The 144179-nt window shown below is 36.3% G+C and overlaps 6 protein-coding genes across 11 annotated transcripts; 1 reads left to right on the forward strand and 5 right to left on the reverse strand.

The window, feature by feature from the left end:
* Positions 1-11477: 11477 nt before the first annotated feature.
* Positions 11478-12179, reverse strand: LOC115631851. The gene is made up of 2 exons (XM_030528695.1): positions 12157-12179; positions 11478-12095 (listed from the first exon to the last, which is right to left on the reverse strand). The coding sequence occupies exon 2, from the start codon at positions 12074-12076 to the stop codon at positions 11759-11761; it is 318 nt and encodes a 105-aa protein (XP_030384555.1). The 5' UTR covers positions 12077-12095; positions 12157-12179; the 3' UTR covers positions 11478-11758.
* Positions 12180-12791: 612 nt separating this feature from the next.
* On the forward strand, positions 12792-13417 carry LOC115631748 (protein UXT homolog). Its single transcript, XM_030528584.1, has one exon. It carries the CDS (start codon positions 12838-12840, stop codon positions 13297-13299), a length of 462 nt encoding a protein of 153 aa, XP_030384444.1. The 5' UTR covers positions 12792-12837; the 3' UTR covers positions 13300-13417.
* A 1093-nt stretch (positions 13418-14510) lies between these two features.
* On the reverse strand, positions 14511-29577 carry LOC115631011 (thyroid receptor-interacting protein 11). Of its 3 annotated transcripts, none has more exons than XM_030527617.1 (14): positions 29340-29577; positions 26918-27488; positions 26528-26863; positions 25971-26129; positions 25378-25518; positions 25149-25319; positions 24861-25086; positions 24713-24801; positions 23457-23594; positions 17905-18061; positions 15845-16050; positions 15513-15781; positions 15070-15373; positions 14511-15017 (listed from the first exon to the last, which is right to left on the reverse strand). In XM_030527617.1, the coding sequence occupies exons 2-14, from the start codon at positions 27353-27355 to the stop codon at positions 14820-14822; spliced, it is 2832 nt and encodes a 943-aa protein (XP_030383477.1). In that variant the 5' UTR covers positions 27356-27488; positions 29340-29577; the 3' UTR covers positions 14511-14819. The 3 variants fall into 3 exon arrangements, with proteins under 3 accessions (XP_030383477.1, XP_030383476.1, XP_030383478.1); XM_030527616.1 differs by having other exon boundaries at positions 26918-27666; positions 29340-29439; XM_030527618.1 differs by lacking the exons at positions 14511-15017; positions 15070-15373; positions 15513-15781; positions 15845-16050; positions 17905-18061 and adding an exon at positions 22986-23385 and having other exon boundaries at positions 26918-27666; positions 29340-29446.
* A 3317-nt stretch (positions 29578-32894) lies between these two features.
* Positions 32895-64418, reverse strand: LOC115631292 (cullin-3). 4 transcript variants are annotated; one of them, XM_030528009.1, is made up of 11 exons: positions 64317-64418; positions 40733-41076; positions 37936-38319; positions 36606-37367; positions 36373-36543; positions 36128-36298; positions 35941-36055; positions 35731-35873; positions 34874-35097; positions 34668-34806; positions 34263-34415 (listed from the first exon to the last, which is right to left on the reverse strand). In XM_030528009.1, the coding sequence occupies exons 2-11, from the start codon at positions 40790-40792 to the stop codon at positions 34263-34265; spliced, it is 2322 nt and encodes a 773-aa protein (XP_030383869.1). In that variant the 5' UTR covers positions 40793-41076; positions 64317-64418. The 4 variants fall into 4 exon arrangements, with proteins under 4 accessions (XP_030383866.1, XP_030383869.1, XP_030383867.1 ...); XM_030528007.1 differs by lacking the exon at positions 64317-64418 and adding an exon at positions 41797-41902; XM_030528008.1 differs by lacking the exon at positions 64317-64418 and adding an exon at positions 41421-41535.
* A 9146-nt stretch (positions 64419-73564) lies between these two features.
* On the reverse strand, positions 73565-75349 carry LOC115631781 (ciliogenesis-associated TTC17-interacting protein-like). The gene is made up of 3 exons (XM_030528615.1): positions 75243-75349; positions 75070-75171; positions 73565-75006 (listed from the first exon to the last, which is right to left on the reverse strand). Exons 2-3 carry the CDS (start codon positions 75071-75073, stop codon positions 73790-73792), a joined length of 1221 nt encoding a protein of 406 aa, XP_030384475.1. The 5' UTR covers positions 75074-75171; positions 75243-75349; the 3' UTR covers positions 73565-73789.
* A 1324-nt stretch (positions 75350-76673) lies between these two features.
* LOC115631269 lies at positions 76674-77000 on the reverse strand. The gene has a single exon (XM_030527981.1). The coding sequence runs from the start codon at positions 76998-77000 to the stop codon at positions 76674-76676; it is 327 nt and encodes a 108-aa protein (XP_030383841.1).
* Between the last annotated feature and the right edge of the window lie 67179 nt (positions 77001-144179).

Here is a 144179-nt window from a genome sequence, read left to right on the forward strand (position 1 = left end):
TAGTAATTATACCCTATACCCAAAGGGTACAAGGGTATATTAGTTTTGTGCGAGTGCACATGGAACACACAGAAGGAGGCTTGGTAGACCCCACAAAGTATATATATTCTTGATCAGCATGACAAGCCGAGTCGATATAGCCATGTCCGTCTGTCTGTCCGTCTGTCCGTCTGTCTGTCTGTCTGTATGAACGCAAGGATCTCCGAAAGTATAAGAGCTAGAATAACCAAACTTGGTATACAGATTCTCCTGAGAGATCTCTGATCCGCCTCCCCACTCCCCCCCTATTACTGATTTTCTATAACTCCCGTAATTCTTGGAATTTTTAGCTAAAATTTGGTAGTCACATTAGGTTAGTAATTATATATCCGTATACCAAGTTTCATTATGATAAAATGATCGGAAAGAAAGTTATAGCCATATAACCAGGTCCAATGCACACATACATACATATGTACAAGTACACAAATACGCATAAGGCACGATTCTGATGTAAATGTAAATGTATGTATGCATGCATGGAATATTTTATATTTAATTAGTTAATATTTAGTTAATTAATTAAATTAATTTAGTTAATTAATTTAATTTAATTAATTAATTAATTAAATTACTTTTTTGTGGGGTGGTACAGGGTATTTAAGAGTTGAGCCTGCTCGACTTTAGCATTCTTTTCTTGTTTTTCTATAATTTTTCTAAAACTTTAAATGACAGTTTAAATTCAGTTTATTAATATTTAAGAAACTATAAGAAACTTTTTTAATTAAATCAACATTTTTTCGAACGAAATAACCTGATCTGATCAAATTCAAAAAACTATATTTCTATTTTAATAAACATCTGTTTCTACTTACCTTACTCGTGAGCTCAGTTTCGCTGATCTGATTTGAATAATTAAAAAAAAAATCTATAAAAATGTGTCATTTCTCGAATAAATTATAAATTTTTAAATTTATTAAATAATTTTTATATTCTAACATCTTCTAACATCTAACATATGCTAACATCTTCCAGAAGGCTATCTTTTGTAACTGGGCGATAGTCTAATTTCCAAGTTTTAGATATGTTTTTAGAAAAAGAAAAAAATTTTAAATAAGATTCCTTTTTGTTGCCTTCGTCTCTTGAGAACTGCATAGTAGTGTGTTGTTGAGATAAATTAAATACAGGACTCCCATATTAATGTAATTTTATCTTGATGATGTTAGATTGCGTTGTGTTTTTTTTAATTAAAAAATTTTTTTTTTTCATTTTCAGGTTGGAGCACGAAATGTACAATTCAGAGATAGACAAGTTATCAGTGTCTCCAATTAGCATAGAAGAAAATGTTGATAGCTTGGCTAAATCGATTGCTTACCTATTTATATTTTTAAAGAATTAACATTGGAAAAAACGCAGTAGTTAGTATTCAATAGAAGAAAATCCCACAACCTTAAACGTTACAAGTAAGGCTATTCATATTTCCAATTAAAACCAAGTCTTAGGCTAAGAAAATGGCCTCAACATAAGTCTAGCATCATCTTAAGGCTTCAAATAGTTGGCAAGCTGAGCCCACAATAAAGTCATTAAGTTAAATCTCTTGTACTATATACCCGCCAATCAAGTCATTAAGTATTTGGCTTATTTTTGTATAACTTCTGAAATTGCAGCTTAACTTTCGCTGCCGAAAATTGCTTTAGAATTATAAACAAACAGTCGCATAATGAAGTGTAATTCAAACGCGTTATGAATTCTGTCTGAATATGTTTCCGAGACTCACCTAAATTACAACTACTAGCTCACAAACTACTGTATGTAGCCAGTTAACTACCATTTTTTGCGCCACATGTGGCACAGAGAACCCTAAGAGAGCAGCACCCACCACTCGAGCGATAGACACCGGCTTGTGCCAAATACCAAGGCAGCTGACCCAGAAAGCGAAATAGAAAACGAAGTAATCTCCCAAAAAATGTCATACAGCATTACAAAAAAAAAAAAGAAGAAGAAGAGAAAAATTGCTACAAACAACATTTTCTATTTTCATTACGGAGTGGCATCATTTTGATTCGAAGCCCTTACAATACACACATTATTCACGCCTTGTCGCCGCTTCTCTGGCTTTGGTAACATTTTTGAACCGCTTATGCTTTTTTTTTTCTTTGGGCGCTGAATGGTTCAATAGTTTCCATATATGATGAGCAGCGTGAACACACCGATGTAAATAGCCGCGATCAGGAGGACCATCAGATAAAACCCTAGGCACATTTTAAAAAAATTATATATAGGTATGTGAATGTATTTGTAGTAGAATTTTCGAATTTCGGATTGAGCTCGGAACTGGCCTGCTGCGATCCAATTTGTGTGCGCGTAATTATTTCGGGCAGCGAGCATTTAGCCTGAACTCATTTCATAGGGCAAAGGCAAAGGCAGTGGCAGCTCTCGATCTGAGTCAAGCATATTAAAGCTAAGTGGTACTTAGGCAACCGAAACTTTGAGAACTTGCGCAAAAGAGTGGCTGCTAAGCAGACACATTGCCAGATAGCAGATAGTTAGTTACTTGTAGTTGGTCGGCCACATTTGGCTTAGTGGTATGCACTCGAAGCTGATATTACGAGTAGTTCGTAGTATTCGCCGTCTCGCTGGCCGTCTGTCCGATGGTCTCAGCAATGCAATTTCTAAAACGTGATTCGTGCAGAGACAAAATGCCAACGCCAGTGGAGCAAAACAAAAGGCCATTAATATAATTTGTGTCTATGCTGCCGCTGCTGATGTAGATGCCGCTCTCCAAATTGCGGCAGAGCTCGTCCTAAACGATTATGAGCGCAAGCTGAGGCAACTTCAGGGCGCTCCATTGATGTTGAGAAAATATGCCAGCAAAAGTCTCAGTCTAAGTATTGCCATACCCTCTAACTGAAGGGCGAACGGGCCACTTGAAATAGTGTAGGGGTATGGGACAAAACTTTATTGAAACAAGTCACTTATTTGTTTGAGCGTCTGTTCCTCTATAGTTTGGCTATCATAATAGCTAAGCCCACAAAACTTAATATATAGGCACTTCTATACCTTCTGCTCATCTAGTACTTTCAATATCTCTGCTTACTTTTTTCATATTACAATTATTTCCACACCTCATGATTTTTAAGAAATTCAAATAAAATAAAACGTATTTTTGATTGGTTTTTCAGATTACTTGTATTAGCTATACTAAATATTAAAATTAGATTAGCTAGAAACTTTCGAAATTAAATTAAATTTATTATACTTTTTGCTAATAACTTATCGTTTAGCTAATATATCTTTCAAAGTGTAGGCCTTATCTGAAGTTCGCAATTTCTTACGTTTTGTGGAACGACAACTAAGTTTTTTTTTATCACATTTTCCTTTCAAGCTACATTCACTTAATTAATTGAATTACAAATATTTATTGTTTGGGCAAGAAAATCATGCTAATTTTAAAACTCCTTATAGTTTCGATGTAAGTCAAACAAATTAAATATGCAGATACTATTTATCAGTAAGCTCGTCGAAAATAACTTTTAATTTTGTTTCATTAAAGAATTTCGCATGTGTTCTTGAATTTTTGAATTCAGTTTATACCGCAAGTTTAAAAACTTTTGACTTTTTATTACAATCTTTTAATTTAAACTCTGAAATGCAATCAAACTACTTATCAAGTATTTCCTTGAGTATAGAGTACTTAATTGTCGGTACGCTGAACTGTAAGTTTTGCAAGATCTTTGTGTTGTTGTTTTTATTGTTGTTACTATAAGTTTGGTCATTGCTTTGGGTCACAGGCATAGATCAATTGAAGCCGCGCGCCCAACTTGCTGTTGACGCGATCGTGTCGTCGCCATCGCAATCGTCGCCACCAACGTACGGTGGGACGTAATTGCAACGCACTGGATAAAATTGTCAATTATATTATTCGTCGTCATTTATTTGATAAAAGAGTTAGAAATAAGTATTTAGAGCTGTTTGCGTATGAGGAATGGAGAAATAATATTTCAGAAATGCTCTTAATGACAAAAACAGTTGAGTTAATCATTCCTGAAAGTTTTTCACTGAATTTAGTGTTTTCCCAAAATTCCACCAGCCACATTTTAAGCCGAAAATGCAATCCTGGACAAAATATTAGTGTTTTATATCAGTGTAGTGTGTGGAATACGTTTATTAAAAATCGTAAAAAAGCGATATGAAGCTTTTGATTTGAAATCAAACTTAACAGAAATGCAAATCACCAGACAAGCAAATTATTTTCGCAAAACTCTATCAAATGTTAAATATTTGTCATTTAAATTTTTACATTTTTAAATTAAAACTAAAAGCAATTCTATTACCAAGTTTATTTTCTGCAACAAGAAAGTAATTTGCGATTTACTTTTCAAAGCCTAATTGTAAAATACATAACTTCAAAAAAGATATTTTTAAATACAAAAAAAAAAACATTTTCATTTTCTACAAACAAGATTTCAAAGTCTAATCTTTCTCTTAAGCTGAATTGTTAAATTTTGCAACATTGCTTAGCAATGAAACCAAAGACGAGCTTTTGTATGAAAATTTTTATAGGATTAATTTTTACTTTTTTCCAGCTAATTAACGATTTTGAGCCACTGTGCCTCTAACAAATGGCCAGTGTTTTGGGCCATAATCGTGGGTGTCTGTTTGGATCTATTTGTTTGTTTTTGAGTGAGTTAAGTGTGTGTGTGTGTGGGCCTTTTGACTTTATTTATTTACAGAATTGTCTTCAATTTTTTGATTGCGTTGTCGATGTTCGTTGCGTTTAAATTTTATTGCTGACCAACAACTGAAATGGGTTTAATGTGATCGAATCGGTAGCCCTTGGGGTGCGCGTGTTGATGGTAAATTAATAGACGGCCCTCTTGCGGAAGTTGTTGATGTGTGTGTGTGTGTGTGTGTGTGTGTGTGTGTGTGTGTGTGTGGAAATGACGCGACCGGCGGGGGCAATGATGTATGTACGGCTTATAAAGTAGCGACTTGTAATAAAGGTGAAAAGGTAAAAAGTAGGAGCGCCCATAAGAGGTGCAGCATGTAATACTTACTAGGAAGAGTGGCAGGGCAATAAATCGACTTTATGAAATGAGTGGAGAACACATGTTATATAACAAAGGGAAAACGTACACTTGAAACATTATAATATTAAGGGTTCTTTAATTTGATATTTCATCGAAGGCGATACTGTCTTCTAAACTCTCGAACAGAACAAACATGTATGAAACATTGAAGCTGTAAATTGTTTAAGATATATAGGAGCTGAAGCTGGCTCCTATCTGGCTACTATAGTACATATACTTGTACATATGCATCAGAGTATTATATTTGATTTAAGAATTTTAATTTGTCATTCCAAAAAATTATCGGTTGGTTTTTAATTCAACATCTGATCAAATCAAATCAATCATACGAGATTGAAATTTTGAAATTTTGGTAATCGAAATCTTCTATACGCCTGGGACGTGTATTTCCATTGCAATATCGATAAAGGGTATAATAAACTGGCCCTAAGGTCCTTGACGTAAGCAGAGATTGGTGAGAGTCTCTCTTATTCTTTATCCAGAATCTATGTTCGTTTATTTATCTACTTATCTAGCGTTCGGGATTTCTTCCAGTTGAACGGAAATCAACCATAATTTATTCCTTACAATTACACTGCAAGTGTCTACTTTAAGATAATGCTTGGAAAATACGAATACTATTCATATGTCCTAAAAACAAAAAATGGGGCTTTAAAAAGATAATTTAAATTAATTAATAATTAATTTAAAAGCTAATTAAACTTATCATTTTGTCATAAAAACAAAGCTTGAGTCTTTAAAAATATAAACTGTTACACTTCTATTTGTATTATGCACAAAAGATTACTCTTTCTTTCTTTCTTTCTAGAAATAACTTTAATTCTTAGCTAGACAGGAGATTTTCATGGATAACACCACTGATTAGTAAAAGAAAATGATGATTTCATATTAATTTATTACACATTTAAAAAACGCATTTAATATCAATTATATATTATATTGCTTATATCTTTTATTTTAAAATTTTAATTAGTTTTAAAAGCAACAAAAGCCTATCATTTTTGAAGTAAAAGAAACTATCATTTTTTTGAAGAAAGCTTTTAAACATTTAACCCTTTGTATGACTTTTTTTCTGATTTCAATGCGGGTTTTTCCATTAGATAGAAAAGGCAAAATAATAATATACATGTTTTTTGGTTTTTTGAAATTTTTTGACTTTGTATATTTAAAAAAAAACGATGTGTTTTATTTTTACATTAAAGTTGTTTCTGGGGTCAAAAATGTCTGTAAATGAAAAAAAAAAAATTATTTATTTTATTAAAGCTTAATTTATCGCATTTTTTAGTTGTACTTGTACTTTATATATTTAAAAAAATTTTAATTAATTTGCTTGCCTCCCACGAGTCACAAAATATGCGCCAAAAGTGATCATAATTTCAATTCACTAGTTTATTTCAGTGTAACCAAATCAAATACACTTAAAATACAATGTGTAGAACTACATCAAAAAGAGACATTTTTTAAGTCAAAGAAACGATAATTTTTTTGAAGAAAGCCTTTAAACATTTAAAGGTAAACTGCCATTCTATTGACGGCCGTTAAAATATATTGATTTGAAAATCTAATTGCAAATAACATAAAATTCTTTGCTTTTAATCTTACCAGGTTTATTTGACATATTTAAAGAAAAGAGCAGGCATTTGCCTCGTTTACTGGCGTTTAGGATTCTTACACTTTATAAAAATCAGCAAGCAATCAATAATGTGGACATTGTTACAATAAAGCCAACATTATGGCCCATTCCTGCCCGCAAGGAAATGTCTTGCTTATGGCCAGGAACAGCTTTTGTCTAGCTCTTTGGTGCAATGAAATGGTTTTTCATTTACATCTAAAAAGGTGGACCATTCAGTCGTTCAGTTTAGTGAGGGGGGGAAAAGGAAGAAAAAAGTAGGAGCCAACCAAAGACAACATTTCATATCAAAGTGGCTGCACAGTCGTCGTCAACAATGTCTGAGGCGGCTTCTTTCAAGGCTTCTACAAACGCAGCACGGCTGAGCAGCCCAGCGGCGCACAAGAAGAAGAAGAACAACAACAACAAGTTGATGACATTTTTTGTTGTTTTTTAAGCCAAGACAAGACAAGCCGGGCCGGGCCCGGCCCAGCCAGGCGGCTGCTGCTGCGCGTAGAACATTTTAAGAGCGAATAGCCAACAAATCAGCGCGACGCAAAACGTTGCGGTTACAAGCAATTCAAGCCATAAACTATGCAGTGCCGAGTGACCACCACAGTGGCATCAATAGCCACAGCAACAACCACAGGCACCACCATCATCCTCATAATCTACAGCATTGTCGGCAATTCGCTTGAAAAGGCGGCAAGAGCATAAAGCAAAGTTTTTATGAGACGCCTGCGAGTGGAAATGTTCGTCCAAGGCGGGGGGTAATGGCGACGGCAACGCGTTTTTGATGATAATGAAGACTTTGCGACAATGTTCTCACTTTTAAGCCAAATGGCTGCCGCACGGATAACATGGCTACCATGGCAAGTCAATTAGGCGTCGTGGTCTAATGAGCCCCGAGAGCGCACAGAGCTTCTTTGAGCTTCTAATTATGGGGAAGAGGGCGGCAAGTTGGAAAGTGTTTTTGGCATAAAATGCGAAATATTGGCAGACAGTAAACGCCCACTTTCATTTTCAGGCAGGCATTATTAATTGCGTCCGAAAGTGGACAACAATTTTGCGACAACTGTCGCAGAAAGTAAAATGCGGCAAAGGAACAACGAACGAACCAACCAACCTGTCGTTGTCAATAAACCGGATCAATGGAGCAACTTTCTTCACTTCTGACACACTAAACTGACGCAACGTGTGCAACAAGTGCTGCACTCAGATCGCCCACGAGCCACAGACCCCAGACCCCCAGATCCCCAGACCGGCAGACCCCAGACTCTAGACTCCAGATCAGGCTCAGATCATGCTTCCTGTAGCGACAGCGTCGAGAGGCAAACCAAGTCAAGTTGCTTTTTGTGGGCATAAATGAAAATTAAGCTTATTTATTGCACATGCGAAAGGTGCAACACTGTTCACCTTGTTTACACTGTGCTACAAAGGTTCTGGTACCACAACAGCAGGTCCACAAGGACACATGTGCAGCTTCTTTAGAAACTATAACTTGAACATTTTAAAATGAATCTGCATCTGATGATGTTAGTCTGATAACGGACATATTTTTTTTTAAATCTTTTTTCTATATTTAAGATCTGTCCTAAGCAGGACAATTTTTAAATTATATGATAACGAACATATAAGTTAATTATTTGTAAATGATATTCGAATTTGGGGATGCAACTAAAGAAACTATTATCTGGAAACAAAGGCTATGCTACAAAATACTAATATTATTTAGAAAGTGCTAATATGAGTAATTTAAATAATAACCGTATTATTTGGAGCAGTTGGCCAAAAACTGAAATTCAATATTATTATTTTGAGCGACCAAATTAATGAAGTTTTTGAAAAAAAATTATTTCAATTGTCATATGACCAGAATTTGTTATTATTTCTTTATGATTATTTGTATATAGTATAGTATATATACTTAAAATTAAAAATTTTTTTAAGTTCATTAAAACATCATTTCATACATTTTTTTTATCGAACTATATTTTGGAAATAGTTTTACAATTATTTTGAACACAGCTGTAAGTAACTTATTTGCAAATGATTTTTGAATTTGGGGATGTAAGTAAAGAAACAATTATCTGGAAACAAATAAATTACATCTAACTGAGATTTTATTATAATTAATATTTAATCAGATTCATTGATGCGAACTACAAGAATATAACAAAATTAAAACAGATTACTTTTACTTTACTTGAAATTAAAGAATCAATATTAATGATTACAATTGTGATAAATAAATGTTAATCTTTTGATTTTAAATATTATCTATGAGTCACCATCGATAATTACGTTACATTATAATGGAAATAAACAAATTTAAAATCTATCTTTTGACTCATTTTAAATGCTTATATCGAACCATTTAGTTGTAATAATGATTTGTGTATGAATCTTTTGGTTGCAAATTAAAGTAATTATTATTTATGCCGACTCCATTTTAAAAGCTTAGTTAAGTTGTAATGTAATAAAAAGTTGTCTATGATTCTTTATTTGATAAATGTTTTCATTTCATTTCGTAATGTTTATTTCATAAATTAAAAAAAATGTTTGAATAACGAACTTTTTATACAAAAAGATGATAATAACTGAAAATGGAATCATTTTAAATATTTCATTTTAATAATTTCATTTTACAAAATTAAGATAATAATTGAAAATGGAATCATTTTAAATTTTCATTTTAATAATTTCATTTCGTAATGTTTATTTCATAAATTTAAAAAAAATGTTTTAAGAGTGAACTTTTTATACAAAAAGATGATAATAATTGAAAATGGAATCATGTAAAATATTTCATTTCATAATGTTTATTTCATAAATTTAAAAAAAGTGTTTTAAGAATGAACTTTTTATACAAAAAGATGATAATTGAAAATGGAATAATTTTAAATAGTCAGTGATTAAAACTCCATCAGGAAAACTATTGAAGCTTTTGTAATTAAATAATACAATAGTAGAAGTATATTCATATTTATTTTTATTTATTTATTAAATATTCCTATGCGATGTGATAATCGACATATGAACACTAAGAACAAGCTATAGCTCCGTGGCCTTAAGCTAATATTCATATTTTTAAAGGGAATCATTTTCAATAATGATTATGATTATAAATATTACGGAATTTCAAATATGAAAGGATGTTCGAAATATAGTTGTTCTCCATTTTCTGTATCATTCCATTGATTTGCTGATCAGTGCCTTGGGTGGCAGACTCCTGCTCTTTCAGCTGGGAAACGATTTATGGTCAGCTTGTCTCATTCACACGCCGCACCGCGCAGCGCCGCGCCGCGCCGGGGCTGCGGTTTGTGGACTTTCAAGGAGTGCTGCGGCAGTCTGGGTGCCTGAAACCAGAACCAGTTTAATGGCACATGAAATTTCACCGAAAAACGAAGAAAAAAGAGCATAAACTGCGAATGAGTCTAACTAACTAGCGACGGGCTTGCCACAGCGTGGCAAGTTGATTTGCTTAAAAGAAATTCACTTTCCTTCGGCTGTTGGTTGGCTGGCTGCTTGGTTGGTTGGTTGGTTGGTTGGTTGGTTCGGCGCAGTTTTTACTTTTTCAGATGTTTTTCCTTCTTTCTTTTTTGTTTGCTGGTCGCAAAGGCAAAGAAGGTCACGTTGTAGATCATGAGGATTCGACAAGACAAGACAGCGCGTGGCCTTTTTGCGTTTTTTGTTGGCTTATTCGGTTTTTCCTTTTCTTGTGGTCTGGTCAAAATCGCCCGCTAACAGCAAACACAATTGAATGCAAGAAAAATACTTTTAATGAAAGTTGGCACTTCTTTTTGTACAGTTTTATTTTGAACAGTTTGTTTTTGCCAGGCTTTAAAGTTTGATTTGTGGCAGGCGACATGGAAAATGACAAGGAAAATGCCTGGCTGGCAATGCGAGAGAGATGGCTAAAGGAGTTGGCGGAGTTGCAGCCACCAACTACATAAATAGTGGTTGTGTGGTTGTTGTTGTTGTTGTTATTGTTGCTGATGTGGCAAAAATTAATTGGATAGATGATAGCCTGCAACTGAAAAGCTTCAATTGGGCAGGTAATCAATGCTCAGAGTGAGAGTGAAAAGAGGATGAAATCGGCCATCCATGATAACATATCTAATAGATGAAGGCCCTTAACTATTCCGACCTGTGCGTAACTCGCCTTTTTGCAGAAACTCCTTTTAACCTTCTTAGTCTAAAGAGCTTTATTAAATATGATCGAGTTTTTTTTAGAAAAAACTAGCACTCTATGCGGTGGCTGGCCAACCAAGCAAAAAAAGTTCTAAATATCTACGAACATAAACCAGTAATTAAAGGAAAAAATGTTATACTGCTTACATTTAATGATCGACCTCTCGCCACTCCTTCTAAGATGACTCTTTCAAGTTATAAGGCTAGAAGACTACTTAAAGAGTCTGCAGGTTCATTATCATTTATGCTGACTTATTTAAAAGATTTCCTATAAAGATAACTATAACTTTTAACACACATTTTCATCTAAGTAAATTGTATTTCTTTTTCTAAAAAGTAAACTAAACCTTGGTCCACACAATTATATCTCTCGCTTCTACAACTTCATAAATCTTCACTAGGCTTCGTTTTGCTTCTATTGCATTCCTTTAAAATATTTCGACTGTGCTTATTGTGGATTTTGTTTGTATATCTAGTTTTTCGACAATTCTTCATAGCTATGTTGGTGCGGTCGTAATGTCAGAGATCTTATCCATTAACATATTCATCGTCTTCAATCCCAATCAAAAGGGAAGGGGCCAGCATTCTTCAAGCTAAACAACGTATGATTTCCATAAAATAATTTATTGAACAAAAGACTGGCGCACGCTGTTGCTGAAAGTACGTTATAAATTGTTGTTCATGTGGAGTCTTACATATGATTTGTGTAATTACTAGTGTTAATTATGTGTGTGATTCGTACTCTGGACACCAGTAAAATATCTTAAATATTAGGAGTTACCGTTAAAAAGTGTAAAGCGTGTAGATGTGTAATTCGTGTAGACATGACAAGATATTTATGTGAATTATACATAAACTCTTGCCAAGCTTTAACGTATTATATGGTCTATTTTTCCTTGTTGTCAACCTCCTCTTCGTTATCTTTTTCTTCCTCGCCGTACGGTAAGTTATTATGTAGGGCCGACCAACGTGGCACCTGGAAGAGGGCCCAGAACGGTATTATCATCATGATGATCAGAGATCCCCAGCCCATAATAAAACGCTGACCCGTAGACATGGGCCAACGTGGTGGACCAGCTATGGGCCAATGATGGCGCACTTGAATCTTCAACGGACCACCCCCAACATTTTGGCGGTTTTCCGCGCCGACGCATACCCGCTTTATGGGCAACAGCAGCAATTTTCGCATCAATGCAAAACTCATCTTGAAAAACTAGAAAACGCTGGAAAAAATCATCTTTGTTACTAAATCAGGCGAGAGAAAAAAATTAATAAAATACTTACTGGAGGAGCTCTTAACAGCAGTGTAGATGAAAAAAGAATGATATTTTCACAATATCGACAGACTCACTTTGTAAAAGAGAAGGCAACGCCTACTGGGAAGGTATTTCAATTGGCATTGTCAGCAGGAAATAATTACAAAGTTCAAATATACAATAAACAGAGGTTAAAACAACACTAAAACGGCAAATGAAATTGTTTCAACTTGTCTGTAGCTTTCTTTATTTTCAAATTCATTTTGCAAAAACGGAGATAAAAAACGATGAGAAATTTGTATTTGGCATTGCGTGTGTTAACAATTGACTTCAATGGATGCTGCGAAAGAGTTTCCAACAGACGACACGAACACATTGCGTCACAACATTAGTTGCGGTTTTGATTTTGATTTTGATTGTGCAATTGCGCTTAATGAGCTCCAAAGGAGGATAGTACACGCAGCATTTATAATAATAATTTGCATTATATGCAAAAAAAAAACGAAATAAATTTATTCAAATTCAAAACGAAAAAATTCATACTGACTTTTAATTTAGCGCACAAAAATATGCTACACAACTGACAGCAACGATATTTTACAGCACTGGTAGCGCGACGTATCGATAGTAGCAGCGCATCATCGATAAGCAGACAGCTGTCATCAGAACAGACACAACAGCCGGTCTCGCAAGCAACCGCAAATACAAAATGCAGGCGCAACAATTAGACGCGAATCAGGCGCGCATTCAACAGCTGGAGGAGTTCATAAACGAGGTGCTGAAGGAGGAACTGAAACAGCTCGAGCAATGCCTCAACAAGTACAATGAGGAAATCATGGAGTACGTGCAGCTGAAGAACACACTTCAGGCACTCGGCGACCACTTTCCGGATGGCTACAAGACGCAAGTGAATATTGGCAGCAACATCTTCATGGAGGCACACGTCTCCGAAGCGGACAAGGTATTGGTAAATATAGGCAGTAATATATTTCTGGAAATGAGTGCAGTGGAGGCAGAGAAACTCTGTGATATGCGCATCAAAGTCCTGACCAAGCAAGCAGATGTGCTGCGAGAGGAGAGCGTTAAAAAGCGCGCCCAAGTCAAAATGGCATTGATTGCCATCAGCGAACGCCAAAATCTAGTGCAAGCCGCCGATCAGGAAACTAAGTAGATGTACTATGCTCTACCTTAAATTATTGTTAATTTGTTAAATGAAAGAAATGTACCTACTGTTTTATATAGATATGCTAGATATATTTAAACATAAGTATTTTTACACCGGCAATGAATTCTTATTGGCTTTTTTTTTAAGACAATGAATTATGTACACACGACTAAGTCTTGCACATTGGCCGCCTGGAGAGTATCTCCGAGTGCCCGCGTCAAATGTGAAAAAGTACATGTACGTATTGGAACATTTTGTTAAAATTGTGTCTAAATTTATTTCACATATAGTTGAAATATTTTCATCGCAATGAACTCTTTTAATTGTGACAAGAGTTAGAATTTATGATCAATTCTCTTAGGTGCTATGCTTAATAATCCCATCGCCCCCTGAAATTAGGTGCTTAAGCATTTCCAAGCATTCGATCGAATGTTATAGCTTTTTAAAAGTATATAAGTATGATATCGCATATTTCAACGGTTAACTTCGATTTAAAATTAAACACTGGGTTAGCTGTTATCGAATAGTTTTTGTTTTTTAATGAAGAGTCTATTCAAATTATTGGCATTACATTTGTTATGTTTATATTGCGAATAAATGATGACAGTTGCTTTAAAATCAGATGCCAAACAAACTTAACCGCCACAGAGCAATAGGTATTAAAGCGGTTGACTTTTTTTTAGCATTTCGGTGGACAACAATTTTTGAAAATGATTAAAAACGTAGAATGCAAAATCTGCCTTTTAAGCAGTCTCAATTCTTCACTTCGTTTTATTCTTAAAATAAAACAATCTTTTTTATATTGTCTCAACCGAATTTCATTATAAAAAAAAAAAAAACTTTTCAGTTATCTTCAAGAGAGTCTCCGACGAGCCATGAATTAGCTTGTAGCCTAATTTGTCGAGCTGGATAATAAATCTTTTCTTACCGGGTCAGAGATGTGTTTTTTAAATTTATTGTATATTTTCATATTTACGTTTTACAACTGCCCTCTTATTAATTTATTTTACTTGATTTAATTTATCATTTTTCAATAAAATTGTAAGTTATGATTTAAGTATTTTTAATCTTCATTTACCTGTGATTCGCAGCATAGCGAATAATATTCTTTCAATTAACGACCATTCTACTCAGCTTCTGAAGAACTATCTACAGGCATAGTTCTGCTTGTGGATTTTCTTTAAGAACTGAAGTTTTTCAAATAATAAGCTCTTAAGTACAAGCACATACATAAATTTTATTTCTTTACTATAATTTACAAATGTAATTTACATTATCTTCATTTAGTATTTTGACCGAACAAATGGATGTGTGTAAAAGTGTTTTGTGTGACTGAAACTGTGATCTGAAAACCAAATTTATAGTGTGAAAGAGACGCGTTAGAATACGATGAACGGATGCGGAATAACAAAGATGACGTTTGTTGATACGAATTTTCGATTGGAACACATTTTTTGTAAATCCTTGTCTTTGACAACGTTGTGGTTGTTGCGAGCATATACGTTGTATATTGGTCGAGCAGTTGTCTATCGCTGCTGATCTGTTTCGACGGACTGGTTGACTCCCGATTGAGGGGCCTGAGAAGTCGTGGCGCGTCTTGCTGCCATTTTAGACTGCTGTTGTAGCTGCTCGGGTATGTACTCGAAGAAGGTGCTGCTTAGAGATCTGCAATGTTCGGATAGCCGCTGCGAGGTGGTATAGAGATGTTGCAAGCGTTTGGCCATCTGCAGAGAATGGATTAGAGTTTGAAGAACTGTTGGTGTTGATCAGACTCACCTCATCAGTTACGTTGAGAGTGGCGGTTTTTTCGGCTCCCCCAGAGAGTCCCGGGGTCGGCGCCATTCGACTATTCACACAATCTCTCACCCGATCCATCTCGACCTCGAGCACGCAATAGTCCTGATGCATGCGACGATATTCCTCACACAAACGCTGGTTGTCCTCCAGCAGGATGCAAATGTGTTCCTCGGCGCGTTTCACGCACTGGCGCATCGCCTCATCGGAACGAACCTGTGCGTCCTTCCATTTCCGGAAGGATTCGATAATCTGCTGCTGCTGGTTCGTCACTTCTGTCTGCTGCCTGTTCAAGTTCAAGTTCGAAACTGTGTTAGGAGACGCACACACACACATGATGATGTTTGTTTTTGTTGTTCTAGTTCTTGTCCGAGTCGGACAATTGTGCATAGGTTATTACGGCTCAACAGCCTGGCCATACGTACTTCAACTTCAACTGCATCTGCTTGCAATCGAGCACCAGATCGTGCAATTGCTGCCTGATCGCTTCATTGGCGTGGTTCAGATCGCACACAGTCTGGCGATGCTGCATTGACTGATGGTGCAGCTGGCACTGCATATCTCGCACCAGTTTCCTGGACTTGTCCAGCTCCAGTCTCTCGTGCTTCAGCTGATCACACAAGGCGCGCTCTTGTCCCATCATCCCCGCCTCCTTGCTCTTCAGCGCAACGACCTCCTCACGCAACAGATTGCGCTGGAAAATGCAATGTTTGGATGGGAACATGAGATAATATTCATGCATAGCTTCATAACCAACCTCGGCGACGAGCTCCTCCTGCATTTTCTCCACCTGCCCCAGACGCTCCTGTAATGCCTGCGCACATCGATTGGCACTCTTCAACTCACGGCATTGATCCTCGAAACTTTTCGATAGCTTCTCATACTTGTTGTTCAGCTCTAGGCGTTGGTCCTCCTGGTTCTTGAGCAGTGCGGCCACCTCACGCAGTTTGTGCGATTGATTACCTATGGGAAAAAGGGGGAAACACCATTTTTAAGCATCATCAATCATTAATTTGGTATGGATATATGGGGCGTGCAAAACTTCCCCAAAGGTTACCCAAATATTAGTCACAGTTGCTGGCTTTACAACTCGAGAGGGACATGCTGGGAAATACGAGTGTACTCTATCTTTAAGATTTCGTGTTGGAAATGTTTATTTAATGTAAAAAGACCTAGAAGACTCAATGTATAAGTTTATTTCCTAAATATATACAAGTAGTTTCAATGCTGGTTCTCTCATCCTTAATTGCTTTTTATTCTATTCATTGCTTATAATCTCCAAAATTCGAAAATGTCAATAGAAATATTTGAGATGATGGCAGAAAACAATTCTATTTTCATAAAACATATTTTCTTTTTAAAATTTCAACACAATATTATCGGGGATAAGCGACTATAGCTGCCATAAAATCGAACTATCAAGACAACAAGCAAACTCTTAAGGTTTGTAAAATTAATGGAAGGTCTTAAATAAATCGTAGACAGGGTTATGATGTGCCTATTAGTCATATTTACATTTTGTTTAAGACTAAGTAATATGGCAACTAGGATAGAGGATATAAAAGATTAAAGCATGCCAGACTTTAACTTCCTTTTCACAATATCTTATGTTCTCTCTTTTTGGTTTTGATTAAAAATAAAAAAAAATAATCATATTTTTTGTAAGAGCGAAACAAACTTAATGTTTGTTTAATATACAATATATATGTATTATTGTAGGAACGGTTCTTTTGGAATAAACTAATTTGGACAGCTCTTTGGCGTCATTACATATAAAAATCGCGGAGACAAGTTCTTTCTAATAAATAAAGAAAACTTCTTTTTAAATGTAAGCCATTATTTAATTTCGCTCCAATTTTGGGATGAATTTTAAATCGGTTATATCATACGTAAGTATGGTAAAAATTAATTAGAAGGAACCACCAATGGCTCAGAAAGAATTGATCGCAAAGATGGTAAAAAAAAGGCTAAATTTTATAACATTGTGTTAAGAAGAAAAGAATTGTAGAAACAATTTCACAAAACACTATCGACGCAGTCTTAAGTAATACTATTTTTTTAACCGAGCTTAAAAATTTGCATTCTTTCATTTTTTTTTTTTAATTTAAAATTAAAATATTCGCGTTGACCAGTTTTGCTAATAAATAAAGAAAATACTCTTTTAAATGTAAGTCATTATTTAATTTGGCTCTATGTTTGGAATGCATTTTAAATTGGTTATATCAAACGTAATTATGGTAAAAATGTATCATAGGGACCACCAATGGCTCAAAAAAAATTGATCGCATAGATGGTAAAAAAAAGCAAAATTTTATAGCATTGATTGGTGATATTTGATTATCGTTTGTTGATTTGCCTCTGCCGACCGCTTGTGATGACTGTTTTAATAAAATATTCTTCAAAAAATTCTTACTATAAATTGTGAAAATCGAAAAATCTAAATCAAGTAATCATAATATTTTTCCGATTTTTGTTTTGTGATTTCGATTGATATTTTTACTTATTTGAATCACAGCGGTATGCAAGTGAAGTCAGTAATGATCGATCACAAATCGCTAAGACCTGCTGAACGCGCCCATTGTGTTAATCTAAGAACTGCAGAAACAATGTCAAAAAACATCTTCGGTGCGTTCTGTAGGAATATTATTTTTTGACAGCATTTCAATATTTGCGCTCTTTCCACTATTTTTAATTTGAAATTAGAATTTCGAAGTTACGTCACTAACTGAACCATCTCACACCTAAATACTTGTATAAAATCGCCATTTTTTTGTGGCTAGCACTAAAAAGTGTTCTTCTTCAAATGGTTTAACTTACAGTTTGCTTTCTTTAGCACGTATATCTCCTCATTCAAGCGCTTGTTCTCGCAGAAATCGGAATAGCCGTTAATCAGGGAATGTAATTTTGTGATTTGCTTATCACGATCGTCCAAGGCGCTCTTCATGCTCTCCACTTGGCACACCAGACGTTCGTTCTGCAAACAGAAGAGAAAAATAAAGAATGAGGAAACTTCGTTAGAAGCAATCACAAATAATGTGTGTTTTTTTGGCCAACTTGTAGCTTCAGTTCGTTGACTGGACTCGCATCCAGGTGGCGTGTGAGAACAATGACTGCCTCGGCATGCGCATGCGTCTGCTCGCAGGACTCTCGTTCTGGGCGTGTGTCTGCGGGGGTTGTGGGTGAGGAGGGGGGCTGGCATAGGTGCTGTTGCTCCACCTGCACCGTTAGCTCGTCCAAGTCCTGCTTGAACTCGTGTATAATGCTCAGGTAATTGTCGCGCGTTGTCTTCAGCAGCTCCGACTGATCCTGGCAGTGTCGAAGCGTGAGCTCCAACTGCTGGCGATGCGGACAATCCACGTTGTCATCGGGCTGCGATAATACCAGACGAATGTTTATACAAATGCTTTATAGTATGACTTCGATTTCGACTGCTTTTCATGCTTGCTTACCATGGTAATTGTTGGCAATAATGTCGTTGATATTTGCGCCTAGAAGGCGGCTAAATAATTTTTATTTTGTTTATAACACGCACTCTGTTGTGACTCGAGACGCATTTACATAGCTATTGGTAGACTATATCGCATATATTCGTAGTATGTACAATAACGGCATATAGCCATCGCATAGCTGTGTTTTGATTCCTCGACTTTCATTTCGATTGGCTTTAAATTGTTTTCGGTGTCAAATTATTTCGGCTTTCGTGCCAGCACACACATTTATAACTACATCGTATTCGCCTTCATTACCATTTCATTTAATTCCATTTTAATAAATTCGCTATTAAAACTTTGTCACGAAAATAAAATAAGAAGTAGACAGTAAGGAGGCAGGAGGCAGTTCGATTGTATGTAGGTGGTTTGCCAAAGTTTTCGGATTCAAAGTTTCTGCCACTTGCACCCACACAGACGAGTCAAATTATAATGCCAATGCCTCCCCGCAAAAGTCGTGTCAAACAATTGTGATTTCTCTAGTATATACATACAAGTATATATACAAGTACTATATGCTGCCAGTGGTTGGGTGCTTGACACGATTTGAAAATAAAGTTGCAGCGGTTCAGGTTGTGGGGGTGGCACAATATATATATATAGATATATACATTTGTTTGTATCTATAGCATTTGATTGAGCGTGGCTGCGCGCACTTAAAACAATTTTAAAGATATATTCGACAAATCAAAACTTTTGTGAAGCATTATGGTATTAAGTCTTTTACTTTGCTTTTATAAATTTGAACAGGAACTATTTCCTTTCTAGCAAGGCGAGTGATTCTTTTTGAATTTATAATGCGGATTAACTGTTGAAGAATTTATTCATATTTGTTTATAAATGTTGCTTAGAAATTTGAAAGGGAATTATTCCTATATACTAGCATGGCGATTGATTCTGTTTAAATTCATATTTTGCAGTAACTGTTGAAGAGTTTATTTATATTTGTTTATAAACACAAACTCGAATGAATGAAGAAAGTCCATCTGTATGTATAAAAGTATAAAAACGGAATATCTTGTCTGGGTAAGTCAATTGTTCTAACCACTATGTTTATGTTCTTCCGATTGATATTTTATTTTTGTTCATTCTAGCGATTTAAATTCTCAAACTTATCGTATTTTTTCTGTGCTAATTTTAATTTTTTTTATCTTTTAATTTTTTTAAAATTCGGAAATAAATTAAATTACCCTTTAACTTAATCGATAGTTTTGAGCATCTTTTGTCAATAATTATTAACTTAAATAACTGTAAATAATGTCTATTAAATAACGACACTAAATACTTTCGAAAATAGTCTCTAATAACTTAAGAAGCTTTCTTTTGCAACATATTCTCGTAGTATAAGACAATTCTTGGTAAAGCAATTAATCGATAGCATCCACACTCCTTCCTTCAAACTTTAAAATTCGGAAATAAATTATATTATCCTTTATCTTAATCGATAGTTTTAATTATTTTTTTGACAATACTTATTAATTTAAATAACTTTAAATAATACTCTAAAAAACTGCGTCACTAAATACTTTAGAATCACTTAAGATGTCAAATATTTCCTGAATTGTGAACAAATATTTATAATACTTTTTAATATAAATCACTGAAATCTATTATTTATCTTCATTAGTAGCTCTTAATTGATATCAAAATAAAAAGCCACGCACCCCTTTTTTGCACATTTTAAAACAATTTTTAGCCCTAAATCTAACTAGTCTATCGAACTTCTTTTTTACAATAAATATAGTAAATATGGAGCTCTACTTTCCTCTTGGCCTTCGCAATAATTGGCTAGAAAGCATATACCTGAAGAACTTGCAGAATTATTTATATTGTTTCATTACTTTGTATTGTGACCTTTTGGTCTTTTCGATGATGTCCTTAAATGTTTACATCCTATTAAAAGTATCTGCAGGCAGAGACCTCATTACGTGCTTCCACTCCATATATCAGAGCATTTATAATAGTTCTTTAAGCCGAAACTTTTGCCATGGAATTTGATGTTTTCATTCAGCACTTGACATCACTTCCAAGTAGTTGTTGGGTTCGCTCTGCACTCGGAAACTTTTCAATGCATTAATTTGCAGTTCATTTTCAGTTTCATTCTGGCCGCGTTTTCTTTTCCGCAGAACCCAAGCAATTTTCACTTGAGACACAACTTTTCAGTTCTTCCAGCAACAAACTTTTTGTTAATTGCTGTTACAGTTGTTGTTGTTGTTGTTGTTGTTATTGTTGGCTTACTTATCCAAAGCCTTGCTATCTGAAACTGAACACTTCACACGTCCATGGGCAATGGAATACTCTTGGAGCTGCCAATTGCTCGTCTGCCTGCCAGCCTGTCTGTCTGTCTGACTGACTGACTGGCTCGAAGGGCTTTCGGTTGTTGTTGTTATTTGTTTTTGTGCTCGTTGCCAGCAGCTTAGAAATGTGGAGTAATGTAGTCGTCGTCCTTGCTGGCGTTGGTGTGCAACTAATTAAGGCTCGTAAATTGACTGTTTTATGTGTTTATTTTGTGGAGCATCGACACCAAAAGCCGCCTACGACATCAACAGCAACACCAACACCAACACAACACACACTAATAAAAAACACCCTTTCCGATTATTACATTCACTGATTTCACATACTGTTTGTTGTCTTTCTCGCTATATACACAGAAATATCCTGATGTCGAGGAGCGTCGACTCCGCGCCTCGATTTGTTTCACGCGAATAAACAACGTTGCAAGCTCTCTGTTTGCTTGCGTTTGATTTTGTGCGCCAAAAGCCCACAGTCCTATGCCTACACTAAGACTCAGACCCGGACCCGGACCCGGCCCGAACCTAGACCCGGGTCTATCTCATCGATATGCATATCACTACTCGTTGTTCGCGTGTCGATTGTGGGTAAATAAAATATATAACACGAAGCCAGTCCGCGAAATGTGCGATGGTGAGGAGCCAATGGGGGACCAAAGTTCACTACCAGCCCGGCAATTGCAGTTGAACTCAGCGAACAAATTTACTTGGCCGACTTGGATATATGGAAAAGGAATAAGACCCCAACTACAATTGTTAGCTATTTGTATTTGTCGAGACTTTTTTATTTTCACTTTACACACAAAATATGTGCGCAAATAAATCAGCGATTCATTCGAACAGCAAACTATTGTTGTAAATTGGTTAAATACAGCCCACAGCTATAGCTACTCACAACTCCATATGGAGTACACACAAGTAGCATTATCTACAATATATATTTACCGTCATCTACATAGGTAGACGAGCCACATTTTACATGCAACTCTAATGGGTTTGGGGTCGAGATGCATTCGCATAGACAAGCATTGTAAAGCAAACTACACTTGCTCACAAAAGTATTTAACAGTTGAGACTGTAAAATAGGCAAGAACAGTACCCATTCTTCAGATGACTATTTACAAAAAAGAGGCATAGTTAGACTCTAAATTTCCAAGAATTAGTTTTAGGGGAAAAAACAATAAATACATATTTTTTTAGCTGAGGAGTGCATACTCGTTGCCAATATTTGATAAATACAATGGTTATATTATATTTGTATATTGACTATGTTGGAACCCGAATATTGCAAAACTCTACAGAACAATAGATCTACTCCTTTTCCCCAGCCCTTGCCAATTCTTCATAAACCAATGCTGTTAACTAAAAATTCACACTCCCTACTCCTGGAACAGAGCCCAACTCTTTAAAAATAAAAGCTTTTGTTATACTTATCTCAACATTAGTTGCTCTGAATTTTGGAATTTATGAGTAATTCTTAGTTACAATAACGAAAAAAAATTAACCACAAAAAAAATTACAGACGAATTGATAAGCTTCTCCCTTTTTGAAGTCGGTTAAAAAGGGGACAAAATAGGAAATAATTAATACTTTTACTGCCTAAAATAAAGCGGGGGCTATGTATCTGAAACACTTTTCTAAAATCCGACTCAACGTCCAGCTTCTATCTGGAATCGTTTATTGGTAGCTCCGTTTTCACTAAATTTTAAAATTTAATTCAGTATTTCAAGTTCGTTGCCATTTAAAGACAAAAATTTATAAAAATTCATAAATTCTAAATGCTCTAAACAGGGCTTTAAAAAGTGACTTACTTTTATCATAAAACTATAATTTAGGTGATGATTTTTAAGTCTTACTTTTATCATAAAACTATAATTTATAGATGATTCTTATATAAGTTTTTATTGAAATAACATTATATTCAAGAGACGGTTTTGGAATTGAAAGCAAATATTCGCCTGTCTGATCTTTTTTCGAATAAAAACATAATTATTTCTTTATTTTACTACTTTATGTATTTTTAATTTGAACACTATTATTTTTGAGTTTTAGAGCATATACTACTACTATATGTTCTTATTTAAAATATAAAACTAGGCATGTATATTCATTAAAATGTATTTTTAATTTTAATTCAAATTTGCAAACATTTCGCATGACTTTGCCCGTTAAGTGAAGCCACAATTACTTCCCAATTAAGTTTGTCCGCATACTTAGGTCGACTAGTGTACATATTCTAGTTTGTTATGCCAAGAAGCACCAAAAAAGTTTTCACATTTGGCGGGAAAATCTTTTGTGCTGGCGATATCTCAAAAACTTACGACGAAAAGTTAAAACTAAATACATATCTGTACTTAGAACTAAGCTGCGCGAAGTTGGTCAACAAGTTGTCGCTCTGCCTATAGTTTAGTCGTTGTATTTGTTGTTGTATTTAGTGTATTGTGCACATTTGTAGCTGTTTTTGTTGTTGTTGTTGTTGTTGTGTGGAGGCCCTCCCGACCGTTGCTCGTGTTGAACTGAACAGAATATATTAGTTTTGTTTTGAATTTAAAGAACATTTTGTTTATACTTTATGGGCTTTACTTACGCATGCTCTCAGATCGTCATGTTCGCTCTTATTTGTTTGCACTTCACACCTCTCGTATATCTGCATTATAGCACTGCAGAATGGATTCTCCATAGATGACTCAGTATAGATGTGATCATAGGAAAAGTCCGTAGAACGCTGTAGGAACAGTAAGTGAAGAAATATATTGACTTTTCATGGGTTATATAGAAGAAACGCCTGCTCTAATAAGCCTCCATATTGTGTGTAAATGGAAAAGTAGGTAAATTTTTTAATGGTTTTGGTAACAGTTGTATCAAGAAATGAAAACTATTTAATATAATACACTTTATGCTTAGCTGTAATTACTAATTCTATTTGTTTAGCTTGCTGTTCCGATTCGGAATTACTTTTGCTTTGTCTGTATAAACATTTCGGACAGCTCGTACTTTCCTTATCAGCGTACTTTCCTTACTTTTTAATGCTTAGGTACTTGTATAGTTTCCTTTCATAATAAAGTGTTTTTGACATCAATGGAGCAAACACTTGATGACACTAAAAATGTTAATGAATTCGATGTCTGTAATATAATTATTGGAGCTATTAGTCGAAAACAAAGACTTATGGTTTTATGCTGATGGAGATAGACATCCCTTTTACATTCCTAGTGATCACAATTTTTGTTAACATTTTTATGAAATTACAAAAAATGATGGAAATAAAGACTTAAAATTATGCTGATGGAGATAGACATCCCTTTTTGTTAACATTTTTATGAAATTACAAAAAATGATGGAAATAAAGACTTAAAATTATGCTGATGGAGATAGACATCCATTTTACATTCATAGTGATCAACATTTTTGTTAACATTTCTAAGAAGTTACAAAAAATGATATTACTTCTTTGTTATTTGTTAATATTTAATATTTTTTAATGCAGAACTTAAGATTCATCTTCCTTTAATAATGTCTACAATGTCTAAGAAATAGGCTCCTAGAAGATACCCTTTATTTACAATAGCTGTAAGAAATTTTTAGTTATTCCCAAAAACATAATGGACAGTTGTTCCATAACCAAAATAACTAAAAGAATTAGCTTTGTTTAATAATTATATACGAGTATGTCCGCTGCGCCTTTATGAAATCAATCAATGTATCTAGTTCAAAAAAAGCTAAAATAATCAGAACACTTAGTTCAGGAAATATTTTGAGAGAACAGATTTTTCCGACAATGCTGACATTATTCCCGATACGGGGATCGCAAAAATGTTAAAAAAAATGTTATAATAAACTCACCAGCTTGCATATGAGATCCGCAATATCCTTCAAAACAGCGCAATTTTTTTCATTCAAGCTACATTCCGATTCATATTTGGTTTGTAGCACTGCAATTGAAATTTTAATGTATTTTAAAATATTTTTAAATTCACAAATGTCTACACACCATTATGCTGGCTCTCCAGACGCAGACACTTCTGTTGCAACTCTTTGTTGCAACAATTCAAGAGCTCAAGGCGCTTGCGCACCACCTCGACCTCAACTAGTTGCGCACCCTCAGAAGTTTTAGAAGAACTTGTCGCCGGTTCCGTTTGAACGATATTGCATTCCAGATCCTTCAGCTGACAGCGAATGGCCTCCAGTTTGCGCAGAGTGTCGTTCCGTTCTGTGCTCTGTCAAGTCAGAAGGGGGAAAATGGGATGAGAGCATTTATATCATTATGGTTAGCACTTACGAGTTGTGTGAAGATAAGCCCCAAGCGCTTTTTATAACATTCCACAGCCTCCGACTTGCATTGATTGTGCAACTCAAAGACATCGTCGAGTTCTTTGCTGAGTATGCGTTGCATACGGACTTCCTGTTGCTCCTGACTCTCCAGGTTCTCGAATATGCGATTGGAGATTTTCTATCGATTTGAGTTTTATTTGGGAAAAGCATTTTAGATAATTGGTTCGGCAGCTTACGTCATTATCGGCTTCCGAGTCAAAATTCTCGGCATTATCGGAACAGGTTTCAGGGTGGCAGGGTTCGGATGTTAAGCTATTTATAGTCTCCTTAGTGGTATGATTAGCCATATTGGTCATACAATCGTGCATTTCCAGCAGCTGATTATAGGTGGAAAACATGGGTTAGACAAAATTTAATGTTCACCTTAGATTTAATGAAACAGAGAGAGAGAGAAATCTAGATTCTTTGCTTAAGCGAATTTGAATTTGCGGTTTAAAAGCATAAAGCTATATGTTCGTAAATTAAAAATTGAAATGCTTGGCCAACTTGGTTAAAACTTGAATACAAGTTCGGAATCCGTTAATACATTTGCAGTACTGTTCTTATCTAAACATGTGCTGAGCATTAACATCTTTCAAAATATTTACTTAAGGTGGGTTTGTTGATTGATTCCACTTTTCAAAGCTACCAACAATTTGTTTAAAAAAAAAAATACAGTTTTGGAACAACTGAAGTAATGCCCATCTCATTTCTTATGCAATAGGTACTCTTTTAAAATATTTACTCAAGGTAGGTTTGTTCATTGATTCCACTTTTCAGAGCCACTAACCTGTTGATTCAGCTGTGCAATGCACTGATCTTTGAGAATGAGCTTTTGTCGGGCCGTCTGCACCACCTCCTCCAGATTACTCATTTGGGTCTGTAGATGGCAGACCTCATCGTGCTTGGCAGCCACTTCTGTGGCCAGAGATTTCATGCACTTGGCGATCTAAGAAATAATTTCAATATACAAGTAATAATACCATCAAGTCGAAATAGTGCGAGCATGCGGAAGAACATCGTTTCACAATGTAGAAAAACGATTTATTTTAGAAAAAAGACCTTTGGTTTATTTTTCTATTTCAAAATATAACAACACAATACTTGTAGTGGTTTATAAAAAATAAATAAAGAATCATTTAACAGAAAACCAACAAAAGCAATGATGGGTTTTGGAACGATTTTGATTTCAGAATCGAAATCTTCTGCTAGTTTTTAAAGTGCGCCCTATTCTTATTAGGCCCTTTGCACCTGCAGTCTCCGCATGCTCTACCGTTCTATAAGGAAACAGTGTTGAGTAACTAGCACAGAAGAATGAGGCCAGACACCACCACTTGCATCACTTACCCGCTCGCTCTCGCTCTCTGGTCTAGACTGATCGCGCGAGATGCCCAACAGCTGGTTGACAGTTAGGGTTTCCAAATACATATCGTCGGTGTTCCAAACATTTTTGTGATAGGCACCCTGTACGAGCTTTATAATTGCGCAGATATCTTTGCGCAACTTGCGATTCTCCTCCAATGCCTGCTGCTGCTCGCCACGCACGGACTGAAAACAGGCCACGATCTTGCTATGGGCGTCCTTCTCCAGAGCCGACATATTCCCAAAGATAATGTTATTCACCAGCAGCAGTAGATCCACCCATTCTTGAAATGTAACCAGACGCAGCTGTGTTGCGACATTCTGGGAATGGGGACTAGGAATATCTTGCATTTGATGGGATCGTTTGGTACTCACCCCTCCATCACCACCGCTGTTGCTGTCGAGGCAATCGATCTCGTCCAGGCGCTTGAGAAAAATGCTATTCAGTTCGTAGTTCATGAGAGCCTCATCCCCGCTGCTCCCAGCCGACTCCTTCAATCGCTGTAAGCGACCCCGATAGTATTCCGTGGACATTGTCTCCGTGGAGGCATTGCACTGGGCATGTGGTCTGATAATGTTGTTTTCGCTGGTCCCCCCACCACCTCCTCGCCCGCTGGCCAACTGGTGGAGCTGCAGTTCGCTGTGGGGTGTGAAAAGTGTCGAGGTGCTGGGCTTATCGCCACTGTTTGAGCCCACGGAGCCCAATGTCGGCCTATTATTGGTCTGGTGCTCCTCATCATGGTGTTGGCCATTCGCGGTGGTTAGACCCATGCTGGTGGCATCCAAAACGAAACCGGTGCGTCTTTGACTCATCACGCTTGCGTTCCCAAATGGTTCCAAAACTTTTTCCAACCGTTTCTCTTTCCGTATCGTATTATATGGAGAATTTTTTCAGTACAAATTCTAATTCTAATGTGTGTATGAGTTTTTACCAAGCTTTATATTTCTAATTTGAGCATCAAAAAGTGAATGTGTGTTAATTTCAAGGCATAGTTGATGCCAAGTTCGAGTTAGAACACCGATTCAAATGCACTTCAAATAGTTGTTGTTGTTATTGTTGTTGTTCACTTTAGTAACTCATTTCGCGCAAGGTCACTAACTTCACACGCACGGGGCGGCCAAAGCTTTAAAGCCGCCCATGTGCCGGAGCGTTAAAAAACAAAAGCAACACAAAGTTAATACGATATGTCTGCCCGCTTGTATTTTCATACACTTGCAAAAGGTATTATAATTCCTAGGGTGGTGTTTGCAACAGATTGAATAAAGAAGAAGCACTATTAGTTTCTTCTTTCAACTGCCAAGGAATCAATATTTTCGGGGAAAAGACATAATTCTTAGGGTCAATAAAGAAGATTAGTTTGACTCGTCTATTAGTTATTTCTTCAACTGCCAAGGAATCAATATTTTCGAAGAAAAGGTATTATAATTCTTAGGGTGAATAAAGAAAAAGCACCTTGGATAGGACACTCTGTAATTAGTTCGACCCGTCTATAGGTTTTTTCTTTCAACTGCCAAGGAATCAATATTTTCGATAAAAAGGTATTATAATTCTTAGGGTGCTGTTTGCAACAGATTGAATAAAGAAGAACCACGTTGGATAGGAAGAATTGTAATTAGTTCGAGCCGTCTTTTAGTTTCTTCTTTCAACTGCCAAGGAATCAATATTTTTGAGGAATAGATATTATAATTCTTAGGGGAAATAAAGAAGAAGCACATTGGGTAGGAAGAATTGTAATATCAATATTTTCGGGGAAAAAGTATTATAATTCTTAGGGTGGTGTTTGTAACAGATTGAATAAAGAAGAAGCACTATTAGTGTTTTTTTTCAGCGGCCAAGGAATCAATATTTTCGAGGAAAATGCTAGATTCAGATCTTTTCTTCAGTTAGGCTTTATTTATTGTAAATGTGTGGTCTTTCCAGCACGATCTCTTTATTTGATTTCCAAAGATTTGATTCCCAAACCTTTCAATTTGTATTGACTCTAAAGATGTCGCACTAGAATAAATCGACCTTATTCCACTAGCTTCTAAGTATTCAATGGAGTATTCGTTTAGTCTTTTGAAAATAGAAGACTGTTCTACTTTTGAATAAATGCTCTTAAAATTTTCAATACTACTCAGGAAGTGGGTGGATAAGTTCGACTGTTTACGCAAATAGTAGTGCAGATTTCGCCCCTAAAGAAAATAAGCTCCACAAACACTAATCTGCTGGAATTTGCATCCTTGGTGAATGATACTTCTTTAATAAAGATGGAAACTTATGACTATATATATATATGACTTCACTAAGGCATCTGTAAGTCTATTACTATTTCGCTTTAAGCTCAATAGAAACTCTGTCAGCTCTAATGGATTTAATTTCCTCAAATTATATTTTAAAATATATAAAATATATATAATATATATATAAATATATCTATATTTCTGCAACTAATTGAACGACTGATTGATTGATTGATTAAGGATAGGCTGACTGATTGGTAGATCTATGTAGTACACTGTTTTATGAATTTAATTTAATAGTTTATTTTTTTGGCAGAATGTAGACTAGTCTCGAGCCTAGTGCTCAGACTGTTATCAAAAGGCTTTAATTAATTTTATTTCGGATTCAATTCACAATTAAAGCAAAACAATTTTGGCATTAGATTCTCCCAAAATATTTTGCAAGGGTATAAAATTATCGGCGCGCCCAATATAGCATTATTTTCTTGTTTTTGTTTCCAAACATATGCACATACTTATATGTATGTGTGTGTGTGTGTATGTTTGTAAATACTACTCGCTGTTTAATGCGAACCTTGCGACGGAGACGGAGACGGTGACGGCGACGTTGACGACTGCGTCGCCTTAGCGTTCATATCTTTTGTTTGTAGTCTTCTGACGTATTTAGTTTTGTTTATTTATATTTTTGCCGTTTTTTTTGCCTTCTTTTTTGTTGTTGCTGGTGCTTTTTTTTAATATATGTATGTATATAAACGGTTCGTTTCGTCGGTTTCGGTTCAGTTGAGTTTTTCCAGCATTTTTTGTTGTTGTTGCTGTTGTTATTGTTGTTGCTGGTGTTGCTGCTCGAATTGCGCGACCGACGACGACTGCGTGCTGCCCGTTACGCTCGAAGACGGCAACTGGCGGACTAAGCTCGCACGGAATATGGAATGAACGAGTATGGCTGCAGTGCTCGGCTCTTGGCTTTTTTTTTTTTGGTTTTTTTTTTTTTTTTTTTGGCTGATGCTCCATTTGAGCGGCTCTCGTTTCGAGCGGGTCGATCGGGTCTCTCCCGTTTTGGCGCCCTCTTGGTACCGAGCAGCCTTATCAGTGCCTTAGATCGTGTCGTTTGCTCGCTTGTTCGCGCTCCATATTTGTCCAAGCCATTAAAATTGTTCTTTGCCCGGGGGAATTGCATTGGCAACTCATACTATTTGTTTGCCTAACGTGTTTATGGCTGTTGTTGGCTCTGTTGCCCATTTAATTGATAAATAATTTGGTCTTTGTTAGTTCTTGGCCAGATAACACCATTTTTTATATGTAAATATTGGCGTATCGGCGCAGTAATGCTATCATACAAATATTTGCCATTGATGTGATATCAGCGATATTTTAAATACATACATTTTCCTTTGAATGATCCCAGCTTACCCATCAGATTATTATTTATCTACAGACTAAAATTACGGTCACACGCGCCAATTTTTTGCACTCAACTTTTGTTGTTGTTCTTCAAGGCAGCAAAGTATTTTTTGCAAAAATAAAATGTTTGTAATAGCTAAGAGTTCCTATTGCGTTAAAGTAACATCACTTGGCAAACTTTTAAAATTGGACAAATCTATATATCGGACAATGCCCGTACCCTCTGATAAGTAAACTCCATATAAAAAGTACTTTTTTTGTATATAATTATTATTGCTTGCGATAGCTGGAGCCTTAAGTTTACGATTTCAACGATTTCTAGTTCAACAAACTTGCCCTACAAATATGAACCTGACTTTCACAGCTATTGAAGACCTACTTGTATTCCCCATATTTGTGTAGACTTAGAGATCCTATATTCACTCCATGATACAACTTTTTAGACTACCCTAACTTTCCAATCTTTAAAATCAGAATACAAATTTAAAACCAAAATGTTGATAACCCAGCTTTCACAAAAATACTTTCCCTTGTAGACGCTTTTCATTGTAAACCCATTGAATGAAAATTGAGCAAATCAAATGGTTTTTGTAATATTTGCATAAATTATATACTAAATAGCAAAGCTACCAATTAAGCAAGGTCTTAATCGAAAGCTCTAGAACAAGTTTAAAATTTCGCACCTAGTACCTTGCAATCTCTTAATTTCTCACAAAACTTTGTTCGCGTGTCTATTTATTTGTTAAGTTTACGATTTCAACGATTTCTAGTTCAACAAACTTGCCCTACAAATATGAACCTTACTTTCACAGCTATTGAAGACCTATTCCCCATATTTGTGTAGACTGTAGAGATTATATTCCTATATTCACTCCATGATACAACTTTTTAGACTACCCTAACTTTCCAATCTTTAAAATCAGAATACAAATTTAAAACCCAAATGTTGATAACCCAGCTTTCACAAAAATACTTTCCCAAGTAGACGCTTTTCATTGTAAACCCATTGAATGAAAATTGAGCAAATCAAATTGTTTTTGTAATATTTGCATAAATTATTTACTAAATAGCAAAGCTACCAATTAAGCAAGGTCTTAATCGAAAGCTCTAGAACAAGTTTAAAATTTCGCACCTAGTACCTTGCAATCTCTTAATTTCTCACAAAACTTTGTTCGCGTGTCTATTTATTTCTTCGCTTCAAAATTGTCTCTCCCGCTTTCACATTGAAATGTGAAGAGTGTAAAGCTTTTGGATCACCAAAGAAGTGCTAATTATCATATCTAATAGATACTTTTTTCGAGTTCGAGTATTCGCGTTCAGTCGATAATCAGATGTTGTTGTTAAACTACTTATTATGTATAATTTTTTGGGATTGTAGTTTTTGGTTGTGTCTAAGTGAAATGTTTGTTTACGTTTACAATTTGTAATCAGCACGAGCAGACAAGTTGGCCTGCGGTTGTCTGTCTGTGATCCTAATTAATTTTTCCTAATTAGAGTTTTCCCATATACTATGTATACGCGTATGATTGTGTATTATTTAGATATAATATCCGAATAAATACGTGAATACACTTACCTACAAGCTGTGCTTGCTATCTAGCTTATTGACAATATTTGCAAATAGATTTCAGTAGATCTCTATATTTTCTACCTAATACTAAAAATATAACTCCTGCTATTTGTGTTCCCTTTACTTTCATGTTCCATTTATACAACAAGAATGGAAAGCTAGGGTTAAATTAAAAATAAGAGAAAACATTTTAATAATTGACCTAAAACGATGCAAGTTGACACGATGGCAGATAAGCACTAACTAGATTGTCGAAACAAGCTACGGGATTTATCTCATAAAATCACTAATAGCGGGAGCCTAGGGGAACATGTATACCAAGTTTGGATATTCCAGCTCTTGTACTTCCTGAGATCCTTGCGATCATACAGACGGACGTACATTTCTATATCGACAAGTCTTGCCATCCTGATCAAGAATAGAAAAATTTTGGTGGGGTTTGCTTAGCCTCCTTCTGTGCGTTACGTACATTCGCACTAAATTAGTATACTCTTAGGGTAGAGGGTATAAAAAGTACCATATTAAACAGTTGATGTCTAAATGGTTTTATAATCGGTGGTGCCATGTGGGCATTATGTAGTTACTATCAGGCCACTAGCTGTATGCCCAGAACAGATTAATTCTTATCCATTGTAATGTCGCTCGGCAGTTGTTATTTATTTCTGCTTAATAATAAACAAAGACTTGAGTAGACCTAATGGAATAAAGAACAGAAATAATCTAAAAAACAACACCGCCAATGCTGACGTTTGTTCAAAGCGTATCTGAAATAGCTAGAAAATAAGGAAAAAAATGGTTTCCCTATGGACAGTCCGCTCGACGCTAGACCAACTTCCCCCAGAGGCCTTTTAGTACATGGCGCTGCTTGATTATGATGAGCGATTGGTTTTTAAGCGACGTTTTGGCAAAAATTTAAAGGGTCACAAAGCCCAGATGATAGAAAGGTTTTCCCAGATGCTTAATGGGTTTGTTTTGCAGGGTGTAAAAAGCTTTTTATTTATTCCTCTTCTTAACAGTTAAGGCGCACATGACTCCAGTCTTAACGGCCTTCAATAAGGACAGCTCCAGAGCATACATACTACCTGTAGAATTTTATAGATCCCATGAAATAAAGGAAAATGACATATTTGAAATCATACTTTACATATGAATGATGCATTTAACGCTCATATATGTTTTATTAATGTACCTTTTAATACGTAAAGAACAAAAAATCATGTATGTACAATGTTTTTCTTCTGCTCTCCTCATTCACAAATTAGATGTATGCTGCTTAAAGTATAATGGGGCTCTCAACTCTCAAAATTGTGTTTACTGCTTTCACGTTTTTTTGTTTTTTTCATTTATCTTATAATTAAAAACCAAAGCGCAATGCGCAATCAATTAAAATTCAATACAAATGTTTAGCAAACAAAACACTGAATACATAAGTAGAGTTGGAAATTCATGTTTTAACTAATTAGTCGGCCTTAGATGAACTACATGCTTAAATTTGTTGGTTCGCAAAGGATCATGTATGTGTTGCGCTCCTCGATGAAAAAGTAATGGAAACGAAACACTAATCATTAAAGACAAATCGGTTTTAAGTTTTCGTTAAGCACATAGAAAAATCGGTTCACATAAATCTCATATAAGGCTGTGTTAGTCGGCTGGCTGTTGTTGGAGACCCACAACACAAGCACAAGAATTTTGAATAGACGCACGTAAGACGTAAAAATTACATCAAACGCTTACTAAATTAATTAATAATTCATTTATAAATTTATTAATTGTTTGTTTCTTTTTAGCTATATTTAAAATGGTTTTATTTTATATTATTTTTTATTTTGTTTAGTTTCCTTTTTGTTACTCTGCTGCTTATAATTAATATTCATTTCTCTTGTAATGTCTATTGATTTCGTTGCGTGCATCATTGAGAAATGAATGTAATGTGAAAGCGAGTTCCTATGTGTGTGTGTTCGTATGTGCAATTGTGTGTTTGTATGTATGTGAGGCCAAAAATATGGTTTATTGCCAAATTTAAATTATATAGTCGAGGATTTTGTCAGCTGCTCTTGCGTTCCTACTGTTAAATTTTGAAGTTTCGTTTCATGTTTGTAAATGAACCATTTTCACAATTCGAATATGTAACGTCTTGTCACACTAGAAATGATGATTGTGGGTATTGGGATGGATCTATTTGAGTTATTTATATATATATATGTTCCATATAGACATTGGTTGGTCAAAATAGCTTATTAAACCTAACTGTAACTGCGTATTTGCCTTTATCTATCTCGCTTCTATTTCCCAGTTTGCAAAAGCGTCCGTCGTGCGGCTTATAGTTCTCTTCATTCTTTCTTTTCTATTGTTTTGTGGAAGGGTACGCGCGAATGTCTTCTTGATGCGTTTCGAATAAATATTGGTTGCAATTGTTCATGAAGGAGTAACTGAGTGGGTGTGGCTGTATCGGTGTTTATGCCTTCGCAGTGTCGACTGTTTACAAATTAGAGTGTTGCCTGCCTAAATGAGTTAGCTTGTTGCTGCTTAGGCCAAGTAAACATAAACTTTGCGATCTTCAGGCGTTCGCGCCAAATATTCGCGCTCGATAAGGCCCTCAATACGTTTCTTAATAAATACGGGTGATGGTAAGAAACGCGACTTAAGTTGCAGTGTCACATCCGATACAAGTAGATTGTGCTGTAAAAAATAGAAAACAAAACATCGTTTAAGTAAAAATAAATAATAGGTAGTAATAATAATTAAATATTTGTTTAGTAGTGGTTTGGAAAGGATTCATCAAATATCATTAAGATTCGGGGCTCATATTTCCCAACTTTTTACATATTGGAATGAATTCCATAAGCTATGAAATAGTTACAATTCTGTTTTGCATTTTAAAAATAAATAAGCTATATCTATTTTGTTTCTCTATCCCCGGCCAGAACTTACCGCCATGCGCTTGCGCGCCTTCATAATTCGCACAATAGCCGCTTCAATTTCATGTTTTCGATCCTCATCTACTTTGCCACGCGTCTCTTTTCGTTCCGGCTCTGATTCACCCTTGGCAGCTACAGTTTGTATCTTAACTCTGCAATAGAATATTCATTTGTTTATTTTCGTTTCATTAAACATAGCATAAAGGATACCACACATACCTATGGAACTTTGACACAAACGCATCGTTCACATAGAACTCGTCCGTTGGATCAATTTCCTTTGTTTTCGTCTTGCTGTTACGGACCAGCAAACGTTGCGCTGGTTTTCCCATCGATAACGACTGTAACGCGCGCACCAGCTCCCGCTCGGGTATGTCTGTCTCCTGATGTATGTCATCATAGGTGAGCACATCACGGTTATTGAACAGCAATAAGACGCACATCTGTGAAAAAGTGGAGGATTACAAAAGGATCTAACTCTTATTTTTGGATATCTTAAAATTTCCCTAATGAATGGCGTCAGTTAAAAAGCTTGATAGGCAAAAACAAGCCTATAGGGTTTTAAATATATATTTCGTATTGGTTTTAAGGGATAGAGTTACGATACATTTTTGTGCAAATTATTGACCGTACCTTAAGCTAAGCCATAACTTTGGTCAAAGATCTAACTAACCCTTATTAATATTACTATTGGTTTTAATGCCTAAGTCTAACGAAAGAGAATGGAAGAGGCACGACGACGGCCCCCAGTAGCACCAATTTGTGTGCCCTAAGACCTTAATGAAGGTGAGTTATTTTCTCGTCTAGGAATGTAGAATTTGAGCAGAGGTAGGAAGGTCTTGGCGAAGGTGCTTTCCCCCACTTCAAAGTAAGGCCGGACAGTTCATAAGAGCGCTGTGGATTTATCGTCCGCCCGACAGAACCTAAATTCTGCAACGCCGGACAGATTCGTTTGAAAAAGGCATATGGTGAGCTTTGAAGTACACTACTCTGGAATATATACTCTACTCTAGAAATATACATGGACCCTTCGCATTAATAGCTAAGTTGTTGGGATTGTAGAGTACTCCACTTGCCTGATAGGTGGACACTTGTAGAATGTGCTTGCGCGTTGTGGTGGGCACGGTGCAGCCATTTGAACTCGAACTGGGACCATCCTTGTCTTTGTCGCTGTCCGTCGTTTTGCGGCCAAAGAAAATGGCATTTATGTAGGCAGTACCTAATAGCAAATTTAATTTTAAAAATTAGCTGGCTTACTATTTAGGTACATGGATTTTAAGACTTGCCCATTTGCGGTTGTAACGTCAGTTGGCGGCCCGAATGCTTATCTAAATAGAATTTCTTAAATACCTCGAACGCTTCCCGCGGTGCTGAGGGTATGTTGCAATTTGGCGTCGCTGTCTGTGGTTTGCAATTGAAAAAGGTTTTTAAGACATTCTTAAATGGAAATCATAATAAAGTAAATGGACTCACCTGTGTGGGCCAAAAACCCGTCGTTAAAATGCGAACCGTCAGTTCAACGCCGCTTAATGACAAATTATTATTATTTACAAAGCTCTTGAACTCATCCATGATCGTATTGGAAACAGACATGTCTTTGAACATGCCCTCTAGCTTTGAGGTGAATTGACAGCCACATTCAGTCTGTACGGCAAAAATAAATGGAAAGGATAACGTTAATACCTGTCTGGACTAGTTCCATTTAACTTGCCACTAACCTTTAATTTGGATATCATATTCTTTTCAAAATCATCAGAGACTGATTTGTTAAGAAGTAAACGTTTGGCCAAATGCGTCTTGTAATAGCGTTCAAATACGTCTTTCTCCAATAGAAAACGGAAGAGTACCATGGTCTTGTCCAGTATTGTTTCAATCTCCTGTTCGCTCATCTAAAAATTAGACATTTGTGGTTACCAATCAGACTGTTAAACGATTTCATTAATATACTTACACCCTTGCCACCCTTTTTCAGTTTATCGTCAATGAATAGGGACAAGTACTCTGGAGATTTTGTGTTCAAGTTGAGAAAATGTTCAAAGTCCGATGAGATTACATTTTTGAAGATGCGATCATTACCGAACGAATGAAACAGAAACTGATCGAAACGGTCTTTGAGATCCAGAAGATTCTGCACAAATGTTATGGGATTTGTGTTGCCATTTTCCTCCTCCTTAACCAGCATGCGTCCCTGTTCCCGCAAATATGCTGACATCGTGTCCGCTATCACCTTAAGACCCTCCTCTTTTAAGCGAGAGAATAATTTATATGTGCAAGCCAAATCTTCGGTCTTTGAGTTCTTAATCATATGAACGACGCCCGAATTCTCCATTTCAACGATGGTACGCATGTGTTTCTTAATCAGTTCTTCCTCCACTACGCGTACAATGCGCGGTTCCGTATCCTTGTCCAGATAAAGCGCTGCGCGCGACGATTCCTCTGTGATGCGCGCTTCCACCTTCTTGATGTAAACGCCAGCGTTGTTCTCAGCAAGAAAGTTCTGCGATTCAAATTTATAAAAGGCAGCGGACTGTGTGAGAAACGGTTTCTCAAAGTCCTCCTCATACACGGTGCGCGAATTAATTCCGAGTGTTATAAGCATTGTGCAGGCATTTTTAATGGCTAAATGATTGATGGCTTCGCCATGCCGTTCCTCCATGACCATTCCTAGCAGTTTTTCCCGCAATGCTTTCTGTATTTCGGAGAACCGTACGACCTGAAAAATAATAAATAATTGTGTTAGGAATTGAAAATTCCAGTGAGGGAAAGCTTCCAGACTCATAAAGACAAAATATTTTCTAAATTTGCGGAATCTTTTAAGAATCAGTCTAGTTCAGCGTCCTAGCGATGCTGATTTTTAAAATTTTAAGGCAGGCTACAAGGTATATGTAAAGAATCGTGAACACTTGGAATTCAATTGGTTAGAAAAGCCATTGTATGTTTAAATATTTAGGAGGTTTGGACTGGAAGTGGAAATGTTGAAATCATATTCCATAATAACGCGGTTATGAAGGTTTCAAATGAACGAATATAGGAGAATGATTCTAGGAGGAAATGTTTGAGATATCAGTTTCTATAGTTATATCATGTACTTATCTCTATTTTATATGTTTCCGGAATAGGAAAAAGGGATCACAATATATTTAAGATCTCATACTTATTATTTCTAATGCTTTTCAAAAAGTTGCAAAAAAAAAAAAAAACAACCAAAAACAATAAAGTAAATGGTTCACTTGAAATCATATTTTGGAGATCCGATCCATATAACCTTTTTATGCACATACCTGATCTCGAAACAGTATCAGGCCTAGATTGTAAACGTTGTCCACATCTTTTTGCTGCACGTAGACGCGATCCATGTACATCAGTATGTCTCGTATCATGACCATGGAGGTCTGATGATCGGTCCAGGCCTGATTTAGCTTGGGCAAAAAATTGCTGTGCAAACTTTCGAGCACATCCTGTCGCACTTTGTTCTCCAAATGCTCTGAGACGACCTCCCGCAGACCATAGTACAAACGATTGCCATGTTTGTGCAAAACCATGTTGTAGGCATTTCGATACAGCTGCTCAAAGGATAGGCCCGAATTGTTCTTCTTTTGTATCTCCTGTATGGCATTCTTCAAACTAGCCCAAATCGTCTCCACGTACTTCTCGTCCATGGAGGCCTGCAATGAAAGAGGGGAGGGAAGGGAAAGGTGTGATTAGATGTTATGGTTGAAGGCGGTCGATTTAGAATGATGGCTGGTCTAACATTAAAGGCGCGACGCTTATACTCTGGCAACCACAGCGGATATTTGCGTGAGATTTCGCGCAGACGCGTCGTCCCCGTCGAAGTGCCTCCGTGATTCACATTGGCCACGGGCGGTACGCCCGAGTTGGAGTTGGAGACGGCGCGTGTGGAACGCGAGGCGGTGCGTATGCGTCGTTGCGAGTTGTTCACAGTTGCAGCGGACTGTTGGGGAGCCGGACGTAACGGCGGTTGCTGCTGCTGAAGCTGCATCTGTTGCAGTTGTTGCAACTGTTGTTGCTGTTGCAGCATCTGCTGCTGAAGCTGTAGTTGTTGTTGCTGCTGCTGTTGTTGTTGTTGCGGCAGCGGTGGAAATCCAGGAGGTGGCTGCAAACTGATTTGCACAGACCCTGTTGTTGAATTGCCGACCACAAGGTTAGCGGCTGCCGGATTTAGAACACTATGATGCGATGAGGGCGGCTGAGCGAGATTGTTGATGCCGACATTGCTGTTGTGGCTGCTGGCATGGCTGGGCGAGTTGCCAGTGGCGCCGGCACGCGAAGAATGGCTGTGACCCAATGCGTTGCGTGAGTTGCGAGTGTTGCTCAGCAGTTGAAATGATGGCGCCTGGTTGGCTCCAACGTTTGGGCTGCTGGGCAACTGATTAAAGTTATTCGAGCCGGCCACTATGCGATTATTGTGGTAATGGGCCTGCGCATTTAGATCGTTCTGGGCGTTGTTGTTGTGGTTGTTATGGCCGAACTGTTGGGACGAGAAGGGCGCCACGTAGGGATTAGGACGCTGGTCCCGATTGTTCATTTGGAACTGGAATTGTGCGCCGCCTCCAGCGCTGGTCGTGGATTCGAGCGCTCCAGTTGTCTCTAACGGATGCTGGAATATATAACGTGGTGGTGGTGACGAATGTTCAACAATGTGGGCGCTTCTCGGAAACTCCAGCGGTTCTAATTGTGACAGCTCCGGGTGATGGTAATGCGGTGGCAGCGGACGTAGCCGTGAATGCCGTTGATGTTGCTGCTGCTGCTGTTGTTGTTCGTCCAGCGCCAGCCGACGGGTTTGTTGGCCCGCTGGTGCCGCACGAGAACGACTTCCGTTTGTGGACCTAATTTTGGCGATTTGGCAGACACACAAGCTCTAAACAATTGAATTGCGTCTTTCTTTGAGTCAACTTCGGGCTGCCCTTCAACACGTCGGTGTTGGCGCCGACCACAATCTTTTAGCGCTTGGGACAATGTTCCTTTTCTTCATGAAGGAGTTACACCTGTTTGTGCTGTTTAGCGCCCAAGTCCAGGTCAAGTATTGTGTTTAGGAACAATAATTTGTGTAAAATGGAATGAGCTTGAGAGCAACTTAAAAACTAGAATGGGATTTTTTCGTTTTCAATACTTTTGACTATAATTTCCTCGACCGAATTTGAACAATGTGAATATAAACAAATAATTTTGTTGAATGAGTTGTCCCTAGCGTGCTGGCCTGCTACGTTCTAATCTAATCAAAATCAAAACATTTCGCCAATTACGTAATTCAAAAAACAGCATTAATTTGCAAACTTATGCTGAATCTGATTTCACTTACTAGTTTTATAAAATGGTGAAGCCCATGTACAGTTTATATTGTGACCGAGGAGATCTGAAGGGGTTATTATAATACGAGTAGAGCAGGTCTTAAGATCTTTGAGATTGGTTCGTAAGTATCAATTGAACTGATCAGATATAAGGAATAATATATAGTCTCTTGTGTAGCAATTCCAGCTTGTATACTGCAGTGCTTGTATACATTTTAAATAAGAAAAGAAATAACCCAATTTTGATCGCCAATTGCTGACAGCTTTACTGATGAATTTATCTGCTAAACTACTCTTAAAACTTAAAAAACCTAGCGATATATTGTTTTTTTAATGCCTCCAGTCCATAAAACCTGTTGTCCGATGAAATATTTTTGACCTGAATCGGACATTTATAAGAGAAGTAGTTTTTTGTTGCTCTATTGTACCAACAGGGATAGGGAGAGAGATTAGCTAAAGGTAGGTCAGGTTCTCACCGATTCCTCTCTTTGCCAACTCACTGATTGATCTTTAAGAAATGTGCATGCAGTGCGACAAAAAGAGACATATATTTTGCAAGAAAAGAGCGGGAGAGCATTAACATTTTACTGTTTTTGCCATAGACATGCCATTCAGAATCTGCAACTTTAAAACATTATTGCACGCACATCCATAGATTAATTTCCGTTTTCCCTGCCGTTTTAAGTAACCGATAACGGATCGCGCGTTACAAACGAACGTAAATAAAATCTAGTTTTTAGTAGTATCACTTGTTGTGGATTATACATACCGGAAAGGCGCGTATGCGCATCTTTCCCTCCTTCTTGGGAGGATTTCCCCGTATATTCATGACTTGCTGGCGTCGGCACTGCTCCTCCACGTTTCCAGCGCGTTAGTGGCGCTTGCAGCTGAATGCGCACAGCGCAGATTTATATTTTTAACAAAAAAAAAAGGCTTGAGAAGACGTATCTCTCTCTTTGGGGTAGCGGTAACGCCTTGCACGTACAATTGTTGTTATTTTTGCTGTTGTTGTTGTAAACAAACCGCTTTTGGAGTTGAATGTCTCGGATTTGGCAGGCGTTGGCAAATGGGTTGCGAAGGCCGATGCTTTTAAAAAATATAACTTAGTAGGAGCTGCAAAAGTCACAAAAGAGAAGAAAACAATTTAGTTTTAAATAATTTCAGAGTTTGTTGTTTTGCACTTTTGCTTTTGGGGCTACACTTGCAAGTCAGCAAGCCAGGCAGCGCGGCAGCGACAGCGGCAGAGATGGCGAAAGGCAGCAGAGATCAGAGCGCTGTCGCTCCTTTGTTGTACAATTTTTAGTTCTAATGCACTGCAGATTGCAACTCTCGTCGTTGTCTTTATCTAGTAATTTTAACATTTGAAAAACACTCGGCAGCATTACGCTTTCGTTTCGTTTTGTAAAACAGCAGTGCACGCACACATAAGCAAAAAGCGACGAAAAAAGAAAACTCACACGGCGCTGCAAAAGAAATTGTCACCGTCACTGAGTTGGCTGAGTTTGCTGCTAATAATTCTATTTAATTGCTAGACAACAATTTGTCGAATCATGTAGATCGAGCTTAGACTAAATACTGCACTACAAATTTGAAATTATCTATTGTTTTTGTGCTATATGTTTTCTATAGATTTATTTTCTGTTTCTGTTCTTCTGTTTCTTTTTTCATACATGGCAAAGAGACCAATGTTGCTTGCTACTCTATGTCTATGTGTGTGCGTGCGTGAGTGCGTCGGTGTGTTTGTGAAACTGCTGTTTTTGTTGGTGTATGCGTGTTCGCGCCGCGCTGTGCCATCTTTTAGAGCGGTTTTTTCGTGAATTTTTGGCTTATTACCCAATCTAAGTCGTTGTGATTTAGAAGCTTGATTTAATTCACTTGCAATATATGCCACACGCGTTGCACTTGCTGTGTTTTGTTGTCTAATTTCTTGATGATTACATTTACACACATTGCAATTGTATTGATTATGGTTCAAAGAAAGAGATGCGCGTGAGTCGTGACTGTGCACATATGTAGCTCACAAGCAGCACTGGTTGAAATGCTTATCGACAAGCTATCGATATCCATCGTGTCTGTGCTGATTAAGTGTTGCAAAACGTTGCGCTCCATATGATAAGCGGCAACGTATGCTACAGTTTAAGTTGGTGCGCGAATTTAAATAATTTAAAATTGTTGCTTGGTAATTCAAAAGTAGCTAAGAATTTAATTATATTTATTTTTGTTTGCTTTTAGTGATTTGCGAGAAAATGAATAGTGCTTTTTTATAATTACGATTTATTTCAAAAATGAAACGGTTGTTTTTATCCATATAATTTAAAAAATGCCGTTTCTTGATTATACATTTTTAGACATTACACTACATTTATTTATATTTGCTTAGGTAACAGTTTGCCAACCTGTATAAGTAGTAACTTAGTTGTTAAATATAACATGCAATAATAGTGATTAAATACAATTAACAATTATTTTAATAATTAAATTAAATCAAATATTTGCATTTACATGCTCAGCAAACGATGCCGTAAGATTGTGACCAATTTTGTTATATCTTTAATAGTTCATTGAAACTATTGCGAGTTACACAATATTTGGAGTTCTTGTGCTAATTTTAGAAAAACAGAACTGAAGGCGAAACATACAAGTATTTAAGGATGAAGTGCTCGCACGCCACGAGTCATGTCTGGGTTTTAGCGCGACGTGTTTGAGGAGGTGTGTGTATGTGTGTGTGTGGAGTCTCATTTTCCCAGCGGGGTAATTCAAATGTTGACGCACGTGACTCCATTTTGTGTATGTTGTTCTTTTTTACGGCTCTTGTCCGTCCGGGCGCCCGCCTGTCTGCTGATGCCATTTTTTTGTAGTTTTTGCGTGTCGCGTCAGTCGTGCTTTTATTTCGCCTTTGATTTTCTCTTTTTACTGAAATAAAGCGAGACCATTTGCTATTATAAAATTAAATCTAATTTCATGTGCAAATGTTTTGGTCTGCAGTCGCGTTTCACCATCATGTCCTGCACTATTTTGCGCGTCCTTTGCGCTTTTGAATTAACAGTTAGCGGATGGAGAAAGAAATGAAAGAAAAAATGCGCACGTGGGCGCTCCTTTTTTCTGCGGTTTCATTTTCAACCAAAGTTGCATTGTTTTTTGTTTGTTGTTGTTGGTGTTGTGCGAAGGACAAAACCTTTCGTGGTTATAGCGCTGGATATTGGCCAACGTGTTATAAGCTGCTCGTCGCTTGTGGGCTTCTTCTACGCTGATTGGCACTTGTAATTAAACTGTTGGCTTTTACTTGCACTTAATATCATTTCATTGGTTTTCAGCTGTTAAGCTGATGAGCTCGCGCGGCTCTTAGGTAACAGCTGCGCTTGTTTAAAATAAATTAAAATGCTTCACAATTGCTACTTAAGTAATTGATCTGAACTGGGAAAAGATCTACTTTATAACTAATGGCACGTAATTATGATTTAGATAATTAAGCAGGTTGTTGGTAAGAAATGCTATATTTAAGTTGAGTTAATTTAGAAAAAAGCCGCTAAAATACAACAAATGGCAATCGCACTGTTTTGAAGACACAGCTGCTTTCATAGATCATGGAAAGTTTGCTTGGATATTATGGATATATTTTTACAAAACACCAATATTTATTGTAAACAGAAATTAATGCTCTTAAAACTGTGGATTATTTTCTAAAGCTTAAAGATGACAGTTTTTGGAGCATTTGCAGCATTTTTTTTTCTACATTTGAGAACGGTTTTGGGGCACTTTATTAAAATTAATAATTAATTTAATATCTGATTCAGGAATACATTCTTTCAACTCAGCGAACTCAACAGGAGACGGATTACGAATTTTTAAAATTTTTCAATTTTTCTTACTTAGAAATACACTGTAATTTCGAAACAAATTAAAAACCATAAATTGATCAATTAATTTAAAAATATATTTTCATATAATAGCGTGCAAAATAAATTGCTTTAAAATATTGATTGAATTCTAGTATTTCGAAAACACAGTTAAATCAAAAGCTATCGTTGGCTAAGTTCAGGAATCGGTCTAATAATTCATTTCTCCTTTTAATTAAACGAATTTAAGATTGGAATATAAACTCACTATTTTAACTAAATACGAGTATGTATATCAACAAAAACATTTATGGGTATTATAGACATTCCTAAAAACAATGGAAATTATATGGAAATATTTTTAGATTGAATTCGAGTCAATAAATATTATTATCAATTGGTTTGATTCGTTTCATAGATAATTGTAGCTTCTGGATATTGATTTACTAGAATACTTACTCGTATGCATTTAAATCAATTTTAGAGAGACTTTGTCTAAAAGCTGCTAAGCTGAGATGTTGTTGTGAAAAACGATTGCTTTAAGAATTTATATAATACAGTGCCTTCTTAAAAGTGCTCCCCCTTCTCTGTAAATTGTGCTTTTATACTCTTTGTATTTATTTTAGTTTTTAACATGCATTTTTACAATAAGAACTTTAATTGAAGAATCATTTCGAAAAGTATGCGGTTTTTAATTTAAATTGTGTTGCATTTCTGCTTAATTCTTATTTCTTATTTAAATGTTTCAAAACGACGATAATGGTGAACAGCAAATGGCAGCTGTTTAGGAATAGTTTAGGGAAAGCCTAAATAAGTCGAGCTGCTACGTCCTTTATGCCCAACCTTTAACTAGCAATTCGAGGAAAAATTGACAGAAACTAAAGGTTCAGTTGAGACCTCAAAGAAAAGAAACATTTTATATGAAGGAGCAATAGTTTTATTTGGTGTTTCTATATATTTTTCCTAAAAAAAAACTTGTTGGCCGCCTAAGGCAATTAAAGATGCATTCAAAAGTCAGGCTTCTTATTAAATAAGTAATTGTGGAGCTAAGCAATTGTTGAAAAGCTATGTCTTTAAACTATGTTTATATCCATTGTATCCCTAATCTGAGAGTTCATCAAAAATTTGCATTCAACTACAACATTTGCTTGAAATCCGGACATAAACTGTATTTCTGGTTATATAGTGTTGGTATTGAAACTGAGTCTACAAAATCGCTGTTTAGGATATTTTATTCTTTTTTAGGAACCCCAAAAATTTGCACAAATGCCACGTCAAAGCTTTAATGCCAAATACAACTTACTATATGTATGTCTTTGCATTTTAAGATGCAAATGAAAACCGTATTGGTCAAGGGCGTAGGCAGGGGGGCCGTTTCCACCACCTAAAAAAAAATGTATCCATACAAAGTCGACCACACGTTCATTATTATAACGCACTATTTCGGCTTAGAATGGAAGTGAGTTGGATTTCTTGAAGTTTTTTCATTGATCATATGCATAAATTATTTTTTAAATGCATTTAATTTTTTGGTCCCCCCCCTTTGGTAAAAGCTGCCTACGCCCTTGGTATTGGTGGTCACTGATGTCAACGCACCTATACGAATGCAAACACACACACGCACACAAACACAGGGAGAGGCATACCTACATTGGTTCAAAAGTCATTTAACCACTAATCATGACTGCGGTTGGCGCCATTCACCACCGACTGTCTGTGGATTTCTCCTTAATGTGCAGGAATGACAAAAGCATCGGCAGGAGGCGCGGCAGCGAGCGGTCCTGACAAGCAACAGCATTGAATTATGAAATAAGCGTCGTGTTTCTGACACTTTCGTGAAAGCGCTCAATTAATGTTGCCCAACACTTTTCGATATTTCCTTTTTGGCCGTTGCCAACACATTTCTCTAATTGCTCAATCAAAAAGGGTTCCAGGTCCTTGGGGTGAAATCAGGGCGAGCGTTTAAAATAAATTTTGGAAAAAAGCTGCGTTTTATACTTGAACTGCGGCCCGCCCGCTTCTTGGCCAGCAAGCCACATCCACACAAAAGGAAGCGAGCGGAAGTGTTTGGCGGTTGAATGTGCGGGAAAAGAGTGATGCTGGAGAAGATGGCGGGGTAGGGCAGGGTAAGGGCGTGCGGGCCAAGTGATTGCCGCGAGCAATGCGAAAGACAACAATGCCAAACTTTGGCTGTGAGTGGTGTGCGAAGAGAGGACGGGCTGGTTAACGAAAATGGTGTCTGCCAAAGACGTAGCCAAAGCGGAAACGGAAGTGCATTGAGCAAAGTTGCAGTTGTTGGGTTTTTGTTTCGCTAGACGTCGCCAGCGCCAGCGCCAGCACCACCGCCTGCCTCCGTAAAGCAATTTAAGTTAAACAAGCGCAAGAGTCGTCCCGCCACTCCCCCATAAACAGCTCTGCTTCTTCCACGGAAGTCTCCCCACTGGCGCACAATGTAAATGTCAAATATTTTTCAAAATCTGCGCTCTAAGTTTCAGCAGCACAGCACGACCCCGCTGCCACTTTTGTCCTTTACTTAGCTGAAACACTTTTCAAAAATTGTTTTTGCTGATTGACTTAAAGTTTCGACAGCGTGTCGCGGATTATTTGACAAAGTGAAGGGATTTCGCTCCAGCTGCCAGCGATATAAATTTCTATGCAATTTTCTTTGTAGCTTCTTTCGCAATTTTAATTAGTTGGCCGAAACGAAGGAGCGCAACCCATCTTGGCAACTTGCTCAACTTTTTCAATATTTCAAAATGCAGTCAACTTTCTCATCCCCCATTCCCCATTCCCCTTGTAACCCCCTTATTGTGGTTGCCATTCGTCTGCTGCAGTTCCTTCGATAATTATTATGTAAATTGTTTAAAAATGCACCGCAGGTAAGTCCCAAGGAACTGCCGCCCATCATCATAACTGGCAGACTCATCGTCTCTTCGGTGCTTCGTTGTTTGCCTGCGGTCTGCACTAAACTTGATTGCATTAAGTTTGCTTTTCAGCAAGTTTGTGCGAAGGCGTCTGAGCTGGGCGTGTCTATGGCCATGTCTACCACTAAGCTAACGTCCTTTAATCTGCGCACACTTTGTGTAATTCACATTTCTTGGCATGCATTCCATATTACCCAAATTTCCGCACGCTTCATCGCTTCACTGCTTCACAGCTTTACAGCCTCGTTTCAGGTTAGCAGCTCGCCAAGATGCCTGATTGGGCCAAGACGGCACAGTGGTGAGAATTGAGAAATTGTCCAAAAAATTGCAAAAAAAATAAGGCACATACATATGTGAAGCAATCAACACAATTTGAATTAACCATACATAGAATGGTTATATTGTTGTCCTCGCTACTAGTTTAAATTTTCCATACCTCTATTAAAGACGTATTCTTCTAAATTTATGTATTTGTTCATGGTTGACTAATTAGTTATAATAAAAAGAAACACGTCTTTAGTTTCAAAAATTTGAATAAAAGCGGAAAGAAACTGGCATTTTTGGAATAAAAGTGTAAAGAAAACTGGAAAATAAATGAAACGAAAGTGGCGACAGAGTGGAGTCTTAAAGTTTAAGGAAATACATGTGAAAACGAAACTGGAACATAAGATGGGAAAAAGCTGAAATAAAACTGGAACAAAGGTGGAACAAACTTTAACGTGGAACAAAAGTAAAAGCAATGCTGGAACTGAAGTGGAAAGAAAGCTGAAACAAAAAGCCTGAAACAAAAGTGAAGCAAAAGTGAAAGGTAAATCTTCAATGAGAACAAAAGTAAAAAGATAGATGAAACAAAAGTGGAATAGAATGGAATCATAGTGGAACAAAAGAGAAAAAAATGGAAAAATAGTTAATCAAAAGTGTAAGGTAAATCTTCAATGGGAACAAAAGTAAAAAGAAAGTGGAATGGAATGGAATCATAGTGGAACAAAATAGAAAAACAAAAATGGAAATATAGTGGAACAAAAGTGTAAGGAAAGTGGAGCAAAAGTGGAAGCAACAATGAAATAAAAGTGGAACAAAGGTGAATTAAAAGCAGAAGGGTTGACTTTAAAGTGCAATAAACGTGTAAAGAAAACTGGAACAAAAGCGTAAAAGAGTACTGGAACAGAAGTGAATGGAAAGTGCAGCAAAAATGGAACAAAAGTGTGAAGAAAGCTGGCACAAAAGTGAAAAGCTTAGAAGCTCAAACCGTTTTTCTTAAATTTCGTTTTTCTTAAGTTAATAAGTTAATCGAGTTTGGAGTGACGTTAACAGGCCAGTCTGTTTTGACTTTAAATATTATTATTATTATAAAACTTTCATAGTGTTTCTGATTTCATTTCCATCCATTGTGCATTTAATTTTGCCGAAAATTTGCTTGTTGCGCTTGACAGGATATTGATGACTGCCGTTGCGTTGTCCTTTAGTCCCATCGTTGAATATATTGGCCTATGAGGCCTCGTCCTTGCTTTTGTCTGCATCGCTCGTTCAACATTTTCATGCAACTTGCGACCTTTATTTAATCTCTGTAGAGTTTGGCACATTTGCTGGCTTCCGTTGCTGTGGTCAGCACAGCCTCTTCTTCTTCCCCGTGTTCTTCCTGTTCCTGGCTGGAGAATAACAAATAATTAATTTCTGCAAATTCGAAACTTTCCCACACAGACACACACAGAAGCACATGATTGCATATTTTATGGAGAACTTCTTTATTGAATTCTTGTGAGCTGAATGCATTTTTCATTGTCCGCCACCCTCCTCCCAGAGCAGCAAGATGTTATCCTTAAGTCCTACTCCAGTTATCGCTTAATGCATAAACAAGACATGGCTAAGTATTTGGCATTTGTGTGCAGGATTTATGCCACCTAATCAAGAACGTTAGCCATGAAACGCAGTTGCCGCATGAGAATTCATAATATGTGTGTATGGGTGTGCGTATGTGTGTGTGTGTATATATACGTGCCTCGTATTTGCCGAATGCAGTTGCATTTGTATGGGTTTCAATGGCTTTTCAACCGGGTCCGACCATGCCCGCCAGCACTTTTCACTTCCGCTCGCGCTGGTCATGGCAGCTTATGCAAATGAACCAACGCTCGCCGATTTCAGTGGGTGCTGTGGCTTGTCAGCTTGTCTACATATATATATGCATTTATATAAATGTGTTATATATAGTATATGTATGTATGTATGTGTGTCTCATCTTAAGAGACGTTCTGTTCGCGTGGGTGTTTGTGTGTGCTCTTTGATAGCAGATCTGGATATAACTACTACAGGGTGGCTTGTTACACCAATTCCATTTAAAATAGATTGTAAATAATATTGATAGTGTTGGGAAAGTTTGTGTTTTTTAAAACACTACACTTTACAAGCAGAAACACGCTTTTTAAATGTGGAATGAGGTGCACTGAAAAGTAGAAACACGATATGAATAAATAACGTTGTGGAAAACAATAGAATTGTATAAGATTTATATTAATTTTATTAAGTATTTCTTTATGAAAATTGAGGGCGGAGAATTCTTAATGTTAAAAGTTAATATTAAACACGAATGTCGAGCACCATTTTAAGTTTTTTTTAAATCTCGAAAGCATCTTTTTTATGTTAAAGCAACCAACAACGACTGACTAGGTGTGCGAAATAATAATAATAATAATAATAAACTAAACTGTTCAATATATTTGCAAAAAAACAAATTCTTGTTTAAATTTAAACTTAAATAAAGCAAAAGCAGCTTTAAAAAATCTACTATAATAATAACTAGAACAAGTTTATTATTTGTATGTTAAAACTAAATTAAATCAAAACAAAGAATTTTAAATGATGAATATGTTTGTTCAACACCTTCGTTATTCGACCTAGCGTTGAATTCAACAAGTTTTGGAGTACTTGAATGTTAAATTTTACCCAATTTCGAATATGTACAGGTTATTCAAAACCATTTCGTAGGACTCCTAATTCTATTCTATTTCTATCAAATACTTGAAAAAGACGGCCCTGTTCATAAGTAAGTCATATCAATGGAAATAATGAAATGTCTCTAATTCCATCAACTTTTAAAATAACGTTTAAGCATTAGATTTTCTACTGCACAAAACAATTTCGTGGGACTCCTAATCCTATTCTATTTTACTGATATGCATATGGTAAAATGATAGACCTGTTTTTTAGTAAGTCTTCAGCAATTAAAGTAATAAAATGTCTCTTATTTATGAAACTTCTCCATCAACTGTTAAAAATAATGTTTTTTGCCATGGAACATTGACTAGTTATAACTAAGAAAACTATTTCGTGGGACTCCTAATTATATTATATTTCTATCAAATACTGTAAAATGACGGCCCTGTAATAAGATATTTTTATTATTTATTAGAGACTTTTCTGTAATTTATGCAACTTCTCCATTAACTGTTAAAATAGGGTTTTAGCACCGAACACTGATTAGTTATAGATTATATCTGTGGGTCCAGTTACTGCACAAAATCAGTTCGTGGGACTCCTAATCTTATTCTTTTGATCATATAGAAGATGGCAAAATGGAAGTGCTGCTATTTCAGCTTTTTCCCCGATAGATCTGATTTTTTTTTAAATGCCAGTGCGTGAAAAATTCAAAAATAGCGAGTTGCTTTAAAAATATTTTTTTAGTCTTTTTTTTAGCTCTACTTGATTTTCCACCATATATTTCAAATATTGGAGAAGTCAAAAGGGAATATAAAGACATTTAGTTTTATGCTTGGCAGAATAGCGAAAAAACGTTATAATTTTGGCTTAAAGTCCGTCCGGGTGAAACAAACGGTTTAAACAAATTCTGCTTCAAATATATATTGCCTCAAAAATTCCTTATTATCCTGACGAAGAGTGAGAGAAGTGAGTTTGATTAAAATCATAAATCAACTACAGAGTTTACAAATTTTAGCTTTTATTGGAATTTAATGTGAATTTTCTATTATTATTTTTACAAGAAACCCATATTAATATTATTTATTATGAAATTAGAATTTAAAACAGATATTTCCTTAAAATTAACCAAGAAAACCAGCCTATTTTGCCTAAGATTTGGCGTATTTTTAGCTTGATTTTTGACAATCTAGCTTTTTTTGTTCAAAAAATTATGGCAGCAGTGTTCTACACCAATAGAAGTAATAAAATGTCTTTCATTTTTGGAACTTCTTCATCAACTGTTTAAACAAGTTTGGGCTTCCAAAGTTTTCAATACGCACCATTTTTCAATCACCCTGTATCTGGGTGTGTAGTATGACGATTGGGTTTTGCTCGATTCACAGTTTTCGGTTCGACTTCAGTTGGTGGTGCTCTGCCCGCCCGCTCCGTTTTCATGCCCAATTGGCAACTAATTATTTGTTAACATAACACAAGTGGCAATTTAAATGCAATTAAGTTCTGTTCGACCGACCTGACCGACTTGGCAGGCTGACTGGCTGCCTGCCTGTCTGCCTGTCTGCCTCTCTGAGTGCCTGTCGGCCTGTTGGCCTATCGGTCTGCCTTCCTCACTGCCTGCTGCTAACCCATTAGACATGTCCTTCCTTGAATTGGAAGAGCCTGCGTCTTGATGATGTTGCAGTGCTGAGGTTTTGGTTGCTGCTTAGGTTTGGCCTCATCTCGACCGGCCTGGGTTAGGGTTTTGTGGCTGTGGGTGGTTTTCAAATCGTTTTCCCAGCCATTGAAAATGGCTCATTAAATGTTTAGTGCAATTGAGTATCTAAAGGGAAACATCATATGGCTGCCGAATGCAAATTGAATGCTCGTTATCAAAACTAAATTGCTTCGATTATTTTTTGCCCCTTACTGCATTTTTAAATTGGGTTTTACTTTTGATTATTTGAAAATGCTTCCAATGCTTCCGAAATGCCTTCAATAGATTGCTTTTGCGCAAAACTATGTAAGAGATTTTATTTGGACTGAACAATGTTTGAAGTGTGGAATTGAGATAAGTGTGTTGCTGTATGTCTCCTGCTCTGAAGGCCTGTTTGGTTGCTTTAAATACAAAAGTTCAAAAATGGAAATATAAGTAGTAGAAAGGAAGTTTAGAAAAAACCATTTCATAATTTGATGTTTGGCAATTATACTAATATACTTAGCTATACCGTTTTTATGTTTATTAACTCCTTTACTAATCGGTAGAATACAAGTATTTTTAAAATGGACTTGGAACAGGACTGAACTATTTACCCTCTTCAGAAATAATTATGAATTGCACATGGAAGAGCATCAGTTGATTTAGCTATTCCTTCTCTTCATTTAGCTGGCATTTTTTAAATTTCGCAGCAAATTTTTATTATCTTGGATCTGTTGTAATAACAGCTGTAATATAACTTTTACCTCTCCCTGTTATGCTCCCCAATTTAATTTTAGGGAGTTTTTTGAAGAAAAGATCTGTTTGAAAATTGGTTTTTTTGTTCTTTTTAATTTCTAGCTAGTCAAGAACTACACTAGAAGGGTTGAGACAAAATAATGAAATCAGGTACCAAAAAAGCCCTTTACACATTCTTCTTTGATTGTTAGAACCAAGTAAAGTTCAAATTAGAAATGCATTCCATATGAACTTCTTCTTTTAAAAATCATAAATAAATATTTATCGGGCAGGTACGATGAATTCATAAGGAGTGGAACGAGCCTTGACAATAAGGAGTGGAACGAGCCTTGACAATTATGTCGGATATAATATTTTGATTTAATTTAAACTGATCTTCCGTTCTCTAAACTTGTTCTCAAACAAATCTACGATTTGAATCTCATCGCATCAGACTGGCCAGGCATCTTCCAGATTAAGAAGCTTTTAATAACGCTTTAAACTTGTCATACTCAAAACTTTATATCAGTATGAAAATCTTGCAATATGTTATATTTTTTGTTAAGTTGGTTTTTTTTTGTAATAGATAACAGTCATTATTATATAGTAGGCTGATTCCCTGTGATATTAAACAAAGTCAATTCTATTAAACCGTTCTGGAAGTAATTATTATATTGTGCTATTGATAGAAAACAGGATATCAGTTTCTACAAAGCGAGATTAGTGCTATTATATATATGGGAATCCAACACATCAGTCTATTTTGACCAAACTTGGTATATAGACTTTCCATTTATCTGGGCATATATCTCCTCCCGCTACAGAATTTCGTCAATGCCGACTGTATTTACAAAGCTACATAAACCGTGTTAGAAATAAACAATTCCCTACTCTTGTTTCAAATTTCATCCAAATAGTTGAACTAAATAAATAATTCTCTACTCTTGTTTCAAATGTCATCCAAATAGTTGAACTAAATAAATAATTCCCTACTCTTGTTTCAAATTTCATTCAAATAGTTGAACTAAATAAATAATTCTCTACTTTTGTTTCAAATTTCATTCAAATAGTTGAACTCGAAGAACATTTTTTAGGGAAACCATTTCACTCCACTACTCGGTTTTGGCCTTCTTCATCTTCTTTTTATTTCTTTCTTCTGCGGCGAAAGTTTGCTTGGGTGCAGGGTATTTCAGAGTCGGGCCTGCTCGACTCCTGTTAGCTATTAACACTAAACGAGCTGGTTGAATTACTGCTATCCTTAGCAAGGATTCAAGATTTAAGAGAAATGTAAATATGCCTTTGTGTTGTTTTGACATTCTATTTGTTTTTCCCTTCACATTTTTCAATCGACAACTATAAAATGAAATAAAACATTTGCAGCTTGTGCCTATGCCTGCAAGTTAGATTGTGAAATTGTGCATTGAAGCCTTTATTGTATTTAAACATAGTTTTGTTGATACCCTTTTACAAATAAATTAAATTTGTTGTATCAAAAATGCTTGGCCTTCAATTGCAAACACCTGCCTGCGCTACCTATTTTGTATTTTGTCCAATTTTACAATTTAATTATAAGCACACAAAGACATCAAAGCCAGGAACATGGAACTCTCAAGAAGGACTTTTAAGAGGACTGCCACAGCCACAGCAACAGGCACTGCAATTTCGTGTTCATTTTTGCATTGTTTGCTGTCAAGTTTTGCTTTTTTGCCCGGAATTATGGGTGGGGAGGTGGTGGGAGGGGCTGTGCTTAGGCTACAATTGTTGGCCATGTTTTTAGGCAAATTGCATTCGTTGGCTTGCTGGCTGACAAATGCGATTACATGAAGACTGGCCATCGGGTGCCAAGGTTCGTGTTCTTGCTCCTCAATTATGAGCGGGCAGTCGAGATTTGTTTGTAAATGAATTTGTTGTTGTACTGCTGCTGTTGCTGCCAAGTTAGTAAGACCAACAGACTTTGCCACTCGTTTTGAATGTCAAATGCAAAACGAAATGCAGATTTCGTTGAAAGCCACAAGCAAAGCCGCAAAGAGAAGAAAACACAGCCATAAATACTAGACTAAGAAGTACTAGATTCTCGTACGATGATGCCAACAATGACGTTTGACGACAATGGCGACAAGGATGTTGACGAATGCATGCAAATGAGCAGAATAATGAGCAGACCAGTGCGTAACGCCGCAAACAAAACCGAATGAATATTCCTGACTTCCTGCCATATGATGTGATAGCTGAGTACACTGAGAGATGATGAAGAAAGAACATTTTAAGATATTTCAATTTCAATTTCAAAGAGATGATATTATCAATAAAGAAAAGTGAATGAATATTTCTGACCTTCTGCCATATGATGTGACGGCTGAGTACACTGAGAGATGATGAAGAAAGAACATTTTAAAATATTTCAACTGCCAAAGAGATGATATTATCAATAAAGAAAAGTGAATGAATATTTTTGGCCTTCTGCCATATGATGTGATGGCTGAGTACACTAAGAGATGATGAAGAAAGAACATTTTAAGATATTTCAATTGCCAAAGGGATTCTATTATCAATGAAGAAATGTGAATGAATATTCCTGACTTCCTGCCATATGATGTGATAGCTGAGTACACTGGGAGATTATGAAGAAAGAACATTTTAAGATATTTCAATTGCCAAAGAGATGATATTATCAATGAAGAAAAGTGAATGAATATTTCTGACTTCCTGCCATATGATGTGATAGCTGAGTACACTGGGAGATTATTGAACAAAGAATATATTCAAAATATTCAGTTCAAATCCTTTTTATGTTAGGGCTTCAATTACTGCCAAAGAGATTCCTTATGAAAAGATACCTGATTTGTGCAGAAAGAACATTCGAAATATTCAGTTCAAATCTGCTAAAGAGATTCTATTATCAATGAAGAAAAGTGAACGAATATTTCTAACTTCCTGCCATATGATGTGATAGCTGAGTACAGTGAGAGATGATGAAGAAAGAACATTCTGAAAAATTTAGTCTAAAACTATACTATGTAATTGCCAAAGAGATTCTATTATCAATGAAGAAAAGTGAATGAATATTCCTGACTTCCTGCCATACGATGTGATAGCTGAGTACACTGGGAGATTATGAAGAAAGAATACATTCAAAATATTCAGTTGAAATCTTTTTTATGTTAGGGCTTCAATTATTGCCAAAGAGATTCTATATGAAAAGATACCTGATTTGTGCAGAAAGAACATTCGAAATATTCAGTTTAAATCTGCTAAAGAGATTCTATTATCAATAAAGAAAAGTGATTGAATATTTGTGACTGCCATACAAATGTGTAAAATCTTTAATTGAGATTTTTTTTGTTAAGTCAAGAATGAAGCATTGAAAAAGTCGATGAAACTTATAGGATTTCCAAAGCCTTTAAAAGGTTTTCAATTGTTTTTCATAAAAAAAAGAGCAGATAAGAAAAGCAACGGAAATTTCAATGAATTTTAAATGTGAATGAAATGAAATTCATTGAATCTGATAAGCAAGCCCTAATACTTAGTATAATTTTTCAAAATTGTTATTTATTTATTCAAATTTATTTGATCGCCTTGAAAGTATTCCTTCCTTGGCATGGCCTTCAGCACCATCCTCAAATCGGCTTAAGTCTCTTGAATCGTGTTTTTCTAGCCAAAAAAGGTTGGACTTTTACGAGACTCAGACATTCACTTCAAATTGGTTAGAAATACCAACATTAAAAAAGCCTGTTGAGCCTCTAAATCTAGAGTTCTACTGCCTCCAGATGTAAGTCATGGTGTAGTGTGGAATTGCTCTCAGGATTAAGCTTTATTCCGGAGCGTCTGGTCCCGTCTTAAATCTGGATGCCTCAATTTTGGGACAATGATGTTCCGGTGTACGACGCTTTTACAGTCATAAGCAGTTCCAATATGCCAGCCAGAAATTGAAATTTGCAATGGATGTGATGTGTGTCTTGGAATTAATGTAAGTCTTCAGTCTAGCAAAATGTGCTGTTGAAGAACTTCGCTGTTTTGACAGACTGCTGGCACATCGTCTCTCCACAGAGTTAGCCACACATTCCTGCACTTAGCCGTCAATTAAAAATTGACAAGGCTGCCAATCTAGAAATAAAAAGATTTCATCCTATCGAAACAATCCTTAGACTTAAGCAGATTCCCAAATCAATAAAGCCCATTATTTTGTGTTTTGAATACTTCAAAGCCTCTATTTATAATTAAATGCATACATTTTTCCTTTGGAAGTTATTTTTTATTTTTTACCGAACTAAATAGAAGATTTTGCTTAGTGTGGCAGTAAAAATAAGAAAAGAGCTATTCTAGGCGTTCTGTGCACTAATTTCCTGGTCTAATGCTGCAACATGACCCACATGCATGCCAACTGCTACTCGGCTCAGTGTGCGAGTGTCAAAGTGTCAGTAAGTCAACAAGAATGCACTCTGACACCGCTCGAAGGCTTTCAAAGGATGTATGTGCTAACCATTTGCACTGTCTGGCCAGCCAGAAAAGCATTCAGGCAGACAGCCAAAGAGGCAGACAGACGGACAGACAGACAGACAGACGGACAGACAACCATCCAGCCAGCCAGTCGGGCCACTCGACTCAACACTTTGAATGTCATTAAGTGAGCTGAGGGCGTGGCGTGGCGGGGCGGGGCGGGGCGGCTTAGGAAAGGACAGTTCGGTGCCGAGGAGCAGCCTTGTCTGACACTCAGTCAATGTCTCACTAACAATCGTCAACAGGGCGTCAAACAGCGTTTGCATTGGCGTGGTCTTTTTGTTGTTGTTGCTGTTTTTGTTGCTGCTACTGCTGGTGTTCTTGTCAGCGTTCCTGTTGTTGCATTGTTCTGGCCATGTTTGTTGTGTGAAGCATTCTCTCTGTGTGTGTGTGTGTGTCTCTCTGTCCTTGCCTGCATTCTCGCCAAAAACGTTTGTCAATTTTCCGCTTGTCGACTTTCTGAACTGTCTTTCGGCTCTCCAAGCTCTCTGCCTTCTTCTTCTTCTTTCACTCACGTACAAGTATTCGCAGCCTTTCGAAAAATTGGTTTATTGTTACCTTTTTAATTTTACTTTTGAACTTATTATAATTCAGAATTTGTATGATTCAGAATACCAGCTTTTTGATTACTTAAGATTAGCAAGAAATTGAATGGAGATTAGGAAAGTTTTTAAACTACTTTTACTTAAACTACTTTTATTTATGTGGCAAGTTTTGTCATTTAGATTGAAACTAGCACGAATTAAGATTAATGCCAATCAAATAAATCAAATTAAATAAAGAAAAGTCCTAGAACTCAGGCCAAGTTTAGTAAAATATTGATTGGGAAATGTATTAAGTCCAGTATTCAAAATAAACAAACAATTGTTTTTTCCGTCATCCTTCTAAGAATACAGCTAGAAACGACACTCGATTCTTAAAATTATGTCTAATATTTCAATTGATATTCGATGCATACATAACAACAAAATAGGTCCAACTCAAGGGGTTTATGGAAAATAAGAAGCTGCATCAAGGGCGTACGCAGGAGGGGGCCCGCCCCTTCAAAACATTTTCGCAATCTGAAGTACAAAACAAAAATGCATTATTTTGGCGCACTATTTCATCTCAAAATAGAACTCAGCTGGATTTGTTAAAGTTTTCTTGCGGATCATACGCATACATTATTATTTTAAGCCAATTTAATCAAAATTTTAATTTTTTGGCTTCACTCTTAGGAAAAAGCTGCATACGCTCTTGGCATAAATTATAATTTGACATTATCTAATTGTTGGTTCTAAGAATGTATATGAGCTGTTATTTTTTCGCGATCCTTTTAACAATAAATAAAAATTTAATCAGATATATGCAAAACGCGATGTTACAAACTATTTGTATGAAATGTTTGTTGGAAACAGACAAGTATCAAAATACCGAGTATGCTGTTTTATTTATATCCTTTTAATGATTTTAGAAACCTAGTTTTAACCAATCGAAATGTGGATTTTTCAAAGAAACTTTACAGCTTGTTTTACCCCCTTTGGAGCTAGAATTTTCCAAATCCAATTCTTAGTGCACACCTACACTATGATAGGATACTTGAGCCCAAATTACAGCTTCCTAGCTTCTACGGTTTGGGCTGTGGGCTGTTGATGTAGTTTTCTTTTGTCCCCATAATTCAGTCTGTGTGTCCTAGACAAGTTTTAAAATGCCGAGTATGCTGTTTTATTTATATCGTTTTATTGATTTTAGAAACATAGTTTTAGGTCAATTAACCAATCGAAATGTGGATTTTCCAAACAAACTTTACAGCTCGTTTTACCCCCTTTGGAGCTAGAATTTTCCAAATCCAAGCATGGAAGGAAATGCCTAAAAAAATTAAGAGTAATATAGAAGTACATCGGTATTCTTGAAACTGTAGTGTAGATACATAATGCAAACGAAACATATATGTATTACCGAAAATTATGGAATTAGAAGAGTTAATCGTGGATCAATGTTCTAAACACCAAAAAAAAAAAAAAAAAAATTTAATTTCAATTAATAAATTGGAAGAAAGTTGTACAGCGATTTGGCCAAGCCAAGAAATTCGAGCTTTAATTCCTGCTGGGATATTTGCATTCCAGTTGTCGTGGATAGATAGATAGATATTCCATGGTAAGATATTACGATTTTCTTCTATTGACTTACGTTCCTAAAAAACCAGAATTTTTCTTCGAAATGTGAGAAGTCGAATATTGCAGTAAATCGAGTATACACTTAGAATTCAATAGATTCTATTCTTTATCTATATCCATATCTATGTATGTATTTAACATTTAAGATTATTTCTTAATCTTCTACTTCTTAAGCTTCTTTTCCCCACTATTTCTGATAGCAGCTAAAACAAACAAACAAACAAATATGTTACAAATGTAATTCAAATTGAAAAGAGCAGCGCCTATTAATGGTTGCCATCTGACGTCATTTTCACCCAAATCCGCCCAGTTGTTGTGGATTATAGCTATCATCGCGATTAGTGAAGTAGCTCTTGGCTTAGTTTTGGGTACAAAATGCTGCTGGAGGGTCACTCCGACTTAGTCGCTGGCCAGTGGCAGTTGGGAGCTTATTAAATTGCCATTACCGGAGCCAGGTGCCAGGTATGTATTAAATGCGGGCAGTGTTGACCAACGAGATGCCGTTGGGGTTGGGCTGAGCTGAGCTTGGCATTTGCCACTCAAACGGGGGATTAGCGAGCACTGATGACAACAGCTTGGCCCAGGGCCAGCCATTAGCTGGGCGAGACAAGCAGTCCGGCTTAGTAGGTTCGGACACACCAACACCTATTCTCGTAGAGGTGTTCGACAGGATTTACGAGGCAAAGGTGAAAGCGGTGACAACTGCATAAATCCTCAAAATATTTAACATTTAAATGGCCGAAAATTAACTGAAGTTGGCAGGCAGACGAGTGGTGGACGAAAGTGCTGTGTGCGTTCCGAGTAAATGCGAAATAATCCTCAAAGCTCGAAAAGCTGAATGGCTGCAACCATTGAGTAAACGAGCGGACACAACAAGCGGCAAGGAGCATGCAGCACGACAAGGTAAGGCAAGGACATGGACAGCAACACAATGTGTAGTGAAAAGTCGAAGGTAGCGACAACAAAAGCCAGTTTTTTGTTCTCTCTGCACGCTCTCTCCCTATCTTCGACTCCACTCGCTACAAAAGCACCAAAAAAAAAAAAAAAGTGAACTGAAAAGCAAGCTAAATATATGGACTGAGGGCAAACCTTAATGTGCTTTAAATGGCAAAGAGATTTTCGCCGCTGCCCTTCTGTCCACTTCTTGTGCCGTCCTAGTCGACCGCATTCAGCATACGGCAAAAATCAAGTGCATCATCATCATCATCATCAACAAGCTAAGGCTAAAGCTGATGCTGATGCTGAATCTGATTCTTGAGGCTGATGGCTAATGGCAAATGCTGAAACGGAAGCAGAAGCAGAACCAGTATCTGTCCATGTCGAGGCCGAGCAGATGCTGTTGCTGTTGCATTAAGTTCAACAGCATCCTCGTTATTATCGCACTGAGCGTTGTAAAGTACCGAATAATCTACAGGATAATGAGCATGAATGAACGTGAACGTTTTTGTCTGAATGAAAAAGAAAGGAGGAGCAGAGCAGAGCAGAGTGAAGCTGACAGAGAAAAGTGTGCTCGTGCGAGGGCGCACTTATATGTATTTCGTTTTGTTAGGCCAGCCCCGAGTGCACTTAACCAAGGAAGCAGATCTGAAGAGCTCTAGCGGTTGAATGCCTGTTTAGAAATAAAACATAAAGGACAGCAAAACTGTACACCAAATAAAATTACAAAAACCCTCTGCATAGTATAAAACGTGATGCCGCAAATAAAAATATGTGGCAGGCCAGGGGATGCTTTATATACATAACTACGTGAATGTAATTAAATGAGTTTTATAAACAAAAAACAGTTGAGCTAGCCACACCACGAAGCTGCAAAAGTATGCTACTTTTTATAAGCTGACTTCACATTACGATTCATAAGTACTAATGACAGCTCCTTGCTTATTTTGCTATAATATAAGAGTGCAAATTATATTCTTCCTTAGCATTTTGTTGTCGAAATACTATTGTCAAATATTTACAGCTTGGCTAGCTTTATCCGATCCATTTATATCTGACACGACATGTCTTCACACACTTGAATAACAATATTAATGACCTATTTTAATTCACAAATTAGAGTGTTCAGCACTTCATTTTATGTAATGTCGCCATAAATATTTGTCTAAAGAGCTTTAAAATGAATAAAATAAATCAACTGTAACATAATTTATTAACTTTGCATTGACAGATGCAATGCATTAGGCATGGGCCGGGAAGGGATGGCAACATAATAATTAAGAGACACAAAATATAACACAAAAGGTATAAAAAGTATTGGCATAAGTCATTTTTTGAATATATGAAAACTTCACCATTAATGAAAAACATTTTGTTTTAGTCTAAAAATAAATAAATAAATTTTCATTGTTCAACATTTTTCGTGGCTTAATCGAAATAAGTGAATGAATAGTGCATATAAGAAATTGAGCTTTTATTAATGCTAATTATAAAAAAAAATGGTTCACTTGACTTTATTTAAACCAACTTTATTAGCAAACATTAAACATTATTATACAAGTATTCTTGTATTTATAAATACAAATAAATATATTCTTTGTTATGAATGAATCTAACTGTCTATTTGTCTATTTTTTTAAAATTCTTTTAAAGTTCTTAAAATTAATCCGCAGAAATAGAATATAAATATATTCAAATTTGGCCCTTGAGCCTTTTTTAAAATCCCATTTTTTTTTGTGATAGTAGAAATTCAAGAGAATCTGTAGAGTAAATTTAATAAATAATTTAAATAATTGCAGCGAAAAGTAATACATATTTTAATAAATATTAATTGAATATACTAAGTCTATTTTCATCTGCAAAACTTTAGAAATTTCAATTATAATAGTAAATAGTTATTGATTGTGAACACAATTATTGTAATGACGTATTTAATTATAGTATATATAGTATATAAGTATATGAATTATATTTCTTTATTTAATTTCTTCAAATTACTTTCTTTAGTTCAAAATCTCATCTTTTTTATTTCACTTGAGTTTCATTTTTTTTTTTTTTTTGAACATTAAAGTGGGAACTCTAATAGATATTAGTCTTCAGTATTAGACCAATTACTTAATATTTTAGAGTTAACTTTGGATTTATATTTTCATGTTAAGCCCCCATTCGAATCGTTTACATAAATGATTCCCTAAAGAGGAGCATGCATGTTGGCAGACTGCGAAACTTTAAAAGTGCAATATGTTAGTAATATGTGCTAAGAGCATGAGTGCCTAGTTCACACACACACACACACACACACACACACACACACACACACACCTACACATATGGCCACAACAACAGCAAACGCAGTCACAACTTTTGCATCACAAAAGCAAAGTTGAGTCCAGGACTGGACAACGTGGAACATAGATAGTTCTTACTTTTAAATAGCCTCAAACGATGCTTTGATATTTCTCACAACATGAACAAAACAGCAGAAACTAATGAACCCATTCTAGTTTGTTGCTCCATTCCCAGTGCAGCGCACAAAAAAAAAATCTAAACGATAGAGATGGGCAAAAATGAAGCCAAAAGAGCAAAAAGTTAGACATCAGTTGCTTTGGAAGCCGTAGAAGCAAATGATAACTGCCATAAATATTGCATGCAAATATGAGAAATATAAAATTAAATATGTGATTTATTCATATGAATGCGGCATGAGTTGCAACGAAGGCTGCCGCTCGACAAAAGACAGCCAAAGACAAGGCAATGCGTATACGACCAGTTGGACAATTCCAAGCGAATGCCTTTCAACGGCAAATACTATATATTATGATGTCAAAGACACATGGAGTACCCGACGGATAGTTGACTCAAATATGTTTTGTGACTATAAATGTGTGTGTGTTTGTATATAGATGCGCATATATGACTTCTTTTTGCAAATAAATTACATACTCGTATTTGTTAGCTGTGCACAGACAGAAGAGGACCTTAAGAGAGATGATTTTTTTGTTCTAAACATATAAATGAATTTAGACAAAACGTCCCATTTGAAGTTGATATTCAAAATAAGTTGTAGTTAAGTTGAATGAAATTAAATTGTTGAATTTTTTATGAATTGTGAAATATTAAACATTTAAATTGTTGGTGGGGTGCCTTATTGAATTATTTATTTATTGATTATTATTATTTTCTAGTGCGACAAGAAAAAATTCTTCACAAGAAAAAAAGACTATTTTATGTTGCAGACATTTTATGTTGTTAGTTAGTTATTTTTAAGAACAAATTTAAATGCGATGCACTACAAATTTTCTTTAAATATTTAGGTAGTTGATTCCACAGGCGAATAGCATGAATAAAGAATTAGTTGCTGTTAAAATAATGCACAGTACACTTTTCGGTTTACTTCTATAGCTTAAAGTGTTTCATTCATGGTTGCAACTCCAAGAATATCTTTCTGATTGGCCAAAAGGTATTGCGCTCCAGAATCGCGCTTCTACATCCTTTGTTGCCGGGCCGACTAGTCATGGCTCGGTCAACACCCATCTGGGCAAGCAGCAGTGGAGCTATGATAATCCTGAGCTCTGTCATGTCATGCCAAGGCTTCAAAGCTAGCTTGCAGCAAAAATTGCAGAGTGAATTTTGCAAAAATGTGCAATGGTTGAGTTTTATTTTTGTGTGCCACATATGTTTGATAATATGTTTGAGGTACTGCTGAATAATATCATTTCATTTTGCTAACTGGTGGCTGCCATCGAAACACAGAATAAAGAGTCGCTACAGAAAACGGCAGATTTGAAGTGAACTGCTCTTTTGTAATTTAAAAATGTTAGTTGCCAAAAGAAATAGATTTTAAATATATTCGTGTTTTAAGTAAAAACCATTGTCTATAGACTAAATAATTCATTTGACATGGTTGTTTGAAATATAAAGCTTTATAATTATAGAAGAATTGCCCAATATGCTAATCACATAAATCATAGAGCCGCATGCACAGTTATTCGCACCCAAAAAAAACCATGTCCGCACATTCATTCATAAATAACGATTACTATCAACATTTATGTGCTCGCAGTCGGCGTGCTAGAATCAAATCGAGTAACGCATATACAAACCTACACATGTAGGTATATATATTTACATGTATATATACTTGTACATATATGTACATTGTACATTTATATGGGCAATTGGAAACGATTTTTGCGTTCGCTGCCTCAGCATCTAAAAAAATATTGAATTTCACATGCCATTGCATACTTTGCGGCGCCCCATATGAAAATCACAGCCAGATAACATCCGCTTCCGCAAACAATACGCACACGCACACACACACACACATGCATGTGCACGTTGGCGTACATATTTCGCGAACATTGTCAACGTGCCTGAGTGTTTTTTCATGTATTTCTCCTCTGCAATGTTAATAATTTTCATTTTCATTGCGTGCCTAATGATGACGCCGCCTGGCTGCCATTTTTCCAGCTCCTGTGCTGATGATGTCATAGATATGCTAAGTACTTCAAAGCAGAACGTACGACTTCCCCGACACGACGGGCCGGCAGTGCTTTCAATCAAGGCTGAGAGCTTTTAGGTATGACTGACACACGCATTTAGTTGGAATTTCTCGACGTGTAGGAATCAATAACTAATGTGATTTTTACAACATACTTACTGGCTTTTAATGCTATAAAGGAACAACAAGCAACAGGGGGCCGCTTGTCGCTTCCGCCTTTACGTTTTTCCGGAAAATATCAAGTTTTTTTTCGAAACTTTTGGGAGAGTCATACTGTTAACAAAAATATACAAACAATCGGCCAAACACACAGCGCACAGGACTTGGGATTTGTTTCGAGTGCAAAAGTTTCACTAGTAATGGAGGAGTATTTCCTCGTTTTTTTTGTTTGCTGTCTATATTTATAATGAAAGCAACTGATGTACTGACGGGAATGGAAAAGTAATGTACGAGGTTTGTTTTAAGGTAACGGGTTAGGGGTATGTATTGTGTAAAACACAATTACGAATTCATAGAGAAAACTTAATGTGTTGGCTTAGAGAAAGCCGGAGAATGATTTTTTGAATGGAATGAAGTGATATTTAAAAATTACAAATAAGTAATTGATTGATGGGGCTTTTACTCTTTCATCAGCTCTCTCCTCGTAAATGTTAATAATACAATAACTAATTAAAAAATATTTTTGCAAAGAAATAATTGCTTATGGACCCATTACCAGCTTTGGCAAGTTGCTAGTCTTGTTATGCATAAAAATATATAAATAAATATTATATTGGAGTTTATCCAAATGCATTTAATTAATTATTATTAATTATTCTATTTATCTATATTTATAGAAGAGCATATCTTAATGGAATTAGTTACACATTTTTGATATCTTTCTAGCCGTTGGCGTAACTCCAAAAATTTGTATTCAAGCAAAATGTTTTATTTAATACTATATTACTTTTTATAGCTACAACAGAAAACTGAAATATTTTTGAACCTAATGCAAAACTGAAATATAGACAGCACTTCAAAGCAAGTTGTTTGAAAAAGTTGAGCAGCCTTTTGCCAATTCTGCAAGCTTCTTTATTTCTTTAGTTTCATATGAATGTTGAATGTCAAAGTTCATCTTGAAAACGAAACGTCTGGGTAAGTAGGAAGACATAAATAAATCAATAGTTTTTAAACCAAACCTTGCAAATAGCTATTCATAATTTATACATTTTCCCATATAAGTAAATCAAACATAATTAAGGGAGATTGTCAATGTATTTGCTGAGAAAATTCTTGACTTATTTATTAAATATTACTTTCACTTCTTCATTCGCCCAGCACTCTGTCTATTTATACAACCTATTTGTAAACAAAGTGCAAACTAATAATTTCGGCCTGTCATACCACCCTCGTTTCAAACTCATGTGCCTCCCTTCACATATGTGTGCCACGCTGTGGCTTTTGTTGCCATCTTTTCCCTCAACTTATCTTGGAAATCATAAATATAAACCTACCGCATTGCATCATTGAGCAAATTGCTTAGGAACAATACGGGATCGCCTGCAGGCTGGCAGACTGATGGAGAGACCTAGACAGCGATGTAGACTTGTGGGCAGGCGAGCAATTGTTGCAGTACATTTTGGTTAACCGCATCGAGAGGTGGGCGAGACCAGAAGGATGCCCATGAAGGATCCCTTCCACTGACAGTTGGAAAACATCAATTTACTTTTATTTCCCAGAGCGCGCGCATTGCCTTCTCCAATCCTTTCGCTGGCTTTTTAGTGTTTTTTGAAATGCAGGATGCTCGGCAAAGGGTTCGCCGTCCCGAATCCACACATTTGTATCCCTACCACGCTTAGTCATTCAATTCAATTGATTCAATTGGGATTGTATCGCCTTTTTATGTGCCATGGCGAGTGTCGACAATGTACGATGAGACACTGAGATACTCGCACCGTCCTGGCTGGCATTTTTGTTGTCGCCTGTTCCCGAGTGTCTCATTTATCTGCGGTTAGTGGAACGCTTAAGCGCCGCATTTCACATATGTGCTGGGGATGCTTGTCTCTGTGTGTGTGTGTGTGTGTGTGTGTGTGTGTGCGTCCCTTTATGTGTGTGTGTGTGTGTGTATGGGTCTTTGGGTGTCGCCCAAAACCGTTTCGATTTTCACTTTATTGAAAACAACTTGTACCAAGTGTGTGGTTGATTGAGTGTGTGTGTGTGTCTCTCTCTCTATGTGTGTGTGTGTGTGTCTGGCTGAGTTTGTCGTTTGTAAAATTTAATAATATATAATTTTTTGCCATTCACCGCCCCCTTTTTTTATGGACCGATAATGTTATTAGCCCGATGCCTGGGGACATTGTTGCCCCGAAAAACTTGGCCTACTCGCATTACATGAGTTTGCTAGTTTCTCCATTTTGTTTTTTTCTCCCCTCCTGCCACCCCTCCCATTTGTATCTATTCGTCCTGGCCATTTACCTTCGCAATTTGATGCCGTCGCAGTCCATTGATAGCCGTGCCAGCCGAAAACACTCAAATGCCATGACTTGTGCAATTTGCATCAAAATTGTGTTTCGTTTAATTCGCACGGGCCGATGCGACGCTTTGTGCATATTTAACCTTTTGACGGGTCCGAGCGGCTTTAGGTTTTGTTTCTAATCGGAAATTGAGGTGATTTTGGCGTTTTTACTAATTACAGCCATTAGCTGTAGAATTAACTTTTTGAGTGCTTTTATATTTTTGATGTCTTATTGATGAACAGCTTCATCTGCAGCGATCTGTTGGCTGTCTACACACCTGTAAGTATTTCAAGGAGCATAGAATAGGTTGTTTTTAGATGCTGTGTGGGAACTGCTCTGTTCTGTTTCTATGGAGACTCAATGTAATCAATGTATCTTTCAGAATCAGTTTAACGATTAACAACGCTATTCAAATTCCTAATTAGATAAATGAATTGATTTAGTTTTGGAGCTTAGTAGTTAGCGAGATAAGAGATAAGACTGGGGCAGAGGTTAAGGATGCTTTCTTGCCACACATATCAGCAGAGATAAGGAAAAGGTTTGGTATATAATTGTATTTGGGAATAAATTAAAATGCAAAAAGTAATCTTAGAATAAGTACCATTTATTATAAATATATAAATATAAAATATATAAATAAATTTAGTTCATAAGAATGAAATTTACATAAGAAAACGTATGTAAAGCTAGAAATTGTATAATCATCGAAGGACTTGTAAAATAATATCAGAATAAATTTGGAAATTGAAACAAGAGTTTATTTCCTTTTCTCCGTATAAATATATTTATGTATGTATATAAATATACCTTTGTATGTTTGTCTTTTAAGAAAGACTCATTGACTGGTTATATTTTCAAGAATAATAGGTGCACCTTAATACCTAGCAGCATTGCTTAACAATTAAGTATGTACATAGGTTGCTGTTAAAAGGTCTACAAAACTTGATTGATTGAAGAGTTTCATCTTTAAGCAATTAAATTACTACATTATTTAATTACAAATATAGTTCACATTGTGCTTCTCAATTATAATCTTTTGCCATTGAATTATGAACTGTTATTGCATAAAACTTTGTAGACCCTTTACGCATTACTGATATATAAAAAACAGTAGTAAGTGGGATTTAAAAAACGTCTACTGAACTTGTTTAAAAACCCTGCCATGCGGTAAAGCCTTATATCAGCCTTTCGTTAAGACGCTTAATATATAGTTGACATCCTCGTTTTCCTAGTAGTTCTTAATGATAATTGAATGGCATTGAATTATGAACTGTTACTGAATTAATGGTGCCATTCAATTACATTTGTTGCCGTACTACATTGCGTATGCGTAACTTTCAACAGCACCAGACTGCGTATGGCTACTTGAAGATGTTTTCACATAAAACAGAACGCTTGAACAATTTAGTAGCTTGTGCGTCTTAGTCGCTTTCTTCTTATTTTCCGTCTTGAATTTGTCATTCCCGCACGCACGACTTACTGCTATAGTTAGACATTTCTGTCATTGGAATAGCTTATACGAATGCGATCCTTCCCTCCACAGTCGCATCAATACTATAGCTGCGTGTATTGTTGGGAGAAAGGGGGAGTTTGAAGCATTGTTGAGCTGCAACTAGCAAGTAGCTATATAGATATTTATTTTGCCACAGAGCGCAAAGTTTAGCACTAAACTACTTGCTGCATTAATATTTTACTTCTTTTCTCCATTCTTGTGTATTTTCTATTACACGCATTCCTCAGCGTTGCGTTGCAAGTCTCTTCTATTTGTTGCTCTCTGCCGGCCACTTGAAATGCAATTTCAAAGAAATATTCCACTCAGCAGTATCAAAATAAGTGTGTATATCGCGCACGGCTGCCGACTGAAGTTTGTTTTTGTTTCTCTGAACTTCCAAGCCAGTCATTCCGTCAGTTCGTCATTCCGTCTGTCTATGTCCCTGTCAACGCACCGTTGCGATGCACGTCAGCTTAGCTTTGGTTTTCGCCTTGATATTTACAAACTGTGCTAAAACTTTTTGTTTACTTACTTACAGACATATCTACATACTATCTACTATTACAACGGTACCTGTGTGCACAGTGGGAGAACTAACAATTACATCAAGTAGTTCTATTCTTTGAAATTCACGCGCCCATATGGTCAAAGGATAATATATATAATATAGGATTATATGATTTACTTTACAGCTTAACTAATAATCATTCTTTTTAAGCAAAAAATTCGACGATTCAATGATTATTTTTTAGTTTTTTTTTTTTATCAAAATTATACCTCAAATTGTAAGGGTCACTGCCTTTTCAGAGGGAATAAGGACAAAATTTATATATTTATGTCCTTAAAAAAATAATCCAGGATTAGTCCCTAAGATTTACTTTACAACTTAACTAATTAATCATTTTTTTGAGGAACAAAATAAAACTCATATAATAATGATTATTCTTAAATTTTTTTTTTTGATCAAAAATAAATCTCAATTTGTAATCGTAACTGCCTTTTCAGAGGGAATAAGCTCAAAATTCATAAATGTCCTTAAACAATAATCCAGGATGAACCCCTATAGTATAGTATTGGGCTAAAAAATACATGTTTAAAACAATTTTCAGGCAAAATTACAGCCTGAGTTTTATATTTGAACAACAAAATAAAACTGAAAGAACAATCATTATTTTATGCGGTTACTCTTACAAACATATCTACATACTTAGTTAATTACTGTAGCAAAATATTAAATCCAACTCTTTATACGTTTGTCCGTCCAGACCTGCAAGGATTTAACAAAATATTGAAGGGTGACAGACTCTTTAAATGTCTAGGCAATACGAGTTCATTTTATTTTTGGACGTAACCCCTCCTTTCTCCACTACAGAGTGTCGTTAATATTATGCAATAAAATCAAATAGAAGCAAATCGATGAAGAAGAACGCCCCTGCAGTTTGTATAATATTGTTTCGTTAACAACTTTTCCCAGAATTTAACGATTTGAAATTTATTTCAATACTGCATTAAATAACTATATAGTCATTTCTTGTAGCTTTTTTGATACTTTCTTACCATAGTGATGCGATGTCGAGTGTGTTTTTATCTAGAATACGAAATGTGCGTGCGTAACTGCAGAAGTTGGTTGGGTTCCGCTGTTTGCAAACCACAATGGCAGTTGCTTTTGCATGTTTACATACTGATGCTGCCGCTTCCTCCCCCTCTACTTCTTTCTCTCTTCTTCATCATCATCATCATCTTGTTCTGCCACTGTTTGTGCATGTACCGTTGCTGCGCCCACAAAAACCACATTTAAAATGCCACACTAAATTACTAAACATGCACAAAAGCGCTCTCGCGGCTTAAGTCTTGTGTTACTCTCTCTCCCTCTCCCTCGCTCTCTGTGCCCCTTCTTACAACTCTCTCCCACTCTCTTTGCGCTGCCATGCCCAAAAAGTGGGCAGCACACAATTTACGCAGCTCCTTGCATTTTTCATTGTTGTTGTTCTTGCCATTGGCAAACTTTTTATGGCCGCAACATACAATGAGCTCTTTGTCGTATTTCTGCCTGCCCGCATACATGTGCATACATACATACGTAATTGAGTATGTGCATGTGAGTGCAAATGAGTGTGTGTGTGTGTGTTTGCGGGTGTTTTAGTGAGGCCTGCGTGTAATGCGCTGCTGGTAAAAACTTTGCCAAATCATTAAGAGGCGCACTAAAATGCAAAAACCAAATGCAGGCGCAACATAAATAAGAGAAATGTACCTTTCATTTAACACATAGTGTTATATACTTTTAATTATAGAAGAAAAAGAAATATATAGTTTTGATAACATTTCAGTGATGGATATAACAATACTATTAATTTTTGGTGCATATCTTATTATTACTCAATAAATTTTACATTGATTGAATGTTTTATCTAAAACATATGCCATCTGATCCAATTGGATCTGGACTGATTTAAAAAAATACTAAATTTTTTATTGATTCTAATAAAAATATTTATTCTTCGAAATAGGCTTCTTCTGAGCAAAAACAAGCATACATCTGTTATAGGCCCTGCATGGAATAAAGAAACTTGAATTTCGGAAAGAGGAAGGTATGAATCTGGCTAATACAATGGCTGAGCAATGCAAATGTTTTGGGGTTTATCCAAAAAGTTAGTCGCAGAGATATTTGTCAGTATTACATACAGGCCTACATAGTTATTATTAGTAATCGTTTCGAGGCTCATTACTGAAGACCAAATGCGTATAATTTTGCTTTTGTTTGCATCGCAATTTTCATTCAAATCTCTGGGAGGTATGGAATGAAATGCTGCTACGTCAATTAATAAGTTCATTGCTGAAGCATATCCATTCAAGATGAACATACATCCATACCCCTTATACCCGTCATCACATAACATGAACTATGTATGTGTGCGTAAGTCCTTTTATGTGTGCACAGTATGTGGCCATAAGCTTACCAGCTTACCAGAGGAAAAGAGGCAAATAACAGTCTGTCAGGTAGTTAGGGGGCTTTTGGCATGGCCAGGACAGTCGCAAATAAACAAGGATTGACTCCGTTCGGAAAAAAGCCAACTCCATTGGATACTTTCGGGTGATAATAAAAGCATCTATGTATGTATATATTTGACAGGTATTATATTGGCAACAATATGTGATTGCTAATATTGAAAATTCCAGTAAATATTATAAGCTTCTTTAATAAAAGATGCAAGAATAGTTGTCAACTGATGCATAGCTGTGAATCATTTAATTAATTTATCAATACTTCATAATAAACACCAATTGGTAATGGGATTGTGATTGTAAAATTGAGATAAAAACTGGTCTCTTTATTTTGTTTATATTTAAAACAAAATATTAACACATGTAGTTAATTTTTTAATTCTTTCTTAATATTGAATGGCATTTCTGTTTTAAAAAAGCTGAATGGAATGGAATGCTAGATTCGCAACATCTTTATTTGGCAAAGAGCGGACAAAAGAAATCGTTTCAAAATGTATAAGAGAAATCGGCTTCTTATACTCTCTCTTGCTTAAAATGATTGATCCAGCTACGCTCTCGCTCTTGTGCCTTTGCGGCTCACTCCACCCAAAAATGTAACTAAATTAGAAAACTGTAATAAACGAAAGGGAGCACCAAAACATATCAAGCCCAACTGTGACGATGCTAAAGAAAGAGACGGCATGCGTTAAAATGCAAATGCACTACTCATACGAGTATGTGTGTATGCATACGTATGTTCATATGTTTAGCAACGTAATAAAACGGTAATTTATTATGATGCGACAAAGTGTGTGTATGTCGCTGCGTAGTAATATGTCATACATGCATATATACATACATACAAAATGTAAATATGCATATGTACATAGAGGGTTACGGATAGTTTTGATCCTTTCTATTAAAAAAAAATTAGCATTTTAATTAAGCTGAGAAGCCTATATTTATGGAAATGGCATTTACAATAATTTCAAAAATAAAGAATGAACATTTAAAACATCTACATATGTATGTATGTATGTACATATGTATATAATTACTACTATTTATATGTAGCACATAAATTGCGCGGCAATTATACGTCCAGCTAAATATATATGCATGTACATACATATGTATGTACTTACATGTATTTACATACATATGTAGATAAAGATGGCAGAATTCAACATTTCTAATAGTTTCTGGCAGCGACGCTCTCAACAGGTTGACTAAAATTAAGCTTTGCTCTTCAGCTGCCAATATGCGCTCTTTGCGAATGCAGAAATGAAAGAAGGAACTAAAAGAATCATAAGTAGCTTCAAATCGTAACTTGGCGTAGCAAGAATCACGGCAAGAGGGACTACATTTTATTTTATGCACATTTTGTCAAATTAAATTATTGCATTGAAGTTATTAAAGTTATTTTGGATTTTTTAAAATTATTTAAATAATTCAACAATTGCAACTAAATGTAATTGAGTATAACGGTTTTATTTAATTATTCGAATGTGTTTATATAATTCTATTTTGTATGTACAATTTTTGTTTTAGTTTTAATTTAGTTAACACATAAATATTTACTACATATACTAGTATACATACATACATACATGCATAAATATATATTCATATATTTAAATATCGTATATTTAAACCCCTTTTGCAGCATAGTATCTACACCCATGCATTTTTGTTTATCAGTTAAGCTAATTTGATTTTCCTTGTTTTTTTTATTTCTTTCCCTTCCCTTTGATCTCGAAAGAGAGCGCGTCTGAGAGCGTGTAAAGGTAGGCTTAGTTTTATTTGAAATGTTGAGCGCGTCGCGTCGTTTTTCGCACAAATATTACTTAGTATATGCTTTAATGCGCAATTAAAATATAATTATAATAATTTCGCTGTAAGTGAGAGTGTTTTTATAAGAATCACATTGTCGCCATAATGTGAACTTTTTTTCGTTTTCTTTTAAGTTATTGTGATTGAAGTGATTTAATGAATGATTTTCAGATTACAATTAAATCGATCTTTCTGTATGGCTGTGTAGGTAAGTTCATAGTTGTTATTTTTTTTTTGCTTTTTTACGTAATTTTTTGCGGACATGTTGTTGAAACGAATTCGTATAAGAGTATAAAATACCGTATAAGATAATGTCGAGTATATTTTCGAGCACTTCTTTTTAGCTTAAAATATTTCCCAACCGGGCTTCAAAGTATTTGAGCTCATGCGAATAAAAAGCGAATATGCAGATAAAATTCCCTTGCCTTCCCTATTACCAATTACTTATATTATAGTTTGGGCTCACTAAAATATTACAATATTGATCTATAAAACTTTTAAAATATTAATCGACTAGAATTAAGATGGAGAGTAAAATATATCGATGATACAGGAGAAGGAGCGGATTTGTATAATTTGGAAAATCTTGTATAGTCAAGAGCATATTTATTTATTTTATTTTATTTATTTATGTCAACAAACATTGACTGTCGACATGATATTAAATTTGTTCAAAAGCAATGCCCTTAGTAAAATTTCTATCATTAATTATGCAAATAGAGGTATGTTTGGGGGCAGCTCTATCTGTATGTAAAGATAAATTGCAGTTGTTCTGATTGTGCTCCGTATTTAAAGTAGATTTAAAACATTGACTAAATTTTTGTTGTGAACTAAAAGTCTTCAAAACTTTGGAAATACTTGATGGAGAACTCGAGAACATTGGTGGGCTTGTAGGTGAGCAAACAGTTGACATAGTCCTGGACTAATTCGTTCAGTTCCGGGTGTCTGGCCAAGTAGCTGGAATTTCTTTCATGGTTTTTCTCCTTCTCCTCTTCAAATCTGGCAATCATGCGTGGGTCCATTCGCCACACGTCCTCCATCATTGGCACGATGTGTTCCTTCGGCTTGGGTCTGACTGGAGCAACAGCGGAGTGCAGCAAATAGTTATAGCCGTGCCAGAAGTGAATTATAATGCGGCCTACCGGCGTCATGTAGGTCTCGGCCACGTCCTGCAGTTCGTCGTTGAAGAACTGCTGAGTGACGATTTTGGTGGCAGACTTGTAGGTGCGATTGAAAATGCACACATCGTGCCGCTCCTTGTGTAGCGTCAGGCAGCAGCGGAGGATGCGACCATAGAGATTCATAGTGAAATAGTTGAACTGACCCACGAAATTGTTGCAAATGAGGTGGCGCATGAGCAGCATGATGCCGCCATCGAGCACAAACACATAATCTTGATTTTTGATGTCGATGATCGCCTTGAACTTCTTACTCTCGTCGTTGATCTTGGTCTCGCGTATGGCCGTCAGCTGCTGATCCGCATGATTGCGCAACTCGAGAATCTTCTCGACCCGCGCATGATCGATGCGATCGTATTCCATGCGCTTCTCACAAATCAACAGAAACTTGTGATCGTATTTGCCCTTCAACTGATGACCGCACTCGGTCAGAGCCTTCCCCTTCCGCATCTTACTGCTGCTGTACACCACAAAGCCGTCGAAGGCCTCCTCCACGTTCAAACAGAACTTGCCAATTTGCTCCAGTTCCTTTTCCAAGAACGCCTTTCTGTCCTCGCTCAGCTTGCAATTGGTGTTTTGCAGCGTGGAGATGAAAAGTTGCTCCTGGAAGACAATGGCCTGCTTTTCAGGCATCAAATGCTTGGCATTGATGTCCCAATTGCATTCGCGGTACTGCTCAGCAGAGGACTCGATGGGACGCAGAATCGCGGATATAATGCTTGACACACTGATCTCATCCTGCGCGCTCAGCTTCTCGGGCACATCACAAGCGGCGAGCGCAGCTACTTTTTTCTTCGGATCTCGGAACTCGTCGAGATCGCAGGGCAGAAAGAGCAGTGGATTAATGGGCTTATAAATTGACCTTTTGTCTGTTAAAAAAAGGGGTCATAAAACATGGTGGAGGTGTGAAGTGAAGTGAAACGAAAACTTACCCATTTTTAGGTGTTTAAGTGAAATTTAAATATAAATATACAAAAAACTACTGCGATGTTCCGTTTGTTGTTGGGTGTTCTGTAAAAAATTTCTTAAATGTGCTAAAATTTATTAACATTTTTATGCATATGACTGCTATTTAAAATGTAGTGACGACAGATCGGGGACTTACTAGAACTGCCCATGCAGCTGCTGTGGCTTGTTGGTCTATACCTTTGAGAATGGTAATTGATGATATTGTTTCTATATACATCTAGAAGGAGTCCTCATCCTTACTAACTGTTTTATTGACAGAAAAAGATATTTGTTGTAAAATCAATCGAAAGTTTGATTATAGGTTAAAAATCATTACTTTATTTCGTTTTCAGCAAACAAAAACATTTAGTAATCATTAATCAACTCTTCTTTGTTTGGTATTCTGGAATGAATTTAATATTTAAGCATTTGATGGAACTTTGGTTAAACATTAAGCCTAACAAAAAAAAACAAAGTTTCTTGATCTATACCTTTGAGAATGTTAATTGTTATTATTCTTTCTATATATATCTTTATGGCATCTTCATCTGTAGATGTTCCTTACTACCTTTTTTATGGACAGAAACAAAACAAGGCAATAGGTCAAAATTAATATTCGATATTTCTTGTAAAATCTATCGTAAGTTTGATTATTCGGTTAAAAATCATTGTTTTATTCGTTTTCAGGAAACAAAAACATTTAGTAATCAATAATCAACTCTTCTTTGTTTGGTATTCTGGAATGGAAGTTTCATATTTAAGCATTTAATGGACTAAACATACTAAAAAACAAATTTTCAACCTTAGACAATTTACTAAATGGTTTCTAATTTCTTTTAGTCGAAAAAGTTATCTTGTATAATAATATTTCGCGATATTTTCGCATGCTCCGAAAGTCTGGCAATTAATGAAAATAAATTCCCACAAATTCGATCAAATTCAGAAACCTATTCGATATTAATTTTATATTTGAGTTATTAACCATGTTGTGAGGAATATAATGTATTTTTGAGAAGTCGAGATAATCCTGTTCTCATATATGTATCTGTAAGTGGACGATCATAAGCGGAATCTGTTCCCTATTCCCTGAGTTATTTAAGCAATCACAGTTCGCCAGTCGATGCTCGTCCGTTGTTGCATTACAAGGGAAAACAAAACTCCTAAACGCTGAGTTATTTTGAATCTGCCGCTTTGTTGTCTAGTTGTGATTTATATGACTCATAGATCCATATACCCTTCTATGATAAGCACATTAAATATAGAAGTTGTGCTGGAGCCACCAATTGTTGTGTGTTTTTTAGATTTATTTATAGAAATCTGCAGCTTACTCCGATGATGCAGAAGTCCTTTAGTTTTATGCGAACTCCATTAGCTTTATAAAGAGATTTTCATTACTTTTAGTTCAGTTATGTATTTCTATTGAAAATATAATTCCTGAATAGCCATTTATTTTTTGTCAAAGGTATACAAAAATGTGAATAATCATTGCGTCTGCTTACAATTGAGTTTTAAAAACTTGCACACTTACAACTAAGTTATTGTATTTTACATGCTTATAGTATGTTCCATTTGATTTGGGATCACTTGATCACTGCCACTGCACCTCGTTGAGCTTCCGTGGATCGATGTTTAGTCCGAGTTTCTCCAACTTGCGTACCTTGCGCATCTGTCTATATAGCTTGCGCTTGAACACGATCTCCCGATTGAGATTCATAATCTCAATGGTGTCGTACTGCCGAATGTTCTTGATCGTCTGCAATATCAGGTTATCCGTCAGATGCAGCTTGATGGTGGACATTTTCATGAAGGGCGCATCCCGGCGTCGCAACTCCTCGCGGTAGGCGTAGAGTGTGTAGTGAAGGGAGGGAAGTTGCGGCAAGGGACGCTCTAGTTGTGGAAATAGTTGCTCGGCCATGGCTAAGGAACTGCTGCTGGTTGTATGAGAATTTTCTTACAACCGTACGCGCTGAGTGTTCGAAAGAAAATGCTTGCGTTCGGGCAGTCATTGTGATTTTTATACTCGTCAGTGCAGGTCTTAGAGTTTCCTAGATTTTCTACCTGCTGCTGCAATCTTTTCTCTGGAAAATTCCACTGACGTTTAATAGGAAGGTTGAGCAGCTGGCGCTACAAAGCAACACCTACCTGTGGCATTGTTTTTCCGGCGTCCTGTCTCTGCATTTATGGCAGCTGCAAAATTTGTTGCATCGCCCAGGGCATGTGATATGTTGGTCCTTGTTTTATTTCGCCTCTCACCTTGTATACGCATGTGTGGATCTAATGCATAATATTTATTAGCCATTGATGAAATTTCCCAAAAGACAACTGTCAGGCAGCTACCTTTTTTATGCTTCGCAATAGGGATTGCAAACTTTAAACTTTCGCTTAGTGGGCATTGAAAAAGGTGCACGAACGCGCAGCACTTACGTATTTAATGAGCTACTGGGTCAGTTTATAAAAATAAACAACATTTTTTTTTGCCAGTGCTTTTTCGGCATTTACGACCTGTTCAAAAAAGTCTTTGGTGTTCTTTGAATTTGATGCCGCGGCGCAATTAAAATAAATTGCATCTGAAATGGAGCAGGCATGGCTCAGCACTGCAATGGTCGGCCCCCACTTTTTTTCAATTCGTGTCTGTGTAGGTGGGCTTATGTGTGGCCCGAAAAAAGGACCACTTGCATTTAATTTCATAGTCAAAGGCTTTAATAGAATTTAATATAATGTGCAAATTGAACGAGTGAAATAGCTTAATACTTTGAAATAGTCTGCACTTATGTGTAAAACAATTATAAACATTTTAAAAAATTAACACCAATATAAAGGCAATTTTGTGTACGACTATTTCTTTTTCGGATTTCGAACTCCGGCAGACAGATAATCACTAATTGGAGATGCATGCCAAATTTGAGTTTAAATCTCCAAGAATTCCAAGCAGTTATGAAAAATCTTTAATAATACATAGTTCTCTGTTTCAATCTTTGCAAGAATATATAATCTTTCATGAGTTGTTGTTCTCTTAGGTTTCCCGCGAACAGGATTAAAAAGGGCATAACCATTAAAAACATTCTAAAAACACAAGAAATCACTTTTTATTGTAATGGTTTCAATAGTGTTTGCATTAATAAAGAAATATCCAGCAGCTCTACTACAATTGACCAAAAATTCATTATCATTCTGTTGTCTTCAGATAAGCAACATTCCTAAACATGTTCTTTCCAAATGTCGAAAGTCGCCAAAAGTAGATATCTATTCGGTTTGTTTGTCATATCTCTAAACATATCAACATAAAAATCTAATAAAATTACTAGAGAAGTACTGAATAGTCAAATAAGTTAATCATTTATCAGTTAAAGTATTTAATTGAGGAATATTTAGTTTGCCAATGATTTAAGATAATTAATTAATTAATAATGGGTAGCTTAAATAAGTGGGTATTATCCGATCCTTATACCCTATCTGTACAAAATTATTAAATTCCATTTTGTAAATAAAATTAATAGCGATTTATTGCAAGTTATATTGATCACTGGAATACAGTTCCTAACCTATATATGTAGAAGTAAATGACTCTAGATATAATAGATATGATCTCTTTTCAAAGTCGAGTGATGGCTTTTGAAAGCAATAATGTTTTTTATTCAGCAATACATAGATTCAGTAAGTAAGCTCGTCTTTCTGCTTAATCCTCCAGTAAATTTCTTTCAGTAAAAAGAGCTTCTTCTGCTTAATCAAAGCATAACTTTTTCCATGACACAAAAAAAAAAAATAATAATAACAACAAAAATTAGAAACAAAAGCTCTGCTATCGTTTATATCCTGTAAAAGGAAGATGCTTGGATTTTATTCAGCCTTTAAAAAACTTTAAACTTTGCTTTGCAACTGAAAACAAATTTTAAGCTTTAACACCCTGGGGCTGCACCGTTAATTGCAAACAAAAAACATAAATCCATAAACAAATTCAAAACACAAAACAAACCCATAGCACATGGTCATGTATTTGTATCTATGTTGAGTGCAAAAGTAATAGTTGAAAATGTTTGCAATTGCCTTTGTCATTTATTTAGTTAACAGCTTGAATTTTAATCTCTTCATATAGTATGTGTTGAATTGTGAACATTATAGGTAAATAAAAAAATAAATATGTATACTTTTAACTTCTATTAGCAATCTATTTGTATTTTAATAATTCTATTTGTATTTTGAATTTGTATTGGCCATATTTGGCAAGCCTGTTGATTTTTTGTATTACATGTTTTGATAAATTACAAATAAAAATTGCATTTGTTATCAATGCGCTGGAGTTAAATTTAAAAATATAATTAATTAGAGACCTGAAATTAAAAGGGGGAAAAGTATGCGCCCTTAATTTAATAAATGATTTACAATTTAATGGCAGTAACTGTCAAAAGTTGTAATTGCTTTTCATATAAGCTCCCACCTATGAACGAGAATGTTGCATATTTATGTTGTTTTGTGTGTGTGTGTGTGTGTGTGTTTGTAGTCACGTACATGAGCAGTAATATGTTTCATTTAATTAACAGAAGCAGCGGCAGATTGGCAAAGAAACCTCGCCTGGCATTTTTATTGTTTGGCATTTTCAATGCGCGTAATTTGCATATCAAATAGTCCTTATTGTTGTTCCGTGGCGCTTCCAACGCTTTTGTGTTTGTGCATGTGTCTGTGTGCTTGTGCGTATGAATGTGTGCGGTAAAAGTCAATATTATTACGGTCAATGCTACGTTCGCGTTCTGAAACAAAAGACGCAGCGGCCCTGAAAACCGCAAAACAGCGGTAAAAATGCTTTCAATTAATTAAACACCAAAAAAGGGACACAACAAGAATGCAGCGCAGTGTAAAGCGGCCACACCATGGAAAATATAGGATTATAGTTAATGAAATCCGTTACTCTTCAATTATTTGATTTATATTCACAATGAATACAGAAAGCAGAAGAAACAGCGACAGGTGTCACCAAATAAATACTCTATGTGCTGAACATAATTTCTCGATTCATTCACATACGTTTTTTCAGCTATGTAGTAAATATATTTCAAATAGCTTTCTATTCTAAAAATCAATAAAGATTTTTCAAATGTATTCCAATAGTATGACTGTCTTACGCGCTATTATGTTAGTTCCCCTTACTAAATGAACAATTTCTCAATTCATGCACATACGTTTTTTCAAATATACAGAAATTTCCAATAGCTTTCAATTCTAAAAATCAATCAATAGTTTTCCATCTATTTTTCCATTTTATATTCGAAAGTACAAATTATTTTCCCCACAATATTCTGAATTGCATACACATTATTGCATATTTTCATTAATCTTTTACGAACAAGCTTATATGTATTACGGTAGTAATTCTTTTTTGTTATATTTGTCTTTAATTTTCTGCCATAGTGCCAATATTTTCGTGTAAAGTTGTGTGTCGGAATTTAATGTGGCATGCAGCTCATTAATAATACAGATTATGTGTTTGGCAATAATGTGAGCCATCAGTTGCTGCCGTGATTAAAACCACTGACGTCATCTGCAGATAAAATAATAAAGTCATTTCGTATCGAGCTTAACAGTCCTCTGTTAACACGCTGTTAACAGCAGGCAGGAAAAGTTCTCAGAGAGAATTTTATGCGCCCATCTGTCACAATGGCAGTAGGAGGAAAAGTTTTCCGACTAAGTCGTTAAATTTTAATGAGTCCGAATGTATGCCACAAATAACAAAGGAAGTCAGAAATAAAAGCGTTTCGTTTATGATATAATAGCGAGCCTTAAACCAGGATGAAAATGTGTCAAATATTGATAACGTAACTATGAAGGTACTATAAATAAATGGAGAACAGAAACCCCCCATAATTATAAGACCAGGAAAAATAATATACATAATAATAAAACATAATTAAGTAGGTTAATTTTTATCATTGTTTTCAATATAAATGAGATTGTTTAACAATAATGCTTAAAATAAACAAATAATTATAAATAGTTTTATGCAGTACTTTCACACTTAATGAAGGGCTGCAGACAAATCTATTATTACTTCCCACAGACTAAATAAATAAAAGTATTAACTGATATCAATAAATAATAAATTCTAATCAAATGCATGCTACTTATTGGAATCTAAATATTCAATGCTAAGCCTTAAGCGAAAACTTTGCAATGTCAGATTATTATTACAAACAGGGGGAAAATGTAGTAACGAAAAATGTAGTAAGGAATGAAGTATTGTTATAGGTCGGAGCTTTCTATACCAAGCCCTAGAATCTTGTTTTAAAGACGTTATTTTAATGTTAGAAATTCTTGATTTTGGACTGTTTTGGTCACTTTTCGATGGAATGCCTTTTGGCTTGCATGTGGGCTTAAGTAATGAATAATTAGCTTGGCATAAAAATTAAGCGCTCTCAATTCGAATTTATTACACACTTGTGTTAAAAAAAATGGGAATTGAAGTCCAATTTAACGTCAAAACCAATCACTAAAGTTAGTGAGTTTTTAGAGACTTAAAATAAAATATTTGCTAAAAATTTTTGCTTTTTTTAAGTTTTTTTGTTTTTTATGTATCTTTATTCTTTATTTAAGATCTGTAATAAGGACAATTATTAAATTATAGGATATCATTGATAGACTAAAAATATATAGGAAATAGTTTCATAGTCAATTGGCGACGTGTTAAAAGTAAAAAATGATCTTCCAGGATACAACTCCTCAGGCTTACATGTGTCGGCCAAATAATCAAAATAGTCTTACAAAATATATGCCAGCAAGAAAAAGTGAACTCATTTTATTTATATATCTTTTAACTTAAAGCTCTTTAACTGTTTTTTTGTGTGTGTGTTTTTTTTTTATATAAAAGCCTTTAACATTAATTACACTCTTCAAATATTAATCATAGCACAAGTACACATAAGCTGATTCGTCTTCAAGTGGCACAGCAGCAGCAGCAGTGGGTGGATCTGGGCTTTAATAGTGTAGTCGATTTAATGCAAATTTGCTGGAAAAATGAAGGAAATTAGTAGCATACGTCTAGCCGTTTAGTAGAAGTGCAGTATTTATGGCCGACATGACTTGGATTTAAGCTGAACGTTCTAGGCGTCCTGGCGTCCTGGCGTTCTTGCTGATTGTTTATCGTCTGAGTCTGGAGTCTGGGTCTGGGTCGCACTTAATCTACGTCTGTGAATAAGGAGGCACGCCTCTGAGCGTACAGCAAAGATCAAAGTCTAAGTTTTGCATACATACTCGTATAAAGTACATACATAAATATACAAATGTGCTCACACTACCTGCTATAATGTGTGTGTGTGTAAAACGTGCATGAAAACAACACAGAAATATGAAGTTAACCCTTTTGCCAAAGCTATTTATTGCCGCATGCAGGAATTTCTTTCAACTTTTCCTTTCTCTTAAAACTTCATTTGAATATTTCAAATACATTGTATGTGTAGTCAACCTTGAATGCCTGGCCTGTGCTACCTGTGTGTCGCACCCTAATGCCTATAGCATATTGAATGAGTTTCCGACAAACACACACACACACTCACACACTCACACACACACACGCTAGCTCTTCAATCGAACTGCATGGAATTGGCAAAATGAGCGAATCTATCAACATATGTACGAGCATATAGACTTAGTACGAGTATATAGCAGTCTGTAGGTAGGTATGTTTATGCTGATTTGAAGTCTATGCGGTTTTTGGCAACTGCCAACGTGCCTCGCAAATCCATCATACTCAGAATTCCGTATGGGCGCCAATCAAATGCACGGTACGTATGATTGGAGGGCAGGATGGAGCAGATTGGCAACTGAATGTGAAGGTTGTTGCAACCACAAATTGCAATTAGTGTCGGAATTTCCCTTTTTCGCCCACTTGATTGATGAATCGAGCGCTGTTTCTGCTTGCTTGCCAAACTTAGCCAAGCGGCTCCTAGCCAACTAAGTATTCTGTTTAATATTGCACTTTCCGACCTACATACGTGCATAGTATGTAGGTATATTACAAGTATTAAGATTTCTTCAAACTCATAGATATGTGCATTGGTAAATGGGATTTCATCAATGTCCCTCCCAGGTTCATTAGCCATTTGTCCAAAATAATTTATAACAGCAGCACATTTCATTATTCAATTAGGCGCACTCACTATTTAAATTAGAATGTCGTCACATGCGAATTAATATGTTTTCACCAAAATGAACTCATTAAATTTTACATTTCGGCAAATTTCAAACACAATTTTCCCTCTGCTGCATAATTATTATACTCGCATGTAATGCGGTTTGGCGGTCAACTGTGCCCTTCCCTCTCATAATATAAAATATGTCATAAATTTCGTAACAACTGTGTAGCCAAAAAACAAAAAACTGAAACCAAACAAATGTGGAAAATTTGCAATTAAATATAAAATGTACACAGTATGGGTGAACTCATCAAGTAATGCCATTTGTGTGCTCTACATAGAGAGACTCTGCTTAGAAGAAACTTACTTTGAAGAATGTGTTCTTTTTAAAATGTGTTCTTTTTAAATTAATAAGCTAATTGAAATATTTTAATAAGAAGCAGCGAAGCAATGATTAGTAGCTTTCTCCATATCCTTACGTTCATACAGACAGAGAAAAATTCAAAAACAAATACAACAAGAGAGAACGCTGCAGTCGAGCAAGCCCGACTGTGGAATACCCTGTACCCAGACAAACTTCCGACACGGAGTTATATGCGCCTCTAGCAGAAGCAAAATGAACAAGAAGAGCGACCTTGATGCTGCAGTTTTTAAGAGTGAAATTGTTTCGATAATAACTTTTCTTGGAGTAGACCGATTTGGAATTTTGAAATTTAAAACAAAAGTAGATATATACAAATTGCGTGTGCAAAGTTTCAGTTAGGTTGCTTTTTAAATGTAGACAGTATTGACGAAATTCTGTAGCGGGGAACGGGGAGGGAAAATAAAAAAATAGAATAAACTCGTGTAGCTTAGGGACCAGAAGCGTCTATATACTCGTAGCAAGTTTGGTTAATGTGCGATGAACCGTTTCCGAAATCCAAGTGTTCATCCAGACGAACGGACGGACGGACGAACAGACGGATGGACATGTCTCGATCGATTTATCTCGTCATGTTGATCAAGAATATATATACTTTATGGCGTTGCAGATCCTTCCTTCTTCATTTGCACAAACCTAATACATATAGCTTTTTTACCCTTCGGGTACAGGGTATAAAAAGATGACGACTTCCGAATACCGCGTAAAAATGGTAGATAATGGCTTTCAGGTGCCTAAAAGCGGAACTTCTCCCAGAAACATACCGACCGCTGGGTCTCTGCATTGTGAATAAAGTATAGTAGAGTCTTTCTATAGCGCCGACTAGCGGTAATCCAATTCGATTGGACCCAGTTGCTGTCGATCTGCTCGCTCTCATCCATTATCGAATTACATAGGAAATGTGTCCAAATATCTTTTGGGATATCATCAGATTAATCAGTGAGATGAGCAAAAATTGCACAAAAATCGTACCAGATTGATTTCAGTATCTTCATCTGTAAAAAATTACATCCATAAAGAATCGTTCAATGAAGCTCTGTAGTAATTGTTGCTTCTTTATACATACTTGTATATACAAATTAAAAATCTATAGAGATATGGCATTGGAAGTCCAACTACAGTTACTTATTTAACGTTTATTTGTCATATAAACTTTAAGCGCCTTTGCCTGGCTAAAATAATTACTATAGAATTTCATATTTTGTTTTCTAAAATCATTTCTTGGACTTGTTTCCGCTCACGAGTTCGCCTCATCCATAAATTTGTAGAGCAATCAACTGTTTGAATAGCCAGCTAGCATTGAAATATTTGACCCTTGCCGATGCAATAAAGCCATAAACCCAATGTTTGACCCGAAGCTGGCCATTGTCCACCCACTTGGGGGCATCCGCAAAAATGTTTTGTAATTCAATTATGTGTGTGTGGTTCGGTCGTCGGTCGGACTGGTTGGACTGGTTGGACTGGTCGGAATAGTTGGTTGCCGTTGCGGCATATCGATTGAAAAAACCGTAGGAAAACACATTGAAATGCATATTTTATATGCATACGCTGTTCAATGCAAATTTAAAACAATTAATCAATATCAATAGTCGAACCGGAGGCACTTTGAGTGCCAAAGAAAATACCAATAAAATTGGGCAGGGCGCAGTAATCAAAGGACATTGTAATATAACTCTAGCAGCCTTATGAAATGTGCGCACGATCTCGACAGAAACAAAAGGAGAAATGCTCTTAAAAAAAGACAATAGAGAGTGAAGCGAAAACCGTGCCACACGCATGCCAGCCACGCAGCTGCCCTCGCCTCCTTCTCTGCGGGTGTGGGTGTGCTGTGGTGTGGGGAAGGGTGTGTGCTTGAGTCCATTTTCATGTCCATGTGCGGCCATAAAGCAGCTCGTAAATTTTTGCTCACTTGGCACGGGAATCGCCACTGTGGCTATCGCTTGCCACTGACCTGCTGGCCCGCAATGCGCTGCCGGACAGTTACAACAAGGACGATGCTGTTTCTACTCTAACACCATTGCCTCTCCTTCTAGTTGTCCTGCCGCCTTGTGCTGTCTCTTTTGTTCCCATTGTCTTCCCTTGCATCTTTCCCTTTCATCCTTTTTTTTTTGTTTTTTGTTTTTTGTTGTTTTTGGTGGCACTACACCCGCGCTTAACAATGAAAATTCACGCTGCACAATTTTTCGCACTGCTATCGTGCACAATTTTTTTTCTCGCCGGTCGTCGCTTCTTCGGTTATTACGCAAATCCTTTTGTTGCGCTCCGTCCGCCATGTCCTGCGCAAGTGTTGAACAATAGCTGTGAAATAATCACTTGCTTGTTTGCACTTTATTATGTGCGTGTGTGTGTGTTTGTGTGTGTGTGTGTGTGATTTCATTGTAAAGTTTGAAACGCATTAGCTGCGAACCTAAGCCAATTGAGAGTGGAGCTGCGTTATGCTGCCGATAACTCTGAAGTCATGTGGCACGGCATTAACCCAAGTCCGTGTGCCTTAATCGCCAAATCTGTTGGGGACATTTATCAGCGCAGCCACTGGGAGTACGACAAAGGCGACTTCGGCCACATAAAAGCTGAATACAGTGATTCACAGGCTAACTGGGAAAGTTAAAAAAATTATAACAAATATTGCAAGTAAGCGTTTGTTTCTAAAATGTCAGCAATGGAGGGCTATGTGGACTATAATATAGCTATGATATAGTCAATTTATTATCAAGATTATAGAAAACTGAACTGCAGTGAACTAAAGTAGTCTTTCTATTCGACTCATACAAGTGTTTGCTTAATTGCTGCTTAATTTATAATCATTTTTCTAAAAAGTATTGATGATTCTGAATAAAAATTGTTTATTTATTGATTTGAGTCAGTTTCTATTTATTGAACAAATAATGTTAATAAGCAGACGAATAATTTCAACTCCCCTTAAAAATAGCAAGTTAAAAAATGTTTAACAATAAAGTTTTTGCAATAATGGTATTATAATTTCCACTCTCTAATTTCCACAACTAGCTGTTGATTATAAGTCCTGCAAGTTTAAGTTTATATTTTTTACCCATTTCCTTGCTAGAAACATTTTATGGATTGCCTTGGATTTTCGTAGCATTTCCCCCGATGTGCAAAGTTGTATCTTAAAGAAAGTTATAGTCTGAAGTCTATTGTACTTGTAAGGATTTTCGTAAAGAAAATATCATTGCATTTATTGAATTTAAATTTTAAACAATTTTTATTTCCCTAATTATAATAATTATAATTATATAATAACGATCGCAGGTTATTCCCAGTTTTCTTCAAGCAACTTAAATGATTACCTAATGGTTTTTAAACAGCTATTTATATTCAAAATTAATTTTTAACATGTTATCTCAATTTGTTGTTTGTCTCTAATTTAAATAATGTAAGTAAATGATTGCATATTTTGAGTCTCTTTTCTTAATTTAAATCTAACATTTTACAAAACAGTGTATTTCAAGTCCTCTTCATTAAGGTTCTTTTGTATGTTCTACCAATATTAGTCAATTGTCCAACTTAGTGTCCAGTGTTTAACTTAAGCAAAGAAGCCTTGGACAAGGGAACTTTTTTTTCGTTTTATAGTCAAATACTAGGTGGATGAAGCACTTCCAGTTGGCTTATAATTATGAGCGTCTAATGGCTTGTGTGAACTCCAACAGTTGTGTATTTTAAAGTGTCTTGGGCACTTATTTAAAACGCAATAAATAAGCAGCCAGCTTAGTCACATTATTAGGGCAGTCCGGTCAGCAATTAAAGCGGCGCACTAAAAAAAAGTACACTTTAAGCTTGAAGTCCTAACTGACCTCCTTTTGGAGGAGCTTAAACTTTGTAAAATGAGCAGAATTTATGCTTAAAATAGGAAGCAAGTGGCGTGTCGCGCAATTTTCAAGTGTCATTTGTTAATAATGTCAACATTCAATCCATAAAAGGACTGTGTAGAAAAGGACGGGCCACAAAAAAGAAGCTAAAAACTAAATGGGCGGTTGGAGCGAAGCTGTTGCAGTATCATGATTCCGGCTATATGTTCTTATGTAGTCTGCGAGTGTGTGTGTGTGTGTGTGTCCGAAGACAACTTTTGTTTGCCAGCTGACTGCCCGAGCGCACTTCTGGGCTGGCTGCTATTTGCGGCATTCGGTACACGCTGCGTATGAACTATTTTCTTAACCCCAGACAGCAGAGAAGCCAAAAGCTGTGGCTTGGCTCCTCTACTGCGTCTTTTATTTGAACCTTTTTTGCGGTATGTGTGTGGCATTTGCTGCCGTTTCTGTAGACGCATTTCTTTTCCTTTTCTTTCCTTTCCTTTCCTTTCCTTTTTCATTTTTATTGAAAGTAGGTATCTGTAAGTTATTTTTATAGAGCCACTTAATGTGTGTGCAGCAGTCGAGCCAAGCGAGCAGCAGGAGCAACAATTTTTTTCCCACTTAACTTCGCTGTCAACTCGAGCTATGGTCTATATAGTATAGTACATACTATATACATATGTATAATATGTGTATTGTCGCGCTCACTTCTGGTAATAATTTATTGCTTGCAAGCAACCAAATCGCTGGAGCTGCTATCTAGAAAGATTATTTTTATTTTTCTTAATTAAAGTTCGCCACAAATAAACAGCAAGTGACGGAAATTTGGTTCAGCATTTCTAGTTGGCTGTACTTATTGGACAGCTTACATGGCTGGTGGCTAGTGGCTGGTGGAATAAAAAGTAAAGTTTGGCAAACTTTACCAAAGCGTGGACATAAATCAGCCGAGACTGAATGAGCGCGTCGCGTAGCGCCGGCAGGACATGACAGTAGAGTGGCAAATCCAACAAGCTGCTTTAAATGTCAAAACGGTATGAGCCGGCGCTGTGTCCTGGCGCCAACGCCCAACCCCAAACGCCAACAGTTGGCAACTCCCACATGACACAAAATTTGTGCACGCGCTGCAAATGAATTGCAAAGTTTTGCCGAAAAACTAACGAGCATCAGCGTCAGTGTAAACTGTCGTCGTTACAGTTGTTGTAGCTGTTGCTGCTGTTGCTTCCGCTGGTGCCCAGCGTTCTCATTAAGCTAAAAAATAACAAAAAAAAAACAATAAAAAAAAAGAATCATGGAGAAGCAGAGCAGCACAAAGAACGCAGTCGAGGCATTAGTTGAACCCATATTGCATTTATGCACTTCCGCCCCAGCCCCGCACCTTTCTCCGATTGTCATGTCAACAAGAGGCCGCAGCAGTAGCAGTAACAGTAGCAGTAAAAGCAACCAACAGCCACAAATTAGATAAAGAACTTTGGCGTTGCATACGCCAAGGCGCCGGTTCATCTATGCGCTACAATTTTGTAAACAGTCCTCTAGAGCCAGGAATTCCTGCTTTATAACCGACTTCAAGAAAGGAGTAGGTTATCAATTCGTCTGTATTTCTTTTTTAAATCGATTTTTTTATTATTATAATTGTTGTTTATTTACTTGGCATCACTGAATAAATTTAAACTTTTGGTTTTTACACTCCCAAAAATAATAAATTAGTGGACCTATTCAAGCAAGGGATTTAGATTTGTCAAACAGCAACTTGGAAAGACTTAATAATTCCAGCGAATTGCTTTGCATTAATATTGGTTCCAGATCTATTTAAATATTCTTAACGCTTTTAGAGTTCTTTCATAGATTTGTGTGTCTGTCTACGCTCAATATTCAAACGTCTTAACTGCTGTTACTTGCTTTATTATCAGACATGTGGTGTGGTAATCATTGATTAGTAGCTAGTTAATTAGTTGCTAGCAAGTGTTCAATTAAAAGACAGTTAATTTGAATTTAAGCAATTCTAAATCCTTAATGCTATGTTGCTAGATCTGCTCCAATAAATAGCAAGGTTGTTCTCGAGAACTATTTCAACGAAACACTTTTCAATTGTGGTCGTTTTTTCAACTAATTTTTAGTTGTTGTATATTAGACTAACAGAACTCTTAATCACGACAAAAGAATTAAGAACACTGTTTATAAGCTTTTTTGTAGGCAAATAAATGATGAAATATTTTTTCTTTAATTTAAAATGCAGTTTATTTAGATAACAAGCAAGCAGATATAAGTTTGAAATAGTTTTATAATGTACCATAAATTAATAAAATCAAATCCATATCTGAGTGCTTTAAACATTTCTTCCATAACTCTTACATCAAAGAGGATGTCCAAAACAAATCAAAAGAAGCTGTCTTACCTTTACATGGTGGGTGTAACATATTTCCCTGTTTTAATTTCTTTGACTATACTCTGTTATCTAGTTTCCACAAAGGACCTTTAATGTGAACGATAGAACTACTTGCGAAGCTATAAATTCCAATTTAAGACTAAGATGAAAACTTTTTACTTAAAACTATTGCCCTGTTTTGTGAAATTTGATATAACTTGGGAAAAGAAGAAGTCATTGATATTAAATTCGAATCACGCTTTACTTACTCATGCCTATTTATAGATAAATTTCATTTTAATATTGTTAAAGCTAGTTTTTGCAACTTGATTGAATTTTTATCCTATTTATGATCCCTTTTATGCTCTCTACTTGAAAAGTATTTCACAGTTTATTATTGCAGATACATATATTTAGGAAAGTAATTTAATTTTGTTAAACAAATATTAAAAATCTATGAGGAACCTTTTGTTCCCAAGTTAGAATGATTTTCTATATTTTCCTTTTGTGGCCAACTTAAGTTCTTACAGTTATTTGAATAGACGATCGTCATAGGCTGAGTAGATATTAGCATTAAGACTCTCTCGACTTTTTGGAAGCATCTTAAATTATATAAAACCCATAATATGTAAAGATAAAGGAAGAATCACATGAGTGTATATCATTTCCTTTACTTTTTATGAACATATGTGTTATTAAGATAGCTAAGTTTCTTTTTACGAATGTGTATCCATAAGACTTGAAATTTGTGTAAAATCTGCATTGTTTGGCTTTTAATAAGTCCCCTTTCAGTTAAAAAACAATACATTTATAATCAATTTTAACTGATTCTGGATGTAATGCTATTTAAAAGTACTTATGCTTTACAAATAGAAAGGCATGTACTCGTTCCGATGTTCCCCATCTATGGGAGTAGGGTAGTAGAAAATGTTCACAAACTTTAATGCTACGCACAGTTAGAGACAAGCCTGCCCGCCCGCCCGCCCCCTCCCAATTGCTTACTTAGCCAACCAAAATGTATAGTGCCAGGCCGGCATTGTAGAATGACAAAGCGGCCCGAATAGAAATCGGTCTAACAAATAGGAGGATGAAGCGAAAGAATAGGAGTTTACGTCTGGATCTGGGCCTGGGTCTGGGCCTGGGTCTGGGCGTGTTGCAAGCAAACTTTTGCAACATTTATCTTCGTTATGATGACGCTCCAATGGGCTATCAGCGCGAAGGGCAACTGTTAAATATTTGAAGAAGTAGCAGCGGAGAAGAATGCGCCCAGCTTGGCACTAATGCGGGCCACGGCTTCCGCTTCTAGCTGTTGCCAATGGCGCGCATTCTAAACATTCCTTGTGTCGCCGCCGAAGAGTGTCGAAAAATTCTGCAGCCTGTCATATGCAGCGAACGTCCAGTGGAGGGGGGAGGCCGACAAACAGAGACACGGACACAGAGTTGCATTTCGCCGGCAAAAGACAAAGCATCAGCAGACACTGTGATGGCGCCGAGAGAGAAAGACAGAGAGACATAGAGAGAGAAACAGTTCTGGTCCCGGCAGTTGTAAGCGGGAAGGAAATGGTAACTTTTTCCTGCACTTAATTAGTTTGGGCATAAGTGGAGCAGAAAAAGTTGTACGCTGTACAAAACCCAAAAGGCGCAAAAGATGAAGCGCCCCGCATACAGACGGATGGACAGGTCGGGAGGCAGTCAGCCAGGAAGGCAGGAAGGCTGGCTGGCAAGAAAGTGGGCGGCAAGTGGGCGAATTGTTAGACATCCTGCGAGGATATAAGCAAGCAGCAAGTGTGTGTGTGTGTGTTTGCTGGCGAGTATGTTGCCAAGGAAATTGCCTCATAAATGTTCATTACACAGTTTTCTGCAACTGTCGAGTGAATGTGTGTGCGTGTGGTTTGTGAGCTTGCTTGTAAAATTAAGCCAAGCATTATTGCAGCAGATAATTTTTTGAATTGTTAACCAGAATTTACGATGCAGCGCAGCCCAAAAAAATGAACTAAAGACCCTGACCACAATTACATACCAGAAGTAATAGAAACGAACAACGGCATAGAAATCCATTTTTAATGCCAACTGAGCCTCGTAATTCGGGGGACTGTCGAAACTCTATTAGATTGGAAACTTTACGAGAAGCTCGCACAGGGAAAAGTTTCTGCAAGTTCGTAAGTAACGATAGCACTATACTCATGCATTTCATTTTGGAAAAGCTAAGGCAAGCACATGTGTGGTTGCTTTAATTTGTGGATTAGCAAAGGCAGAAATATACAGTGGTTTACCTTTTAGCAGCTTGAAAGCGACCAATCAATATATTCTTAAATATTTGCATAATACCTTTTTTGTTGTCTATAGCTGTACTTGATGGTTTTGGAATCCTTTGCCTTGCAAACAAATGACTAATTAATTCTAAGCGACAAAATGGAAGACAAGACTGCTAAGCCGGCTTGTCGACACTCACTTTTTAAGCAATATAGTTTTAGTCCCAAAGATTTACTAAAACAAATAAAATACATCTCTTTTAATTTAGAATAATTCATTCATTCACTGCAAGCTATAAGCACGTAACACAATTTAATTCTGCACTTTAATAAAGAAACCAAACAACTAGGCAGAAATGATCAAGAAGAATACTAGAATAGGAGACTACTCTGAAACTAGAACTTTCAGTATGCCCTGAATATAATATTCAACATCGAACACATAACTAATAACTCCACATTTCTATTCCAATTCACAAAAATGTAATACGATAGAGCGCTGTTTAAACAAAACTTACCAACTTGCAGTAATATATACTTTTAAAATAAGTATAAAGGTCATATATATAAAGGACGTAGTTTCATTAAACATCGTACGAAAGCAGTCCTATTATTTATATACAAATATTAGCTTAAGGCCTTAATGCTATAGATATAAAGGAATACATACTATATGTAGTTGGTTGTCATTTATAATGACATTTATTTATTTATTATTATTATTTCCTAGTGCATCAAGAAAACTGCCATTTTATTTTTTAAAATTTTTGGTAAACAGCAAAAGCAATTGTTTAAAATTCTCCTTTGGATGATAGCTCAGCATTTTCTTATATCACATTTTGTGGGAGAGTATGCTGCTTCTTATGAGCTCTAGAAAGGCTACGGGAATCTATTTAAATGGCTTAATAAGCTTCATAAACAATGAATTTGTGTTAATTTTAACTGCAAAACTTTCGGTTGTAACTTTGTAGAGTTCAATGTACAATTTGAAATGACAAATAAACTGCTGCTGTTAAGGGCAATCTTAAAGCCGATATTGGCAGCCAGTCCCCCAAACGCTTCTAATCATATTGATTACCGACGCTCCCTACTAAGTTCAATCGAAAGTCCTGCATACACAGGCTCCTTGGCGCAGCAACGGCTTCTGAAGCTACATATAAAGCCGTTTGCGGTCGACATGTTCAAAGGATGTCTGATCCCGATTACATCGTGGCGGCCATATATCTGTTCGGCAACAGTCAACACTAAATAGGAACTAACTTGACTTAGTTGACTTGCAAAAAATACAATTTAAATTGTTAAATTGGTCAATGTCTGTCTTTATTCTTCAATTTACAAAAATTGGTTTGATTCAATCAAACATAAAATTTGCAAAAAAGGTCTCACTTAAGAAAGATTTTAAATGAAGATATATATATAAATATATATATATGTAATTTTTGTCCACTCGTAGCCTAATATTGAACAAAAATGTCCATTGCTTATTTTAAGTTTAACAGTTGATTCGAATTTAATGACAATTTTTAAATAAGAAAAGTGCTTTTATTTTGTCAAGCACCCAACTGTGTCCGCCGCTTGGCTATTGGAGGAGGATTTATTGGTTGAATGTCAGTCGAGTAGGATCGTAAGTGAATAGCTGTGTTCCGCCAAAAAGGAGTTTAACAAATGGAGTGGTTTTCCATCAATCAGGGCTTTTACACTGCAAACAGATGTTGCTTTTTATAAGTGTTGAGCTATAATTTACCCAAGGAAAGAACTAAGTAGTAGATGCTTTAAGCCTTGAATGTAATCAAGCACTGGAAAAGGTTAATAAGAAAGGACACACATAGCTGGAACACGTTTTTAAAGGAGGTTAACAGCTGGCATTGTCTTCGTATATTACGATTTTATTCCATATAAAACGATAAAAAGAATGTTGCACCAAAAGCAGGCCCAGCGCGTTAAATCTGATTGGTTGAGAGATAGAGAATCATTTGTATTTCAAAGTGGCCATTACTTCCGCCTCATCATTCCAATTGTTGCGGGTTCATTGTTTCCGAAAAATATCTGTAAAACATTGTTGTAAATCACTTTTAATTGTTATCGGGCGGACCCTCGTTTCCATTCATTTCACACCTGCAGTTATCGCACAACCCGAATCCAAAATGGCCACTTAGTCGGCCCACTTACAGTGCACATTAAGCAGCAATGAGGATAAACCGCAACGGGCAGCCGGAATCGTGGGTGGCGACTGCTGCTGGCACCCAAAACACAAAGGCAACGCGCACATAATTTGTAGCAATAAGCGAACAATAAAACATTATTAGTCGAGTCGTTGATAAGAGCGATGAGTGGGGAAGGGGGAGGAGGGAAAGGAGGGGAAGGAACATGAATTCATGTGTCAAGCCGGCGCTGTTTGGCGCCTAATGTGATTATGAAGTGGCAAGTGGCTGATGATGAGGATGCGGGCGACATTGGTGGCAAGCATAATTCGTTGCAGCTGCCTCGCATTCAAGTTCGTTGGCCATTTGCAATGGCGGTTGCATCCGTCGCGACATCTTAGCTGGCTGCCTGACTGGCTGGCTGGCTGGCTGCCTGACTGGCTGGCTGGCAGTAGAACGTTCATGCATTACGCGTTCTCAATATCCTGTGCGGCTCTCTTCCGCTACCCTCTTCCTCTTGCTCGTGCGGTAACTGCGTCGCAATAAATTAAGAACGCAAATAAATCATCCATTTTAATGTGACAGTTCCGACAAACGTAGCAACAAACAGAGCGCTGGGAGCGTTGGCTCCTCTCCCTGCTCCTGGAGCTCCTCCCCATCCTCACCATCCTCCTCATGCTTCATCGACGTCGCATTGTTTTGTTTGTGCGTTTGTTTATTTGTTTGCCAATTGTGTGTGTCTGTGTATGTGTATGTGTCTGTATGTTTAAGTATTTTTGGACTTATTCTTTGGCGTGCTGTCGGTTTTTGCTCATTGTTTGCACATTGTTTGCCGGCATTTCCGCAGTTCTGTTGGCATTTTGTTTGCGTTAAGTACTTTGGTAACTGCCGCACTTAATATTTTTGAATTGTGCCAGTATGTGCGTTACAATGTGAATGGGTGTCGGTTGCCTGCCGCCAGTCCCCCGGAAGTGCCACCATTATGCCACACTGCAAGAAATGCGACGACATGTTTACACGGCAAGATCGAGTACTGGACATTTTTTAACACCATGCAAGGCTGAGCATTGAGAGCGGCAGCTTATCATCAATCTTAAGCGTTAAGTAATTGGTTTCCAGTTTGTGCACAAGTTTTGAATTCCGTTTTCAGATCGATAGATTGAAAGGGCACTTATGAGGCACAAGGAAAATGAAGTCGATTAAGATGTTCTTCTATACAAGTATATCGTAAATCTTGTTTGTCGTCATAAAAAAATAAATAACAATAAATATAATATTTATATATTGCGGTTTTAGAATTGGCATATTACGCATTAAATTAAATGCTCGATTAGAAATCTTTTACATTTTGTTACACAAACAGTGAAAACTCTCTTGGCCAGACACTCATGGTCAGCCAAGGAGTGTCCGCTTAAGAGGATACTTAAATACTTTATACACCGATCGAATGTTGTAGAAGAAGTGTCCATTAAGGGAGTTTTCACTGTACATAAATGATGTAATTAGCTTAGTCAACCTATTAGGAAATTTATATAACACCAAACACCTCCATAGATTTGCAAATCTATATGGCAACCGACAATATATATTTTGTATATAAAACTAGTCTCAATTTTATGTCAAATCTAGGAAGCATTTTTATTTTCGCAATTTAGTAGTTTGATCCCATTTAACATCAAAGGGTCTACAAATTGATTTCCCAAATGCATTATTCAACAATATTTTTATAAACAAAAGTATTTTTCATATATTCGTAAGAACTTTTTTGAAACTGATGGAAAATATAATATATACTAAACATGTTTATATTTTACTATAATTTTGAATTATTGAAACATATTTGTAACTTGGATCTAATATCTTGATAACTAAATATGTCGTTTATGAAAAGAATCCTCTAAAAAGATGGTATATTAGTTTGGTTTGTATTATTACTTGTAGGCTCTAATAACAGATAAGATATTTGGGCTTTTCTTAACACAGCTATTCAGATGCATTGCACTAATCTACTAGTACTATCCAGCAAACATATGGCTGACTTAGCTTTAAAATCAATATAAACTATATCAGTTTATTTGTCTAATCTGCCCATAGTTTGTCATTGCTTAACGTGGCTTCTTCATTTCATTTACTTCATTCATAGCTATAACTTGCATTAAACTTTGAAAATTGTGAGCAATTGCAGCATCTTCATCTAGCTTCCTCATCTCCTAATTTTTCAATCAGTAGGCATTGTAGATAAGTTTTTGAAAGACCTACCATACTCGTATGCCCTCATTTATTGATTTTCTCCTTGGAAACTGCATCCAGCTCCGCTTTGTTATCATTTGAATGAATCCTAACTCCAATCAGTTGAAGATTTTATTTCAATCACTGTATTGATGGAATATCATTAGCTCGTTGGTGAATATATCATAAGTTAATCAGCCATGCTGTTATCACAAATCATAGCAGACGTGGAAGACTCCTTTAGAATCAAATCAGAAAAAAGATGGCGATGTAGAAAACTACAGATTAGATAGAAAGAAGACAAGCGAAGGGTAAGACTTTATCTTAATTTCTTTAGGAAATAAATAAATAATAATATAATAAATAAGAAATTGTCTTATATAAATTTTCTGAACAAATCACGTATATAAATGTATTGATGAATTTCTTATAAATACATTAATGGCAGAGCTATTCGGGAACATTTCAGCTTTAAAATAAAATTATTTGGGATAACTGCAATAGTGGAAGTAACAAATTCTTTACAAAATCATTATTCCCCCCCACCACAATCAGCTCTGAACAGCTCTAAGGAGGATGATCAACTTGCTTTTCCCCAGTCCCCCTATTGCCTCAATCAAACGCTTTTCATTTTGCCTTTTGACGTTGACACGTCAGTTCCTTTAACATTTCATCTTGCCAAGCTCATTTTCCAACTGAGAGCCTCTTACCTGCAACAAAAGCGAACAAACAGCATTCAATGCCCATTCACTGTCATACATTTAAGTACAAATGTCGGCCGCTCCATTAGAAATATTGCGTTCAGTTCAATTTCGTTATTAGGGGAAAGAAAAGAAAAAGAAGCAGATACTGTGTTGGTTGCATGCGCTGTCAAGTGGAAGCGAGAAGCTGCAGAGTCTGCCACCATATTGTGTTGCGAGTGGAGCAAAAAACACAGATAGACTTGCTAAGAAGATGAAATCATGCCATTTGACTTTATTTCTATTACTCCTGTAAGCACACGTACATACATATAGTATATACTATATGTATATGTGTATGCCTTGCAGTTCGCTGCACCTTTTTGAATTCAATTGGCCCGCAAAAACGATGAGAGGCAGGCATACTCCTTTCAAATTTGATCGAGTGAGCAGCCTCGGAGTAGTAAGTAAACAAAAATAAAGTTTATTTCCTTTCACAACAACACTCCCACTGCCCCATATCGGGTTCGACGTCGATGGCAAATCTGCCAGCACAATACAACGGCAGCTAAATCGAATCAATAGCTGAAAAAAGAGGAGGTGAAGCGAAATTGGTCGGCAGCGCAATAAAAAGGAGCAAAGCTACTGAAAAAATAGGAAATTGGGGCTCATTTGGCACGCCGAAGATGGCAGACCCTTAAAATTTTTTATTTGAAATGAATATGAGTTTCTGATTTTTGTTTTAATAATTATAATTTTACAGCTTTTTTATACCCTATATCACAATGATTAAAGGGTATACTAGTTATACTTCAAATATTATTGTTAAGTATTTAGTTTGGAAACATATTCATTAATGTTTAGCTCTCCATTTGTAATATTCTCTATGGATATAGAAACGAAAGCAATTCCAATCGATTCCAATCGAAATGGTCAGAGCTTTGTAAAGTGTTTGTTTAGTTTGTTAATGTAAAGATATCGACACTTGTTTATATATAAAGGTCTCTCCAGAAACTTTACATTATCTTCTTCATATGCTCGTATGTATTTCTAAATAGAAAACGAGATTTCTAACATTTATCGCAAAACGCAGCTATTTATAACGATATCCTCCGTTATTCAAAACAAATAATCGGAAAATCGATAATCAAAGTCCATTTAAACTGTTAACTATACATACTTTCATTTCTTAAAGTGTAAAAATTTCCTTAAATTTTCGTAATACTTATAAATACATTAAAAAGTGTTTGTCTAATCCGAGCTCAGAACGCGCGAAAAAATTTTCAGACTGGAAACCAATAGTAAGTTTCTAAAGATGCTTCACTCACAAACAAACTTTGGTGACCCCAATTGATTGCGATTCCTTTAAAAAGAAAATAGTTATTCTTTCCCAATATAAGCAAGTGTCTGGAGTGCTGTCAAATGAAGTGTAAAACATGATCGTAGCAGAATCCTGCATGTGGAATTGAAATTCTAAAAGAAATTATTGTTTTGAGAAATTCAATCCGCAAATGGGGTAAAATCTCGATCGAAACTTGTCGATGTTTTTAAGTTAATATATAAGTTTAAAAGATTTGTATAAGATTTGGTTTATAAAGATTGAAATAAATATATAAGCGTACTATTTTGTACAGGCATTTAAAACGATTGATCGGACACAGCAAACCACAGTCAGATGTTGGAACACCTTTCGTGAGGGTAAGGGTATAAAGGAAGGCAATTGTTTGTTTGTTTCTGTTTCCATGCCCGCTTTTTCTTTCTTATTTTTGTTGCCTTTGCGGGTCAAATTGATTTGACTGTTCAGGTGTAACTGCCTGTCCAGCCAACCGCAACAACAACAACAATAACAATAACAACATCAAGCCTTTCATTTGAACTCCGCATCAACGCCTCGCTTCGTTTTGCAACGCGTTCTCGAATCAGCAAAATGCGTCGCCCTAATCAACAGCAATTGACGGTTTTGTTGGCAATCGGGCAGTGGGCGCATTGTAATTAGACACGATCTCAGAACACACAGAAATTAAAAAACAAAAATTGTTTGCATTTTCCAACTGAAATTGGTTTTGATGACGTGCGGCTGCCAGCGACAAACTGCAAACAATTGGCGTCTCTAACCCAAAGCAAACATCGCAAATATGGTAAAACTCATTAGTGCCAAATGCAGATGTTGGCAACAGCAACAACGACAACAACAACAAGAAGGTGCAAGTGTAAGCGGGAGTGTGGATGTGGATGCCACATCATTTACGCATATTTTGATGCAGCTCTGGAAGGATGGTTCGTGTGCGTGTTTGCATTTTGGCCAACATGTTTTATATTGGCGTTGGCAATAAATACACTTTTTGTGCCCATTTATGACATGCATTTTCAATTTTAAGCATTTCAAATCATCGTAAATTTCACACCAAATTTTTGGATAATTAGAGTGCGTCGCTCTGTTACGAGTACTCGCACTACTATGTGCAACTCCGATAGCAGTGGCTGCAGCTGATGTTGGCGCTTAACAATCATTCTGATTTTCCTTTTCAATTCGATTTTAGCCACTGCCCTCATTTTGAATGGCGCACAAATCGACAACTCTGTTCAATATGCATAAGCAATTTACATGCAACGCTGGCTTCGCATTCCAATTTATTGATGAGAATGCCCGAATGCCTGAATGCCAAACTCAAACCCAAACATAACAAAAGCGTCATTCAGTCACGCAGAGCATAAAATATGCTGCATAAGCCCGAACTAACCGCCATTAGCAAATTTAGTGGATAAATAGTTTTCGGTTTGGCCAAAACTTTTTCCAAAATGCATATAATATCTCATCATTATTTCATATGTAGAGTGCATCTAAAATGTTACACATTTTTGCCGGGAAATTATTTAGCTGCGGCTTTCGAAATATGTAAATATTTTTCATTGCAATCCTTTTGATATTATTTGATAAAAAGTCACATAAATAACAAAAGTTGTATAGAAGAGAAGCTATATTATATAATAATAGAGCTCCAAATCTTGAAGATCAATTCTAAAAAATGAATATTTAAAAGTAATCATTTGGTGTGCAGGATCGTGAAAGGTAAACCAAAAACCTTAAAGTTAGAGTATTTTCCCACAACTCTATATTACAACATTGTACAAAAGCCACTCGGAAATTACAATCGAATTTAAAAAAAGAACACAAAGAATAGCCAGGATTGTATCCATTTTTGCCTCTGTCGTAAAAGTATAAAAATCATGTCATGTATTAATAGGTTGAGATTGATTTAGATCTGATTTAGATTTAGATTCTTACTGATATGAAAAATAAATTAATTATGAATTCCACTTAATTTGCATAATCATTGAATGAAGTAATGAATATTCGTAGAACCTAAAATTAATTTATAAATCAGTTAAATAAAATAATGATGTTTCTGTATCATGCTGAAGATAATGCAGAATACGGTCTACTATGTATCAAAAATTGTGAGCTTCAATTGTTGCTACACTGGTTTTTACTTCAACAACAATTATCATTTTCTAGTCAATACAAATTATTAATTATTGATTATTAATAAATTACTTAATAGTTTAAGATACGTTCACCGTGTACAGTATTACGCGTCCAACAATGCAGGACTGGTTCAGCATCCTGCTATCTTTCAGTGGTCGATGAAATAGGAGGTTTTACATAAAAAGTTATTTGCTTTTTATTAAGAATATAATTTTACGAACCTTTCACTAAATGCTCACCACGAACCTCATATGAGTATCAAGCATTTTCAAGCGTCGATTATTGCTAGAAACCCAATCAAAGCTCTATGCTAATATTTCAAATTAGACGTCTACTTAAGAATATTTGCGTATACACACATTTCGACTGGACATTAGGAAGTATACCTATAAAAGCGGTACCGTACAACGAAGTTATTATTAATATGCACAAATACAAGTTAAATATTTAATTGAACAATTGATTTTAAATACAAAATGTGTTCACTTATATTTTCATATTTCAAAAAAGATTTGATTGTTAAGTTTCATAAAATGGCTTCTGTTCCTTTTTTCAATTTGAAAAACTTTTTTCTTTTTAATTGCCGCTCATAGTTTGTTATTCCATCTGCCCTTAACTTAATTATTTTCTAAAATATGAAATAAATAGATTTCATAAGCTACTAGTACTGCCCCAGCTTTATCTTCGTCTTTACATTTTGAATCTGGCTGCCTGCCATTCTCAAATTTCAGCTCACCATCGAGACAGCTGGCAACTTTTCAGCACGCCATGAGTTTCAAATATTTAATTGCTTTAATTAGGCACACACACGCGCTCTCCTCTTCACATTCCCAAACACAGATACACACACACACTTACACACGCATTATGTCACAGGTACCCATCGCCAAATGCTGGCCCGGCTTTATCATTAATCAGCTTTCGCTTTCTTTGACGCCAGTTTCAGCTGCTGGCTGGATGCCTGCTTAATTTTTAGCTTTTAACACAGATGCGAACTTTGACTGGCACCTTGGGGCACACACATACAAACATATATATACCGCCCACTGCAAACAGTGGCCTCAGTTCCTAATTAGGCTGGGTAGAAATGGACAGTCCTGATGTTATAGTCTGCAAAGGAAATATATTACAAAATCTAATTATGCCTATTAAAAAGGCAAAGCAAAAGAAAGCACATTTGCACATTGTTCTTGAATTATTTATCTTTCAAATATTAATACATACATAATACACCTAATTCTGTTTTTACACGATAGATTGGTTCCTAAAAAAGTCGTGTAAAAAAGACATTGACTATATGCAAAATGAATCGTGCTAAATGGAATAAAGTCGTGTAACCATATATAAAATTTTTAATTTTCAAACCGTGTAATAAAAGACCGTGTAAAAACAGAATTAGGTGTACTATACTTGCAATTGGGTTTGTTAGTGCAGTGTATGTAAAAGAATTAAAATGTTATTATTTGGCATGCCCTTGGAATGTATTGGATTTAAAAATTAAGAAGACGTTTTGGGGATCGTCCTTTCAAAAAGGAGAGCCGTAAAGCATGCACATTTAACGCGTGATGCGCTTTTCCTTATAATTTGCCTATGCAGATGTTATTGTAACATTTTGGGAGTAAAAAAGGTGCAAATCGGGCATTCTCATTCTACATATGTAGCATGTGTCGCGATTTTTAAAAACACCTATACCTAACGAAGCTAACCAATAATATGATGTTTCTAAACTAGCGCTGCAAATCCATCGATTGTTTTGCTACCGAAAATATTAGTACTTACTAAGTTTATTCATTTAAAAGGTGTTCTCGTAAAGAAACGGACATTAAGTTGGCTTAGATGAAAGAACTGGTCTTTAAAAATCGTATCGTAAATCTCTTACTTCACAATGGTTGTTTTATTTGTTCAATCAATCGAATCGATGCACTTGTTTTACTTTGAAAACAAAACGATTTACAATCGCATCATAATTCTATATTATTAGTATCTGAATTAGTATCTGAGTTGGCATCTGGAATGGTATTTGAATTGGCAACTGAATTATTATTATATGCATTCATAGATACCAAACCTTTCCAATACCTGATTGATATCGAATTGATACCTCATAGATATTTGACTTGGTTTCTAAATTGTAATTAAAATTGAATTGTTGTCGCACATCGATAAGAAACATTCATGCAACATAATTCGACCCACTGTGAATCCACTTATAAACATAGTAGTATGTGTTGCTTTTAATTCGTTGTGAGCAAATCTCTGTGCGATCAAGAAAAACAAAAGCAACAATTACTTAAGTAGGCAAACAGGCCACTGACGTAATTAGCACCTCTTAAAAAGTTTGCCAATGTCTCTGGAAATGTTTTTTTCTTTGTTTCTTTTCTATTTTTTGTGTCACATGCAGAGCAGGTTTTCAGTTTTAATTGAATATTTGTTGCTAGCAAGTGTTTCGAGGCTGCTGGCAAGTGAACAAAAAAAGAAGACAAATAACCGAAAAATAAAAAAAAGGAAATAACAAATTAGGTTATTTGAGTAAAATTTTGTTAGGGCCCAAATCGAATCTGGCGTTGACAGTCGCCTGTCACTGGCAATGTCCTTCGGCCAGCATTAACGCCTTTTCAACTGCAAGTAGCCAAGTTAGTCGAATTGCTGCTTCTGCTGCAAGTCTGGCTAAAGCAAAATCATTAAAATTAGATTACAAAATCCTCGTTGGTGTCACATTTCCGGCGGAAATTGCACTTTGCGTGTACAACAGCACAGCTGCTGATGAAAATAAGGATAAGAGCGATGAAGATGAGGACGATGAGAATGGATAAGAAAGAAGCTGACAAGCTCTCTGAATGGGCCAAGGCTTGCAACGAATGGCTGAGACAATTTTGTGTTTTCCGTTTTCTTCTTTTCTTTTCTTCTTATTCCGTTTACGCAACGTGCATCCCCGCCTAACTGCATGTCCTTCACAAAATGGCAGATTAGTTAATAAAAATCTTTCCGACGAGTGTCGGGGCACACTCGAACATATTGCACAAAAATGTCGGAGTACTGACGCCGTTCCACCTACTCGTGAGCATAAAAAGATGGGAAAAAACAAATGCAAAAGCAAAAGCCAAGCGAATTTGTCATGAGCTTGATAATAAAATATGTAAATTTTCTTTTAGCAGCTGAGAAAATTGTTTTTTTGTTGTTTGTTTTATGTTGCGTTTTGCCAAAGCGTTGACAAATGTTGCCAAGAATGGAAGGGCGGCGGGGAGGCAGGGAGGCAGGGCTGGTGGTCGAAGGAAGTGCAGCAAAGTTTTTGTGCGCTCGTTGAAAATGTGCTGTCACTTATTGTTGTTGTTCTTGCTGCCGCGTGACAACTGCAAAAAGCTGCAACGAAGCAGCTACTGTCATGTGAAATATGCAAACAGGGGCAAAAACAACAACAACAACAGTAAGAACAGCAGCTTTGCACTTGACTTGTTGCATTATTTTCAACATTTTGTGGCAGCAGCGACAGCTTCTAAAAACGAAAAAAGTTGGTTTAGGAAATGTTATAAACATTTTATAAAATATGCATGCAGTCGCACATTATATAAGCCAACAAGCCCTAGACAAAAGCCGAAAGGAATTTGCGCACTCACCAGACACTTGAGCAGTGACAACAACAGCAGCAACAACATGAAATACTGACTCGTAGTTTTTCTTCTGTCATAATTTCCTTCCTTTTACGGTTTGTGTACTGGCATTTATTTATTTGTGTCTTCACTTCTTGACAGTTATATTTTTGAACATTTGCCTCTGAATAAGCCAATAAATACAAATACAAACACACACACACAGAGACACACACAAACTTACTGAAAATCTGCATGACTTGCATGCAAACAACACTGCGTATGCGTAATAAAGTAATTGCATGATAAAAGCAAATAAATGGAAAGCCCTGCGCCATGAGTTGTGAAACTATAATTCAAGAACTGCAAATAATTTCAGGTTAAGTGTTTCCGAACAGATGGAGATGCTTTAACAACCTTTTCACTTGATCGATCAATAAATTACTATTGTTAGGGAGCTATGGCTTTTTTATTGCAAGAGACAGCTTTGTGCTTGAATCTCAATAAATGTTCTTTGCTGATTTCAATAAATTTCTTCTTATATTTAAAATAAAAATCAATTCCATTTACTTTTAAATTACTTGCTTTAAATTGCAATTAATAACGTATAATAGATTTTGTTTTGTTTTTTGAAAATAAAACATTTTACATTTAATGTAGTAGTTCAGGATTATTACTAGAAAATTTAAACTAAAATTATATTTTATCTCTTTCAGTTAGTATGGTGGTTAAATGGAAGATATAGGATAAGTTTCTTATGTAAAGAAATAATACAATCAGCCATGTATTGTCGACGCCATTCATAAATTAAATCGATGCTGCAATCGAATTTTACAATGGTTTAAAATTGCAGCTTAATCGGTGCAGAATTTTTAGAGCTTTCACATTACTGACATACAAACATTACTTATTTTAATTATATGCGGTAGAATATATGTCTTAAGTACTTGTTTATATTATATTAGGATTACTGTATGAGTTTTCTGTTTGGCAACATTTCGCGCTTTTTAATCAACTAAATTGAAAGTTTTAGGAAATAAAAACTCTTATACTCTGCAAGCATTTTAGCCTTTCAATTCATCTTCTCACCCACCCAACTTGTCAATCAATCATTGACCCGGTTTTGCTTTTTGTTCGAGAGAAGGGCATTTCGTTTTTTTTTTTTTGCGAAATTGCATTTGAACAACATACATATATTCAAGATTTTGTAGCCGTAGGCACTTAATTTAAATAATTCGCTGAGGTTTGCCCAATCTATTGTGGCCAGAGTAGCTGAAGTAATTCGTTCACTGATTCCCCATTCTGTCGTAGAGACACGCCCCGCGCCAGCCATATAACATCCAATTCTGTCAGCGCCATTAAAAAGGGGAACAGCACACATACACGAAATATATACAAGTACTATATACATATACGACATAATTGAATTAGTGGCTCTTATGTGCCGCAGAAAATGGCGGCGAGGCAAAAATAAAACAAATAGCAAATAAAATTCTACACACACAAACACACAGCAGCTGCAGCAGCAAATAAATGTGACATAAAATCAAACAAAATGCGGGAGTAGGAGAATCAGAAGCAGCATCAGATGCAGAAATAGAAGCAGAAACAGAAACAGAAACAACACACAATACAAAAATATAAACGAAATCAAATGAGGAAAGCCAAAATGGAATGGCAAGAAGCGAATTGAAATCAAATTAAAGTGCAACAGCGTTTTGCGTTGGAAATCGGAAGAAAATCATTGACGTCGTTATAGTTCCAGATAACAGGCAGTGAGCAGAAGAAGCGTTGGCATAGTTTGAAAATAAAATGAAACACTTCGTGCTCCCAGAAGGCAAAATGCGAGCGCAGTGAACTGCATGCCAACTAAATTGAAGCGCCAGCCACGACTAGCATGAGAAAGCTGATGGTGATGACGACGACGAGAACAACGAGGACGATCAGGCTGACAAGGACGACAAGGCATACAAGGAACGCAAACAGCCAAAAGGCTCTGCTACTATACTGACGCTGATGATGAGCATTCGCTCGCATGCTCCTGCAAAGTCAACTCCTTGGACAGACAGCCAGCTGTGCACAACACTGCGTATGTGTAATTTGTGTATATGTATGTATGTATAGTACATTGCTACATCCGGTGCACTGCTGCTGCCATTTCCGAAACATTTAGTTTTGTGTGCGCAAATAGAAATTGTCCTTTCTGCAGTTACAGTTGCAGTTGCAGTTCGAGTTCCAGTTGTTGTACAAAATCAGTTGAAGTCACACTCGCAAGCTATCTCGTACAGCCGCAGGCTATTTGGTATTCTGTCATATTTTGCTAAACGTTTTTAATCCCACAGAGATTCAATCTTTCCCGCTGCAATTTAAAAAAGGAACAAATATATTGCCCAAGCCCAAGACAAACAGACACAGAAATATATTGCACTCGAATTGGTGTGTAGTTCTAAGATTCTATTTTCTGATAAATAATCAGAACATGTTCCTAACACTCATCGCCTGCACTGACTGATTCATTTATTTATTAAGTTCAACCTCCCACTAACTAAATAATTGACAGTCTGAATGGGTCTACGAAGGACGAAGGCTTTTCGATTGGGAGCATCGGTGTTAAAATACAAATTTTACTTAAAAAACTACGTATTAATTTATAGATAAATAATTAAATAAAACTATAATTAAAATACAAAATAAAAACAGGGAATCTCAAACACGGTGGGGGGAAATTTATTAGTTGAGAAAAGACGCTTTTAGAAAGAGTAAGGACAGTTGAAAGCAAGTGGAAATGTTCATTATAAATTAGGCATAACAAAGCATAATTGAAATAAAAAGAGCATGGAATTTACAGAAAAGCATGTATTTTACAGAAAATATTTTTTAAAACAATATTTTTGAAAAACAATCTTAAGTAATTGTGGAAACTGAATAAGCAATATTTGGTGAAAATGTTTATGCTTTAATACTTGTTAAATATGATTTTCTTGATTTTCGATAAATATTTTAGCAAAACAAACTGCAATGGTATAAAAGTTTTGAATTCTTAACTGGGGTTTTGGATAAGAAATTTCATTCATAACAGCAGTGCATTCCAAAATAAATACATTATTTATTATTACTCGTACTCATAAACCCTATTCAAGCAAAGAAACTTTACTGTTTATACTTATTTTCTTCGAAAATCCGTACTACAGAGAATTATCTTTGCTTAGGCTCTACAAAAATTTGATTGAATGTGGAAAGCTAACACTAACAGTTAAATGCTGTTGTTGCTTGAGTTAACCATTAACAGCACTGTTGTCAGTGTTAACGTATCGGCAGCACCACACTGTTAGTTAACAGCACGACTGTTAAGGCGCTGTTGTAAACATAACATGAAGCACAAAAGTTGTTTAAGCAACAATAAATGTCACGCTTAAATATTTAATCGAAAGATTTTGCTTTTTTTAGCATTTACGACTTTTGAACTTTTATGTTTGGAGTCGCATCTTTTTTGTTTGTACAAATTGCTAAAAATATGCACAGTTGCTGGTGTTGGTGCCGCCGATGACGATGATGATGAGTTGGGGCAAAAGTTGTGATAGGCTCGATTGACTAAAAAATGACTGAGTGTCTGTATGACTGACTGACACATTGACTCTACAAATATTTGCACTTATGCATGTAACACGTTGTTCGCCGTTTTTGCTGCGCCTAAATATATATAAAAATGATTGATTACATGTTGCGTTCGTTGGCCGAGCATCAAAACACACACGTCTACACACACACTCACACTTTTAACCATGTAACGCCACATAAATTTGCACGTACATAAAAAGTCAATTTCAGCTGTGCCACACAATTTAATGGTGTCGTCGTCATCGTCGTCATCATCATCGGCGTCGTGACCACCATCTGACAAATCATGAACGCGGTCAGCGCCTCGCCGGCATAAACATTTGTGATAAACGTTGACGGTTTGATTTCTGGTGCGCCCTTTTTGACAAAATCTAATCAAACCGACGAAACGACGCTGATGCTGATGCTGTCGCTGTCGCTGACGACGATGACAATGACAAAATAAATGGCCAACAAATCAAAGCACGAAATTGTTGGAAAAATCAGGGGCAGTAAGAGTGAAAAAAAAAACAAAAACAAAAAAACAGTAGATAGCAAAATGGCCAAAAATAGCCGGAAAAAAATGTGATATGGCAAACCATTTTTTAAGTGCTCTACTAGTATAAATTAGGGAAGAGAGTATACTGCATTAGTCAATAAAAATGTGACACTTGGAAGAAGGTGTGTCTATATTTGTGACCCAGCAATATGCTTATGCCTATAAAATTATCACCCAATCCATCTAGCTCCACAGAAGTAAAGGTCGGCAATTTTTAAAAGGAATAAACATTCCCTGCTTATTATTATTATACTTATAATGTTAACTTAAGGTTCAGACTATTAATGTAACATGTTTCTAGCCATAAATGCGGAAGTCTTTGGGATTTACAGGTCTGCAGATAAAGGTTGTGTAGATCTAAGTTGTTTAGGAAATTATATCTTTGCTGGCAACGTATGTTTTTAAAATAAAAAGAATATCAGTTTTAAAATTTATTTAGGGAATTTCATTCCCTAAGTGCCTTTTCAGATTGTTCGTATTTTCACTTTCAATATCAATTTTATTTAGATTTTAAAAGCAGATTATAAGTTGCCTTGCTGAGAAATAGTTACAAATAAACACATATTCTTAATTAAGCCTACCTTTCAAATATACAGTATAGTCTTTTGTTCCACCAATTTATTAGTTCACTGCTTGGGGGGTTAATTAAATCAATTCTTTTAAGTAAAATACGTGAAGATACATAGTTTTTAATGAAGGCAAATAAAAACTATTTGGAAGATTTACAATAATATATATTAATAATCGATTCAGATAAGATATTTGAATTTCCAGAGCTCCATATTTATTTTCAAAAGCTTCATTATTTCGATAAAGGATATTGAATAGTCGTTGCCATTCGATTATAATTTACTCACTTGTTTAGTTGTATTCGATACGAGCTTCTGAATGGGGCATGCCTAATGCGTCTTTGGCTGGTATTTGTAACTGAAACGGCTGTGCTCCTAATGATGATGATGACAACGATACGCCGATTCTACACGCTTGTCAACAGTCCCAAGTAGCAGGAACAGCAGTAGATGGAGTGCTGGGGGAGGGGGGGTTCCCCAGTACCCATTTCCATTAGACAATTAGATGCGCAAGTCGGCGGCAGTCGACAATCGGCATTCGCAAGACGCCAGTCGTCGTCAGCTTAATGGCATTTTAAGCATTATAAATAAAATTTAATAAAAGTCAACTTTTGAGTGGCAAACAAATAGCGAGGCAGCCAGTACATAATTATAATTTAGTGCAGTCGCACGCGCCACTCGCCGCTCGGCTCCTTCCTGGATTTCTTTTCGCCACCATTGCGGGACAGGTGTAATTGTAATTACGACGGCACTTGCCTCACTGTGCTGCTGGCCGCCTGCTGTTCCCTGCAGCTGACTCTTTGTCCAGTTCTGGCCATTTCGGTGGCTGGAAATGTTCATTTAAATAGCTTGATTTATGCGCCGCACACATTTTGGATTTCTTTTCCATTTATTTGTTGTTTTTTTTTCTCGTTTGCAACGGCGTTGAGCTGCCCGCCATTTTGTTGTGTTGAGGCTTCACAACCAAATGTCTGCCACCCGGCAAAGAAACAGAAATAAAATTCTTGTCTTTGATAATTTTAGTGTGTTAATTATTGGGTATTATACTTGTATAATGAGAAATGCTTCACCGTTTCTGCTTCTTTTTATGCTAAATCGTTACTTAGTTATCAGTTGCAGTAACTGTTTAAATAATGATCAAGTTGTGTTAAGGCCTTACAATAATACACTAAAACGTTTAAGCTGCATTCACTTAAGAATTTACATTTACCATTTTCTCATAAAAAATACATTGGTAATGTGCATGTTTATATTTAAACAAGTCAATTATTGATAAGAATGGGACATCGGTTCGACCTCTTGATTTAAAAAAACGTTTGATTTTATAAAAGTGCAGTCCATAATTTCGTGTTATTCTTAAAATTTTGCCTTTCTTTATAACATAATCTTAATTGAACTTGAAGTTCAAAAGATTTCGCGTTATCGGTCCAAAGTTAACAAAATAAGTTAGTAAAAGTAAAAAACAGTTGGAAATAATGTACAAAAGAACTGTTAAATATGTTTTAGAAGCTGTACCTATATTCGAACAATTTACCCGCAATTAGGTTAAGAATCAAAGCAAACAGATTCCCCCAAATGGCCGAATCTCGATTGCAAATTATCTTAAAAGATTCTTTGGCGGGTCACAAAAAGCCAATTTATTAGCTAGGTTTGATTGGTTTGCTAGTTAAAGAAACGACTGCAGATTGTATTTATATTTCTTACAATACAATCTGAACTTTTACCGATACTTCTAATTGTGTAATCTTAAATAGAGTCGCAATCTCTCTCAAAATCTAAGCCACTGGACCAGTATTCGCTGGCTTTGAAAATCGAAATTTCCTAAACAAACTTTTCATAACGAGTGTTTGGCGATACTGGGAAACGATTGCGTTTTCAAAACTATAACTAAACTATCGTCAACGATTTAAAAATGTTGCATTTATTAAGAACATTTCCTTTGGGATCAAATTATTCTTAATAAGCGATATTTGAACTTTATTGATATTAAATGATCTACTAAAAACGTTTCTTTAGGGCAACCCCAAGTATGCGATTATTTTGTTCGCAAAAAGTGAAAGAAGGGTTCAATATTGAAACTTCTGCAAAATGTCTGCTCAATTATCGTAAAGGGTTAGTTAATGTTTTTGGGTCCTTGGCGATAAGCGATAAGGACTAATAGAAATCAAAAGCACTATGAAACTTTAACTTAACTAACGTCGATGACTTTTGCAAAATATAGACAAATTTAAAAAAAAGTATTCGTTTGCTTCTTCCCGAAATCTTGAAAAAACATTACAAATCAATACTTTTTCAAATTGGCCCATCGTCCAATGTCGAAAAAAGGTTACTTAAATAACTTTTAAATATAGGCAAATGCCTTCAAACCCTTCAGAATTGAATTCGTTCTGTTCGAATTTCGTGTGGTGGCTCCCCACTGTACCGCGGTTAAGGGCGAGGGCAGTTGGGTTTACTTTTCTGCTCGTCGCTGCCGTTTTAAGTGTATTTATTTGCGCTTTATTTTTATGACTGGGCACCCGCGCAGTAATTGGCGTAGTGCGCGAACGCTCTGGAGCACATTTCGATGGCCGTCACTCTTAATGCGCGCATGGGTGTGCACACACACACACACACACACACACACATTATATATAGAATGGGAATGGGAATGGGGTTGGGGATGTGCATGTGTGTAAGAGAAAAGCGCATGTTCTTGTTTTTTATATGCTTTATTTATTGCAAATGCGCCGCTTTGCAGTCACTTTCATGAACTCGGGTGCACTTTCGACCTCTGCCGCCTTCTGAAATTTTAATTAAATGTAAAGTGCATAAAATTTTACTCTGCACTTATTTTGTATACATAAGTACAGCAATTATTATCTGTTGTGGCTTTAATGTCACACACTAAGCACACATTTCAATAGGTTTGCTTAAAAGTTAAAGTTGAAAGCCTTCAAAATGTCAGCTCGATTTAAATGCCTTAAATGTGATAATAAATGTGAAGTTAACTGGTCTTGTGGCTCGAATTAAAAAGTCATTCAACAATTTAACGACCACAAGCAAATGACATTTTTTATTTTCAACTCCGCAGCAAGCACATTTAATTGTCGTGGCAGGCGAACAGAGAGAGAAACAACTTTGGCTTATTTGTAGCTATTTTGGAGTTGGAAGCACTGGAATGAGCAAAAGATCGCAGACAGTATTGTAATTAGGCATAATTATGCTGGAAAACAATGATGGTAGATGACTAGATTAAGTAGAGGATCAAAAAGAAGACAAATCAGAAGGCTAGAGTCTTTTGGCTTACGCTGCTGATGAAAATAACTTATAGTAAGGATACAACGAATTTTATAATTATGTAGCTTTAATATCAGCCACAATTCAGCTGTGTTTACGTTAGACTTGAACTACAAGATACATTCATAGCAATGTCTATTAAATATTCAAGAGTTACAAGCTACATACATATAATATTTAGGTAACAGATGTAAGCTTTTCTAATGAACAGAATATCGGATGCAAGACAGTCAGGGCTGGAGCAGCATTCACAGCAGGCTAGCTGCTTTGATGAGCTCTGTACCTGTTGGTGTGATGCTTTCTTTGAAGCTTTACGGATTATAAATTTACAAGGTAGGTTCCGGTGTAGTGTCGACCCGCGAACGTTGTACGGCTGAAGACATTCCTTAATTCTGGACTCATTTGGAGAAAGTCTGGTTGACATAAAAATCCAGTTTAAGTGGGATTTTTTTATTTCCGCTGTACATATGTATGTATTAATCGTTAATCTGTTGTTCAAGATGACGCACAGGTATTATATTTCATCATACATCTGCAGGACCTCACCAGGCACCTAAACTGAGATTAAATTTAAATTTATTTGAAGCATTAATTCAAATACACATAGTTTCGCGTACTTTTAGGAAGTTTGCTTGGCTAAGTAAGTTTCATTACATAGAAAATTTCTGCTTTTCGAGCACTACCCTTTGGGGATAATTTCCAATTGTTATATACCAAAAATATATATTTGTTTCGTCATACATATATGTCTAACCAAATTATTATTTTTGATTTCTGGCAACTGCTCTGTAAATATTCATAACATTAGTTGACAGAGCTTTTGAATTAGGAGTTGAATGAATAAAAGATAATAATTTGTCGTATAATTGTGAAAAGTATTGTTCATGTACGAACTTGGTCGGCTATCTCTTAGAGGAATGCATATTTTTAAGGTAAGAAAAACAGCAAAATATGACCTTAAAGCATTGCAATTTCTTAAAACAACTGCATCTATACATGAACAATATATTTGAAGTAAAAAAAATGTATGTTACTTTTCCATTTTTCTTCTGTTTATATCTAGCATTAAATTAAACAATTCCCTTAACCTTTAAAATACTTTCATTGGCGTTTCAGTGGCGTTTTTAGATTTTGTCTGAATTTGTTTTAAAGACCTGCCATGGAAAATATTTCACATAAATAAGCCATGAAAAATAGCTGTAAAATGCTTATATGCACATGCGATCAAAATAGAATGTTCATTTTTTATTTTTGGACGACACTTTCAGTTTTTAGCGCTCACATTTTTCGCAAATATTTTGTTGGCCCGCTTTTTATGACCTTCTGAATGCGCTTCATGGCCAGTAAAAAGATTAATTAGTTAGCTGTTTGAAGTGGTTATGTGGATTTCATGCTGCTTTGGTATTTGTTTTTCTTTTGGCAAACACGCGAGCAGAGTGGGGAGGGAGGTGGGGGGGGGGGGGGCTGGCCATCGCTATACATCATACATTCATGAATGTTCATGTGGCAGGGAAAATTGGAACGTAAAGCGGGCAGTGCCATGAATTTTGGTAAACGAGAGCGCTCACGCGCTTATAAATCACAACAACGGGGAGGAAAGCAAATACGAGTGCGAGCAACAACAACAAAACATAGAATTCATTTGCATGCAACACGTTGCAGTATTGCACACACACACACATTGCACACACACACATTGCACACACACTCACACACACGCCCACTTACACACAAAGTGCGCAAACAGGCGAGTGCGGCCTGCAGGCATCGAATTGTGAATACACGGGGCGTATGAGCAACATGATGCCGTGCAACGCGCTGAATGTGTAACGTAGAATGGCATAACACGACAGGCGACAGTTGGGCCAACACAGAGATACACAGAGAGAGAGAGAGAGAGAGTAGGATGGAGAGTGGGGGAGGGGGGTGTAGAAAGACAGTGCGGACAGAAAAAAGATGTCAGTTAACTAAACAAGTCGGCAGCTGCCACTGGCACTGCTGGCGCATCCGCTGCCACCTGACACCCCACACGTTGCAGACAGAAAATGGTCAAACGACAATGTGGCAGTGTGGAAATCTAATTGGTAGCATCGGCCGTTGGCTCGCAATGACAATAATAGCGCCAATTAGCGAGGAGCGCGTCAAGAACGAAAATCGTGAAAAGTGATTGGTGCGTATTATAAGAAACGGTTCTTGATAGTTTCTTGCAGCAACATTTCTCCCCCCAATTCAATAGTGAGGTGGAAACCATAACTTATGTACAAGTATCTAAGAAATTGATCGTGTAACTAAGAATTAGTGACCTCGAAGGTATTGGAAAGGTTAGTTGTATTGCATGCTTCGAATCATTGCAAGTTACAGAGACGATTCTTATAAAATTGTTATTATTTAATTAATTTAATTATAAGAAACGGTTCTTGATAGTTTCTTGCAGCAATATTTCTCCCCTCAATTCAATAGCGAGGTGGAAACCATAACTTATGTACAAGTATCTAAGAAATTGATCGTGTAACTAAGAATTAGTGACCTCGAAGGTATTGGAAAGGTTAATTGTATTGCATGCTTCGAATCATTGCAAGTTACAGAGACAATTCTTATAAAATTGTTATTATTTTGTAAAATAAACAGACATAGTAACTTAACTTAAAGGCTAAGAAACACTCTTTTAGAAAGCAAAAATACTTAATTAAAAAAAAAAGTCAAATACTAATATTTCTATTTCTTTGCTGTTTGTCACAACAATTTCCTGGCAGTTATCATGGTATAGTTTTTTATTTATTTTAGATTTATTTAAAAATTTTTTCATTTAGTTTTTTTCCTTGCAGCGATTTCCTTGTAGTTATCATTCGATAGCTTTTGATTTAGACTTATTTTAGATTCATTCATTCTATAGCTGTAGATTTATTTTTTTAAAGAATTATTTCATTTTGATTTATTTCCTTGCAACAATTTCCTGGCAGTTATAATTCTATAGTTTGAAATTTAGATTTATTTTTGATTTTATTTCCTTGCAGTTATCATTATATAGCTTTAAATTTAATTTATTTCAGAATTATTTCATTTAGATTTATTTCCTTGCAACAATTTCCTGGCAGTTATAATTCTATAGTTTTAAATTTAGATTTATTTTTGATTTTATTTCCTTGCAGTTATCATTATATAGCTTTAAATTTAATTTATTTCAGAATTATTTCATTTAGATTTATTTCCTTGCAACAATTTCCTGTCAGTTATAATTCTATAGTTTTAAATTTAGACTTATTTTTAATTTCACTCCTTTTAAATTTCTTTCCTTATCATTCTATAGCTTTTGACTAAAGACTCTTGAAATACAGTGCTCATGTTCATGAAAAAGTACGTGAATCAATTCAATTCATAACATGTGTTTGCACTCTCCAAGGCTCTCTTAAGACTCCTCTTTCTTAATGACCTACTCTTAGTTCAATAAGTTTCGGGAAAAAATGTCCATATTTAATTGGAAAATATCGTGAGAGGGTACTCGCTGACAGAACCATCTCCACAAACAACAGCTACGGCTAACAACGAATGGGTAACCCAATATCAATGCGTAAAAGTTGTAGCAGACGGTGCCAGTTTAGGCCCGACCTGACAGCAAACCAGACGAGATTAAAGCATTAAACCATTTGCTATTTGCTACAGTGTTGACAGAGTCTAAAAACGCATTCGGAACCCAAACCGGATAGCAGTTCACCATACGGTTGAGTTCGTTTGACTTGCAGTCGCTCGTGCATCGTCCAATCTGCTGACCCATTTGCAAACGTGTTCCGCTGTCATCTGCCTGTGGCAGACTCTGAGCACGTGTGTGTGTGTGTGTTCCAAATTGAAGTTGTGCCAAGATTACAATGAGAGTTATGTTTGACTTTGGTTTTGGTTTATAACTTTTCTCGCATTTGCCTGCTGCTGCTGCATAACAGTTGAATGCCATGCATCACATTGTCTAATTGAATTGAGGAGCAGACACCCACAAACACAAACACACAAACACACACACACATACCAGCACAACCTTAGACATACCAGTACGTATACACCATAAGTTAATTTCGATTTTAATTTGAATTCATGCTGCACAAGGTGTTTGCCAGTGCCATGTGAGAGGTGAGGAAATCTGCGACTTGCCAATCACAATTATTTGAAATTTTCTTAACAATAACCAAACACATTTTAGTTCGGAAAAGTCCTTTCTTAGGATGTGAAACCGCTTAATAGTTCCAAACTATAAAATCAAAGTGGAACAATAAAACAAATAATGGGAGGGAAAATTACTCGGAATTCATTTTCAAATTACTCGAATCAGTCACAGTTGATATCTAAATGGAAATCATAGAAATTGTCTCAAAGTACCAGTATTGTAATGAACTAATATTAATATAATATTAATACTGTTACAATCACATGAGATGGTCTTCTAAAATGTTGATACAGAATTCTTTAATATGGGAGAAAAAAAAACAAACTATTTAAAACCGGTTTTATTTTAAAGTATTTATGCTCTTCTAAATATATTATTAATGTTATTGCTTTTGTACATTAATTATATATCTAGTGGTAGAACTAAATAAGTAGATCTACTTGACGAAATATTCCGATATTGACGTTGTAAATTGAACTAGTATTGAAAAATGAAGTGCTGCATGTATAAAATATATCGAAAGGAAGTGAAGAGAAGTGAAGAGAAGGAGAATCTAGAAACTCTAAGAAAACTAAAAACAAAACCCTCTGAGCACGATTTTCTCGGACTATATATACTTTATATTCGTTTATTTAATCTTTGGAGAAGTAAAAATGAATATCACATTTCTTTGTTAAATTGAAAAGGACTAGAAAGTGAAATAGCTCTAAATTTAAATTAAATTATTAAAATTACTACATTAAATTAAATTTGATTGAAATTGAAAATTTGTGTTGAAAATCAATACAAACATAAGTACCAATGCACGCATGTTAATATAAGCAGATAATAATCTTATGTTATCTACAAGTTATCTGTCACTGTTGCATACGAATGTAAGCATAAAGAATATGTATAGCAAAAGTGTCAGTCTCCAATAAAACTCTAAAGCGAACAGACGCACGGCGGTCCGCGACTATTGTCTTTTACTTTACTCCTACTGAGCCCTTCCCTTTTCAGCGAATATATAATCTATTCAATAGGTTATGGGCCCAGGGCATATAGGCTCATAGGAGAAGTTCAAAGTATTGTGAAATAGTAATCGTTTGGTGACTCAAGAAATATAACATTTAAAAAATGAGTGCGCTATATCAAATAGACAAATTGGAAGAGCATAACTATGACTCATGGAGCATACAGATGCGATCTGTCTTAGTGCACGCGGAATTGTGGAGTGTGGCATCAGGTGCTGAACCTAGTAATACTGAGAGTTCAAGGCCAAAAGATGAAAAGGCATTAGCAATTATAACGCTAAGTGTAAAAGCTTCACAATTGGGCTTCATTAAAAATTGCAACACTTCGTACGAGGCATGGAAAAAGTTAAAGGACGTTCATCAGCCGAGTGGACCTGTACGGAAAGTGTCGCTGTACAAGAAATTGCTAGGCAAACGCATGTTTCAAGGCCAAAGCATTTCAAGTTACATACACGAATTTAACGAAATTCTGGATGGTTTGTGTACAGTTGGCATCGAATTAAATGATGAGTTAAAAACAATCGTGTTGTTGTCAAGCTTGCCCGAACCATACGAAAATTTTGTCGTCGCCATTGAGACGCGTGACAATTTACCGTCATTTGATGTGTTATGTATCAAGCTGATGGAAGAGGGAGAGCGCAGAGGCAATGCAGATGGAGAGAGCGAGAATGCAAGAGCATTTATAGCTACGCAGCAGATCGTCGCGCATTCCAAAGCGAATTCAAAAAGGAATTCAAAAATCGTCGTTTGCTACAACTGCGGCGAAAAAGGGCACTACAAGGCACAGTGCAAGCGTGAGAAAATTCGCGGTGAAGGGAAAAAGCAATCGACAAAGAAAGAGATGGAAAAGCAGAGCAGCTTGTTAAATGCGTTGGACGTTGGAAAGATAGAGAACAACATGTGGTGTCTGGACAGCGGAGCAACAAGCCATATGTGTTGCGATAAGACGTTATTTTCAAAATTTATTGCGCACACTGAAATGATCGGTTTAGCTGACGCTGGTTTCCTGAAGGCCGAAGGCAGAGGAGAGGTGAAGTTACAGACAGAACTTTGTACCTTGGTGTTGTCAGATGTACTGTATGTACCGAAAATGAATGGCAACTTTATGTCCGTCAGCCGGTCAGTGCAAAAGAACAATGTTATACATTTTGGGCCACATTTTGCTAAAGTTATACAAAACGGCGAGTGTATACTGAAAGCGAATAAAGTTGGGAACCTTTATATGTTTCAAGGCAAACAAAATAGGTGTTATTCCGCAACTGAATCAGATGGTACATTGTGGCATAAGCGTTATGGCCATTTAAATTTTACCAGTCTGAAGGAAGTGATCAGCAAAGAGCTAGTGCGTGGTATTGGAAAGGTTGTTTTCCCAGACAACTTGAATTGCAAAACGTGTATGCTAAGCAAAATACATGTACAGCCATTCCCAAAGGTAAGCACTAACCGTGCCGAAGAGCTGTTGGAACTGGTTCATGCTGATGTATGCGGCCCATTCGACACGAAGTCACTTGCTGGATCCAAATACTTTCTGACCTTCATCGATGACAAGTCCAGGCGTATATTTGTTTATTTTTTGCGGAAGAAAGATGAAGTGTTCAGTAAGTTCGTCGAATTTAAAAACTTGGTTGAACGGCAAACAGATAAAAAGCTCAAATGTATTCGAACCGACAATGGAGGCGAGTTTGTCAACACAACATTCAACGGTTTCCTGAAACACCATGGTATTGCAAGGCAATTGACCGTGGCTTATACTCCGCAGCAGAACGGCGTGGCGGAAAGAGCAAACCGGACATTAACGGAGATGTCCAGATGCTTATTGGTGCAGTCGGGCCTAGGCGAGTCTTTGTGGGCCGAAGCAGTCAACACAGCAGTATACATAAGAAACAGATCACCTACCAGTGCACTGAACAACCTGACTCCAATGGAAGCGTGGACAGGTAAGAAACCCTGTGTTAGCCATCTAAAAGTTTTTGGTTCCATTGCAGTTGCACTTGCAAAGGGTCCCCGTAAAGGCAAATTCAAACCCAAAGGGCATGAGTACCGTATGGTTGGGTATTCGGTAGCAGCCAAAGGCTATCGGTTATACGACCCAGAGACGAGGACGATTGTCGAAAAACGAGACATTCTATTTGATGAGCGTTGTGGTGGTCATACCAATGAAGATACCGTTACGGTAGATTTTCCTGCATGCGAGGTTCAAGAGCATGTCACTCACACGGATGGTGACAGAAGCATCGACGACGATGACAGTGAGCACAGTTCTGACGACAGCAGCTCCAACGCATATGAGAGTGCAGTCGAAAAAGAAGACTCTGACGAGGATACTGTGAAGATTGGGCCAGGCCGGCCTAAAATTGTTCGAAATGGTAAACCTGGTCGTCCAAGAAAGCAATACAATGTGCTTGGAGCATTGGTTGCTAGTGACGTAATGGTTCCGACATCCTATGATCAGGCCGTTGGTAGCACACATGCAGTATTCTGGCAAGAGGCGATGCAAAAGGAATATCAGGCACTACAATCAAACGAAACCTGGCAGATGGCTGATTTACCAAAAGATCAGCGAGCAGTTGGTTGCAAGTGGGTATACAGCCTGAAACGTGACTCTGATGGAAAAGTCGAACGTTTCAAGGCACGACTCGTTGCTAAAGGGTGCTCCCAGAAGTATGGCGTGAACTATGTAGAGACGTTCTCACCCGTTTGCAGATTGGAAACCGTGCGGTTTATTTTGGCGTTAGCAGCGGAATTGAAGCTGTACCTTCACCAGATAGATGTGTGTACCGCCTATTTGAATAGCGACCTGCATGAAACTGTTTATATGAAGCAGCCACAGGGATACACAGATCCCAATAATCCAAGTAAGGCTTTATTGCTTAAAAAGGCAATATATGGATTGAAGCAGTCGGGGCGCGAGTGGAACTCCAAGCTCGATTGTGTACTACAAGGCATAGATTTTGTAGCATGTGAAAATGAACCGTGTCTTTACAAAAGGAACGGAAGAGGTGACTTATCATTAATCCTTGTTTATGTTGATGATATAATTATAGCATGCCGATCAAAAGAGGACTTGGCCAACATCAAGTCAGCCATTACAACATCGTTTGAATGTGTTGACAAGGGAGAGCTGCATTTGTTCCTTGGCATGGAAGTGCAGCGCGACGGTGAGCTTGGCGAAATTTCGCTAAGCAATTCGCAATACATCAAAGACATATTGCGTGAACATGGATGCGAGACCTGTAGACCTACAGCGACCCCACTGGATGCTGGTTTCCAAGTGATATGTACCAGCGAGCATTGTCAAAAGGTTGACATTGCATCCTACCAGTCTTCAATTGGCGAGTTAATGTGGCTGGCGCTTACAACAAGGCCAGACATATTGCATTCCGTTGCCAAGTTAGCTCAACGGAATCAAGATCCGCATGCAGAGCACCTAGTGGGTGTAAAACATGTGCTTCGATACCTGGCGTCAACTGTGGACCTGAAGTTGCACTACAAAGAGTGTGGACAACCCCTTACCGGCTATGTGGATGCAGACTGGGGTGGCGACCGCATCGATCGCAAGTCGTATACTGGCTATGTATACTACTTGGCTGGAGGACCCATATCCTGGCGATCTGAAAAGCAACGCAGCGTGGCACTTAGCAGCACGGAGGCGGAGTATATGGCTCTTTCAACTGCGTGTAAGGAGGCCATATACCTACGGCGTCTTATAGTGGAGATTGGCTGCGGTGACTCGAGTACTCCAACTATTCTTCATGGCGATAATTTAAGTGCTCAACAATTAGCTAAGAATCCTGTACACCATGAAAGAACAAAGCATATTGATATTAGATATCATTTTGCAAGACAGGTTGTAAACGAAGAACAAATTGTTTTACAGTATACATCAACCAATGAAATGATAGCTGATATTTTAACGAAAAATCTCCCTAAAGCGAAGCATGTTCATTTTACAAAGCTGTTAAATTTGATTTGAAAATTTTTGTAAAACATGTTTGCATTGAGGAAGGGTGTTGAAAATCAATACAAACATAAGTACCAATGCACGCATGTTAATATAAGCAGATAATAATCTTATGTTATCTACAAGTTATCTGTCACTGTTGCATACGAATGTAAGCATAAAGAATATGTATAGCAAAAGTGTCAGTCTCCAATAAAACTCTAAAGCGAACAGACGCACGGCGGTCCGCGACTATTGTCTTTTACTTTACTCCTACTGAGCCCTTCCCTTTTCAGCGAATATATAATCTATTCAATAATTTGCGTTTCAAAAGAATAAAATTTCTGATTTGTTGTAAAAAAGGCAAATAGAATGCAACTTGGAAATGTATTTAATACAAATATTTTTGGAAATTAAATTAAAAAGCATCATTCTGGAATAGTTTTTTTTTTTTGCTTGTATATTAATAATTATTTGATAATTGAATTGGGGAGTTGGCTGACATAGGAATCAAGTATTCTAATCATTATTCGAGGAATCATTAGCTTAAAGATTGCCTGCATTTAAGCTGTCTGGGCTATCACTATGAAGGTTAGCTTAGGTTATTCCGGTAGACAGCCGATAGAAGTCCCATATAGATCCACGCCCATAGTGTTGCCGCGTATTGGATCAACAATTTATAGACCGGCTTGGCCTCGGTTTAGAATGGGCGTCTACAAAGCATCGACCTGTGAGAAATCTGCATTTCTTTCCCTGCCGTTTGAGAAGGAGTTGAGTTAGTTTAAGGTCTCTACTCTTCACATTGTTCAGGGGGATATCGCAGTTGCCAGTTCTGTCCACAGCTCCAGCTGTTCTGGAGAGGGGTCAGAGGGTCAGCTCTATTGTTTCATATGCCAGAATGTCCGTCATCGCGCGATTAGGCATACACAGAAATTAACAGAGCGAATATCAGAGGTAGTATTGGCTTGGATTAGTTGGAAAAAAGAGGAAATAAATCACAGTTGATTGCAATTTCAATTGCACCAAGTAATTGTTATTTGCCAATCACTATAAATAAATCACAGGTGGCGTGTTTAGCGCAACTCTAGTACTCAAGTATGTGTGTTTCACTAAAATCTACTCGTATGCTCTGCTAGGGTCTGGCATTTTGCTAAACATATCATGGCAGGCGCATGCCGACCACCCCTGTGCCAGCACCCTTTCCCCATGCCACTCTGATGGCCACACTTGTAATTGCTGCAATGTTGCAACCATGTGCGCGTTGTGAGTCATGAGCTGAATTTATTAGTACGAGTAGAGGCAGCAGCAGCAGCAGCAGCAACAACAACAGCGACGATGCTGCTTTAGTTAGTTAGCTGCTGAGTTGCCAGCCACAAACAGCGCCAGCAACAACAACAACAACTACCACAAACACTTAAATGCACTGTGCCCTGCTGACCTTGCCACACACATACCAATACATAAATATATATACATATTCATATATATATATATGGCTGTGAGTGTATGTTTTGTTTTCCATGACACCCGCACTCTTGAATTTATTTGCCGTCAACAGTCAGGCAGGTGGGCGGGAGACAGCCGGACAGGGGGCAGACGGGAGGCGGGAGGCAAACAGCCAACCATCCAACTTACTAAGCTTCCTGCACCTGCAGCATATTAAATAGAAAAAAGCAACTAAGAGCCAACTCCTGCAGACTACATTTTTTCGCATAATAAGACTAAAGTACGCACAAACAGACAGGCAGGAGAGTTCAGCTATTTGTGCATTAAATTAAAGCTTGATTTCGTTCTACTTTCTACTTTGGACGAAAGATAAACTTGAATTATAACAATTTTTCCTTTTCTTTATCAACTATTTCATATTTTCATTTCAGCGTAAGAATTTGCAAACAATCAAGAAGCAGCAGCATTGCACAGAAAAAGAAAATACACTTTAAGTTAATTTGTTTACCAAATAAGAGTAAGAGAGTTGAGCTCATCGTAAACCTCTATTTCAGTCGAAGAGATGATAATAGTTTTTAAATTAGGTCTACTTTCCTTAAAGATTGTGATTAGTTAAGAATTTCTTTTAATTAATAAGACTTACTTGGCCCCATTACTCTAAGAAAGCGCCAAGTACCTCTCCGACTTGGTTTAGGTTGCCAACTTCGACGACTCACGTAGATACTTTATTGACAGCTTTGGCTGCTAATAAGAATATATACATACTTTTATAAATACTTTTATTGTGGAAAAGTGTTGAAAATAAATATCTTCCCGATAACATAACCTGTTTTATTTCCTGCTGGTCTTTCAATTTAGAGTTTTAGTTTTTAGGCCCGTAAGGCAATTCTTGGTAGACTTAAGTGTTTTACATAACTTTTGCAAAACTGACTGCAAAATGTTCGCAGTTCCGAAGACAAAAATTCATAAAAACCGGTAACTAACATCGACAAATGCAGCTGCACTTTTGCGCTCCACAAGAGCCCGGCAACGACTAGAGTTACATGAAAAAAATGAGCACAAATCAAGAAGCTAACATAAACATTTACGATAATTTCTGGTTTCGACTGACCGCGACTTCAGAAAAAAAGAGATTTGGCATTGCTCGTTCGTATCGATATAAAGTAGAATTGCGATATTTTACGTAAATATATGTATGTGGTTTCTTTCATCGTTTGACTTCCAACTTAGAGGCGAGCGGATGTGTTTTTGTTAAAGCTCCGAGCGCCGGTCTTGCGGAATACTGAACGATTGCTTTTAGTATTATATTGCCTAAGACCATATTAAGTTTTAGACAATGTTCCAGTGTGTGTGTGAGCTAGCGCTATTTTACTGGTCTTATATAGTATAATACTCAAGTAAAGTCCATTAAAGCCAACTGTAAGAGAATGAAATCCAAAAGAAGGGAGAAGCTCAAGCTTTGGAAATCAAATTTGCAGAATTCCATTTTATATAAAAGACGTGAACTCTCTTCTCATTATCTTTTCAATATTTGGTAAAAGCATTTAGCTTTTCTTTAAGGCTCTTTTCCTTTATGGCCTGGATATAGCTTTTGTTTTCGTTTGGTTTTTTGAGACGGGCGCTCTCATGACGGCGAGCTTCATCCTTCACGTTGGAAAACTCACTGCTACTCACGATTCTTGATCTCAGGGCAGTGATTGCAATTTTAAAGGTTTAATGTTTACTATAAATTAATTAAATTAGTAGAGTGTGGGATCAGATAGTTGGTATTTCGTACGTTCTGAATGATAGCTATTGGGTCATGCTTTTATGAAATACTTTTGTTCTTTATTTACTTAATGATTCGAACTGTATGTCAATGCTGAGAGAAAATTTAATGAAATGGTAAAATAAAATTCTTTACACATAGGAATAATATTATTAGTCTAAATAGAGATTTATTCAGAAATATTTTTAGCTCTCTACATGGAATTTCCATTTCATTTAATTGCTTCTGTACATAGTTTTTGGAAAAACTTTAACTGTGTGCCGAACTCAAAACATACAAAATAATCATTGATTTAATATTATTATTATTATTTATTATTAATTTTTAGTGCGACAAGAAAGATTCTTATAAATTAATGCACTAGTCACAAAAATTAAATTTCCTTAGATATTAAAATTAAAATTTATTAGTGTTTTCATTTAATTGCTTCTATATATAGTTTTTGGAAATACTTTAACTGTGTGCCGAACTCAAAACATACAAAATAATCATTGATTTATTATTATTATTTATTATTAATTTCTAGTGCGACAAGAAAGATTCTTATAAATTAATGCACTAGTCACAAAAATTAAATTTCCTTAGATATTAAAATTAAAATTTATTAGTGTTTTACTGCCAATTTGTTTTATATATCCACATTTTATGTAAAAATCGAATAATTGAGATCAAAATACTTTTTAAAATCAATTTTGGAAAAGTTTCAAGATAAAGCTAGCTTTTTGGTCATACTTCTAAATTTTATTCAAAAGCTTTATTCATTGTACCAATCAAATGATATTGGCGGAGAACATGAGTTTTCACTTTCTAGTCGTGGCTCCGCCTGTCCACTTGTGTGGCTCAAAGATATACATACTCTTACAAATACATACATACATAAATATCTGCCCTTCTGTAAGTGTATGTGGGGGCCAAGATTTTAAAACCGCAAACGCACACACACACACACAGAGACGCATTAATGTTGCCTTAATGTTGTTGTAATCAGCTTGATACATTTTTCTTCCACTTCCACCTGCCGCTCCTCAATAGGTTCACCTCGGGACCAACTACGAAGACTCACGTGGATACTTTCTTGCCAACTCATGTGCGGCTTTGGCTGCTAATGAGAAAACTGCAGCTTGAGTTGAATGTCTGCCAGTCTGTCTGTCTGTCTGTCTGTCTGTATTTCTGTCTATCGCTGCTTGCAAGTGTGTGTGTGTGTGTGCGTGTGTTTGTGGCTTTGCTTACACTTTTACTTAATGGCAATGCTTATTGCATTTTATACTTTACTTTTGCTTTCTCATATGATTATGTGTCTCTGTGTGTGTGTGTGTACGTGTGTGTGTGTACGTGTGTGTGTGTGTGTGTGTCTGTAGAGGTAAGCAGAGCCCCAAGCTCATTACAACGATGACAAATCAGTTTTCTTGTCAAACGCACTCGCCGGCAACAGGGCGTACAAAATGTCAAGTGTGTGTGTGTGTGTGTGTGTTTGTCTCTGTGTATATTTATGTATGTGTATGTGTTTGTGTTTGTGTGTGTGTGTGTGGGAAGAGTGTGAAGTGCGGGGGAGACTGAAGGTGTGGGGAACGTGCGCCTGATACTGATAGCGTTTTCCAATTTTATAGCCCAAGCCAAGATGAGATTAAGTTTTTCTAGCTTTGGCAGACGTGCATTGCTCTAACTAAACCTTGTTGTTTGTTGGACTTGTTGTTGTTGCTGTTGCTGTTGCGGTGAAATTTATGACATGTGTTGAAGTTTCTTGCGCTTCATGTTCAGTGCATGCCAGCCATGTACATACTCGTATAGTCAGACAATTGAAAGTCGTTAAGTGGGAGCAATTTAAATTGAAGCATTACGCCATGGAATCGAGCTAATGGCATCGGCACTGCTTGATAAACCTATCAGGTAAACACTGAGAAAAATGCATTTCTCAAATTTCAAATCTCTAAATGTTGAGGTACCATCTAAACATACATACCTTTTATCCAAATCAGTCATTTCGATAGCCTCAGAGTACCTTTAACTCCTCTTAAGAAGCAGCTCCATTCGGCTGCTAGATGTGAAAAGAATTCGAAAAATAAATAAAAAATGTTCATTTTTCTGCACTATGGACGTCTTAAAAATCGTTATTTGATAAAAATATAAAAGTTTCTCTTTATCGATATCAGAAATCAGTTTGGTTTTTCAAAAAAATATGTTCTGCAATTTCTTATATTTGGAGTCTTCCCGGCCAGTACATATCTTGAGAACTTTTTTCAACAAGTGTTTAAATCTTTTTAGTCGGCACGTCGTTCTATTCGATATTCCTCAAATGATGAGTATAAATTATTATTTTTAAATTTATTCTGGGATTTGCTATATGGAGTCTTCCACGCCTATAAGAACATTTCTCAACAAATGATTAAATCTGTTTACGAATATTTCTATGATATTCGGTACGTCGTTCCATTCAATATTCCTTAAGGATGATAATAAATTATTGAAATATATTATTGGAGACTTTTAGTATCCGTTGTTATAAACATTTTTGGAAATTTTTTTGACTTGAAAAGTAAAAAGGTTTGGGAAATGGGCTTGTTATTATTAAATACTGGCATAAAGAAGCATCTCCGCCCCCTAAAGTATATATGTACGTATACTCGTATATTCTTAATCAGCATGATTCCATTCATCTGTCTGGATGAACGGCTGAGTTTCGAAAAGGACTGATCGTATATTGCTGAAATTTTGTATATAGAGTCTCTTAATCCTTAGGCAACTTAACTTCAATACGTAATTAATAGACTTACATTTGTTTCAAATTTCATTCAAATCTGCCAATTCTATTTGGCTAAACCATAAAATGGTTTCCAGTACGACGCCCATAAGCTGCAGTATATAGACCGTTATGTATAGTATTTGTTCTTTGGACTTTAATCTGAAGCTCTAATGAAGAAACGAAACCAATTTAAAGCTGATTAAAGGCGTTATGTGTTAAGCCTTGGGGGTCAAAATTGCATTGACAGCTGCTGTTTTTTCTTAGTGCAGAGATGGCTGTGTGTCTTACTTTTCATTTTCATTTGGCGAGCAAAAGTTTTTCCACTTTTTTTCTGGCCAGCTAGCGTCTTTGGCATCGATTATTTCGCCTTGATTTCGAGTCGCTTTGCCTGCCGCAACTTTTATTCACATTTAAATGATTTTAATGACAGCAATTTGTGTTTCGAAATCGCGCAACATTAGCTTTCGGTTTGTGTCTAAAACGGCTGCGCCTGCTATCTCTGGGTCTACTACAATGGCGGATGGCGCCCGCAGCTCTCCTGCCAGAGCTCCGGCACGGAATGGCGATAAATGAACGTGTTTATAACGCTTAACTTTCAAATTAAGGGCAGGCTGACTGGCAGGCAGGAAGGCAGGAAGGCGGGCTACCAACGCAGGAAACATGCGGAAGTTTCGATTTGTCTGCGGTGCTGCTGCTGTTGTTGTTGTTGTTGTATCGCAGACCGCCCTGGGGGCTTTGAAAATTGCGCGAACGTCATTCTCCCACCATCGCCGTCATCCACCTTATGGGTTGACAGGCCAAAGCAAAGCAAACGAGATGCGACACGACGAGTCTCTGACGTTTTGTTACCGTTTTGCCATCGCCAGTCGGACAGCAAAGGATGAGCAGCGCACCATTTAGTGGAGACATTCAGTTACGTCAGCGCGGCTCCCATCATCATCATCATCATCATCGTCATCATCATCAGGGCAGGAGCAAGAAACTTGGCCAAAAGAAAAGCACGAGGCGGGCAGGGGAGTGGGAGTGGGAGTTGGTGGTGATGTGGTGCGGTGGTGCGGTGGGTGTGGGAAATGCAGAGTGAAATGTGGGTTAGTGGCATGCCCCACAAGTTAGTTGAAAGAAGAAAATGTTTGTGATTTCGCATTTGGCGCGCGCTACAAAATTATCACACTAAGATTTTGATTGATGAGATTTCAGCGCTGGCGGCCATGCCGTTCTATTTTTTTTTTTCGTTTTATTTTGTTTTTTGTGGGCGTTGTCCAGTATCTGGAATCCTGTTTGGCTGACATGTGCCTTAAACCTTAGGGTTTTCTGATCTGTTGTTGCGGCTTTGCGGCGTGGCATGAAGCGTTAAGGCCTTGCTTTCTAGGCCTTCAAATGAATTGGGCAAGGGAATAGAAATGTATTACAGCTGCGGGCTGTAAGTTTTTGTTTATTGTACCTTAGGCTAGCAAATGGCAATAATATTGTCCCTCTTGAGGTTTTCCGTCCCAAACCTAAAATGTAACTAAAGTTTAAATTCATGTTATGTGAGCGGAATGTCGTGTCCCGTTGCTGTCAATAATTCGGCGGAATAAAAGTATTTACTTGACTATTTAAAGCGGTATTTAAACTTTTTATTATAGCTTCATAATAATTGCCAGGCAGCGGTGGAAAAAGTGTTGGAAAACACGCAAAAGGCACTTCTTAGTTCGATTCAAAGATGCCATATTTTTTGATGCGAAAATGTATAGAAAGATATTTCCGTTTAATAATCGTGCATAGCTATGTTTTTAGTCAGCTTCAATTTGTTGAAAATATCAACTGATAGGGATTTCACCGCCGAATCCTCATTTGTTGTACCATGATATAAGTAACGTGGGAGTGCAGAATAATTTACATGGATTGTATATAATCTGTTAAATCTACACTAAATAGCATTCAATTCACACTTGCGATCTCCTTGGTTGATGCTCTAAGACTGTGATCAAAATATTGTGAACTCTACCACACTGTTTCCCTTAATTGTTCCCCAATTAAGCTCCGACCTCATTAAAATATATTTTCATATATAATATTCTTGTTTGTTCTACCTAACATCTTTGTAGTTTTGCGCCCTCTGGCTTTTTTGGGGTATTGATATAAAAAAACATTATTATCTAGAGAAAGGCAGTAAACTGCAAAAAAATGTTCTTGATAGAACTTAAATCGGAAAATATTGGCCATTTGTTATCGATGTTTACTTCAACTATTAATCGTAGTCTAGTAAATCGCTGGCTGTCAAACAAATATGTGTTTTAGAAACATGGTAGACCCTGAAAAACCTGTGAGTCTATGTAATTTCAAAAAACATATTCAGTTGTACTCGAGCTGGTCTTCAGTGCAGTTCACCGGAATTTATTTATTATTTATTTTTTTCATTGAATTTTCTAAATATTTTTTTCTTGCCATGACCATTTATTTAAGTTGGGCTCTACATCGCTGGTATCAACAGCCATGAGGACGAAATAGTTTTCTATTGATTTTTACTTTCATTTTTAGAACGAGCTAAGAAATATATTCATTCGTTCATCATTTAGCGTTCAACAATTTATTTCTTTTTAATTCATGTCTTTATTTTTGCAGTTTTTATTTTGAATTTTTTAACTTATCTTATGAACAATATATGTTGCATTATTAATTAATTTTTTTTGGTTTTTTTTCTTCAGCTTTTCTTGGATTGTGCAGATTCTCTAGGCTTCTCTCGCACATAGCGAAACGAAATAGTTTTCTATTAATTTTTACTTTCATTTTTAGAACGAGCTAAGAAATATATTCATTCGTTCATCATTTAGCATTCAACAATTTATTTCTTTTTAATTCATGTCTTTATTTTTGCCGTATTTATTTTGAATTAAATTTTAGCTTTTAACTTATCTTATGAACAATATATGTTGCATTATTAATTAATTTTTTTTGGTTTTTTTTTCTTCAGCTTTTCTTGGATTGTGCAGATTCTCTAGGCTTCTCTCGCACATAGCGAAACGAAATAGTTTTCTATTGATTTTTACTTTCATTTTTAGAACGAGCTAAGAAATATATTCATTCGTTCATCATTTAGCGTTCAACAATTTATTTCTTTTTAATTCATGTCTTTATTTTTGCAGTTTTTATTTTGAATTAAATTGTAGCTTTTAACTTATCTTATGAACAATATATGTTGCATTATTAATTAATTTTTTTTGGTTTTTTTTCTTCAGCTTTTCTTGGATTGTGCAGATTCTCTAGGCTTCTCTCGCACATAGCTTCAGAATCATGATTAAAACAGCCGACGATTTTAGGGAGATCTTCATTTAAATAGTAATAGAAGTAATAGAAAGGGCTTACTTTTCATAGTAGTATTGACGAATTAAGTCGGATTATTATATCCTGTATCCTAAAGGTTAAAGGGTTGTTTATTTCAGTGCGAAAGTAGAAGGAGGAGAAGGAGCCATGACAGACCCCCCAAAAGGCCACGTCTATTCACCTATCCGTATGAACGCGTTGTTTTACAATATAAAATATTTACTAGTTGTGAACCCAAATATGGGAAATTAGCTTTTAAAAAATCTAAATTCTTTACTAAAAAACAGTCACTTTAACTATAAAACATTTGGATATATTGATTTTTTCAGTCAAGTCAATACTTTGTTTACAGCTTTTTGTTTCACTTGGTGAACAAACAATTTAAAGTCTTACTGGACGTAGCATAACTACAAATTATGATTTATAAAAGTTTCCAACGCATGTTCAATTATCGATTATTGTAACAGTATTATCTTTCCTAAATAATAAAAATAGCAAGCAGAATTATTTAAAATTTGTATATTTAAGATATTCAATCTATTCAATCTGTCTCTGCAAAATCCGCGTTCCCCACTCACACACGACGTGTTTATGGAATGTTAAACACTTATTTTTTTTTTTTTTTGCAAGCAGCTGCGACAGCTTCTTAGACCGGCGGTTGTCCATGGCTAAAAGCCACAACTTGGCCAAAATTTTAAACATAAACAATCATAAAAGTGCAAAAGCTGCGCTGTAGGAGGTTGCTTCTGCTGTTGTTTTTGTTGGCACAGCAACTTATCACAGCTTGAAGATATAACCCAGAAGAAAAATCTTCATGCCTTGCAACATCAGCGCAACAATTTGCAGCATGGCATAACCTGAAACTTTATAATCCCGCGGCACAATCAAAACATACGAGTACACCAACACATACTATATATCTCGACTTGTGTATAGCCGCTTAGAAAACTGCGTTAAAATTGCTTTGCGTCTGGTTTTTCATTCCCTCTCATATTTTTTTCTTCTTAGAAGTCTGTGCCAACACAAAAGGCATAATAATAATAATAAAGCTTAAAAGTCTGCCTGCCACTTGCCAAATCAGAAAAAAAAACCAAAAAGAAAAGAAAAACGCCGGCTCCGCACATCGCATTTTTATGATTTAATATGGGAAAATGTTGTAAGAGGATGAGAGAGATATAGACATATATATATACAAATGCATATGTGTGTGTGTGTGTGTGGATGTATGTACATTGAAAACACTTGTAGCCTGATGTTTGGCTAGGGCTGGAGGGGGGACAGGAGTGGTTTGTGGGCAGGCTGTTTGTCTACACGTGAACAACATAATCGCACATTTAGCATTTTGCAACATTTGCTGCCAAGCGCCGCCTCGCCCCACCTGCAGCCACCCATGAGCCGCCACCGAGAGCCACCACTCGAGCCTCGCGCGCCGCTTGCATGTGGCAACAAGTGTTGACTCTGGCTCTCGTTGCTGTTGTTGTTGTTGTTGTTGTCGCTATTGCCGTTACTGCTGCGACTCTGTTGTTGCGGCAACATAATGCTGATGTGTACAAAAAGCAATGCGACAGAATATTAAAAATATCCACACAAAACACAATAGTCCAAACCAAACAAAGACCAAACAAGAGAGAGGGTCGTGAGGTGTCCAGTGGTGTTGAACCAATCAACCAACAGTTGGTATACCCTTCCCTACAGGTCCTATGTGATTTGTGGTTAGCGTTTGTAACATCATAACATGCCAGTTTGCGCTCGCAAAAAAACATTCATATGCTGTGTCTTTTAAGGGACCATTAATCTATAAATCTACAGTGATGGGATTATTTATACATATTTGCAGTCACTACTTTTTATACCCTGCACCCATAGGGTAAAAAGGGAAGCATCTCCGGCCCCATAAAGTATATATATTCTTAATCGCCGAGACTAGATAAAACGATCTAGATATGTCCGACCGTCTGTCCGTCTCTCTGTTTGGATGAACGCAAGGATCCCAGAAACTATAAAAGCTGGAGTAACCAAAGTTGGCAACCAGATTCTCCTAGGACGAGTTTATTTTATTTTTTGTAATTTCACGACTGTAGCGTTCTATCTTGTTCCTCTTGATCTCAAAAGCTCATTAAACTATGGAGTAGTTAATAAAATGCTGCTTATAATACAGTGACATAATCTGGCATTGTGTCGAATATAACCAGGAATAATAAATAATGATTTATTTATGAAAATTGAAAGTGACTCATTATTGCTAAATACAAGTACAATTAGATAAGGACGTGTAAGCCATCCGTTTCGTAGAATATGCCTTGGAATAGTAATACACTCAAAGAAAAATGTGCAGTTGTAGGTGTTTTTCTTTTTTTTTGTTTGTGTAAAATCTCTTCTTCATTTCAGAAACACGGCAGTTTTTCTTGTTTTCTTTAATGTACGATTGAGAAATTATTGTTTTTGCCTAAAACTACATTTAAAAGAAACATAACATATTTTTTTTTTAAATCATTTACAATTTCTTATAATATTTATTTTCCACATTTGCCATTTTGTTTAATTATTCAACGTCTAATACTTCAGTTTCGTTATTAAAACTCGTTTGATTCTTAAGAATTCGCATTAGGATTGAAAACCATTTTGAATGTTCTAAATATATTAATACAAGTACACATTCACAATTTAGCAGCCAAGCACAGTAAACAATTCTAAGTTCAGTAAAAATGACTAGCAATTATAAAAACTAGCATAATTTCTAAGATTCTTTATTATATGTATTATTTATACATTTTTTTTACACAAATGATGATAATTTTTCAAAGTAAGATGATCTGCCCAAATTTTAAGAAACATTCAGTAAAATGTAATTGCTTGTAATTTGTTATAAGTGGAACTTATAGTTTTATTCCGTAATTGAAATTTTGGACGTCGTAACTTTACATTTTCTTAAGGGTTATGCCCTTCATTTAGAGACTTATTAAATAGTTAGTCCTGGGTCGCAGGTCCCGGATAATTTGTTGTATAAATGTAAAGCCAAAGTAGTTTTCAAAGTGTATTTTATATTTAATAAGTCATACACGAAATTAACAGTTAGCAAAGATAGTACTAATATAATGTCTATACATAGAAAGATTAATAGAGATTGTTTTATATTTTGATTAAATATTATTCATGAAATATTTTGTTTGCTTCGTATCTGTATCGAATTCTGTTTTCTGCTTCTTCTCCATAGACATACTCGTATTAGAAAGATATATGCTAGATAATGAACATGATTTCAGTTACTAAGGGAATTGAAATTTCGACGATACTACATTTTCTCTAGACCAACTATTTTTCTATGCTTTGGTCTTTGGTGTTTGTTCTGGTTTTGGATGGCGTTTGTATGCGAGTTTTACGTTTTTGCAGGGCTGTCGGGTGTTAAAACAAACCCAAGAGCATGTGTGTGAGTGTGTGTGTGTGTGTGTGTGTGTATGCTTTGGGGTCCATCGACATGTGTGGTTTATGTGAAAGGTCAGAGCAATTAGTGTGCGCTGTGGCACTGTCTGTCTATTTGCCAGTCCATTGCTGGTCTATAAGTGTTAAGCGGTGGGGGCCCCTTAAAGCCCCTTAAAGTGTCTTTAAATGTGACAAGTGGCGCGGCATTTTGCAGTCTCAATTAATATGCAACACATTCATGCCTCAAAGCCAATATTTCAAGCCTAAGCACTTGCTATTGCGCAGCTTTCCATCAAGTATGCTAAGAGGCTAACACGTTGCCTGCCACGCCAAATGTAATGAACATATATATATATATATATATATATATATATATATATATATATATATATATATATATATATATATATATATATATATATATCTACCTATACTATATACTATATACACATTTATGCACACCTTGCGCACAACTACACCGCTACCCAACTATACTCGCAGAGCAGCTCTTTAGTATGCAAAATTTCCAAGGCTGCTGTTTTAATTAATTCAAAGAAGAGCAGCAAGCAACGCGCAATTGTATAATTAGTGTTGGTCCGTTCTCGTCACCGTCTCCGGCTTCGTCGTCGCCTTCAGGCCCATCCCATACCCATCTTCCTAACAGTCGGCCACTTTAAGCCGCCTTTGACAAACGCCAACTTGCCAAATGAATTTGTCAATTCGAGCCAACAGTGAGGTGTTCAATTACAGCTCAGTTGGAAAAATAGAGAAGACAACAAAAATAACTTCAAGGTATTTCAACAAATATCTGCCACGCAGCTATGACAAATGCTTCTTCTACAATCGAGTGGGATGAGGAAATGGCTCCGGCAGTGGCTGTGGCTGTGGCACCAGCACCAGCACCAGAACCGAGAGCCGTGCCCAAAATACTGAAAATTGTTCAATGATTGGATTGGGTTTGGCAGCAGCGGCTGCCGTCCATTTACGGAGCCTGCGTGGGGCAGTTGTTATGACAATGGAGCGGTGTGGTTGCGTGAGGCATCATGGGTTAAAGCCAAGGTGTGTAACAGCGCTGTCATAAATTTTTGAGCAAAAACAGCTAGATTGCCAAAAAAATAAAGTTAAAAATGCTAAAACCAAGGCTTTAAAAACACTATTTTCTTCGTTAAATTTAAGGTAATATCTGTGTTAATGTTTTCATATTAATTCTATATTCTTAATTCATAATTTATAATAATAATATGAGATTCTTGTGAAAATAATAATAATAGAAAATTCACATTAAAATCAAAATTCTACAGTTGTACAGTTTCAGTTCAGTTATGTTACGATTAAGTCCGTATCTTAAATTAAAAATTAATTAATATAATTATGAATATGGATTATTTCGCTTATAAAAAAACAGTACTTACGCTTAAAATGGAGTTACGTGTATTTAAATTCATCATATATGGTGAAAAATAAAGTAAAGCTAGAAAAAGGCTAAATAATTTTTTTTCAAGCTAGAATTCCCACAACCCGCTATTTTCGAATTTTTTCCGCACTGGCATTAAAAAAAGCCAGATCTAGCGGGAAAAAAATAAAATGACAGCACTGGTGTGTGTGTAAGTGTGTGTGAGTGTGCGTGCGGTAGGGTAACACTTTACGTGCTGATGGGATTTTTCAAACATTTCAGCACTTAGCGGTTAGAGAGTGGATGTTATGGCAGACTATAGCAACAAAACTATTAAAAGATAAGTGTAGTTTATTACAAGAAATTTTTAAGTTCAGTATTTATATACTTTTTAATGTTATTCACCTCTTTGTTCATTACTGAACATAGTCAGGCTGTTTGCTTGGCCTGCTCAGTACACCACATGGCGCTTGACATGGAAGATTAGACTTGCAAGCTAAACAATTTTTAAACTAACGTAGAAAAGAGAAATGAAAGAAAAAAATAAGATGAAAGTAACAATTGTAGTCTATTTTTGCTGGGGATTGTCTTCAGATTCTTCTCAAAGTTATTCAACAGGTTTGAATATGGGGAAATAAACTTCAGTTGAACATTAGTTCGCACAAATTTCCACAAGAAACAAATAAATTTAAAACAAATAAATTTAAATATTTTGCGAGGGCTACATTATTGTGTAAAATCTCGATCCTGACGCTAACTTAATATTGATAGTTTTACTTAAAAAATATGAGTGAAATAAAATATATGTTCTGGCTTGCAAGACTTTTTTCTGTTGTTCTCATAAATTGCTCGAGAACTTCGACATTCTTTACGAGTGATTAAAAAATATATATAAGTGCAAAATTTATAAAATTGCCAGAGTTCTGTGAAGTTCCTATGCCTATTATTGCGATCCGACGAATTATTAGAAGATCTTTGACTCTCACTTACATTAAAGAGTAAAAAAAATAAAGAAGAGAATAAAGTCATAGAAACTATATAAAAAGGCGACCATTGTATGAGAAGTAATATTGTTACGACAGATCTGGCATCGCTTTAAGATGTCATCGATAATAAGCAAAACCGATAATGGAAAGTAGGGACTGGAAGCGGCTAGCGCTACCATAACCAAGATAGTTTGATTGAAAAAATATTCAACATAGAGCTGTGCAACTGCAAATTTTAAATATATATTTTTTAAAATATATTTCTCTTTGAAACATTTTTTTGGAGACGCTTTATTAGCAAGTTCGAATAAAGCTCGATATATGTATACGTAGATGATTAAAAGACAGGGTTAACTGTTTGTTTGAATGAGATCGAAATAAAGGTATGGCCAGATATGCAAATAATTTGATCATGTGTAATTAATGTTATTTTAATTAAAGTCTATTCCAATTGTTTAATAAAAATAGAGCCGCCTGCTACAAACAACTTAGTTGGGATGTAATTTTCAACGTCTTCCCGTAAACAAAGTTGTGTGCAATTTAAATGCACGTCTGATCATAGCTTAAAAGATGTGTGTAAATGTGAAATAAACTATAGTATATAAAGTAAGAAATGTAACTGAGAACCTGTCTTTTACATATCAATGCTGTGTGACAATACTGCGGACCAGATGGTTAAGATAGCCAATCTATGCATTCATTGTTTCAGCTCTGCACTTGCACAAATTATTCGTTGCTCAGAGTAGGTGTGTGCGTGGGCTCCCGCATACCCGTAGAGGTTGAAATTACAGTGCAGTGCAGAGTAGAGTGCAGTGCTAGACAAGGCCAGAGCAGAGACACCCAATTGCCAAGTCGCTGATGATGTGGATGATGTTGATTTCTAGCTGTAAGCAAGACTAGCGCCAAAAATAACGAAAAATACTGGCACACACCCTAGTGACCTTATTTATAGGCGTCGCTCAAGACGACTGCGAAAGTTGTGTGTGTGTGTGTGCGTGCCTAAGTAATGAGGCAATGGCAATGGAAGCGACGCCAACCTGAAAAGAAGAAGTCAACGGCAATTAGAAGGCGTCATCACTCACACTCACACACGAACACGCTGAATGACTTGGCACTCGTAAGTGGGCAACGCTGATTGGATCTGACATTGAGAATTACATGCTGCAGCATGTTTGGAAAGAAGGCGAAAAAAGATGAAGCAGAGGAGGCAACAGGAAGTGCATGAAAAGGTTAAACTTTCAATTAAATTTAGTGCAGAGATGCAGCATTTACAACTATTTTCAACGGCCAGCCCCTTCTTTTGCTCATCCTCCCTCGATGCGCTAACGACTTCTCAAGTCGCTCCCAAAACTCAACCTTAGCTCCTCCCGCCACAACACCAGTATATTGCTCGTTGGGAAAAGTTTTACGCGAGCAATTTCGCGTTTACTTCGAGTTCGCAGCTCGTGGGGACTCCCCCGTGTGCATTGAAAATATGGAGAGAAGGCCAAAAGTAAAAACTAAAAATCAACATGAATAAAACTGACCAAAGTAATAAAACGAAATGAAATGAAACGGAAATGAAACTTAACGGCTTCTACGCAAATAGACAAACAAACATGCGAGAAACTTTGGTCGTGCCGCCGTTAAATCCCATTCGTTCCCCTTTCCTGTCTCCACTCCGTCGTCGCCGCCGCCGCCGCCGTCGCGTATCCTTTTGTAAGGCGTTGCTGCCTGGCAACATGTTTATGTGTGCCTTGTGTGCTTGTTTGTGTTGGTGTTGGTGTTAGTTAAAGTTTATCAAAAGCAACAGCAGCCAGAACGGCAGCCAGCGTCAAAGTTTGGGCTCCGAAGGACTTGGCAGCGTGTCGTCCTCAGCCGCAGTTCCAGCACCAGCACCAGCTTCACACTCTTTCCTCACTCATCGTCCATCGGCATGCCCCCCTTGTGTTCAGTGTTCTTCTCCCTCTGAGTATGTGTGTGTGTGTGTGTGTACTGTTGCTGTTGCTTGTGCTTAAGTCGTAAGTCCTCTTTGGGAGTTTTTGACTTCTCAAGTTCAGGCATTCGCTACGTTACGTATACGCAGTGTGTACGTAATGCCAACTTACATACAAGTATATAGTATATTGTACATCACATACTTGTCCTCACATTGGCTCGCTCTCTAGCTTACTTTTATCTTTTCCCACTCCTGCTTCTTTTTTTTTTTGCTTATTTAACTTTATTTTGTTCGATGCAGCAACATACGAGTACATATTTTTTCCAACTTTGCAAGTGCGTAAATTTGTTGTTGGAATCTCACCCAGTTGGCTTCGTGGCTGCTTCCTTAATATAGTCTGCTGCTATATCGAGTGCACACACAAAGTTTGTAATGAATTGAAAGGCGTCAGAATTGTGTCGGCTAAAAATAGGCGACGCTTACTTATATCCTCTAGCTGATGTTTTTCTGAGTGTTATGCAATAGGTGTGTTATTTAAGCTGAAGAATTGCAATAAATTCTCTTTTCATAAAGAGATAAAAGCTTAAAATACATTTAATTTCCAATTGTGACAAAAGACTTATTATATATAATAATGTAGCATAACTTGAAAGCTATAAGTAATATCTGAACACAGTACTATTCTAATTTTATTTCAAATTAAAAATATGGATCCTGATGAGAAATCATAAAAATTATATTTGTTATGTGTTTCAAAAATATTATAAATAAATCTTTAAAAACTCGTTTTATATTTATTAAATATTTCGTTACATGAATCTACTTGATTACATTATATGAAAAAAGCGGCTACATGGTGAAAAGAAACATTGAGAAAAATAAAATATATTTTATATTTTAGGAGAAAGTTAATGGATAAATTAATAAGTAATTATGAAGCGTAATAAATAGAAATAAACAATTAAATAATATTTATTTTGGTGAAATATTAGATTTATAAGTTTATTATTAAAAACAAAAATATGTGTACATACTTAAAAAAAGATTCGTGAAAATTTACATGAAGGTAAATAAATAAATGATATAAGAGTAGATAAATAGATGCATAGATTTAAAAAAAAGTGGTAAATGGCTGATAAACACACCATCTTTCCAAGAATCCAGTAACATCAGTAAACTGGTCATAGACTTACATGAGTTGCTCTGAAGGAGGTAGATGGGTTGCCAAGATTCGTGTTGACCAGAAGGAAATCCCCTTTGTCCCATAGAAGATTATGGACTTGGCCTGCACACTTAAAATGTTTTTATTTAAATAAAATTAAATTTACTATGTGAAATTTCAAATCTTATAAGTTTTATAAATTATAAATATTGAAAGTACAAATGTTTTTTAGAAAAACTAGAATTAAATACCCTATTATTAAATATGTAAAACAAATATCTAGAGTAGTAATAGTTATGTTCTTGAAACTTAAAGTGGACAGACGACTGTTTGTCTGTTTCAACCGGAATCTAATCGACGAGCACTGTCATTTCTTAAATAATTGAGATTCTACAATTTATTTAACCAGCATGCTTAAAATGAAACTAACATAAAATGTAAACACAACTCGTTGAATCGACATCCCCCGGTGAAAATTGTGGTAATAACCAAGCTGATAACAAAACTGGGGTGCGGTCCCGCTGCGATAACACATTTGCATTCCTACACGCACTGAAGAGTTGCCAACACTTGGTTGACTTGCGATTCACAAACGCCCCCAGACAAATCCTCTTATTTATTCGTGTACTACTAAAAAAACAGTCCACAAGCTATATGCATGAAACATTCAATCAATTTTAGTTGATGGCTTTGTTCCTGAATCCACAAGAACTTATTTAATTTTGTGTTTTCCTGCAACCGAAGGACTTCGTTTAACATTGATTCAAGTCCTTTATTGTTAAAAGTAAAATGCATTTAATTTATTATGCAAATGGAAGCCCAGCGATGCAAATCAAATGCAATGTCATAGAATTAAAAACAAACAAATCTGTACACTTGTGCTGGCAGAACAACTACAAATACCAAATCCTCTATATACGCGTACAGATGTACATACATTCAAATATAAATAAGAGTTTATGACGAAGACTGACGTCACCTGCTAGTGTCAGATGCGCAAATGAAATCTGTTGAGTTTGTACCGAAAGTCAAAGACGGCAATCATGATCCGAATCTAATGTCCAGTATTGGTGTTGTGTGGTGTTGGTGCCATTGGCCCAGTTGGCTGAGTTGGCTCAGTTGGTTTTCTAAACAATGCAGCAACAAAACTTTAGTTTTCCCTTTTAGCTGCATTTTTCATAGCTGTCATGTCCAAGTCCCTGTGTACGTGTGTGTGTGTACGTGTGTGTGTGTACGTGTGTGTGTGTGTATCGCAAAAGACGAAAATATTTGCAAAATGTTCTACACACAAGGATCAGCAGGGAGAGTGGGGCAGGACAGCTACAGGACCAGCAATCGCGGGAATGCTGCAGAGGAAAATGTAAATTCCTTCATTGTTGTTGCATCAAATTGAAATTGTGTGTGCAATTTTTGCATATCTATGCGTGCACGTCTCTCTGTACTATAAGTGTGAAATATGGCTACACTGGTCAACACTTAAATGGCTACAATTCAATTGCAGAACCAGAAATATTTTAAATTCAAATGCCGAATGCCCACAAGAAATAACATAAATCGACATTTCAGTCCTTCTGCAATGTTGAATTGTTTCAGTCTTTGAACAGTGTTTTAATATAGAATAGATAATGCTTTTAATCTCCATATGATTTTCAATATTTGTGTGCATTTCTGTACATGTGGATTGTCAGTTAAATCATAAAAGATATTCGCTTTTCTATAACTCGCAAAATTTGTATAATGCCGTGTTTTCCATTATATATACTTGTATGTAACGACCAATCTTTGTTTTTAAGTCACACAGATGCCAGTTAGTCGTAAATAAAACGAACAGGTTAGGGACGACCCAGGCCAAAACAAAACTGTGCGCTTAAATAAATAATTTTAAAAAATATACTTTTTCGTGAACGAGAATTGGATAGTTGTAACGTAGAAAGAATTTATGTATAATTGTCGAAAACACGATAGTAGCTCGATTTACCTGTCAATCCAATGACTTAAGAGCCTGTAGAAGTCCCACGATGTGTTAGAAAAGTGATTCTATTTAAAGAAACTTCGACACTTCAAGTTCTTGTGGCAGTAGCAAGCCCTTAAGTCCTTAAACTTTAAGAAAGGCTTTACATCCATCAGCTGGAGCTTTTCTATTTAATCTTGGGAGCTGGTAGTATGGCTTTAAAAATATTATCCCATTTGTGTTTATAAATCGTCAGGTTAAAGGTAATATTGTACTATACTTGGCCGCAGAAGTTTGCCAAGTTTTTCTCAGCTTTCTTAAATTATCAGGTAATATAGCCACAAGTCCACAAGTAACGGTGTTAACACGATGATGATGGAGTATATTTAACTTCTAGCTCTTTGGAAAAATTAAAAAATTGATCGATTACACTACCCGGGTGAAGATTTTCTTTTCTCTCTTTTTGCTCCTTAAGTAATCTAATAAGTGTTTCAATTTTAAAACGTGCTCTCCTCTACATTATATTTTTCAAAATTTAGTTTGTTAAGTCGACAACGTTTCCGACCTTATTTGGCTGTGAATCGGGGCATAGCTGGATAAATAGCAAGTAAGTTCTGTCAACTTGTGGATGGCTTTAAAAGACATTATTGTGCATTTATTTTTGAGAGGGGTTCTTATAGTTAAAGTTGAAATATTATAACGTATTACTATTCTCTATATTTCCTGTAATCTGTATCGACAATATAAAAGTGCAAAATAAGTGGCTGCTTTAATTGCAGATTGCAGAATGTACATAAAATAGTAGTGTTAGGGGCTACACTACTTATATGTACAAGTAGTTTACCTATTCAAATGATATGTGGTGTACATTAAGCTGGATATACAAATGCAATTGCAATGCTGACCAGATGATGACGACACCAGCAGCAACGAAGCGGCGTCTACGGCTACACATGTGCTCGTTGTTTTAAGCTCGGCACTCTATGCTGTTGAGTGCGTGCCACTTTGTGTGTACGTGGGTCTGTGTGTCTGTGAGTGTGTGTGTGTGTGTGTTTTTGCGAGTGCAGATTATGCCACCATTTTGGTTATATTTCTGTATTAAAATTCAGCTTTAGTTGTTGTCGGTTTGGCTGCTGATGCTGCTTCTGCCGCTTCTGCCGCTTCTGGAACTGCTAAAATAAACCGGTAGTCAGTTTATGGCGTTGCCACTGCGTGGAAATGCATTCTAAAGTGCCAGCGTTACAAGTGCCTGCATATGGCAGTGTTTGTGTGTGTATGTGCTGTAGAGATTATAGCATACTTTAAGGCACCATAAGCTTATATTGCACTTAATAGCACATAAAAAATGTTACGTGATAATGCAACGCACCACAAAAGTAGCCATTAGAGTGGCGAAAACACAAATAGTGACGAGAGAGAGAAAGAGAGAAAGAGAAAGATCCAGCATAAAACAAGGACCAAGAAAAATGCGGCAAAAAATTCAAAGGATGTGCTGTAAACTATAAATACTCGAAAGTCAAGAAATTTTTGTATGAATATGCGTCGCTGTAATTTGAAGTTCTTACAGGGAATTAATGTCTGCTTAAGCATAGACGAAGAGACAGAAATAAATGTACAACGGCGGTTGAGAGCTGCTCTTATGTGTTCATGAAAATAACCATAGCCACATTAAAGATAATATTAATTAACAAAAGCCAACAAGTGAGTGCTCAAAAATGTTTACAGCCACTAGAAAGTAAGAGTAGTTGATGCAGAACTTTAAAAGTGGCCTTCCACAGTTATCTTGTAGTGTTAGCTGTAATATTAATAATGCATTTAGATCAGATGTGGGTTTGAATTGAAATAGTACCCAATTATTTTTGTAGCAACAATAACCACATACCTTCAAGTCTGTGCCCGTTTCAAAGCAAAAATTTAGCAAATTTACAAACTTGCCAAGTCAGGAGTTTAATTATTTTATCTATTTTAACCCAAACTAGAAACAGGGTTTAGTTAAATATTAAGATTATTAGATGTTTTGGATTTTAAGAGTAGAGAAGACGTTCCAACGCTTCAATCTTTCTCCTTCTGTCTTCTCTTGCAAGCAGCTATCTGTGAGTAAGCCTTTTACTGGGCTGGGCTATTTCTTCCTTCATCTAATATTATAACATCACGTAATCTGCAATGTCACGGGGGCTGGAAATAGAAACTTTCTTTGTTCAAGTGACAAATTTTAAAATTAATTACAAATTGATTTTCAATTTCTATTTATTCACATTTCTTTAAATATTATGAATTAATTACAAGTGAGGTAAGGATATCTTAATGTTAAGAGTAAACACAGCTTAACCTTTTCTACTTAATTAAGCAGAATGGAGAAATAAAAATGGTTAACAACAATCGACAGTGTAGAGCGGGAAAAATTTAACAGAAAACCCATTAGAAACTGATATATTTTCTCATTTCTATCAATTTTAATAGTAATTAAAGCTCCAACACACGGGGATTTCTGCATTCTGAGATTAACTGCAAGCAGCGTTACGATTTAGAAGAATGTGTTTCCACCTGTTTTTATGTCTCTTCATCTCCAAGCAAATTGTTTTGCATTAAATGCCACAAGCACTTCACAAAACGACCTACAAGGTGAACACTCATTGCTGAATCCTCCACCTCCATCTCCAACACCCACACGATTCACCCTGAACTTTAGCACACATGCAGTCAATGGCTCATCAGTCACAGCTACTAGCTTCTGGGCCCCTCTTGTCGCCTGCCTGACAATGGTGACTCCACAGAGCTTTTGCTTAATTGACAACTATTTTGTTTTTTTGCGCTT

Source organism: Scaptodrosophila lebanonensis, unplaced genomic scaffold (assembly GCF_003285725.1).
Source record: "Scaptodrosophila lebanonensis strain 11010-0011.00,11010-0021.00 unplaced genomic scaffold, SlebRS2 tig00001412-arrow-pilon, whole genome shotgun sequence".
Taxonomy (NCBI): domain Eukaryota; kingdom Metazoa; phylum Arthropoda; class Insecta; order Diptera; family Drosophilidae; genus Scaptodrosophila; species Scaptodrosophila lebanonensis.

Bases quoted from the DNA above. Each gene is read 5' to 3' on its own strand.
- LOC115631851 (XM_030528695.1), bottom strand. From the start codon at position 12,076: ATGAGTTTTGCATTGATGCGAAAATTGCTGCTGTTGCCCATAAAGCGG.
- LOC115631748 (XM_030528584.1), top strand. From the start codon at position 12,838: ATGCAGGCGCAACAATTAGACGCGAATCAGGCGCGCATTCAACAGCTG.
- LOC115631011 (XM_030527617.1), bottom strand. From the start codon at position 27,355: ATGAGTCAAAGACGCACCGGTTTCGTTTTGGATGCCACCAGCATGGGT. The intron at 24,802-24,860 runs GTGTGTAGACAT...TTTCAATTGCAG, and splicing joins TCTGGAGAGCCAGCATAATG to TGCTACAAACCAAATATGAA. The intron at 15,018-15,069 runs GTGAGTCTGATC...CATTCTCTGCAG, and splicing joins CTCTCAACGTAACTGATGAG to ATGGCCAAACGCTTGCAACA.
- LOC115631292 (XM_030528006.1), bottom strand. From the start codon at position 39,200: ATGAACAATCGGGACCAGCGTCCTAATCCCTACGTGGCGCCCTTCTCG. The intron at 36,056-36,127 runs GTGAGTCCATTT...TGCAAACCACAG, and splicing joins CGGGTTTTTGGCCCACACAG to ACAGCGACGCCAAATTGCAA. The intron at 34,807-34,873 runs GTATGTGTGGTA...ATTCTATTGCAG, and splicing joins TTTGTGTCAAAGTTCCATAG to AGTTAAGATACAAACTGTAG.
- LOC115631269 (XM_030527981.1), bottom strand. From the start codon at position 77,000: ATGGCCGAGCAACTATTTCCACAACTAGAGCGTCCCTTGCCGCAACTT.